This window comes from Corythoichthys intestinalis, chromosome 1 (assembly GCF_030265065.1).
Source record: "Corythoichthys intestinalis isolate RoL2023-P3 chromosome 1, ASM3026506v1, whole genome shotgun sequence".
Lineage (NCBI taxonomy): Eukaryota > Metazoa > Chordata > Actinopteri > Syngnathiformes > Syngnathidae > Corythoichthys > Corythoichthys intestinalis.
The window spans coordinates 3,751,861-3,896,039 of record NC_080395.1 but is presented as its reverse complement, the minus strand read 5'-3'; the positions used below and the strand labels follow the sequence as shown (position 1 = coordinate 3,896,039).

General features: G+C 40.3%; 2 protein-coding genes across 3 annotated transcripts in view; one reads left to right on the top strand and one right to left on the bottom strand.

Annotated features, from left to right (window-relative positions):
• Positions 1-41,960, bottom strand: part of LOC130927882 (adhesion G-protein coupled receptor G2-like) — a 43,963-nt gene extending 2,003 nt beyond the window's left edge. Inside the window, exons 1-11 of the mRNA XM_057854021.1 lie at positions 41,671-41,960; positions 41,078-41,150; positions 38,879-39,020; positions 38,684-38,803; positions 17,735-17,851; positions 13,857-13,902; positions 12,549-12,643; positions 12,360-12,475; positions 6,720-6,985; positions 3,154-3,250; positions 2,957-3,086 (exon numbers count right to left, since the gene is read on the bottom strand). Coding sequence (XP_057710004.1) covers positions 2,957-3,086; positions 3,154-3,250; positions 6,720-6,985; positions 12,360-12,475; positions 12,549-12,643; positions 13,857-13,902; positions 17,735-17,851; positions 38,684-38,803; positions 38,879-39,020; positions 41,078-41,150; positions 41,671-41,815 — 1,347 coding nt within the window. The 5' untranslated portion in view covers positions 41,816-41,960. The remainder of the gene's footprint in view (positions 1-2,956; positions 3,087-3,153; positions 3,251-6,719; positions 6,986-12,359; positions 12,476-12,548; positions 12,644-13,856; positions 13,903-17,734; positions 17,852-38,683; positions 38,804-38,878; positions 39,021-41,077; positions 41,151-41,670) is intronic.
• Positions 41,961-56,406: 14,446 nt separating this feature from the next.
• Positions 56,407-120,755, top strand: mmp15b (matrix metallopeptidase 15b). Of its 2 annotated transcripts, none has more exons than XM_057853813.1 (10): positions 56,407-57,011; positions 78,214-78,362; positions 78,425-78,547; positions 78,616-78,923; positions 93,635-93,796; positions 93,874-94,073; positions 103,904-104,042; positions 109,885-110,035; positions 110,294-110,412; positions 114,910-120,755. In XM_057853813.1, exons 1-10 carry the CDS (start codon positions 56,892-56,894, stop codon positions 115,371-115,373), a joined length of 1,935 nt encoding a protein of 644 aa, XP_057709796.1. In that variant the 5' UTR covers positions 56,407-56,891; the 3' UTR covers positions 115,374-120,755. The 2 variants fall into 2 exon arrangements, with proteins under 2 accessions (XP_057709796.1, XP_057709884.1); XM_057853901.1 differs by lacking the exon at positions 114,910-120,755 and adding an exon at positions 111,782-112,000.
• The last annotated feature ends 23,424 nt before the right edge of the window (positions 120,756-144,179 follow it).

Sequence of the window (144,179 nt, the reverse complement as noted above, 5' to 3'; positions counted from 1 at the left end):
GGGCTACTAATTTTTTGATTGAAAATCTTACAAATTTTATTAAAACGAAAACATTAAGAGGGGTTTTAATATAAAGTTTCTATAACTTGTAGTTCTTAAAAGAAAAATATTAGTACAAGTCTTTCTATCCATGATCGCTTTAACAGAATGTTAATAATGTTAATGACATCTTGTTGATTTATTGTTATAATAAACAAATAGAGTCCTTATGTACCATATGTTGAATGTATATATCCATCTTGTGTCTTATCTTTCCATTCCAACAATAATTTACAGAAAAATATGACATATTTTATAGATGGTTTGAATTGCGATTAATTGCGATTAATTACGATTGATTAATTTTTAAGCTGTAATCAACTCGATTAAAAATTTTAATCGTTTGACAGCCCTAATAATACTAAAAAAGACAACACTTTTGTATATTGCTATATGTGCTTTGTGACCATCTCTACGGGCCTCCGTAAAGTTGCCCCCCCATCAGACACAAATCTATATAAAAATGATGTTAATCGTTTGTGCTGCAACAGTTTTGTAGATACAGTAGTATGCTTTTATTGAGATATTAATCACGAGTGGGGACGTCACTCGTAGCTTTTTCTTAGCTTAGCTCCAGCAGCTAATGGAGCGTACCAACTCTCTCAATAACAGAGGGGTGTCCTAACAAGGCTAGCACGAACGTAGCGCAAACAAATTCGGGCCCATTTTGCAGTAAATTAGGGGGCTTGAGATATTAATTTTGAGTGATGACATCCCTCTAAGCCCCCAATTTACTGCAAAATGGGCCCGAATTTGTTTGCGCTACATTCGTGCTAGCCTTGTTAGGACACCCTTCTCTTATTGAGAGAGTTGGTAAGCTCCATTAGCTGCGGGAGCTAAACTAAGAAAAAAGCTAGGAATGACGTCCCCACTCGTGATAAATATCTCAATAAAAGCATAATACTGTATCTACAAAACCGTTGCAGCACAAACGATTAACATAATTTTTGTATAAATTTGCGTCTGATGGGGGGAGGGCAACTTTATGGAAGCTCGTAGAGATGGTCACAAAGCACATATAGCAATATACAAAGTGTCGTCTTTTTTATTATTTATTTATTTTTTTTTAACTTCTGGGTCATCGTCTTTGCAATTGTCCTGTGAGACTTTTGCGGTCATGTTGTGGCAATTGGCATTTGTGCTTTTGCTAATTTGCAATCGCGCTTTAGGAATTGGGGATTGTGTTGTGGAAGTTTGCATTCGTGCTGCGAGCCATTCGCTGCCGTGTTGTGGCAATTGGTGTTCGTGCTTTTGCTAGTTTGCGATCGCGCTTTAGGAATTTGGGATCGTGTTGTGGCAGTTTGCATTTGTGCTTTTTCGCCTGATACCTCTCGGCCACCGTACTTACCAATACATACGTGTCCTCTAATTGCGTGCTTGTATTTGTAGTGCTTTATCCCCTCCTAGTGGGCCATTGGTGTAGCTAATCCCAGTTGTGTGAATGCAATGGGGTGCCGCAAGCAACACGTCACTTCCGCTCATTAATATTCATGACATTAGCTACTGTTGCTAAGTAGGGACAAGCCACCGTTTGTCCCTAACAGGAAATGAATGCAAATCGTGTGCGAAGGAGATGTTTACAGAGCTAAACCTAACAATTCTCTCCGAAAATGATGTGCCTGGTGCCAAATTCACTGGCAAAGATGAGGAAGAACATAAAAATGTTCAGTTAAAGAGATGGCTTGAGTGTCGAAGGCTGAAAAAAACCTGAGCATAGCCTTAGCTTTTTTATCGACGCGACTGACAATACCATTCTACTGTTTCAACAAGCTATCCTTTACCATCAGACCTGTCTTTCTTATATATCCTCTGGTTGTCCTACGTCTCTGACCGTTCTTGGGGGTAATTTAGTTAGCTTTGTGTAGCGATCGCAAATGCTACTTAGTGACAGCCAACGAACACTTTTCATTTTTTCCATTGATAACACATCTTAATTCTATAATTTATTTACATTTACCCCTTACTAAAGTTGTTTATATATATGTATATATATATATATATATATATATATATATATACACATATATATATATATATATATATATATATACATATATATAACAGAAACGGTAACAGTGGCAGTCAGATACCATTGTAATTCTTTTCAGGTCATTCATTGTGAGACAGAAGCAGTACGGAACAACGTTAAGCTAAAAAAATAAGTTAAAAATATAAAAATTGCTTACCTCTTTGTCCTCTGAAAGACCATGCCAACCCAACGAAATGTTTACCGCGTATGAAGTGTGAATGGATTCACTAAGCTGCTGTTAAAGTCCGCACAAGTGGATTCGGTCTTTTTTCCTCACGAGTTTTTGGTTTACGGGAACGTATGAAGAAAACATCCTTCATGTGTCGTAATGTCTAGTTGTTTCTACAAGTTCCAAAAAAGCAATGCGTGATCGGCATGTTTGTTTTTGAAAGATTACCGGAGAAAAATGGCCCAAATTACGCTGTTTCTATGCGAGGGCGGGTCTATAATGTCCCACTTCGGCTTTACTTCCGCTCTACGATGCGACGTCACGGTCTAAAAATAGCATGCGTGCGGTACGCCATTACATGACGTTTTAACGTCATACTTGCTGTACAAAGCTTTTGCTTATCAGAGGAGCTAACCTTGACAGCTAATGTATAACTGCAGTTCCTACCTTTGCCTTGGGCTGGACAAGCTTCGCTTGTGAGACACTGTATAGTCTGGCCTTGTTTCATGTAACATGAGTGTTATGTAGTGTTTTCATCCTTCTTGGACGTATGATGCCGCCAATGAGTTGTTTTCTAAACTGTTTGAATGTCGTAAAACCTTTTAAAACGTGATAATTTGAGTCGATTTTGTCTTCCATTTATTATTATTATTATTTTTTTTTAATTCCAATATTTCATGAACCATTTTTTATTTTTTTATTTTTATGAGAGTGCGTACCTGTTTGCGGTGTGTGAATCCGATCAAACGATGGATGGTGAAGAGCAACATGATGAGGTTGAAGGCGAACACAATGCTGAAGACGCCCAACGTGCTGACCGTCTTCAGGTTGCCATCCGCCAGGTAGCATCTGCACACCCATTGGCTACATCAACCGCGCTGTCCGATAAAATTCTAAATTCCATTCGAGCGCTTACATTCGGGTGCTTCTAGGATTATTCGCATCCAGGGCTACATGCCCGTAAGCATCTGGTTGGACCAGGAATGCCACGATCACTATGGCGGCGGGCATGCCTGCGCACAAAAAAAAGGAAGGTCAACACTTGTATTCGCAGGGGAGACGGGTGTTAAAGCAGTACTGCTAAGACTTTTTGCAAAACTATGGGGCAGTTTACATGGCGACTCTGTGACACAAAGACGCATGACTGAGTTGCAGACTCGCCTCACGTGCATATGGTGTCGGCGAAGAAGAAAAATTCTGAATCCTGCCTCCAAAGTGGAAAAATCCGATTGCGGGGGGTTGAGGGGGGGCTTCCTCGGCATGCATATCAAAGGCTCCTGCGGCGCGAGACCGCGTCGCTAACGTCAGTACTCGTACACATTGGGCGTGCGCAGCGGTGCTACTAAACATTAAAAACAGCAAATATGGCAGAATGTCGGCTTTAATTTACTGTTTTAATAATATTTTTAAATTAAATATGTTGAACGTTTCAATTTTTGTGCCTTTTTGAACAAAAGAAAAATGACATTGCTTCGAGTGGGCGGGCATATATTTTTTTCCGGGCTGAGGGAGCTTTGTGGGGTCAAAGTGCATCATTCTCTGTCGCCCAGTAAATCTGCACTGCCCCCTAGGGCCTAGCATGAATACTACATCATTTTCAGAGAGACGGCAAGAACCAAAAGTGGTTTGTGCCATGTGGCAAAAATATTTTGCCACATCGCAAAAAAAATGCCGCATGGCAAAAAAAAATAAAAAATAAAATGCCACATGGCAAAAAAAAAAAAATGCCACATGGCAAAAATATTTTGCCACATGGCAAAAAAAAAAAAGCCACATGGCAAAAACATTTTTGCCTCATGGCAAAAACATTTTTGCCACGTGGCAAAAAAAAAATGCCACATGGCAAAAACACGTTTGCCTCATGCCAAAAACATTTTTGCCACATGGCAAAAACATTTTTGCCACATGGCAAAAAAAATATGCCACATGGCAAAAATTTTTTTCCACATGGCAAAAAAAAAATGCCACATGGCAAAAAAAAAAAAAACAAAAAAAAAAATGCCACATGGCAAAAAAATAAATGCCACATGGCGAAAAAAATGCCACATGGCAAAAACATTTTTGCCTCATGGCAAAAAAAAATGTCACATGGCAAAACGTTTTTGCCACATGGCAAAAAAAATGCCACGTGGCAAAAAAAAAAAAAAAAAAAAAAAAAAATGCCACATGGCAAAAAAAAAAAAATTCCACTGAGCAAAAAAAAAAATGCCACATGGCAAAAAAAAATTTGCCACATGGCAAAAAAAAGGCACATGGCACTTTTGTTTTTCGGCCCTGCTGCATTTTCATGCGGAATCGCGACATTGTTCAAATGGAGACGCAAATGCCAATTTGACATTTTTCATATTCTCGGAGAGTCACCAGTTAAAGCCCCTATAGTTCTTCTCAGGGGCGAAACTTAGGAGGGTGCTGGGGGTGTGACCGCACCTGGGGCTCAAAGGCAGTGTTTTTTTAACTTTTGACTGAGTCACGGAAATCCAAGCAGTTCTTGAATGAGACACGAGAAAAACCTGGCTCATCTGCACATGACCGCAACGTTCTACCTACAGTGGGGAGAACAAGTATTTGATACACTGCCGATTTTGCTGGTTTTCCTACTTGCAAAGCATGTAGAGGTCTGTAATTCGTATCATAAGTTCTATTATTTTATCCCTGATGTCCTTACACAGCTCTTTGGAGGATCGGAATCGGGTGTAAAGGATCGAGTTTTTCATTCCTCCCACCAGCTAAACTGTAGCCAAACTGTCCAGCTTGCATTTGGTACTTTAAGCTAACCATGATCGACAAGTTTGTAGCTTTGATCTTGCCATGGAAGCTTGGTAGCACAACGATCAAAGGAAGAAATTTGTCAACCATTGTTAAAGTTGCATAAGTGTGCTGTGGCAACTCACTATGTACTTGAGAAGCTTTCTTCTACAACGGGAGTGTCAAACGTGAGTGGACTCATTCAATGAAGCATTTAATAACAGCAAGCATTTTTCTACATTAATTTTGTTTAAAATGAATTCACATTATGAAGGTGGGACGGTAATATGTTTGGAACTTTTGCTAAAAAAAAAACTTTTTTTTTTGTCGGTATAGTATCGGGACTTGGTATCGCCAGATTCTCAATATAAGGTGCAAAAATATGCGATTGGAACATCCTAAATATTTATACTTCTTTTATTGGTCAATGTGAGGTCAACCAGCCCTCAATTTTGATTAAAAATGGTGTCAATCTGTTGTGCTTCGTTTATGCTGATCTGTGCTGTAATAAAAAAAAAATCCGTCTTGTAGATATTATGCTTTGAATTTGTAGTGATGACATCACGCAGCTTCCCATCAACGGCAGAAAGGAACCCCAATAGTGCCATTCGTTTGTGCTGGGTTTGTGCTCGTTTGTGCTGTAAAAATTTTCGTTTGTGCTGCGAATAGTTTAATTGAGATTAAAATCTTAATTTTGAGGGATGACGTCAATCACAGCCCTTCAGCGGTGGCTGATGGAGTGTACCAACTCTCTCAATAACAGAGGGGTGTCACAAAAACTAGCGCAAATGTAGCACAAATAAATGGCAAGCCTTCAGGTCCATTTTGCAGTCACGTCATCACTCGAAATCAATATTTCAAGCCTCCCATTTTACAGTACAGATTTCGACGTAAATTTTCTAGGGCTGTCAAAATTATCGCGTTAACGGGCGATAAATATTTTTTTTTTTAAATCAATCACGTTAAAATATTTGACGCAATTAACGCAGATGACCCTCTCAGACAGATTTAAATGACAGTACAGTGAAACGCTCACTTGTTGTGTTTTATGGAGTTTTGCCGCCCTCTGCTGGCGCTTGGGTGCGACTGATTTTATAGGCTTTAGCACCCATGAGCATTGTGTAAGTAATTATTGACATCAACAATGGCGGGCTACAAGTTTATTTTTTGATTGAAAATTTTACAAACTTTATTAAAATGAAAACATCAAGAGGGGTTTTAATATAAAATTTCTATAACTTGTAATAACATTTTTTCTTTTAAGAACTACAAGTCTTTCTATCCATGGATCGCTTTAACAGAATGTTAATAATGTTAATGCCATCTTCTTGATTTATTGTTATAATAAACAAATAGTCCTTATGTACTGTATGTTGAATATATATATACATCTTGTGTCTTATCTTTCCATTCCAACAATAATTTACAGAAAAATATGGCATATTTTATAGATGGTTTGAACTGCGATTAATTACAATTAATTAATTTTTAAGCGGTAATTAACTCGATTAAAAATTTTAATCGTTTGACAGCCCTAAAATTTTCACATTGAAATCTGATTAATGCGGAAATTCAGGTTACGTCGACGGGATAGGAATGGAACACATTCGTAACTGGAGGACTCTGCATACACATACGAAATGTAGCCCAAAATATACCCAAAATCAGGGACGGAACTTAGGGCGGTGCGACCGCACCCGGGCCTCTAAGGGGCCGGACGAGACGATTTTGACTCACTCCATCCCACCAGGCCGAGCTTGAGCATGTATCTGCGAATGTAGATGTTGAAGACGCGCACGAGAAGCAGGTAGAGATGGAAGCTCTCTAGCGCCATCCAACTGAAGGTGGCCAGCAGGGAGTAGTGCAGCGCTAGCGCCACGTACAAGCAGACCCCGTTGGACGCCGCCGCTGCCGCCTGGCTACCCAGGAAGTGTGCATTGAGTAGAATGAGTGCCAGCGCCAGGTGGACGTGCACCTTCATGGACACGTCCTCACGGATCTTTCTGCAACACGCATGACCCACTTGATTAGTCACAAGCCGAAAAACCTTACCTGTTGTGAAAAGAAAACTGTGAATTTTTAATATCGTTTGAGGCTAAGCTAAGGCGCGCATCGGACACCAGCAGTTTCAGCGTGCTAAAAATGATAACACAGGATTTAGTTGAGCTTTATTTCAATCTTGGACTCAACGAACCTGAGTTTAGCCTCAAATTATATAAATAAATGAAGATCTAAGCATAACAAAAGAACAATTAGCAAATGTCCGCTAGCTTAAATGCTATATAATGCTAAGGTTTATCAGATTGTTTCTGGTGCGCACTAGAAACAATTTAGTGCGTACCAGATAGTGTCTAATGTCCACCACATATTAATTGGCACTACGGCTGTCCCAAACGACTAATTTTCTCCCGATTAATCAGCCAACTACTTTTACGGACTAATCTAATAATAAAATTTTTTTTTTTTTTACTAAGTTAGCAACGAAATTTTTGTTGACGCTTATCAATTCATAAAAATATTTTGGAACACTTAAATAATTCATTAAAGTACAAAAAAACAACAACATATAAATAACAATAATAAATCACAAATCAACATTGACTTCAAATGCTGATAGAATTAACTAGTGCAAAAGAATGGAATGTAAACATATTCAGAACACTTTCGCCTTTCCAACATGTTTCAAAACAATTCTTAAAAGAACACCTAGCATTAATATTATAGTATAGTACTATATATAATAGTATTATAATTAGAGATACCGATAGATCGGGTCCGATCACGTCATTTTCAAAGTATCGGAATCGGCAAAAAAATATCGGCCATGCCTTTTTTTAATAAATATATATTTTAATTAAATCGTTTTCTAATTGTATTTAACGTTACAGACATAATATGTTACACTCATCCAGAGTCTTCAGTTTAGGCTTAATGTAGGGTTATTAAAAAGATCCCGATAATGGCGGCAATTAAGTTATTAAAGTGTCACGTTAAAATATTTTACGCTATTAATATATAGGCTGCGCGACCTTCTCACGCATTGTCACGCTTAATCTGTTATGATGCCGCTTTACCTACATAGAGAGACAAAAGGCAGCGCAAAATGAGTAGAGTGAATTTTGGCAGCCTTTGAAGCCGTTCTTCAATTGGCTAAAACCTTGCAATCCCTCTCCCTATGATGAGATATAGCATGGGAAGCAATTTGGGGAAGCAAGGTGGCAATACATCTTTGTCTTAACACCTTAACTTATTTCGCAAAGCAGGGAAGATATATCCATTGGTAGCACGACGCACAGTCACGGTTTTACTTCCCATCATGGTTCCTCTTCCCATCATGCATTGGGGCATGCTGCAGTATCATTTACTGAAAGCTCAACAAATACACTAGATGGCAATATTTAGTCACAATACACAAAGTCACAAGTCTTTCTATCCGTGGATCCCTCTTACAGAAAGAATGTTAATAATGTAAATGCCATTTTGAGGATTTATTGTCATAATAAACAAATACAGTACTTACAGTGCCTTGCAAAAGTATTCGGCCCCCTTGAACCTTGCAACCTTTCGCCACATTTCAGGCCTCAAACATAAAGATATAAAATTTTAATTTTTTTTCAAGAATCAACAACAAGTGGGACACAATCGTGAAGTGGAACAAAATTTATTGGATAATTTAAACTTGTTTAACAAATAAAAAACTGAAAAGTGGGGCGTGCAATATTATTCGGCCCCCCTGCGTTAATACTTTGTAGCGCCACCTTTTGCTCCAATTACAGCTGCAAGTCGCTTGGGGTGTGTTTCTATCAGTTTTGCACATCGAGAGACTGACATTCTTGCCCATTCTTCCTTGCAAAACAGCTCGAGCTCAGTGATGTTGGATGGAGAGTGTTTGTGAACAGCAGTCTTCAGCTCTTTCCACAGATTCTCCATTGGATTCAGGTCTGGACTTTGACTTGGCCACTCTAACACCTGGATACGTTTATTTTTGAACCATTCCATTGTAGATTTGGCTTTATGTTTTAGATCATTGTCCTGTTGGAAGATAAATCTCCGTCCCAGCCTCAGGTCTTGTGCAGATACCAACAGGTTTTCTTCCAGAATGTTCCTGTATTTGGCTGCATCCATCTTCCCGTCAATTTTAACCATCTTCCCTGTCCCTGCTGAAGAAAAGCAGGCCCAAACCATGATGCTTCCACCACCATGTTTGACAGTGGGGATGGTGTGTTCAGGGTGATGAGCTGTGTTGCTTTTACGCCAAACATATCGTTTTGCATTGTGGCCAAAAAGTTCAATTTTGGTTTCATCTGACCAGAGCACCTTCTTCCACATGTTTGGTGTGTCTCCCAGGTGGCTTGTGGCAAACTTTAAACGAGACTTTTTATGGATATCTTTGAGAAATGGCTTTCTTCTTGCCACTCTTCCATAAAGGCCAGATTTGTGCAGTGTACGACTGATTGTTGTCCTATGGACAGACTCTCCCACCTCAGCTGTAGATCTCTGCAGTTCATCCAGAGTGATCATGGGCCTCTTGGCTGCATCTCTGATCAGTTTTCTCCTTGTTTGAGAAGAAAGTTTGGTAGGACGGCCGGGTCTTGGTAGATTTGCAGTGGTCTGATGCTCCTTCCATTTCAATATGATGGCTTGCACAGTGCTCCTTGAGATGTTTAAAGCTTGGGAAATCTTTTTGTATCCAAATCCGGCTTTAAACTTCTCCACAACAGTATCTCGGACCTGCCTGGTGTGTTCCTTGGTTTTCATAATGCTCTCTGCACTTTAAACAGAACCCTGAGACTATCACAGAGCAGGTGCATTTCTACGGAGACTTGATTACACACAGGTGGATTCTATTTATCATCATCGGTCATTTAGGACAACATTGGATCATTCAAAGATCCTCACTGAACTTCTGGAGTGAGTTTGCTGCACTGAAAGTAATGGGGCCGAATAATATTGCACGCCCCACTTTTCAGTTTTTTATTTGTTAAAAAAGTTTCAATTATCCAATAAATGTTGTTTCACTTCACGATTGTGTCCCACTTGTTGTTGATTCTTGACAAAAAAATTAAATTTCATATCTTTATGTTTGAAGCCTGAAATGTGGCGAAAGGTTGCAAGATTCAAGGGGGCCGAATACTTTTGCAAGGCACTGTATGTACTGTATGTTGAATGTACGTATATATTCGTCCGAGTTTTATTCATTTTTTTCTTAATGCATTGCCAAAATGTATATGATCGGGAAAAATTATCGGGAGTGATTGGAATTGAATCGGGAGCAAAAAAAAAGCAATCGGATCGGGAAATATCAGGATTGGCAGATACTCAAACTAAAACGATCGGGAGCAAAAAAACATGATCGGAAGAACCCTAATTATAATTATTCATTGCCAATCAGACTTTTCATAAAGGGTGTCATTTTAAAGGTATTCTTAGAGTCGAATCTGAATTTTGAAGTATGTGGGATTAACTACAGAAATCGTTTTTTATATGACGAACATGACATGCTTTTATTTTGAAATGTTCATGGGAAGTACGTTCGCTAAACAGCTAACTTCAGCTTTACACTCCGCGAAAAAAGCACTTTTTGTAGTGTCAGTAATCGATTTTTTTTTTGGTCATTTTTGTAGTTTGCAAATGCTGTTAACCAGCGATTTTTCATGTTTGAAGTGTCACATTTTAACCGCAAGTTTGCTTTCACGACACGACGGCCAATGTTTTATAGCAGGCTAAAGTAGGTTGCCTTTTTCCCCCATTCACCTCAGTGTGGCAGTGCTAACGTTACAGTGTTTAATATAGATGTTTTCTTATTTTGTATGTCTGAACTATAATTTTACAGCGTGTTGATGAGAGAAAGGAACTGGAGTCTCATATGCCATCAGTACACACGCGCCAACGTAAGCACGCACACACGCTCGCAGCGATAAAGGACAGCCGTGAAAATTACCGCTCTCATTTTTATGTGCCGTGCGATAAATGGACTCATTGCATATCGCGACAGGCATAGCAACTTCAATAAAACATGTCGTTACTTAGTTAGATGGACTTACAAACTGCATGACGGCGCTTTAGGGGTTTATTCATGGCCGACGTGCAGCCAAGCTTGGCATTGAAGGGACATGACACAAGAGTGTACCCTCCTTTGTTTCTTTGAAATAAGTCCATGTTTTGGACACTCTGGTGCGCTTTTTTGGCTTTGTGCCGCTTTCCCCGCTTGCATACAGAGTGTCCGACATTCTGAACTTTCCACGCAGATATTTTTTTAACCTTTCATTAACCGTCGACGGGATGTTGTGCTCGTTGACGGATTTATGTCATCGATGACGTCGACTAGTCGGAACAGCTCTAATTGGTACTGAAGGAATTTAGTCCCCCCAGCCCAAACTACACGGGGAGGCCGGCAACAGAACGGAAATGTGCTCCGTCGCTCGACGCCCCCGTAGAGCCAGGCCAGGAGGAAGCTAAACTCCGCGCGTTCCTGTGTTAACCCTTTGCACACTGACTCCATGTTTCAAAAGCTTGAAGAACACTCGCTGAAAACAGGTTGACAATTTATTCGTCGACAATGGTCAAAAACAAGGCAAAAACAGACGACGGAGGGACAATTCTGGATCCAAAACAAGGCTACATGTTTCCGAGCAGAAGAAATCTGTCTTATCTCAGTGTCCAGTCTTTTTGAAGTCTTTGCTGACGCGGGTCTTGTCGAAGGCGTTTCTGGGCGTTGCTTTTGGGCCACCCCCGCTGTGGCCGGTTTTGGGCGGCTTAGGTTCGTGCGCGGATTGGGACGCCCGCTATCAACTTTGCTGTCCAGGCTGGTTGTACTTGTTTTAGGACAAAGCGCTTTGTCCTTGGAGTTTGTTGGGAGAGCAGATTACCCGAGTTGGTGCGTCACTCTTGTGATAAGACGGCATTGTGTATCTCTTCTATTTCTTCTCAATAAACTATGGTGTGCTATTTATTTTATATTAGTAGTGTAGTCCTACCGTAAATATGAAAATGATACTATTTCCTGATTAATTATATTACGTGTGTTAGCCTAATGCAAACAGTTAGACGGTGCCTACGAAAACCTGTACCATATGTATGTGTTAGACTATATATGTGTTAGACTAATGCAAACAGTTATATGGTGTGTGCGATGACGATATCGTTTCCCCTTCAGTACCCACTATATGTTTGAGGACAAAAAAGGCATGGATATTTAAGTCCAATGTACTGGGAGGAAAGAATTCACCTAAAAAAAAAGTCTTAAATTGAGTGTTTTTGTGCATAAAAATAGTATTTTCATTAAAAAAATAAAATAAAATAATAGGAAAACCTGATCAGGTTTCAAAATCACAAATTAACATTGCAAACTTTCCAAGAACAACACATAACTTGGACCTTTTAGAGGCGAAGAGTATCAGCGTGACGCCGAGGGCGACGAGCGAGAGGCTGCAACCGATCACGGTGACGTACGACATCACCGCCTCGTCCGTCTCCGAGAGTTGAGCGGACACCTGACGAGGAACAACGGAAGATTTAACTCGACGTTTGGTGGACGTCTATGTAGATAATATGATATGAACTGACAATGAGGATGCCAAAGTAGGTGAGGTGGTCACATGAGCAAGTCACATGATTTTGTCCACGTCGCCAGACAGTCTGACAGCCGCTGCTACTGAACGCTGTGTACAAAAAAAAAGAATTAAAAAAATTGCAAAACGAATAAAAATCTTGCATTATCAGTGAAATAAATATTGGGGAATTACTCTGCAAAAATATGCTTGTTGGTTGTCGGTATCAGCTCATTTCCTTTTGATATCAAGACACTTCCTGTTGATTTCGTGCCATTTTTGTGTCAACTTTGGCCCATTTGTTGGTCACTTTATGTTGATATCGTCTCATTCCCTGTTCATTTTGGGTCACCTCCTATTGATGTCGAGTCCCTTGCTGTTGATTTCGGGCCATTTCTGAGTCACTTCCAATGATGTCGGGTCACTTCAGGTTTATTTTAGGACATTTCTTTGTCTTTATGCCCATTTTGGCCCATTTCGGCCCATTTCTAGGTTCATTTTGTCAATACTGCTCATTTTTTGTTCATTTAAAGGCATTTATTGCTCACTTCCTTCCTGTTGATATCCAGTCACTTCCAGTTGATTTTGGGCCATCTCTGAGTCACTTCCTTCGAAATCGGGTCACTTTACGGTTATTTTAGCATATTTATGTGTTAACTTGACCCATTCCTAGGTCACTTTCTGTTGATATTGGCACATTTCTTGTTCATTTTGGGGCAGGATCAATTCCTGTTGATTTTGGGATATTGGCCCATGGACCAAATTTCCCATTCATTTTCAATGGTCCTATTCACCATTTATTTCAATAGCACAAAAATGTCCATTAACTCCAATTGATTTCCAACCCATGTGACCCGATATCAACAGGAAGTAACCCCCAAATGCCTCCAAATCAACAGGAAGTGACCCTAAATCCCCCAAATTAACAGGAAGTGACCCAAATGAAAAGGAAGTGAGCATGATATTCCCCAAATCAACAGCAAGTGACCAAAGAATGCCTCAAAATTAACAAGTGACCCAATATGTACAAGAAGTGAACTCGAAATATCCACAATAAACAAGAAGTGACCCGATATCTATAGAAAGTCCGAAATGCCTGAAAATGATATACCAACCATAGCAGCAAAGCTACCAAAAGCAATTTCTCCAGAAACGGCATTTTGTAGTTGGAATGAAGTTCACGAATCTGCTTTTAAATTTGTCATGAATAACTTGATACATTTATTTGATTGTCAGAATTTGAATACATTCATTCATTTGTATTTAATGATGAATATGTATACATTTTTGACAGCAAAAATAACCAAAAAACAAATTCACTCACCGTTTGTGGAGAAATTCAAGAAGGCACATCTGGGGCTTTGGCTTTCCTGTTGACCACAATGACCACAATTTGCATTCACTACTCATACAGGTATAGTACTATTCTACAACCCCTATGTAGAACAAACTCAGATAAAAAGCTTGAAAAAATAATGAATTAATTAGGGCTGTCAAAATTATCGCGTTAACGGGCGTTAATTAATTTTTAAAATTAATCACGTTGAAATATTTGACGCAATTAACGCACATGCCCCGCTCAAACAGATTAAAATGACAGCAGTGTATTGATCACTTGTTACTTGTGTTTAGGGCTGCAGCTATCGAATATTTCAGTAATCGACTGAAAATTCTATCGATTAATCGAGTAATTGGATAAAACAAATATATTTTTAGGTGAAGAGCAATTATAAATATACATGAGAAAACAAGACATTTCATCTAATCTTGATCCATTTTCAGTCAATCAATGTCTTTATTTTCGATGTATATTGTTGAAAACAGCCAACAATTGCATCTCAGATGTAACTAGAATAAAAAAAACACTAATTCACTGCTTTCACTCAAAAAACTTTTAGATCTTATTTAAAAAAAAAAAAATATATATATATATATATATATATATATACATCTTACCTAAAAATGCCGTTTCGCTTGATAACACACATCACTTATAGGATTTTTTCCCCACGTGTTTCAATTGAATTTCTATTTGTGTCAAGCCATTTTTAAGCTCTAGTTAAGTTTTAAGTTAGTCTAAACTGTAAGTCCTGATAGGATTTTGAGTTTTTACAGTGTTCAAAATAAATGTATGATACAGGCTGTATTGGAGCACATTAGGGACTAGTGCTACTTGGTGTTTTATCCAGCAATGACTACTGAGCTAAAATTGACAGTTAGCATTATTGAGTTTTTATTTTAAACCCTCATCACTCCACAACGCTATGTTATGTTAAAGCCTGTATGTAAGACACGTTAGCCACGCATCGACAGTGGTCATAATTAATAGAAACATAGCCCTCCGCAGGGCTAACGTTACGTGAGCTTGTGACAGTAATGTTAATCTTACTTATTAGCGCTTAGTGCTCTTTAATTGCGCTTAGCGCTCTACTGCTTTAAGATGGCGACGGTTTACTAACGCTGCCCAGACACGGCCGAGTCTGTCATTTTGCATCTAGTTCAACATACATGTGATCTCTATGAGACGCATCAGACGCTACCTGCTACCAACTAGCATCTTGCGGGCAAGTATTTAGCAACGTCGGCATCGTGTGTAGCGGCTGTCTGCTGCAGTAAGTTTTGTTGTTGTTGTTTTTTTTTGCTTCGTCCTCTACGCACGTAACATCAGCGCGTTGTTAAAATTAGTCCGAGCAAAACGTGATGCTTAGAGCTGTCAAAATAAAGGAATACTCGAGGTGAATAAAATTACTCGGATCAGTTTTTAAACTCGAGTTACTCGAGTTGCTCGAGTATTCGTTTCAGCTCTACTTGTGTTTTTTGTCTCCCTCTGGTTGCGCTTTGGTAAGACTGATTTTATGGACCATGAGCATTGTGTCATTATTGACATCAACAATGGCGAGCTACTAGTTTATTTTTTGATTAAAACGAAAACATTAAGAGGGGTATTAATATAAAATTTCTATAACTTGTACTAACATTTATCTTTTAAGAACTACAAGTCTTTCTATCCATGGATCGCTTCAACAGAATGTTAATGTTACTGCCATCTTGTTGATTTATTGTTATAATAAACATATATAGTACTTATGTACTGTATGTTGAATGTATATAGCCGTCTTATCTTTCCATTCCAACAATAATTTACAGAAAAATATGGCATATTTTATAGATGATTTGAATTGCAATTACAATTAATTAGTTTTTAAGCTGTGATTCGTGTGACTCGATTAAAAATTTCAATCGTTTGACAGCCCTAGAATTAATTCAAAAGTGTAACTCCTTGGCATTCAGAAACACGAAAAATGAATAAAAAAACATTGTGGTGGTCAGTATATGTTACTTTTATAGAGCAAGTGCAGGGAAATATATATGGAATCACTCCATTCTGAGGAAAACTATATGGAATCATTAGAAACAAACAAAGAAATAACAATCAAAATACATCTCTAGTATTTCGTTGCACCACTTCTGGCTTTTATGATAGCTTGCAGTTTCTTGATGTGTGACAAACAGTATTCTTCATCAATTTGGTGCCAACTTTCTTTGATTGCAGTTGCCAGATCATCCCTGCAGGTCGGAGCCTTACTTTGGACCATTTTTTATTTTCAATTTCTACTACAGGTTTTCAATAGGGTCGTGATCTGGGCTATTTGCAGGCCATGACATTGACTGGATGAGTCTTTCTGCAAGGAATGCCTTAACAGTTTTAGCTCTTTAGCATGATGCATTGTCATCTTGGAAAATGATTTCATTATCCCCAAACATATTTTCAATTGAAGGGATAAGAAAGCTGTCTAAAGTCTCAATGTAATCAATGTCAGGAAAACGCGGGCAGGCAGTTGGTGTGGACCCAAATGCAGGGAAATGAAAAGCAGCCAGGCAGCTGGCGGTGATCTAAAAAAAACGTTTTAATAATAACTAACAAAAGCAAAGTACAACCAAAAGTACTGGGGCTCAAAAAGGCAAGGTTCAAACAAAACTTACTTTAGCGGAGGGACTACTACACGAGGGCTTGGACAGGACTTCGACAATGACATTGCCGATGACGCAACAAGGAGTGAAAAGAAACTGGGAGCTTATGTACACACACAGCGATGAGGGGTAACGAGACAGCAAGGAACAGATGAGTAACACATAAGGATGCAGCTTGGCGGATACACTAGGAGCAGGCACAACAGGTGAAATCGATGGGTAATCACAGGAACACACTAGGAGGGAAGCAACTAAAAACCTAACAATCAAGGTCTGAGAGAATTTTTCTCACTGGAACGGCACCAAACAGAAGTTCCAGCACCTTGTCCAATGCAGATTCTTGACTCACCACTAAAAATAACGTCCATCCAGTCATTCACAGTCCATGATTGCCTCTCCTTAGCCCATTGCAATCTTGTTCTTTTCTGTTTAAGTGTCAGTGATGGTTTCCTTTTAGCTTTCCTGGATGAAAATCCCATTTCCTTTAGGCGATTTTGCACAGTTCTGTCACATACCTTGACTCCAGCTTCCTCCCATTTCTTCTTCATTTGTCTTGGTGCACGTCTTCTGTTTTCAAGACATACGGCCTTTAGTTTTTTGTCATGACGTTTGGATGTCTTCCTCAATCTACCAGTACGCTTAACTTTAACAACCTTGCCATGCTGTTTGTACTCCGTCCACATTTTTGATACAGCTGACTGTGAACAGCCCACATCTTTGGCAACCATACATTCAGCGTTACCTTCTTGAAGAAATTTGATAATCCTCTCCTTGGTCTCAAGAGACATCTCTCTTGTTGGAGCCATGATTCTTGTGAATCCAGCAGCCCTCCAAGGTGTGATAACTGCACTGTTTTTAACTGATGACTAACGAGCAGACCTAATCTGAGGCAGGGGCCCAATTAAGGAAAGGAAATTGATTGGGTGTGTCTGTATTTTCTATTCAAAATGGAGTGATTCCATATTATTTTCTTCAGAGTAGAGTGATTCTACATTTCTATATAAGTAACATTTACTGACCACCACAATGTTTTTTATTCATTTCTTTTAGTATTTCTTTGAATGCCAAGGAGTTGCCCTTTTGAACTAATTCATTATTTTTTTCAAGCTTTTTATCTGAGTTTGTTCAACATAAAAAAATGTCTGAGTGAGTGCTGGTCCGAGACTGGTGTTTCCATACTTCTTGCCAGGGGTTGTATGTATGTCACTGTGTTTTCACAATTGGACTTACGTTGACGGCAACATTATGGACAGTAATGTTCACACACTTCTGCAATCCCGTGACGTTTTTTCCTGCCATGCTCAAACCTAGCAGCCGGTTCCGGTAGAGTTCTGGTGAGGTGACGTTCTGCAATCATGAATTACAAATATTCAGAAATCATTGAAAAATAAAACTCATTTTTCATCCCAAACTTTTAGAGATTTTCTGAACTGCCTTCACAAACTTTCTACCTTCCTGTATATGGAAACAAATACTCTATTTTCTGCTCTATAAGGCACAGAAGGTGCACTCTCAAAGACTGCCTTGTTTTAAACCTTTTTTCATATATAGGGCGTGCTGCATTTGTAGTAGTAGTGGTTGCGTTATGCATCCACTAGATGGAGCTGCACTAAAGGAAATGTCATGACATGATTAACCGCTATTTCAAATATTTCCTTTGCCCATTTCTTCTGTCTGTTTCCAAAGCCTCTAAGGCAGGGGTCCCCAAACTACGGCCCACGGGCCGGATATGGCCCGCCTCCACATTTGGTCCGGCCCCCTGAGCAATACCAGAGAGCATTTAGAATTTTTTTTTTTCCCTCAATATTGTTATTTATTTTCTGGCCTTTTTCTGTGAAGAACACAGAGAAGGTTATTTGGTTATTATCTATTTGATTAATAGTGTTATTATTATATTATATTATATTATATTATATTATATTATTATTTTTATTTTATTTACTTTTGTTCCGTGAAGAATCCAGAAAGGGTTATTTGATTGTGGCTTTCTGAAAAACAATATTTTTTTACATTTAGGCACTCCTGCAATCGTCACACTTTTTCTGTTACAAACTGACCCCGGCCCCTCATCAGAGAAGGAAAACGTTATGTGGCCCCCACAGGAAAAAGTTTGGGGACCCCTGCTCTAAGGCTAGGCGAGGAACAATATAAACTGTTTTCTTGCTGCTAGCTACGACATAAAAACATCAGCAGTTAAAAAAAACGATGTGATATCACTCCGCTCTGCTCCTCTGCAAAGCTGCTGGCTTACAAATGTTGCTGTTCATACTGCAATTATTGACATACATTGGTTAGTTTTTATAACTTTATCCTGAAAACATAGCCAACACTATTGATTAAGACAGGCTGTGTGCAACTCCAGATTAACAATTGTTACAGGAAATGCCTCTCAAAATGTCCCCCACGTCAATCTTACAGTTTAGCCTCTTGGACTATGCCACTTTAAAAGAAATTGTGTCAAAATTAAAGCCCACAACATGCTGCCTTGACAGTCTTCCTTCAAACTTATTTAAAACTGTTTTTTCATTGCATAGCCCCAGACGTACTTCAGATTATAAATACTTCTCTCCAAACAGGAGTTTCCACAGACTTTAAAAACTTCAGTAATAAAACCTCTTCTAAAAAAACTAATCTGGATGCCTCAACCATTAGTAATTATAGGCCAATATCAAATCTGACATTCCGGGGGAAAATTATCGAGAGGGTTGTGTTTGAACAGATCCAGGTTTTTATGATGCAAAACAATCTTTTTAACCTATTTCAGTCTGGATTTCGGCCACAACACAGCACCGAGACCGTGCTTATCAAAGTCCTAAATGAAATTCGTCGGAATACCGATGCGGGCAAATCATCTGTTCTGCTACTATTGAATCTCAACGCCGCATTCGACACGGTTGATCACAACATACTACTCAGCAGATCAAAACAGTGGGTAGAGCTCACTGACACTATTCTTCAGTGGTTCACATCCTATTTACATGATAGGGATTTCTTTGTGTCAATTGGAAACTATCAGTCAGAACGAACCAAATTCACGTGTGGAGTCCCTCAAGGGTCAATTCTTGGACCACTCTTATTTAACATCTATATGCTTCCGTTAGCTCAGATAATGCAACAGTATGACATCTCCTATCACACCAATGCAGATGACACACGACTCTACATTTCTGTGTGATTGTAGTCCCTTAGTCTCCCCGAGTAAATGCATTCATCAAATCAATGGATGAATGGATGTGCCAGAATTTTCTACAGTTAAATGTGGAGAAGACAGAAGTGATCATTTTTGGGTCAAAAAAGGAAAGGTCAAAGATAAGCAGGCAACTTAGCACAATGTCACTTACAGCTACAAATCAAGTCAGAAACCTTGGTGTAATTATTGACTCAGACCTAAAATTTGATTGCCATCTAAAGTCCGTCACTAAATCTGCTTATTACCACCTAAAAAATATAACCAGATTTAGGGGGCTTTTGACTCAACAAGACATAGAAAAACTTATGCATGCTTTCATTTTAAGCAGATTGGACTATTGCAACGGTATCTTTACAGGTCTTGATAAAAAATCAGTCAGGAAGCTGCAGCTACTACAGAATGCTGCAGCCAGAGTCCTCACAAATACAAGGAAACTGGGCCACATTACACTGGTTTTGAAATTGTTACACTGGCTTCCAGTGAGTCAAAGGATAGACTATAAAATACTACTGCTCGTCTACAAAACACTTAATGGCCTTGGACCAAAATACATGGTTGATTTGTTAGATTCCTATGAAACATCTAGACCCCTAAGGTCGTCTGGAACCGGTCTCCTGTATGTTGAAAAGAACAAGAACCAAGCAGAGTGAGGCAGCATTTAGTTACTATGCTCCTCACCTCTGGAACAAGTTACTTGAAGGTCTGAAGTATGCTCAAACTGTTAGCTCCTTTAGATCAGGGCTAAAAACACTTATGTTTAACACTGCATATTCATAGCTGTCTATATATGTCAATCTATTTGCTTTCTATTCCTCTTGTGCTAATTTCAATTATTAGCAGTAGTAGTAGTAGTATTTGTTTTATTATTTATTATTATTATTTTTTAAATTCTATTTGCGATTAAATGTGATTTTCATGTATAATTTTATTTCCTATTTCGATTGTCTTTGTTTTTACGTTCTATTGATTTGAATATGATTTTTGTGATCTTCATGTGATGTAAAGCACTTCTAATTGCCTTGTGTTTAATTTTGCTATATAAATAAGTTTGCCTTGCCTTGCCTTGCATGGATCATCTGTGATTTTCATGAATGAATTGTTTTTTAATTGCACGCTAAAACGGGACCATTGATTCGTGCTAGCTTAGCCACTCCGGAGCCCTGAAACTAACAAATAATTAACACGGAATTTGTTGGACTACTTAAACCCTCGCTAACTCGAAGATTAACCCTGTAGCGGCCAGCTTTGCAGAATTACAACATTTTTTGTTTTTTTTTTGTAAAAAAGGGTAGAAATGTTTTTAATTTTGCTGTTTTTTTTACATTAGCATAGTCATTGGGTCCGACGGTTCAGTCTCACAATGGGTATGGATAGGAGATTTGTATACAAGCCCTGCCCAATGTTCCAGGACTTTCAGAATCTGCAGAACTTTGGCTGAGGGACAACACTTTGGTTCCTTGGACTGGATTTATCAGATTTAAGTAAGTATAATGCCTTTAATATATTTTTTTTGTAATTATTACACCTACTAGACCATGTACATATGCAATTATTGTGAAATACATTCATCAAATGTAGATTAGAGCATCTTGTATATACAGTATATTGTAATTTTACAACTCTGGCCCTTGGGTAGTCAAAATGGCCATGGTGTAGGTTTACAAGATACCTGGCTAAGTGTAGCCTAAATAGACATTTTGACAGGGACCTTCTATTTTTCACAATATATTGTAAAATTACACACATCTATTACACTTACCAGATGATTACATAGGCTTTATATTTATTTTTAATTTCCAAACCAGTGCTATTTGGAACCCAATGTACAAGAAGCTGTACTACTGAAATATATTGCAATAGCATATCACTTTCTACTGCTTATAATTGTAATCACCTTCAATAGTTTAGTTTCTCATTCTGTTTGTATATGGCGGAAAACACGGACAAGACTGAAAAAGCAGTTTCTGCTCTTGCACTCCTCTTTAAAAGAAATTGCTGTATTTTAAGATAAAACAACTGTTGTGTTTGATAGAACAATATGTCTATATGCTGCCATAGCAGATTCATGGCACATTAAGCCCCCGAACTATTTTTAATTTGTCAGTTTTACCCTAAAAACCCCCGTTTACAGACGTCGCGCAACCGCTTTTGTTTCAACCCAGCCATAAAACAAAATTAATTATATTTATTATTCAAAATGTCGTTTTTAGCTTAGAATAATTCATTGATGTCTCATATTTCGTTTAAAAAAAAAAAAAAACGACTTAAAAAAATTATTCACTCACATATTTCAAACTTAAACAAATTATGTCACAATAAAAAAAAATGGCGGCTGTGAAAAAGTCACGGATATCTACCTCATAACTATCGCTCAGTTGTATTTTTTTGCTACTGTCGCATTTTCTCCATTATGTTAGATGATAAATAATTGATCCCCCCCAAAAAAGTTTAAAAGGGTAAATATATGAAAAAGAAAATCTCGACCCCTACTTGATGTCTGCGATTTCTGCATCGTGACCCTTGTTATATTACCATGTTTCACCCATAAAATCCCCCCAAATCTAGCTGTGGCCATTCACAGCTGTGTCTTGACACTTGGTGATACATGCTACATGGAATTTTTGGATCGAAACAAAGTAGGTACGCGATAATATCTCTTTAAAGTCATGGCGTCTGTAATATTGTTCTCACGTGCTCTCACCTCCAGATAGGGTTTTGCTGTTTAAAATGTTTTTTTTTTTTTTTTTTTTTTTTAAATGTTCTGCTGCTCAAAATTTTTCTTCCCCCAGAAAAATTAAGATTTTAAGCTTTCCAATGATGTATCACACATTCATATCGGACAATTTTGAAAGTTGGCTAAATTGGGGCTCTCAGAGTGGAAGTTCAGGTCACCTGAGTGTTTTCCGCCATATACAGTATGTGCCTATTATGTTGGCTCAATTCATATCCTAAGCAGTTAGTTCTGGGGGGATGCTGAGTGGTCCTTTTGGGATGTTGGATTCACATTCTCACCTGATAATCAAAGAATAATGGGTTGGCCAGACAGTATTGAGCCTATTATGTTGGCTCAATTCATGGTCCAAGCACTTAGATCTGGGGGGGATGCTGAAGGGTGCCTGTTGCATTGTTCCAGACAAGGTGACAATGTTCGGAAATGCATTCCCATTGCAGACATTATCATCCTTGTAGAAATGCAACATGCATTCCTTTTGGGATTATGGTTTCTCATTCTTGGACATTCTCACCTGATAATCAGAGCACAATAGATTGGCCAGACAGTATTGTTTGATTAGTGAGATGAGTAAATAGGTGACTTTGCCCCCCACCCATGTGCTAATGTTATTTCCATGTATTTTTTTGTCATTTCAGAATGTCTTCAGAAAGGAGAAAGACCTTCTACACCGTCCATGAGGTAATCGATGCTGTCCAAAATGGAGAGAGTGATGTGGACATAGACTTTGATGAAATTCATGAAGAGTCCGATGACGAAACCCATGAAGAAGTGGACAAAGAAAACCATCCAACCACTGACTGCCCAGCCAATGAGGACATTGAGCCCCAACCGGCCAAAAAATGCCAAGCCCTCTGACAGATATCGCTGGCAGAAAAAAGTTTTCATCAGGCCTAATTCGGAATGAATGATAACTACGCTACTCCAAATCTACAGCTCCTCATAGCCTTTGTACATACAGTATGGCTATACTGTAAATATTTGGCATTCCCTACATGGATGCAGATGTTCTTTTTTTTAATCTCTTTATCGTTTTTAAATAAAAATGCTATTTGAAAAAATATGACTACAGTTGAAATTATTAATAATGTTATGTACAGTGTTGTCAGTAACGCATTACTAAGGCTACGTTCATACTACAGGTCTTAATGCACGAATCCGATTTTTTGTCATATCCGTTTTTTTGGCGTGCCCGTTCAGACTGCCTTTATCCATTGAGACCGTTCAAGTATTACGCATGCGCACTAATTCGCAGTCCGACACCCGCTAAGCAAGAAGACCCGCATGCGCAGAACCATCAAAACAAATGACAGACGTCATCCGTCATTCCAGGGATATCATATTTTGCTTTTCAAAAGGTGGACACAAATAACAGAGATAAATAACCCCCGTTTAGGCAAATATTCAAAGTTTATATGGATCGATAGCATGCACGCACTGTCCGTGCACGTCACACACACATACGGGCAGTTTGTCCCGACTCTCGGCCGTGGAGGCAATGTTGAAATATTGCTCACTTGGAACAGAGAGAAAACTGAGCATTCTCAGGCTTATCCTCAACCCATTTTTATTTTTTATGACTGTTGTCAAGCTCAGCTCTTCCTCAAAAGCCGTGTTCACTGCAAGCTAGGCGCTAATAACGCACAGGTGCATCGCTACGGTAACGACTCTCTCGCTATTTGATGACGTAATTGCTGCATTAAATCCGATTTGCGGGACTGGACAGTACAGACCGCCGCGACAGTTTGGAAAAATGTGGCCCAGATCGGATTTAGACCACATACGAAAGTGACCCAGATCGGATTTGAAATGGTCCCGTTCTATGCGACTTGTCACGTTCAGACCGTCAAGTTAATGCCTCACTCGAGTCGGAAAAACACGAAAAAATGGGATTCGTGCATTAAGACCTGTAGTATGAACGTAGCCTAAGTAACGCGTTACTGTAATCTGATTACCGTATTTTTCGGACTATAAGTCGCAGTTTTTTTCATAGTTTGGTTGGGGGTGCGACTTATACTCAGGAGCGACTTATGTGTGAAATTATTAACACATTATGAAATCATTTCACATGTTATTTTGGTGTTTTGGAGTGACACTAATGGTTTGATAAATTTGTTAGCATGTTCTTTATGCTATTGTTATCTGAATAACTTAATAGCTATGGCCACGTTCGTGTTCTGCCATTGGCAATGTGTGTTCAATTATATTATTGACTTTTTTATATTGAAATGCATGCTATTAGTTTGTGGCGCTTTCACGCCCACGTGGGGGCGCACTTGCACTTGTTTACGTGAAGAAGAGCGCTCACACGCCAGAAGAAGACCGACAGCTACGTAGCTGAGTGAGTGGGCGAGTTAGCAAGAGAGAAACACGGCTGCGAACCTACGTTCATTGTTTATGCTTGTAAAAATATCTCTACAGAGGCAACGCCTGTGTGTATCATCTTTTCTGTTGTTGTGTGTTTCCCACCCACGATCGGACACTTGGAGCCAGTTGTGTGGTTGTTTGAACGATGCGCTAATGCTAGCGAACGCATGCTAACCGTTTGTGTCATGTCATTGCTGTAAAAGCACCTAATGATCATTTATTTACGTCGATGCTAACCTGTTTGGTATCGAGGACGAAATTGATTCAGCAAATTATACGGACGTCCAGCATCGTCATTTGGGAGTTTAGCCCACTGAATAGCCAGGACCGAGCCGTAGCGTCCTGGTGAGGACAGTATATTCGCATTTCGTTGTTCATGCGCTGTACACTGTACACTTATTCAGCATGTTGTTCTCTATTGTATTTTTATATTAAATTGCCTTTCAAGATGACATGTCTGTTCTATGTGTTGGATTTTATCAAGTAAATTTCCCCCAAAAATGCGACTTATACTCCGGTGCGACTTGTTTATGTTTTTTTTTTCTTCGTTGGGCATTTTATGGCTGGTGCGACTTATACTCAGGTGCGACTTGTAGTCCGAAAAATACGGTACTTTCTTTCAGTAACGAGCAATCTAACGCGTTCATTTTTCCAAGCCAGTAATCTGATTAAAGTTAGTTTCCTCGGTGCCTGTTCATTACTATTTTGTTGTTGCCTCATACTGTATGTAGAATGAAGAATATTGTAGTCATGTACGAAGAGCATTTGAAAAGAAAATACTGCGCTTGAGTTTGGGAGTGACATCACATCTCACGTTTTCTCATCGGTGGGAAAAAACGGGTCATGTGTATTACCATCCTGCCTGTGCGCGCGCCGTCTGCCACGGCGGTCAACAACATAGCCTGGCTAGTGGCTACCTATCAGGATGCTAACAGTAAAGGAGCCGGAGAGATACAACAAACTGCTGCATTTGCTCACTGGAGATACAGCCATTACTTCACATATCCGTCCAGTAAAGATGACAAAAATATCTCCGTGCGTTGCAAACTCTGTGCATGCTCAGAAAGACTGTCGACCGCTAAAACTCGACATCCAATTCAACAAGGAAGCACTTGGAATTACAGCACAACGCGAAAAAACTCGAGTCAAAGCCTACAGGCAACAAGACAGCCAGCACTTCTACAGTTTGTAACCAGCCTTTATAATATGTGTAATTATGTACATTTTATACTTAGAGTTTGTAATCATAGGCGAAGTTTCACATTTGTGGGACTGGAGGAAAAGCATGTTGACGACTGAAACAAAAGTCAAAAGTTTGGACACACTTCATGATTTTTGCGTTTTATATATTTTCACTACTACTGTATATTCTCACTGAAGACATCAAAACTATGAACGAACATGTGGAATGGCAAAAAAAAGTGAAATAACTGAAAACAAGTTTTGTGTTCTACATTCTTCAAAGTATCCAGTCAACTGTTCAAGTTGTTGTTGGCAGCGTTTGAAAGCTTGGGTTTCAAGAAATTCTAAATATCCATCTTGCCTCCTCTGGTGTAGTTTTGGCTTAGCAAAGCAAAGGATAGTCTCCGTGGTGCTAGTCCCATGATCTGTTTGAAAAATGATTTTGACCCATTATGAAAACTTTACGTTGTAGGATTTTTGCTCATTCATTAATTTTTATTGTTTGTTTGATTGCTTTACAACTTTTGGAGACAACATTTTAAAGGCTAGGTCTTTATTTCAAAGGGGAAGTTCAGAATTTTTTACATTAGGCTTAATCTTGGAGTTAGCGGGGGTTTAATTAGTCATTGGAGTTGATTTCAACAAATTTTGTGCAATTTGTCAGTTATTTGTTAGTTTTAGGGCTCCGGAATGGCTAAGCTAGGGCGAGTCAATGGCTGGTCGACTAATTAAACCCCCGCCAACTCAAAGATTAAAGCTTATGTGAAAAACTCAATTGCACGCGATGACATTTTTCAGTTATTTTTATGTTGAGGCAGAAAAAGGAAAAAAAAAATCGGTAAAAAGTAACTGATGTTATTTTTAAAGTAACTTAGTTACTTTGATAATAAAGTAATCAGTAAAGTTTAGATTACTTTTTTGAGGTGTAATCAGTAATTAAATTACTTTTTAAAGTAATCCGTGACACCACTGGTTATGTACTGTTCTGGGGCTATATAACAGTCAACCAATGCAAATTAACCCTTTTTTTTTTTTTTTTTTTTTTTACTGAGGTATAAACATGTGTACCTTTCTAATCTGACAATGAGTACAACTAGGGTTTGAGTCAGGAAATTCCGTACCCCATTTAGCCAGCGTTGTAAGATTACAACGTTCTCATAAAAATTTACAAAAACGTTTTTTTTTTTTTTTTTTTTTTTTTTTTTTTTGCAAACACTTCACTTTCATCTTCAAAGGCCTCCTATAAAACCATTTAACTGGTTGAAAATTTTTTCTTTTATGTTTTTCTATGTCTGGCCACTACAGGGTTAAGCCAGATGTCGTCAAAAATTCTGAACTTCCCCTTTAACCGCTTTTTCTTTTTGTACCCTAATACTTCATAAAGAAGATTTTTGGAATTTTACAGTTTCAAAACTGGATTATAATCTCATCCTCTTGTGAAAGATTTTGACCACAAAGGTTGTTTCCCAGAAAGACAAGATCACAAAAGTCTGATTTCCTTCCGGTGAAAAGTACAAACAAGGTCGCTGTCAAAGCATAGTAGTGAATGATTTTGTTTTTGCAATAAACGTCCAGTCCCTTTTGATTGGGACTCACATTCCAAATGGATTGGATGTCCATGGCCGTCACTGGCAGTGACTGAGTTAATGCTCTCTGGTTCTGATTTCATTTACTTCTTTTGTTTTCTTTTGTGTTTTTACCTGTCCTGTTCAGTTGCTCAGACACAGAGAATAGGTCCTTATGGTATGAGCAGTTTTACATGGGAGTTTAACATACTTCATTATGACTTATATATTAGGAGAAAGCAGGGAACAGGAAGGGGGTTATGGGAGGATAGAAAGGAAGGAAGCAGACAGAATAGGAGAAGAACAAACAAAACCAAGAAATAATCATATGCTCCAGTATACCAGTACTTCTCAAATAGTGGGGCGGGGCGGGCCCCCCCAGGGGGGTGCAGAGTGATGCTGGCGGTGGCGCATGTGACCTTGGGGAACATACTTTTTTGCCGAACTAGTATAAAGTGTAATTGCACATCTGCTGAGTGGGTGGCAGTGGCACTCTCGTTTTCAGCATGTGTGCAGTATTTTTGAACCAAACAAGAGCACACAGCAAAGAGCACTGGACATATGAAAAGCTAAGACAAAGAAATATGACGAAGTGTATTTAGCATTTAGCTTTTGACTTTCAGTACAGTGGGAGACGAGGAAAGACAAGTCTGTTTAATTTGTCTAAAAATGTTAGCAGCGGACAGCAGGACATTTTTTTTTTAGCGAAAAGGTGCCGAATATTGCTAACAATCGTCCCGCTTTGTTAGTGTTACATCAGTACACCAGCGAGCACTGTCAGCATCACTTAAGGTGGCATAACAAGTTGCTCAATGCAAAACAACCCAACACCACAGCAAAGGAGCTGATACTGCCTGCAGCAAAAATAAAACCTGTCTCTCTGTCCAATGACACTGTCGTCTTAGTTCTATTAATTTTTGTTTTTTTTCAGTCTAATGGTTTGGCATATTGTCCTCTTGAGTAACTGTTGCTAATCAATTTGACTTTAGAATTATTTTTTTGATTTTTTTTTTGTTCAGTATCATATGGTCAAAAATGTCTCTTCAGTCTATTTTTACAGTATGGATGTGTTCTTTTTTTAACACTTTGTTTATTTCTTCTTTAATATTAAAAAGGACACAATGTTATGCAGAGGTGTACTTATATTATAATAATAAGAATTTTGTAGACAAATGATAACTACGGTATATTTACAGTGGCGGCAGAGAGTTGGGGGGGCGCGGAACATTTATGTCTTCCTGTGGGGGGGGGCATAACAGAAAAGAATTGAGAAGCACTGCAGTATATCAATCAATGGTGACAATGTTTTTCTCCACTAGAGGGCACACAAGCTCTTCAGACGGGTGATGTTTCAAGTGTTTTGCTGGTCTGAATTCAATGATTTTTGTGTCATCTTTTTAGCCTAATGTGGTCATGTAATATGCAGGGGTGAAATTTGGTCGGAACGGTCCGGAACACCAGTCCGGTATAAAATTTGGGGTTGGAACGGTGCTTTAATCTGTTGAACCTCCATGTTTAAAAAAAATAACTGCCAGGCTCCCACACACGCATCTCCAAGAAGATTACAATTTACTAACGTCAGATTTACATACTCAAGTGTTAGCAACAAGCCTATTAAAGTGCTTGTGTCGCGTTATCCGTTTCCACCGTGCGTGTATCTGAGTCGGACGAGACAGTCGATGTGCGCGACAAACAATCCTGCCTGGACTCCAGTTGTCCATTGAATTGGCTGACATACAGACATGTGATCAGCAAGGATAGTTAGCTCTGATTGGTTCAAATGCAAATTTTTCACGGACAACAAAAAAGAAAAAAAAAAAGAACATACTTGTTGAATTAAGACGATCAAAAAGGGAAACGCAACGGAAAATTGATTAGATCTTGAAGAGAATGGAAAGAGTTGAAGAGGCTTAATTTTTTCATCTTATTCTTTCATATTAACCCTATAATGCCTGACTCGAGAAATAATGAACAAAAAAATATACAGTGCCTTGCAAAAGTATTCGGCTCCCTTGAACCTTGCAACCTTTCGCCACATTTCAGGCTTCAAACATAAAGATATAAAATTTTAATTTTTTGTCAAGAATCAACAACAAGTGGGACACAATCGTGAAGTGGAACAAAATTTATTGGATAATTTCAACTTTTTTAACAAATAAAAAACTGAAAAGTGGGGCGTGCAATATTATTCAGCCCCCTTGAGTTAATACTTTGTAGCGCCACCTTTTGCTCCAATTACAGCTGCAAGTCGCTTGGGGTATGTTTCTATCAGTTTTGCACATCGAGAGACTGACATTCTTGCCCATTCTTCCTTGCAAAACAGCTCGAGCTCAGTGAGGTTGGATGGAGAGTGTTTGTGAACAGCAGTCTTCAGCTCTTTCCAAAGATTCTCGATTGGATTCAGGTCTCGACTTTGACTTGGTCATTCTAACACCTGGATACGTTTATTTTTGAACCATTCCATTGTAGATTTGGCTTTATGTTTTGGATCATTGTCCTGTTGGAAGATAAATCTCCGTCCCAGTCTCAGGTCTTGTGCAGATACCAACAGGTTTTCTTCCAGAATGTTCCTGTATTTGGCTGCATCCATCTTCCCGTCAATTTTAACCATCTTCCCTGTCCCTGCTGAAGAAAAGCAGGCCCAAACCATGATGCTGCCACCACCATGTTTGACAGAGGGGATGGTGTGTTCAGGATGATGAGCTGTGTTGATTTTACGCCAAAAATATCGTTTTGCATTGTGGCCAAAAAGTTCAATCTGACCAGAGCACCTTCTTCCACGTGTTTGGTGTGTCTCCCAGGTGGCTTGTGGCAAACTTTAAACGAGACTTTTTATGGATATCTTTGAGAAATGGCTTTCTTCTTGCCACTCTTCCATAAAGGCCAGATTTGTGCAGTGTACGACTGATTGTTGTCCTATGGACAGACTCTCCCACCTCAGCTGTAGATCTCTGCAGTTCATCCAGAGTGATCATGGGCTTCTTGGCTGCATCTCTGATCAGTTTTCTCCTTGTTTGAGAAGAAAGTTTGGAAGGACGGCCGGGTCTTGGTAGATTTGCAGTGGTCTGATGCTCCTTCCATTTCAATATGATGGCTTGCACAGTGCTCCTTGAGATGTTTAAAGCTTGGGAAATCTTTTTGTATCCAAATCCGGCTTTAAACTTCTCCACAACAGTATCTCGGACCTGCCTGGTGTGTTACTTGGTTTTCATAATGCTCTCTGCACTTTAAACAAAACCCTGAGACTATCACAGAGCAGGTGCATTTATACGGAGACTTGATTACACACAGGTGGATTCTGTTTATCATCATCGGTCATTTAGGACAACATTGGATCATTCAGAGATCCTCACTGAACTTCTGGAGTGAGTTTGCTGCACTGAAAGTAAAGGGGCCGAATAATATTGCACGCCCCACTTTTCAGTTTTTTATTTGTTAAAAAAGTTTAAATTATCCAATAAATGTTGTTCCACTTCACGATTGTGTCCCACTTGTTGTTGATTCTTGACAAAAAAATAAAATTTCATATCTTTATGTTTGAAGCCTGAAATGTGGCGAAAGGTTGCAAGATTCAAGGGGGCCGAATACTTTTGCAAGGCACTGTATACATTTTTTAATTTAAAAGCTTTATGTGTTTCTTACCATAATCATTTTTTAAACATTTTTTAAAAAGTAATTTGTGTATACAGTGCTGGCCAAAAGTAATGGCACCCCTGCAATTCTGTCAGATAATGCTCAATTTCTTGGGTCTGTCGCCAACGAGCTTACACTCACAAGGGATTCACACGATTACTGGGTTCTAGATCACAGAGCTGATTTGTGTACACTCTACCCCTTTCAATCACTTAGCTTATAAACACCCCCACTCCTGTCCCCTTCCTTTCCTGGTCAACAGGCCCCCTACGTGGTGTCAACCGGAAATACATCTAGCTGACGATAGCACCAACATATTAGTAGTTAGTGTAGACGTCCAATGTATTTCTCGTTGTTGTCTGTGTTTCTTTTCTTTCTTCTCTTGTGTTTTTTTTCTTCTGGTCCCCCATAACCCTGTTCGCTGCTTTGTCATAATAAACGAGGTATGTTGAATGATCACAATGGGAGTATGTCAAACTCTCAATTTGAAACATTAAAACTGTTCAGATTAAGCGGGCACTTAGACTTTCATTCTCCGTGTCTTTTTTATGTCTCTAGGTCAGAAGTGGGGTCTTCCTGGGTATCCCACCATAGAGTCCCTTTTCATTCAGATGCCGACGGATAGTATGGATTGACACTGTTGTACCCTCGGGCTGCAGGATAGCTTGAACTTGTTTGGATGTTAGTCAAGGGTCTTTATCCACTATCCACACAATCTTTTGTTGATACAGTATCTCTCATCATTTTTTCTTTTCTGTCCACATCAAGGGAGGTTAGTCACATTGCCATGGTCTTTACACTTATTGATGATGTTAGACACAGGAACATTCAGGTCTTTGGAGATGGACTTTTAGCCTTGAGATTGCCCATGCTTCCTCACAGTTTTGCTTCTCAAGTCCTCAGACAGTTCTTTGGTCTTCTTTCTTTTCTCCATGCTCAATGTGGTACACACAAGGACACAGGACAGAGGTTGAGTCAACTTGAATCCATTTTAACTGGCTGCAAGTGTGATTTAGTTATTGCAACCACCTGTTATGTGCCACAAGTCAGTAACAGGTGCTGTTAATTACACCAATTAGAGAAGCATCACATGATTTTTCAAAGGGTGCCAATACTTTTGTCCGGCCCATTTTGGGAGTTTTGTGTACAATAATGATTTAGTTTTTTTGTCCCGCATTCTCTTTTGTGTTTATTCATTGCAAGCAAAATAAATGAATATATTACTACCAATGCATTTGTAATTGCAATCATTTTCTGGGAGAAATTAGGCATTATTTGACAGAATTGCAGGGGTGCCAATACATTTGGCCAGCAGTGTATATAACAGTCCGCCTTGGCGAATATATAATCATTTATTGTTTACTGATGTAAATCTGCTCAGTTTACGTGATAAGTACTAAAGGCCATATCGCCCAGCCCTGAATGCAACGGAAAATTGATCAGATTTTTCAGAGAAAGGAAAGAGCTGAAGAGGCTTATTATTTTATTTTATTCTTCCATGTTAACCCTATAATGCCTGACCCCAGAAAATTCAGATTTGTTTTTTTAATTTAAAAACTTTGTGTAACGTAATATAATAAGTTTTTAAAAACCATTTAGATATATATATATTAGGGCTGTCAAAATTATCGCGTTAACGTGCTGTAATTAATTTTTTAAAATTAATCACGTAAAATATTTGACGCAATTAACGCACATGTCCCACTCATACAGTATTCTGCCTTTTGGTAAGTTTTACAGCAAGGCTTTTTGTGCTGTCTAACAGCGAACTCTTGTGGTCGCTTTGCGACATGGTTTATTGTTTTCTTGCCAGTTCAATATGGCTGCACGACGTCTCGGGCTGACACCTACGTTGTAATGTTGTGCTTATATGATCCTTGGACAAGATTTGTCCATAAGTATGGTTGTTGTAAAGAATGTACATATTATGTTAGTAAGCGAAATGTTATATTTTTTTGTATGAGACCCTTTTTGTTTATGTTTAGTGAACCTGTATAGCATGCTAAGCTAACGTTGTTGCTAATGCAATGCTTGTGTACTTTTTTTTTTGTAGTTTTACGACGGTCTAAAAAGGACAATGGTTTGAGGCTATTTTATTAATAAATCAGACGAAAAAGGAAGAAGTCTGATTATTAAGGCGTCGTTCACTAGCTGTCTAACTTTGGAAAAAGTAGACGCTTCGGAGTGAGGACAGCATAGACAGATTTAAATGACAGTAGAGTGAAATGCCCACTACAGTCCTTATGTACCGTATGTTGAATGTATATATCCATCTTGTGTCTTATCTTTCCATTCCAACAATTTATTTTACAGAATATATATATAATTTACAGAAAAATATGGCATATTTTATAGATGGTTTGAATTGCGATTAATTGCGATTAATTACGATTAATTAATTTTTAAGCTGTAATTAACTCGATTAAAAAATGTAATCGTTTGACAACCCTAATATCTATCCATCTATCCATCTATCTATCTATCTATCTATCTATCTATCTATCTATCTATCTATCTATCTATCTATCTATCTATCTATCTATCTATCTATCTATCTATTTATCTATCTATCTATATATATATCAGGGGTGTCAAACGAGTAAAATTTTTTAATCGAGTTAATTACAGCTATTATTATTATATTTATTTTTCAAAACTTTTTTAGCGTTTGACACCCCTAATATATATATATATATATATATATATATATATATATATATATATATATATATATATATATATATATATATATATATATATATATATATATATATATATATATATATACATCTTTCACTTTGCAGTCCTTTTTGCTGTCCTTTCTGTTTGAGCGGGGCATTTGTGCGTTAATTGCGTCAAATATTTTTACGGGATTAATTTAAAAAATTAATTACCGCTCGTTAACGCGATAATTTTGACACCCCTAATATATGTATCTATATATATATATTAATTCCTATGTACAGTTCGTTCTCTAATTTGTATCATAAATGATGCATGAAGCATGACATACAGCTTTTGTGGTAAAACAAAATAGTTTTAGTGAGATTGAACACAATAAGGTTTTAATTCAATTTTTTTTTTTTTTTTTTTAACTGCAATGAGGTCCAGAAATGCTCATCTCAAATGTGATACATTTAGCAATATAGTTAGTTTGCACTTTGGACTTTTTTCGTTTATTTACCTATGTGAGGCAACTTACTTATATTCTTATGATATAAAGAAGTCAATGTTTGCGTTATCTTTAAAATATACAGTATTCCATTTCACTGTGCATCATTTAAGTCATTTGTACTTATTTTTGATAATGTATGTTACTTTTTTAAAATTGTGTATAAGTCAATGTTTACATTAGCTTCAGTTTTAATGTCCTGTACATCCTGTTCTTTAAAGGCTCTAATAAGCCACAATTGTTTTCTTTTACTAAAATGTGATTAGAAACACATAAAATATTTCTGTTGATTTAAAAATCTATAATACTTGGTCCATGTTTTGACCCAGTGTCGCATTTCCCCCGATATTTTAGATGATAAATAATCGATCCAAACGAAGAAAAATTGGGGAAAAAAATGTTTAAAAGGGTAAATATATGAAAATGAAAATCTCGAGCACTCCTTGATGTCTGTGATTTCTGCATCTCGACCCTTGTTATATGACCATGTTTCACCCATAAAATCGCCCAGAAATCCGGCTGTGGCCATTCACAGCTGTGTCTTGACACTCAACGATACATGCTACATGGAGTTTTTTGATCGAAAACAGTTAAGTACGCGATAATATCTCATTAAAGAGCATACGACACGAGAAAAAAAGTCTTAAAAGGCATTATTATGTGAATTGGAATCATATTTTGAGACGATTCGACTATATACAACAATTTCGCAAAGCGCAGATGATGAGAAATTAGTCTTTTAATCTGCCGGTTAGCCACGCCTACCATTAAAGGGCTTTAGCGTTCCCAACAGGTGGATGACGTCAGCGGGAAACTGGACTCATCGGTTTTACTATACAACCCATTGAGGGGGAATTATTCAGAACGAGGAAAACGCGACGAAGAGAGCCGCAAAATGTCATTGTTTCAGTTTCCCTTCCCTGGCTTCGGAGAATTTAAACAAACCAGAGGGCGTGACAGCTAGCCGACATGCTAACCCGAACCGAGTGATGTTTCAAAGTCTTCGAAGCTGAAAATCACACATAACTAGCCTGGATTATTTGACATGACGACCCGGTTGTCGATTGTCTTCGCGGATCGACAAACCGCCCGGCGGAGAGCAATTTACAGTTCGTTCCCCGTGTTGTGCCGAAAAATAGCCGCCCCGCGTGAAATGTCCCCCCTGACGGGAACGCTTATTTATAACGCTTTATTAAAGGGGAACTTTGAAGTAAGGTTGGCCAACCATGTTTTTGAATAATATCAATGGCTAAACAATTATAAGCATATTTTCATTATTTTTTTTTACGCAACCCTTCCAGATTCTTTGTTTAACCCATAGCAACGCCCTTGACAACGAAAATGCTTTTCTTCGGCAATCTTCGGAAATCTTCGGAAATTACGTCACACCGGGAAGTGCGAGGGAAGTCCGCCATAGAACAGTATTGTTTGTTGCATTGTTTCTCGGTAAGATGCCACCGCGGTGTGTGGCCATGTTTTGTTCTCACTCAAACGAAAAGTTGTATGAGTGGCCAAAGGATAGCAGGGCACGTAAATGGACATCTTTCGTTCGCACGAAGCGAATGAATTTCATGCCATCATCGAGTAGTGTTCTCTGCTGCAAACACTTGGAAGATGCCTGCTTCCTTAACCGGTCTGCTTATGATCAAGGATTTGCCAAAAAGTAAGTGTGATTTTTGGATAGATGACTGATGACTTTGTCAAAGCAGAGGCTGCCAACTGTTGTGGAATGAACAGTATAAGCTAGCGACGTTAGCCGAGGCTATCCCCGATCATAGTTGTTGTTGCGTTCGCTAGGTTAAGCGTGTTTAAATTGTGCGTCATCTACGATCTTGTCCGAAAGGGTTAATCCACTATCAATCGGGAAAGGGGTGTGGATGTGCACATAAGCGGGTCGGCGTCGCGATAATTCACGGTCATGTTGCAGATAGCCTTCTAGTTTGTGTTTCGCCGCTTTGCGAGAGCCGCTGACAGGTGACAAGTGTTGCTTTTAATGTCTGGCAGCGAATCAGCGAGCGCGCAGGCCACGCAGTGAATCATGGGAAATGTAGTCTCGGGACAACACTGAATTGGTGCTTTGTAATCTGTTCGCTTGTGTGAAAAAACTACATTTCCTCACGCCATTAGACGCCACTTTGTTTTCTTAATGATGCCTCAAAAAAGTGGAGAAAGTCATCGGCGACTGTGATATAGTGGATATTATTTAGTTGTAATACGGGAATTGACCAGTAGAGTGTACGCATGTCATTTAGATGTGTTATTGTTTGTGCCTTACTCCTTCACTAAGAGAAAAACGTTATTGTTCAGAGTCACTTGGCAAGACGATGAGTAAAGTTGTAAAAGCCAATAAAGGTGTCGTGTGGGTCACTCGGTCAAGATATAACAACGATTCATCTCCTCCCCCGCCCCCCCAACGTTTTTGTTTTATTATTTAATATGCACGAGAGCTGCCGGATCTGCCAAAATGAACATGAAGTCTGATTTTTTTTTTTTTTTAACAATGTCATCAGATAGACAAAACCATAAAATTATGTGCAAATGCCTGCATCTTCAAATCATGAAAATAATAACAGCCTATATCTTACCAATGTTGTAATCTCGATGGGTCTTGTATCCATTCCATGTCAGGAAGTCTAGGCACATTGTTGGCATCCTGACTGGCGTCTGGCTAATAACATAAAATTCCAATCTCCTCTTCTTCCTCCAACTCTTCAAAAACTTGGATCTCCTCCCTTGCGCTTGATCTATCGCTGTTTGGATCATTGTTTGAAGGGCTTTGTATGGCGGCCGTATGTATGGAGGTGCCATCGCGTTCCCGGTGTGACGTATTACTTCCGGGTTCGTCCCCTTTCAGGCTCGAACTTCGGAAACGCGACTATTTTGTCAAATATACAACATATAAATTATTTTTTCATGCTTTATTTGTTGGACAATGTTTAATTACTTTACTTGTGACCCTATTTGGCATGTGAAGAAATTAGTTCCAACTACAGCTTTAAGCGTTTATATGATTTATTTGTTAATTATTTTATTATTGAGCGCCCACACGTCACTCGTACAGCTTTTTCTTACCAATCGATGGACATGGAAACGATTTTCTTGTACCGTGAATATATGTATTATTTTACTCTGCTTGAACTAATAAATGTCATACCTGTGTGATTGTCATTGAGATTTGGTCGTGAAAACCTGTAGACTAATACATTTCTGTTCAAAGATGGGTTATGTGGCCCAGTCCACGATTTGTTCCTAAAATAAAGTACTAGTATTTTGTCTAATTTATTTATTTAAAACTGATTTTACAGTCGTAAATCCATTGCTGCAATGCGTCCATGAAAACTCACCTCAATAAAGCGTTATAAATGAGCGTTCCCGTCAGGGGGACATTTCACGCGGGGCGGCTATTTTTCGGCACAACACCCCGGAGGAGGGTGGCTGGAGTTGTTGTGCAGCTAACGTGCTGCTAATGAGCATTAGGAGAGCTTTTTACATGCCTATCATTGATCAAACGTAAGTAGTCCTTTATTTAAAGGACGTTTGTAGTGTTTACTTTGTAATCGCTGTATTCGTATTAGACATAATACAAAACAAGATGTTTACTCACTTCCTCATAAGCCCAATGGTCCCACACTAAATATCCACGGTGAATGGGAACCTTTTGAAACTCCAAAAAGGCGCATACGCCTCTCCCTCATACAGAATGATTTTTCTGCAGCCGTTTGGCTGGCGTGACGCGAAAAATAAATGTATTTATCCGCAAAATCAGCTGAATCCTTCGTCCTCATACACAACAGTACACCGTCCAGTGAAGAGGACGTCTTCTACCGTACACGTCACAGCGCCCTCCTCCTCAATGCAAGACCGAACCCGGAACTCACTCATTTTCATGGCGCGGGATTAAAAAAACTAAATAAATATAGCCATCGCTTCCACACACATCCAAGCGGTCCATATCATTCAGGGGCATAAAATACAGCGTGTATTATGAAATAAACATGCTTTTTTGTGTCACATGCACTTTAAAATCATGGCGTCTTTCATTATGCTCTCACCTCCAGTTGGGGTTTTGCTGTTTAAATTTTTTATTTAATTTTTTAAACGCCCTCCTATTCAAGATGTTTATTCCCCTAGAAAATTGAGATTTTAAGCTTTCCAATGATGTATCACACATGCATATAGGACAATTTTGAAATCTGGTCAAATTGGGGGTCTCAGTCACCTGAGTGTTTTCCACCATATACGAATATTTTTTCCCCCCTTCAAATTAATTATTTAAAAACAGCAAAATATGACTCCATTGCCTGAGGTAGTTTCCTAGAAGCTTTCTGTGGAAGTTTACCCAAATGGATCGAGGATAGGTGACCATGCACAACAAGATAGTGCCGTTCGAACTGGTGTGCAACTCTGCGGGCAGCCGCACATCCACTATGCTATTGTTGACCGTCACGCCTTCTCCGATCTACAATGAAGCCACAAAGAGAATTTTCAGTAGACGTTTTGGTCTGCAGCTCATTTGAAATGACGTTATTCTTACCTCACGGCCGCTGACAGAAAGGTGCAGATCAGAAAAGGTAACTCTGGGTTTGAACATGACGGCGATCAAGTGGCCCAAAAACAGGGGCACTGTCTTTTCCACCTCCGTCCGCTCCAGTGATTTCTCCAGGCGCGAAATCAATCTTATAGCACGGGAAAGAAATGTACTCAACACGGACCAGTGCTTTGATTTACTCAAATATATCTTTGAAACGGAAGTCAGTCCTAGATGTTAGAGTTCCTTTATTTCTGTCTAAATCTACAACCAGCGACACTTTTTTTTTCCCAAAAGGAGACTAGAAACAACAAGAAAATGGCTTGTGCTGCATGAACAGCAGCAACAATGAGTGAGAAGCAGAATTCCCTTTGTTTATTCTTTTATCCACGAGGAAATTAAGGGCAGCAAGTGAAATGGGCTACTGCAACAACAGTAGAGATAAATTATGATTTCTGTATTTATGTTTTCACCCACAGTGTACTGAAAACCACTTTCATCCAAGAGGAGATTAAGGGCAGCGATTGAAATAGGCTACACTTTTATCCAAGAGGAGACTAAGGGCAGCAAGGTAATTGGGCTGCTGCAACAACAAGAGAATCGTTTTCTGTATTTACTTCTCGAGCCACAAGGCACAGAGAAATATTTTATCCAAGAGGAGATTAAGGGCACAAAGTGAAATGGGCTACCGCAAAAACAAATGAGGTAAATTATGATTTCTGCATTTACGTCTTCTCTCACAGTGCACTGAAAAACACTTTTATCCAAGAGGAGACTAAGGGCATCAAGTTAATTGGGCTGCTGCGTAATCAATAGAAGACAGTCATGATTTTTAAATTTACTTCTTCACCTACAGTGCACTAAAAAAACAACAACAAAAAAACACTTTTATCCAAGAGGAGACTAAGGGCAGCAAGTTAATTGGGCTGATGCGTAATCAATAGAAGACAATCATGATTTTTGAATGTACTTCTTCACCCACAGTGCACTGAAAAACACTTTTATCTAAGAGGAGACTAAGGGCAGCAAGGTAAATAGGCTGCTGCGACAACAGCAGAAGACAAAAATGCTTTCTGTATTTACTTTATGAGCCACAACGCACAAACAAATCTTTCTATCCTGAAGGAGATTAAGGGCAGCAAGTGAAATGGGCTACTGCAACAACAGTAGAGGTGCATTATATGATTTCTGCATTTACGCCGTCTCTCACAGTGCACTGAAAAACACTTTTTATCCAAGAGGAGACTAAGGACAGCAAGCTAAATCGGATTCAGCAACAACAACAGAAGAGAGTAATGTTTTCTGGATTTACTTCTCTAGCTACAAGGCACATAGAAATATTTTAATCCAAGAGGAGATTAAGGGCAGCAAGTAACATTGGCTACTGTAACAACAGTAGAGGTGAATTATGATTTCTGCATTTATGCCGTCTCTCACAGTGCACTGAAAAACACTTTTAATCCAAGAGGAGACTAAGGACAGCAAGCTAAATCGGCTTCTGCAACAACAACAGAAGAGAGTAATGTATTCTGTATTTACTTCTCTAGCCACAAGGTACATAGAAATATTTTAATCCAAGAGGAGATTAAGGGCAGCAAGTAACATTGGCTACTGCAAAAACAGTTGAGGTGAATTATGATTTCTGCATTTACGCCGTCTCTCACAGTGCACTGAAAAACACTTTTTATCCAAGAGGAGACTAAGGGCAGAAGATAATCGGGCTGCTCGGCAACATTTGAAGAGAACAATGATTTCTCTATTTACTTCTCAAGGCACAAAGCACAGAGAAATATTTTTATCCAAGAGGAGATTAAGGGCAGCAAGAAAATGATCTCCTGTAACAACAATAGATGAGGATGAGGAGGAGTTCTGTCATACATTTTTTAAGACAGACCAAGCGACACATCTTTTTTCCAAATGAGACTTAGGGCAATTTGAAAAGGGACCACTGTAACAACAAAAACAATAATGAATATTTATGAATAAGGACTTGTTGCAGAAACGTTTCGAGCCACAGCAGGGATATTTTTATCCAAGAGGAGACTAAGGGCAGCAAGTAAACTGTCACATGGAGACACATTTCTCATGCCACAGGAGACTGCGGGCAGTTTTGAATAATAATAATTTTAACCAAACTCAATCTACATGTGTGCAAGGATGCTGAGTAGTGCAAATGTTATCTGAAAACCATTGAGCAATACTCACTGGACGTCAAAGTTGTTCCCTTTATCCAGGATACTGTTGACATGCGTCATACAACATTCGGCATCCGACAGATCTTTTGGGGGAAAAAAGTGAAAAGTCAGCACTGTTAAAAGTTCACAATGACATTCCTCTTTCTGTAGATACCGGCAACTCACTGTGCTTGTTTTGCTAGACCTCACAGTGGCATTCGATAAAGTTGACCATACTGTCTTTGTATCTCGTTTAGAGCACTACATAGGCATTCGTGGACACCGTTTAACAATGGTTTTAAGTAATATCTGGAACATATTAGAAATGATCTCTCTCTTGTGGGGTGCCACAAGGTTCGATTTTGGGGCCTGTTCTGTTTGCACTTTACTTGTACCTTCAGGATCAATTATAAATTAAAAAAAAAAAAATCTTTTTATTTATATACAGATGACTTACAGCTTGCCTCAAAACCACATTTTGGACCACACACACACACACACACACACACACACACACACACACACACACACACACACACACACACACACACACACACACACACACACACACACACACACACACACACACACACACACACACACACACACACAAAAATCACCAACCTTGTTTATGTTCAGAAATCTTACAACTGTCTTCTATGCCTCCAAAGGGACTGTCCCCTCTCGGACTCCGGCACGGTTCCTCGAGCTCCATTTTTTGCCCAAACGCCAAAAGCGGCAGCGACCAAGCCAGAAAGCAAAACTTCATCCTCACAGTTGGAGAGCGTTATCAAAGAACACGTTGAAAATGAGAAGACAGAAATGCAAATGGTGTTGCAACATCGAAAGAGGAAGTTGGCAACAGAGAGACTAGCAACACCCAAAAAAAGAAAAAAACCCAAAAATACGTATGCGGTTTGCAACACCAAAAAAACAAAAACAAACAAAAACAAACATAACAAACATATGCGGTCGGCACTCAATAATGACAACTCTTGGTAAAAAAACAAAACAAATGCGCATTATGATGTTCATTCTCACTCATCAATCACTCTTACATCAAACTGTTCTACGTTCATGGCTAAATTATGACTAATAAGTATTTTGTTCAAACGAATAAAAGGAAATTCAAAGGGCTGCAAAAATACAACACCGGTTTGAGATAACTCAAGAACGAGTGAAAACATAAGATTACATTTTGGGGATATGAGGTCAAAGGTCACAAGTTACAATACGTTCAGTACGTAGATCAGGGGTCCCCAAACTACGGCCTGCGGGCCGTATACGGCCCGCCTCCACATTTGGTCAGGCCCCCTGAACAAAACCAGAGAGCTTTTTTTTTCTTCCCAATAGTGCTATTTATTTCCTGGCTTTTTTCTGTGAAGAACCCAGAGAGGGTTATCTGGTTATTAGATAGATAGATAGATAGATAGATAGATAGATAGATAGATAGATAGATAGATAGATAGATAGATAGATAGATAGATAGATAGATAGATAGATAGATAGATAGATAGATAGATAGATAGATAGATAGATAGATAGATAATAAGTAAGGTTGGTTGGTAGCTAGCTAGCTTGGTAAGTAAGTAAGTAAGATAGATAATAAGTAAGGTTGGTTGGTAGCTAGCTAGCTTGGTAAGTAAGTTAGATAGATAATAAGTAAGGTTGGTTGGTAGCTAGCTAGCTTGGTAAGTAAGTTAGATAGATAATAAGTAAGGTTGGTTGGTAGCTAGCTAGCTTGGTAGGTAAGTTAGATAGATAATAAGGAAGGTTGGTAAATAAGGTTGGTAAGTAAGTAAGTAAGGTTGGTAAGTAAGTTGGTAAGTAAGTAAGGTTGGTAAGTAAGTAAGGTTGGTAAGTAAGTAAGTAAGGTTGGTAAGTAAGTATGTAAGTAAGTAAGTAAGTTAGATAGATAGAAACAGAGAGAGAGAGAGAGAAACAGAGAGAGACAGACAGACGGACAGATAGGTAAGTAGGTTGTAAATAAGTATGGTTGGTTGGTACCTAGCTAGCTAGACCGGTAGGTAGGTAGGTTGGTAAGGTAGGTAGGTACTGTATGTTGGTAGCTAGCTAGCTAAGCCGCTAGGTAGGTTGATAAGTAAGATAGGTAAGTAGGTTGGTAAGTAAGTAAGATAGGTTGGTAGGTAAGTAGGTAGGTAGTAGCGTTGCCAACAGTCCCGGATTCCGTGTGATATCCTGGAATAGAGCAAATTCCGATTAGTACCGCCGGCGAGGGCAACCTGTATTCCGGGTTGTCCTGCGCAATCCGGGACTGTTGGCACACTAGTAGGTAGGTAAGTAAGGTCTCTAATTAGGTAGGTAGGTTGGTAAGTAAGTATGGTAGGTAGATAGGTAGGTTGGGAATTAAGTAAGGTAGGTAGGTAGGTTGGTAAGTAAGAAAGTAAGGTTGGTACAGTAGGTAGGTAGCTAGCTAGGAAGGTAGGTTGGTAAGTAAGTAAGATAACCTGGAATAGAGCAAGTTCCAATTGATACCACCGCCGCCGCCGGCAACCTGTATTCCGGGTTGTCCCGCGCAATCCGAGACTGTTGGCACACTAGTAGGTAGGTAAGTAAGGTAGGTAGGTATGATAGTATTTAAGTAAGGTAGCTTGGTAAGTAAACAAGGTAGGTAGGTTGGTAAGTAAGTCAGGGATTTTGGTAAGTAAGGTAGGTAGGTAGGTAGGTAAGTTAGGTAGGTAGTAGGGTTGCCAACAGTCCCGGATTGCGTGGGACATCCTGGACTATAGGAAGTTCCGATTGGTACCGCCGGTGGCGGGAACCTTCATATATTCCTGGTTGTCTCGCGCTATCCGGGACTGTTCGCAACCTCCAAAGGTAGGATGGTAAGTAAGTAAGGTAGGTAGGTAGTACTCTAATAATCCCCACTGGGGAAATGCCGGTGTCCTTTAGCAGTACGTGGGTAAAAACATAGGACATTGTCAGTACAAAACAAAACAAAAAATAATAAAAGTAAATTTGCATGATATGTTTTTTTCATGGGAAAGGAAGTTGTCATCACTATTATTTTGGGATCATGAGCTAAAAGGTCACAGAGGTCAGAAAAGGAATTTTGCGATAACGGAACAAATTACTCAAATTTGCCGAATGGAAACCCATTCCTGCTACTAAAAAGAAAATAAACAAAAAAAACCTTCCCGACACTAAGTTTTTTATTTTAATAAAAATATATCCTATGTCGGAATGTATGTTCACTGGTAATTTTAACTGTGTCCAATCCAACATTGATAGTAGTATCTTTATTTTTATAAATAAAGTTGCTAGCTGCTAAGTGCTACCTGACTTTAACGGTTACCTCAGTCGATCCCCACAAAAAAGGGTATGTTGTCGATTTTTGCACATAAACATTTAATTAAATATTGTCAAAACAATGAAAACACAAATTCACAAGTTTGTTGTTTTCTTCAATTTATTTTGCACTTTAATAAGAGCTGCTTTTTAAGTTTTAGCCAATAGAACAAACTTTAACTTTCAAATGCTGTAAGAGAAAGCCATTTTTCCCGTTTTGTATCGAACCTGTAATCAACCATGACTTGTGTTTACCATTACAAACTGAATATACACATAAGCATATAAAAAAACAATAACATAAGCCTTTTGTTTACTGAAAATGATCTTTCACAGTAGTGAAGCATTTTCCTTCTGAAAATATGCCTTTTTATCTTAAAGTTATATTCATTTTAATTGCCACTTCTCAACGTCAACATTACAAACAACAACAACAAAAAACTCACATATTCCTTAACGGAAATTGTAAAATTACTTGAAAATGTGACCACATTGACGTCAAATCCAACTATTTGTAACCAGGCGAAGTCATTCCGAAGCATTGACTTCCCTAGCTGATTTCTTTACTTGCACATCGATAATATGACCACACGAGGTCAGTATCGTATCAAAAAAAGATGCTGAGGGACTTTATATATTAGTAAACACTGTAAATAAATATGAGCCCTCTTTGTTTGCAAGGCAAATTTCTCCCATATTTCACTTGGTATACATATTTTTTTACACATGAGTTAAATCATGTACATTCCTCAGGTTTTTCCCTCCCTTGTGGTCTCAATGCACATTTTTAATTCATGGGACTACTTTCCAACTGAATAGTGATGTGAAACCTCTTCATGCTGGCGTGTCTCCGCGTGTCCCAAAGGTGCTTGTTCTTTCCTGATCCTATTCAATAATTTACAGTTTTCTCTTGTTTTTTTGCCACGTGGATTTTTCAGTTTCTTGAGATGTGCACAGAAGGAAAGAATTAGGATAAATTTTACAGCTGCGTCAGATTTTTGAGGCCTTCTTATTGGAAAAAAAATTGCTTACACTTCTTTTTTTATGAAAAAAATTTAACTTACAAACCGCCTGTCACTATAAGTTGTCCATATTTCTATTGAAAAGTGTTCAACAGAAATTATGGATTGATCAAAAATCTATTGATGAACTAAAATAACATCACCAACAAAATTGCATCACCCTCATTTAGACGCAATGTTCACGTTAAAGTGCATGTGACACGAAAAAAACACGTGGTATTTTATGCTCCTGAATGATATGGACCGCTTGAATGTGTGTGGAAACGATCGCTATATTTATTTAATTTTCTGAATCCCGCGCCATGAAAATGAGTGACTTCCGCCTTCGGTCTTGCATTGAGGAGGAGGGCGCTGTGACGTGTACGGTTGAAGGCGTCCTCTTCACTTTACTGCCGTACTGTTGTGTATGAGGACTAAGGATTCAGCTGATTTTGCGGATTAATACGTTTATTTTTCGCATCACGCCAGCCAAACGGCTGCAGAAAAATCTTGCTGTATGAGGGAGAAGCGTGTGCGCCTTTTTGGAGTTTCAAAAGGTTCCCATTCACCGTGGATATTGGCCAAAACAACCCCGACTACTGTGGGACCATTGGACTTACAAGGAAGAGAGTAAACACCTTGTTTTGTATTATGTCAAATACGAATACAGCGATTGCAAAGTAAACACTACAAACTTCCTTTAAATAAAGGACTACTTACGTTTGATCATTGATAGGTATGTAAAAAGCTCTCCTCATGCACATTAGCTGCACGTTAGCTGCACAACAACTGCAGCCGCCCTCCTCCGGGGAACGAGCTGTAAATTGTTCTCCGCCGGGCGGTTTGCCGGTCCACAAGCACAATCGACAACCCAGTCGTCATGTCAAATAATCCGGGCTAGTTATGTGGGATTTTCCGCTTCGAAGACTTTAAAACATCACTCGGTTCGGGTTAGCATGTCGGCTAGCTGTCACGCCTCTTGGTTTGTTTACATTCTCCGAAGCCGGGGAAGGGAAATGACATATGTCCGATTTAGGTGTCATAAAATATCGTTCGGGAGGTGCGACAGTAAAGGTGAAGTCTACAGTTTTGACCATTATGGAGTAATTTTGCCATGTCGTCCTGAATAATTGCATTTTTATGATTTCATATTCCATTTAGCACAAGACTGTTATTTGTCATGACCATGCCATTTATTCAGCAATGGGGGAAATACTTGGATAAAAAGAATATCCTGTAAAAATATGGAAGTAAAGAGACAGAAACAATGACATTTTGCAGCTCTCTTCGTCACGTTTTCCTCTGTGAATACTTCCCTCTCGACGGGCTGACTGGTCCTTCTTAATCCATTTATTTAGCTATTGTGGAAAAATACTTGGATAAAAAGAATATCCTGTAAAAATATTGGAGTAGAGAGACTGAAACAATGATATTTTGGGGCTCTCTTCGTCACGTTTTCCCCGTTCTGAATAATTCCCCCTCAATGGGCTGTATAGTAAAACCGATGAGCCCAGTCTCCTGCTGACGTCATCCACCTGTTGGGGACGCTCGAGCCCTATAACGGTAGGCGTGGCTAACCGGTAGATTAAAAGACTCGTCATCTGCGCTTTGCTAAATTGTTGTATATAGTCGAATTGTCTCAAAATATGATTCTAATTCACATAATAATGCTATTTAAGACTTTTTTCCCCTGTCGTATGCTCTTTAGAACACAAAAAGCACTTTATATAAAAAAAAAAAAAAAGAAAAAGGTTGGAACACTGACCCAATGATAATCAAATACACCTTACTTTACCTTCTTAAAGTTCTCTTAAAGGGTATGTAGCGGCAAAGGGGGTGTGAGACATAAATAGAACCGTTATGTGCCATGATAACAAATATTGATAAAGCTAACAAAGAAATCAATCACATTAATGAGCAATTATCAAAAATAGATCGAAAATGACGAACATTTCCGAAAGTGTGCCGGAATCAGCCGAATGGGGCGGAGATGTCATAACAAGGAAACAAAAGGTCGAGGCGGGCGCCATCGTTGTTTATCGATGAGAGAGTTGCGTTCGTGTTTTATCAAAAAATCGCTAAAATGCTTCAAACCTGTCATGCTATGTGGTTTACAAATAGCCATTTGTCGCAATGTAGTACCCATGAGTTCCGGAACGCGAGAAAAAGAGCTGGACTACGCAGACAATGAGTAAAGTTCGTCAGTGCTAAGAGGGCTAATTTTGCAATTTTACATGGAAACGGGAGCCTGACGAGCCAGAAGATGTGCCTACAACCTCAAAGAAAACAAAATTTATGCTACTTCCCAATCACTAAAGACCCATGAACTGCGAAGGAGTGAATTCGTGACCCGTATGTGAATAAATCGAGTGATTCGAGCATGTCTGTGGAACAGGAATATCAGCTTGTAGAGATCGCAAATCACGGCGACTTAAATGTACATTTGAGACAACAACTCTACCGAAGTTCTGGATTAAAGTCATTTCGGAATATCCCGACATCGCTTGGAGCGCGCTGAAAACTGTGCTACAATTTCCAACATCGCTAGCTTGATGCTAGCTTCTCTCACTCTCCCAACTCGGGACCATCTCGTCTCAACGAAACAAACTCAGCCCTCCCACTGATTCAACGGGTGAGTTGTATTTTTTCCCTGCACTTAACACGACGGGGCTAAAAACAAATGCTATTTTATATTTGCTGTATTCTTCTGCCGCACATTGCCGGTGTTCTGACAAAGTTGGCATGCGCGTAACATTAAAAAGGACCGCGAATGCAGCGATTCCTAAGTACACACTGCAAACTTTCTTTAAAGAAAGGAATATTAACTTACGTTTGCCATGTTTGGCGCACACAACAACTGCACGTAGCCCTCTCACTTAACGACTTCGCCGTGTCGTTAAGCGTTAATTTACGCCATTTCCGTGTTGCACATGTATGTTTGTGATGTAAATAGTTTTTTAGCACCATTGGATAACATTGAGAGTCCAACTGAATATAAAAGTGGGACACCGGTCCTTGTAAAAAAAGACCCAAATCACACCGGTCCGTGGTGCAAAAAAGGTTGGGGTTGCTCTAATCCCATTCATATTTGTGTCGGTTGGCAGAGCGAAACCGATGATAGCATATTAAATGATAATTATTCTATACATTACTTTATTTTGGGGTCACGGTGTATCAGCTTCACAAAAAGAAATGCAAAACATACCATTTGGTGTTTCCCACACGAACTGTTGTCGGGGTTTTATCAGTGTGATTGCTCCCCTCAATGATCTTTTCATTAGGCTGCATTGGCTTTCGTTTGGGCTCAAATTGATAACCCAAAACACCAAAGAAAGGTTCATAACTCTCCTCGTCACCATTAGAAGAATGTTCGTTTCGTCGGATTCGTCGCTGCAAATAGAAACAAAATTGTCCGCCATCATCGCCGCCATTCAGTACTAAGCACTGAGCCGGCTGTTTCCCGAAAGTGACGTCACTCACACAATATGCTAGATTTCCGGCATCTCGGGGGCGGGTCCTTTTAGCTTGACAATCGACCTAATTTCTATCATTTTTTGGTGTTGCGATGTGTGTAATTACACGAAGTGGCATGATATGAATTCAAAAGGCATGCGTTGATGGATAAATGATGGAATATTAGCATTTCCCCAGGTGTTGTCATACCCTTTAAGCCATTTATTTAGCTATTGTGGAAAAAGTACTTGGATAAAAAGAATATCCTGTAAAAATATTGGAGTAGAGAGACTGAAACAATGACATTTTGCGGCTCTCTTTGTCGTGTTTTCCTCGTTCTGAATAATTTCCCCTCAATGGGCTGTATAGTAAAACCGATGAGCCCAGTCTCCCGCTGACGTCATCCACCTGTTGGGGACGCTCGAGCCCTATAACGGTAGGCGTGGCTAACCGTCAGATTAAAAGACTAATTTCTCGTCATCTGCGCTTTGCTAAATTGTTGTATATAGTCGAATCGTCTCAAAATATGATTCTAATTCACATAATAATGCTATTTAAGACTGTTTTTCTCCTGTCGTATGCTCTTTAAGGTTCTTGTGTAGTGGCACCAAGAGTCTTGTTTTGACAACATTACCCGGCTAGTCGCTACTTGCATAGTAGCTTCCTTCAAAACAAATAAACAAAAATCTGTGAAACATCACATAGTTAGCCTTTCATGGTCCTTGTGGAGTGGCGCCAAGTGTCTTCTTTTGACAAAATTTTGGCATGTACATGTAAATAACTTTGTCACAAACGTAGCCTTAGGAATGTTATCCTAGCAAAACAGCTAAAGGTGCTAGGGCTGCAGCTATCGAATGTTTTATTAATCGAGTAATCGACTGATAATTCTATCGATTAATCGAGCAATCGGATAAAACAAATGTATTTTTAGGTGAAGAGCAACTATAAATATACATGAGAAAACAAGACATTTCATCTAATCTTGAACCATTTACATTTCATCTAATCTTGAACCATTTTCAGTCAATCAATGTCTTTATTTTCGATGTATATTGTTGAAAACAGCCAACAATTGCATCTCAGATGTAACTAGAATAATAAAAAAAGACTAATTCACTGATTTCACTCAAAAAACCTTTAGATCTTATTTAAAATATATATATATATATATACCTAAAAATGCCGTTACGCTTGATAACACACATCACTAGTTAAGTTTTAAGTTAGTCTAAACTGTAAGTCCTGATAGGATTTTGAGTTTTTGCAGTGTTCAAAATAAATGCACATTAGGGACCAGTGCTACTTGGTGTTTTATCCAGCAATGACTACTGAGCTAAAATTGATAGTTAGCATTATTGAGTTTTTATTTTACACCCTCATCACTCCACAACGCTATGTTATGTTGAAGCCTATATGTAAGACACGTTAGCCACGCATCGACAGTGGTCATAATTAATAGAAACCTAGCCCTCCGCAGGGCTAATGTTACATGACCTAGTGACAGTAACGTTAATCTTATTTATTAGCGCTTAGCGCTCTACTGCTTTAAGATGGTGGCTGTTTACTAACGCTGCCCAGACGCTGCTGAGTCAGTCATTTGCGCATCTAGTTCAACATACGTGTGATCTTAATGAGACTCATCAGACGCTACCTGCTAGCAACGTAGCATCGTTCGGGCTAGTATTTAGCAACGTCGGCGGGAGTAAGGTATTTTTTTTTGCTTCTTCCTCTACGCACGTGAGATCGACGCGTTGTCCCGCATTAAAAGTAGTCCGAGCAAAACGTGATGCTTAGAGCTGTCAAATAAACGATTACTCGAGGTGAATAAAATTACTCGGATCAGTTTTTAAACTCGAGTTACTCGAGTTGCTCGAGTATTCGTTTCAGCTCTAAAAGGTGCGTTTGACAATGAGCTCGGTTATGAAACTCGAAAAGAGTGTTGTTGGATAATTGAACACTCGCTCTAGGATAATTGAACACTTACGCTAGTAGTTAAAGATTCTGACCGCTGTAAAAATCCATAAATTAGCTGCTTTGTTATATCCAAGCTACGGGATTCAAAGGTAGAGGGAAAAGTAGCCATTTTTAGTATGAAAAATACAGTATTTCTTTACATTACGACGTACAGTTTTGTACTAAAAAAAAATCAAACTTTCCCAGTTCAAGCAGTGAAACGAGCCTCTGTGGGATTTGCTGACAGTTTAATGTTTGAGGAATTGTCTGCACGCAGGTGGAGTCGCGGGTCGGCCTCCGGGCTTGGAGTCAACCTTCTATGAACTATCATGAGACTCACCTGCTTGCAGAGACACGCGGTGACTCACGGGCCCGCAGCTGTTGTGCTGCGTGGGAAGAAAAGCGTACGTTTCTCTTAATACGCTTTCTTTTCACATGTCAGCAAAAATGATACATTTGGGGAATTCCTATCATTTTTTTCGCTGATGTTGCAGATCAGTGAGCATGCTATTGACGGCGAAAGACGTCCAATACGCAGTGGTCTCCCTGTGTTCTCCTGCTTCCGCGTTACGCTCTCTTTTTTACCTGGGAACCAACATGGCCCCGGGTGGACGCCGGAAGAGTGTGCCTTCCTCTGGGTCGGGATCCTTTCCTGCCCTGGGTTTAGTGGGCTGTGGGGGTCCTGCGGTGTACCGCATCGGTTGGAGGGTTGCGTCGGTGGCTCGTAGGCGGGGTAGTTGAGGCATGCGTGGCGGGCAGTGGTGCGTCCCCGCATCCCTTCCCTGAGTGCTGGTTAAGGGGACCACGAATGGTCTAGGGGACCGCCCTGGGTTCCGGGGTGATGAGGGTAGTGCCTTTGGCACTCGATTAGCTGGGTTGGTGCCGGGGCCCTTGGCAGGCCCTCCGCGCAGCATTTCCACTTTTCAGAACTATGGTCTAGTGGTCTTGCGGTGTGCCGCATTGGTCTCTGGGTTGCGGTGGTGGCAGGTGGTCTGGGTGCCGGGAGTGGGTGGCATGTCCCCTCATCCTTACCCTGAGGGCTGGTTAGTGGGACTGCAAATGGTCCTGGGTACCAACCTGGGTCCCGGGGGGATGACGTTGGCCCCTTTGCCAAATCTGTGGGAGGATAGGTGAGCCGCACCTGCTTCCCCCTGATTGGCTGGGGTGGTGCCGAGGCCCTGGGGCTGCCCCTGCGCAGCATTTCCACTTTTCGGTAGAACTATAACTCGTGGCCTCACGGTGTGCTGTGTCAGATGGTGGGTTGCAATGGTGGCAGGTGGTCTGGGTTCCGGGGGTGGGTGGCATGTCCCCTCATCCCTACCTTGTGGGCTGGTTAGTGAGGCCATAAATGGTACGGGGTACCACCCTGGCTCCCGGGGGGATGACGTTGGCCCCTTTGCCAAAGCTGTGGGAAGATAGGTGAGCTGCACTCACTCCACTCTGATTGGCTGGGGTGGTGGCGGGGCCCTGGGGCAGCCCTCGCACAGTATATTCGCTTTTCGGCAGGAATATCACTCACGGTCTCGCGGTGTGCCGCCTTGGTATGGGGGTTGTGGCCTTGGTTGGGGGCATGGGCGGGCGGTGGTGGGGTTGGGCACAGGGGTGTCGGCACATCCCCTCATTTCCCTGAGGGCTGGTTAATGAGGGCACGGATGGTCCAGGGGACCGGCCAGAACTGTGGGGGAGGGTTGTGCTGCGCTCACCCCCCCACCCAGCTTGTCGGCGACGGTGCCAGGGCCCTGCACAGCATTTCCACTTTTCGCTAGGACTATCACATGTCTGAGTGGGTTAACGCATGACTGGGGACAATTAGGGCACACTAAGGTAGAGGGATTGTCGATGCCAGGATTAGGGATCAGGTAGCATAAAATATGATGTCGACATATCAACACTTGGATTTATATAATTCTGTGTTCCCCACCTCACATTGCTGAATTGTGTACGCTCCACCATTAGCGATTGATAGGACCATTCTATTCATAGGTAGCATAATGTGTAATAATGTATTTCTTGTAGTTGTTTGTTCTTCTTCTCTTTTGTCTGCTTCCTTCCCTTCTGTCCTCCCATAAACCCATCCTGTTTGCCTCTTTCTCCTAGTAAATAAAACATAATGAGTAATCAAACTCCCGTGTGATACATTAGAAAAGACAGAGCTCCAATCCCTTTGGACTTGGAGGGCGATCCAAACGGACTGGACGTCTATTGAAGCGTGTACTGTAGATTTTGGAGCAGCATTCCAAAACAGAACCAACACAAAGCCAATAATGTTTTAAACGTGGCAATTATGGTGGCAGCTCCTTCCTCCAAGATGCAAGATAACAATGCGATTATACTGACATGTCTCTCTCACTCACAGCTAAAAGGAAATGAGAGCAAATGGGTCAGGAAGCAAGACCCTCAAAGTGGACCACCTCAAGGCACATTGCTGTTTAGATATACAGCCATGCAGTCTATTTACTTCTTCTGTCTTGTAAAAATGAATTCTCACACATTATGAGGACTTGAAAATCACATTTGGCTTATCAGCGCTTTCCAGTCCTATTCATAGACTGTGTGTGTGTTTCCACGCATTGCTGCAAGCTACCTCCCTTAACACAAAGGTTGTTGATGTCCACACCCAGTACAGAACCCATGACAAAGTCTGTCTTTCAAAATAAAACGGAATTATTATAATGGAGCGTAATGTAATATTATATGACGTCACGTAACATCATAAAAATGTGTTTAAAAAAATAAAATAAAATTGAAATATAATAGAAGAAAAGAACTTTAAAAATATTTTTTGAGAAGAAAAATGACCATGAAACAGCACCTTGTATGTCAAATTCCAATATAATTTTAGGTAGATTAAAATGTAACTTGACTTTAATTAATCATAGACTTCTTAATGAATTTGACAGGACACGGGGTGCGGATCCGTTAATAGGAGGCCTGCATTGTTGCCGTGGCCGTCAAAGCTGACCGAGTGGAATCACAGACAAAGAGCTTTTTTTTTGTTAAAAATTCTTGCTTAAATCCCTGAATTCTTTGTAGATATGGACGTAAAACAGTCTAAATTCTTGGTTAGACGCAAAAAAACGTGCACTTAGCATCTATTTTACATAAATATGTCGAAGTACGATGCTAATATGTCAATAAGGCGGCCGCCATGTGTAAACAGAGCTTTTCCGTTGAAAATTCTTGTGAATAAATTCTTAAATCCCTGAATTCTTTATACATATGGATGTAAAACAGTCTCGATTCTTGGTTAAAAGCAAAAAAACGTGCAGTTAGCATTTATTTTACGTAAATATGTGAAAGTATGATGCTAGTCTGTTAGTCAATAAGGCGGCCGCCATGTTTAAACAGAGTTTTTTTGGTGAAAATTCTTGTGAATAAATATTTAAATCCCTGACTTCTTTATAGATATGGACGTAAAACAGTCTCGATTCTTGGTTAAAAGCAAAAAAATGTGCAGTTAGTCTTTATTTTACGTAAATGTCGAAGTAAGATGCTAGTCTGTTAGTCAATAAGGCGGCCGCCATGTTTAAACAGAGCTTTTCTGGTGAAAATTCTTGTGAATAAATACTTAAATGCCTGAATTCTTAACAGTGATAAACGTAAAACAGTCTCGATTTTTGGTTATAAGCAAAAAAACGTGCAGTTAGCCTTTATTTTACGTAAATATGTCAAAGTAAGATGCTAGTCTGTTAGTCAATAAGGCGGCCGCCATGTTTAAACAGAGCTTTTCCGGTGAAAATTCTTGTGAATAAATACTTAAATCCCTAAATTCTTTATAGATATGGACGTAAAACAGTCTCGATTCTTGGTGAAAAGCAAAAAAACGCGCAGTTACCATTTATTTTACGTAAATATGTCAAAGTACGATGCTAGTCTGTTAGTCAATAAGGCGGCCGCCATGTTTAAACAGAGCTTTTCCGGTGAGAATTCTTGTGAATAAATACTTAAATCCTTAATTTCTTTATAGATATGGACGTAAAACAGTCTCGATTCTTGGTGAAAAGCAAAAAAACGTGCAGTTAGCATTTATTTTACGCAAATACGTCGAAGTACGATGCTAGTCTGTTCGTCAATAAGGCAGCCGCCATGTTTAAACAGAGCTTTTCTGGTGAAAATTCTTGTGAATAAACACTTAAATCGCTGAATTCTTTATAGATGTGGACATAAAACAGTCTCGATTCTTGGTGAAAAGCAAAAAAACGTGCAGTTAGCATTTATTTTACGAAAATATGTCAAATTACGATGCTAGTCTGTTAGTCAATAAGGCGGCCTTGTGTAAACCGAGCTTTTCTGGTGAAAATTCTTGTGAATAAATACTTACATCCCTGAATTCTTTATAGATATGGATGTAAAACAGTCTCGATTCTTGGTGAAAAGCAAAAAAACGTGCAGTTAGCATTTATTTTACGTAAATATGTCAAAGTACGATGCTATTCTGTCAGTCAATGTGGCGGTCGCCATATGTAAACAGATCTTATCCGGTGAAAATTCTTGTGAATAAATGCTTAAATCCGTGAATTCTATATGATTATGGATGTAAGACAGTCTCGATTCTTGGTGAAAAGCAAAAAAAACAAACAAACAAAGAACGTGCAGTTAACATTTATTTAATGTAAATATGCCGAAGTACGATGCTACTCTGTTAGCGAATGTGGCAAAGAGCTTTTTACGTTGAAATTTTTAATAACCTTGAATCCTCGAGCAAACCACTCCTGAGACAATCCTTCCTGTTTGTATGCGGTACAGCTGTCGTACTTTTTCAACATAAATCAGGCGTTGGATCGCTGCATGTGTTGCTGAGATCGATTGCGAATAACTAAAGCGGATTGTGGGATGGCCCCCTACTTGAAGGCGTGGCGCAATGAAGGTCGAATCTGATCCGTCAATATCATTATGAAGTCTATGAATTAATAAATAATTTTGAAAGAAAGAAGTTCAATGTACTAAAATCTAATTTATAGTAAATATATTTTAATCAATTTATTTTTAATTGAAATTGTAACAAATTCAAAATGCTTTATGCTATTTATGCTAACACAAAAATCATGTGAAAACAAAACAAGACAAAACAAAACAATATACACACAAAACCACACACGCATAAAGAATATCATCAATTTAAAAAATATTGATTTTATTTACTTAAAAAATGTATATTTTTGGAAAGAAATGCGTTTTTCAACCACGAACCAGCAATTTACATGTCAGATTACAATATAATATATAGATTAACATGTAATTTGACTTTAATTTGGAAAAAAAAATATAAAATTTAATTCTAATTAAGTTTGGAAAAAAGAATAAATTCAATTTACTATAACGTAATTTATACCAAAATTATACCAAAGCAGTTTTTTTTTTTAAATTACAATTTTATGTTTTTTTTTTTTTCATAAACAGTATTTAATGCTGTAGTGCTTTATTATTTTTTAACACAAACACCACGTGAAAACAGAACAAAACAATGCACAGACATAAAAATAACGTAAATAAAACGAGAAAATATTTCAATACAAAATCAAGTATGAAAATAAAAATAGATTTTTAGCGGGAGAATTTTTTTTTTTTTCCTAACGGAAGTCATTGACTTTTATTTTGCCATCCCTCAACCCCCCTTTCCCACCTCGTTTCCGGTTGTTCTCCTTTTGTTCGCGTGCTCCCGCTAACTTGACAGCGATACGCTCACGCGCAGCTCATCACTTGCTTTTCTTGCCGGCAGAATAAAGATCGTTCGGCCGAATGTTGGCTTTCTCATGCATCAACGATTCCAAATTGGATTCTGCTCGCGAAAACACTCTTCCACTTGTCAATTAGACTCAGGTGCGGTGAACTTTTTTACTGTTTACTCTCAGGGACGCTTTCTTATCGCGGGAGGAGGAAGTTGCAAAACCTCAGGGACGAATAAAGTGCACTTTTTTTCTTTTTTTAATGAGCGTGTACAACCACGGAGGAGAAACACTTGCCACCCAGCATGGAGATACCAACCATAGCCGCGCGCTGACATGAAGCTTCTTACCGGCATGCAAGTCAGCTTGTAGTCGCTCTTTTTTTTTGTCTCGATTCAGTATCTGTTCTACACAAAGCCAATTTTATCATCGCCTACGACGACCCCCTAAGTACCATCGGACCATGGCCGGTTCTTCCCCCTGGTTGTTCTGGAGACGGAGCCTCCTCCTGGCTGTTTGCATGTGCGCGCTCGGGGCGCGCGGATCTGAAGAGGAGGAGGACGACGGCGGCTTCAACTCTGAGGTAAGAACCCACACAATTTGTTTAATCATTATTAAGCACAGGTTGAAGATTAACAATCACGTACGGGAACAAAATGCACTCAAATAGTGCATTGTACATTGGAAATGTCAATTAAGAATTGGATCTAAAAATGGTTTAGCTCATTTAATGGCAGTTTTTATAGGATTTTGACTTGTTTTTCAAGGTTTACAGAATTTTGTGGTCTAACAATGTACAAACACTGACTCTAAAAAGTAAAAGAATATCCAGTATATATAAATACAGTATAATGGTATTAGTGTATATAAAAACTTGATAATGCAAATGTTATCATTAGAACATTAAAGAATAGTTTGAAACATTTATTAAAGCAAAACAAGGAAACTTTTCAACCTTTATAAAATATTTTCATAACATTTGTCAAGATATGCCGACATGCCGGGTCTGTATCGCTTTCACCGGCAAGGCAAAACACTACTGCTTTTGTCCAATAGCGCTGCTAAAATTGACAAAACTGAAAAGTTACCAAGTGTTGCTTTAAATAAAATATGAATAGTTATACGATATTATCAGGTAGCCAATAATATTGGCCGATAAAAGCATTATAAAATTATATCAGATAATATCAATATCGGTTTTTCATGATCGGTTTTGGGCCAGTATGCATGTTGCATTCAAAGTAAATGTAGAAACTTTCTGCCTTTGTATAAGAGCTGGTCACAGCTTAGCGCAGCAGTTATGCTTATGGACCATTAAATGTCTCCAGGCCAACTGTTATGTGAGCATTATCATTATTAAAGCATCCAATACAATTTTTAGAGATGTCCCCAATCCAATCATGTGATCGAAAATCAGGCCGATAGCGCCATTTTTCAGAGGATCGGAATCTGGTGGAAGGGATCAGGTTTTAAATGTGTTTATATATGTATATGTATACAGTCACGTGAAAAAATTAGGACACCCTATGTGTGTTTTGTAACATATTCGGTCATATGGATATTTAATATCAGTTTTAACAATCTTGTGAGATTCAACTAATAGAACTAAACAATTAAAACTGAAAAAACGTTTTTTACATTTTTTTTTATAACTTTCTGTAAAATGTAATTTTAAATAAATGCAATTTCTGTTGAGGTATAAATTAGGACACCCCCACATTCAATCCCATTTAAAATGGCTAAAATCACACACAGGTATATCACATAAGGCACATTTTCAAGGAGGCTTTCCTTATTTAAACCTCACATTTAGTTTGCTGTGCCCCTGACGGTTGAAGTGAGAGAAAACAGCATGGTGAGATTAAAGGAGCTGTCTGAGGCCCTTAGAAAGAAGATTGTAGATGTTTATGAGTCCGGTAAGGGATTTCAAAAGATCTCAAAAGAATATAAAATCAGCCATTCCACTGTCCGGAAAATAGTCTACTAATGGCTTGGGGATGCTTTGCTGCAGCAGGACCTGGCCAACTCACCATCATCAAATCTACCATAAATTCTATCGTGTATCAGAGGGTGCTTGAGGAACATGTGAGATCATCGGTGAAAAAATTAAAGCTGAAGCAAAACTGGACCCTACAACATGACAGTGACCCAAAAATTACCAGTAAATCCACCAAGGACTGTCTGAAAAGGAAGAAATGGATAGTCCTGGAATGGCAGAGTCAAAGCCCAGATCTTAATCCCACTGAGGTGCTCTGGGGTGACTTGAAATGGGCTGTACACGCAAGAAACCCCTCAAACATCTCCCAGCTGAAAGTATTCTGCGCTGAAGAGTGGGCAAACTTTCTTCAGACCGATGTCAAAGACTGGTAGAAGCGTCTCACTGAAGTTATTTCAGCCAATGGGGGCAACACTAGCTATTAGGTGGTAGGGTGTCCTAACTTTTTCCTCAGTTAGAATATGCATTTTTGTTGATATATTTGGTTTAATGAGTAAAACAATGTTAATTTTTGTTGTTTACCTGCAACTAAATCACGTTCTTTTCCAGAGATAAAGAAAAACAAGATCAGACATTGATATGTGAACATTTCTTAATAAAGAACTTTTTCAAAGGCTAAAAAGTAACTTTTATACTCAGCAACACTACTGGAAGAAGTACTGGAAACAGTACAGTACTGTAAAACATGTTTGGAACTTTTGTTCAAATTGAAAACAAATCAGATCAAGACTCGGTACCGGCAGATTCTCAAAGTCAGGCGAATGAACTGAAATGCCCCAAAATTAAAATCTTTGGTTGCCATCGACCGTCATAGATGTCTAATCCATTTGACGTGGCAGGACTGGCAGCAATCGAGCAAAGGCACTTAATCATGATCATTCACTTGTGTGTGCATGTGTTGGCAACAATGGAATTCAAGCTTTACTACAACATAACATCAGAATTGACAGGATTAACCGTCACTTCATACAAAAAATAATTTCACTGACATCATCACATTTTTTATGTTTAGCGTGTGATTTTATTCCACCTTTCACTCCAGCGCATTTTTTGCATTGTCAGCGCATTTCAGCAAATGAGCAACTAATGTGCCTGGACATGCTTGTACCCAATTTGTGCTACGTATATTACTCCCAAAACACAAAATAGATTTATGCTGCGACAGCACAGGTTTACATTGTTTACAAGTTTGAAAAAAACATGTATTTATATCAAATGTGGCATATTTAATGAAAATTCATGTCTGTAGATCTGAAATTTAGGATATTCTGCATCATATGTAATGATAGACTAACATTATATATAATATATAATCACTCTTGTAACATATTTACGTCACAGATTAATCATAGTACATGCAAAAAAAGCATAATTACGACATATTTAATACGTATTTACCCACATCTTACCTCTCATTTTTACACCATATCGAATGACCCATTAACCTGTAATAGCACATATACAGTAGCAGTGGGAAACTCACAGTAGCTCACAATATTTTCTAGGGCTGCAGCTATCAAATATTTTAGTAATCGAGTAATCGACTGAAAATTCTATCAATTAATCGAGTAATTGGATAAAAAAAAAAAAATTTTTAGGTGAAGAGCAATTATAAATATACATGAGAAAACAAGAAATTTTATCTAATCTTGAACCATTTTCAGTCAATCAATGTCTTTATTTTCGATGTATATTGTTGAAAACGGCCAACAATTGCATCTCAGATGTAACTAGAATAAAAAAAGAAAGACTAATTCACTGCTTTCACTCAAAAAACCTTTGGATCTTATTTAAAAAAAAAAAAAAAAAAAAAAAAAAAAAATATATATATATATATATATATGTATTAGGGGTGTCAAATGATTAAAATTTTTAATCGAGTTAATTACAGCTTAAAAATTAAATAATCGTAATTAATCGCAATTCAAACCATCTATAAAATATGCCATATTTTTCTGTAAATTATTGTTGGAATGGAAAGATAAGACACAAGATGAATATATCCATTTAACATACGGTACATAAATACTGTATTTCTTTATTATAACAATAAATCAACAAGATGGCATTACCATTATTAACATTCTGTTAAAGCGATCCATGAATAGAAAGACTTGTAGTTCTTAAAAGATAAATGTTAGTACAAGTTATAGAAATTCTATATTAAAACCCCTCTTCATGTTTTCGTTTTAATAAAATTTGTAAAATTTTCAATCAAAAAATAAACTAGTAGCCTGCCATTGTTGATGTCAATAATTACTTACACAATGCTCATGGGTGCTGAAGCCTATAAAATCAGTCACACCCAAGCGCCAGCAGAGGGCGCCAAAACTCCGAAAAACACATTTCACATTTCACTATGCTGTCATTTTAATCTGTTTGAGCGGGGCATTTGAACGTTAATTGCGTCAAATATTTTAACGTGATTAATTTAAAAAATTAATTACCGCCCGTTAACGCGATAATTTTGACAGCCCTAATATATATATATATATATATATATATATATATACCAAAAAATGCCGTGACTTATTTTCCCCCCTTCTGTCATTATTTGCATGCTATCCTCATTAAAATATGAAAATCTATAAATGTTTAGGTGGTTTTAATTCAAGCAGACCACTGTTTTTTTCATCTGTGTGATTTTGACAAAGTTCAGATCACATTTGATGGTGATTTATGCAGAAATGGGAGAAATTCCAAAAAGTTCAGATACTTTTTCATACCACTGTTTGGCTTCTGGGTAGGATCATATCAATAGCCTATGATGATGATGATAATCTCATCATCATTTCTAGTTATGTCACACCCCTGATACAGTCAGTATATTACAATATGTACATCAAAAGTTGCATACACAATTTACTAGGGTTGTTCCGATCATGTTTTTTTGCTCCTGATCCGATCCCGATCGTTTTAGTTTAAGTATCTGCCGATCCCGATATTTCCCGATCCGATTGCTTTTTTTTTTTGCTCCCGATTCAATTCCAACCATTCCCGATATTTTTTCCCGATCATATACATTTTGGCAATGCATTAAGAAAAAAATGAATATAACTCAGACGAATATATACATTCAACATACAGTACATAAGTACTGTATTTGTTTATTATGACAATAAATCCTCAAGATGCCATTTAGATTATTAACATTCTTTCTGTGAGAGGGATCCACGGATAGAAAGACTCGTAATTCTTAAAGGATAAATGTGACTTTGTATATTGTGACTAAATATTGCCATCTAGTGTATTTGTTAAGCTTTCAGTAAATGATACTGTAGCCATTTAACTTCTGCCCAAATGCATGATGGGAAGTGCAACCATGACTGTGCGTCGTGGTACCAACTGGTATATCTTCTCTGCGTTGGGAAATAACATAGGGTGTTAAGAAAAAGATCAACTACTACCTTTCTTCCCCACATTGCTTCCCACGATGATTCTAATCGTTGGGAGAGGGATTGTAAGGCTTTAGCCATTTAAACAAAGGCTCCGAAGGCTGCCAAAATGCTCTCTACTTATTTTACGCTGCCTTTTAGCTCCATATACAGTATGGGTAAAATGGCGCTATTATAGATTGAACGCGACAATGCATGAGTGGGTCGTGCAGCGCATGCGTTAATTGCGTTAAATATTGTAACGTGATAAATGTAATAAATATCAATTCTCGCTGTTAACGCGATAAATTTGATAACCCTACCTTAAGCTTAATCTAAAGACTCTGGAAGAGTGTAACACATTATGTCTGTAACGTTAAATACAATTAGAAAACGATTTAACTAAAAAAAAAGATATATATATATGTGTATATATAAAAAAGGCATATTCAATATTCTTTTGCCGATTCCGATACTTTGAAAATGACGTTATCGGACCCGATCGATCGGCATCTCTAGTATTTACTGTAAGTCATAGAGCGCTTTTAATGTTTATACCATATCTAATGAGTTATTATCCAATAATGTAACATATACGCATTGTATGGACAACTCATGTAATATATCTAATTCCACACAAATTTAATGTGCCATGTAAGCCTGTCGCAATATGCAATAATTCCATTTATCGCGCAATATATAAAAATGAAGGCAGTAATTTTTCCGCTGCGATTTATCGCCTCGCGTGCACGTGCGTGTGCGGCAGACGTGCTGTTAAAAGTTCGGATTCCTCGTTACCAACTGCGCAAAATGCATCTTTGTTCCAAGTCCGGCAAAAACTAGCGCCGGAGCCAATCTTTCCCATTATATCCTGTTGTTCAACGTATACCGGCCGCATCAGTGCTCTGGAGTGACTGTGGACCATCTACAGCGCGCCGGTGTCGTTGACGTGTGGGCGCTCCCGTCAGGAGTGACATTTCACGCGGGTGGCTGTTTTTCGGCACAACGCCGGATATTTACAACGAAGTCCGCCAAAACATTGTTACCGACTAGGCTGCAACGAACAACCTCGCTTTGACAATAAACAGCTGAATGAAATTAAGAGCGCTGTGTCATAAGCTGGTGTTGTGTAATAATGAGCAGACCTGACTTCAGCGGCGCTTGTTAACTTTTTTAATGCGCGCACTCACTAGATATCATGAAATGGCACACTAGATGTGCTACGTCCCATGCCATTGGCTACGTGAGCACAGAGTGATTATGGGTTACGTAGTCCATATACCACATCGTTGAATTCTAAACTGTCATGACTGAATGGAAGTTAAGAAGGCCAAATCATTCCATACCAGTGACTACAGATAATGTTGCAAATATTGTTAATTCAGTACGTGACACAGATGGATTCGGACCACAAATAGGATGTCTTGCTCATGTAGTAAACCTAGCTGCTAAGAAAGCTGTAGCAATCAACAGTGTGCCTTGCCTCACTTTACAAACAGTAAAGATTGTTCTCAGCACTTTTGTACAAACGTTTTTCAGATCAGTAAGAAGTAAGCACATACAGTAAATATTATGCACTAAAATGCATGTTTATATGATGGCAATTTAATTTTTGCTCGCCAGTAAAAAAAAAAAAAACGAAACAAAAAATATAATTTTTTTTTTTTTTTTTTTTTACAGAGCATTAAATGTATTGAATCGGATCGAAAATCGTGACCCCCGTATCAAAAATCGTACCGAACCGTGACTTAACTGTATCGTTGCATCCCTATGGAACACCATTGCAGAAGCTATGACGGGGAAAAGTTTTCATTTGCCTAAATGCCTAAGTTATTAAGTGCAATTTTTTTTTCTCTCTTTTTTTTTTAAAACACATTTTATTTATTCTGTGGTGCTGTGCGGTATCAATATTGTTGTTGTTTTTTTACTTAAGAGGCATGGTCTATTGTTTTTAGTTGTGATTTCTTAAAAAGTATTTTTGAATTTATCTATTAATGTATACTGTATTCTCACTGTGTTATTGTAAATTGGTTTAAAAAAAAATTGGGGGGGCGCAATAATATCGCATATCGCAATAATTTATGAGAATAATTATCGCACACTAATATTTGTTATCGCGACAGGCCTAGTGCCATGTTTACTTCACTGTTAATATATGTCCATCCAATGTAACATACAGTATTAACATCACTTTTCTATAAATTTCTAATTGGTCTTTTTGCAGCATTTCTTACACATCAACCTATAATGTTACATATTTACAGGATATTCAATTAGTGTACTATACATGCAGCATATTTACATATCTAATGTTGATACACCTCACACATTTACATTATATTTTATACATCCATACACCTCTAATGAACTACGTTTACAGCATATATAACATCTGTACACCTCTAATTAATCATTTTGACACTACACCTAATGACATATGAACCTATAAAGGGACATACTGTACATATTGAAATTATTATCTATGTTTGTACAACTTATGTTGCATACAGTATGAACATATTATCGAATGAAGATACACCTCTTTACATCATATTTAATACAAACTTACTAATCCAATGTTAACATATGGTGGGAAGACAACAGTGGTCAGTTGCAGTTGTACAGCATGTGACACACGCATACACACAGCGCAGATGCATGCTGGGTAAGGACAGGGAGGCATCGGAAGCAAGACAATGGCTCCCCTTGTTTGGAGGCGAAAACGAGTGTGAGAGCAAATTTGAAGAAAAAAGGGAAAGAGCGAAGAGAGAGAAACAAGATAAGAACTTCTGAGCTGTTAAATTAGGTGTTGGCGACCTTGAACGTACCGTTTTGAGCAGATCAAAAGCTTTACGTGTTACTGCGTTTTTCGACAACAAAGTTTTTTTTTTGGTAATAATTATCTACTTCAGTTCTTCTCAATAACTATGGGACAACTCCCTAAAGTAGTTTGTTTCACATACCACCAGGGGGAGTGTGCAATCACTCAATTAGATGCTAAAATTTAGCATTGTGACAGTGTATCGAAAAGGTAATAAACTGCGATACTTTGTAGCCCAAAAGGTTATCGATATGCTCGCGCCAAGAACCGATATATCGTTTTAAAAAATTAACACTGTTTTAAAAGAAAAAGGAACCAACAGGTTGCTACCAAAGTCTTCCGTTAGAACAGTGTCTATGTTAGCTCACTGGCTGCTATTGATGGCGCGAGACATCCAGTTCATCCAGACTGGATTGGACGTCTATCTCCGTCAATGGCCCTGAAAATATAGAATTCACGGCAGTCTTTTGTGGGCATTTACAGATCATTTTCTGTTCATTTTAGGGCATTTACAGGTAACTTTACAGGGACATTCTTGAGTCATTTTCTTTTCAGTAATCCAAAATCAACGGGATGGGACCTATAAATGCCCCAATATGAACGAGAAGGGACCTGTAAATGTCCAAAATCAACAAGAAATTACCAATGAATGCCCCAGAATCAAAAGGAAGTGACATGTAAATGCCCAAAATCAACAGGAAGTGACCTGCAAATGCCTCAAAATACACAGGGAACAGTAAATGCCTGAAATCAACAGGAAAGGACCTGTAATTGCCCAAATTTAACACAAAATAACTAGGGCTGTCAAAATTATCGCGTTAACGGGCGTTAATTAATTTTTTAAATTAATCACGTTAAAATATTTGACGCAATTAATGCAGATGCCCCGCTCAGAGAGATTTAAATGACAGTACACCGTGAAACGCTCACTCGTTGTGTTTTATGGAGTTTTGCCGCCCTCTGCTGGCGCCTGGGTGCGACTTGATTTTATAGGCTTCAGCACCCATGAGCATTGTGTAAGTAATTATTGACATCAACAATGGCGGGCTACTAGTTTATTGTTTGATTGAAAATTTTACAAATGTTATTAAAACGAAAACATTAAGAGGGTTTTTAATATAACATTTCTATAACTTGTACTATCATTTTTCTTTTAAGAACTACAAGTCTTTCTATCCATGGATCGCTTTAACAGAATGTTAATAATGTTAATGCCATCTTGTTAATTTATTGTTATAATAAACAAATAGTCCTTATGTACCGTATGTTGAATGTAAATATGCATCTTGTGTCTTATCTTTCCATTCCAATAATAATTTACAGAAAAATATGGCATATTTTATAGATCGTTTGAATTGTGATGAATTACGATTAATTTTTAAGGTGTAATTAACTCGATTAAAAATGTTAATCATTTGACAGCCCTAAAAATAACATGTAATTGCCCCAAAATATACACGAAATGACCTGCAAATGCCCAAAATATGAAGGAAATGACCTGTAAATGCCCAAAATCAACAAGAAGTGACATGTATATGTCCAAAATCAACAGGAAGTGACATGTAAATGCCCTCGAATACACAGGGAACTGCAATTGTCCAAATTTAACACAAAATAACCTGTAAATGCCCTAAAATCAACAGGAAATGACCATAAAAATCAACAGGAAAGGATGTCCACTCAAAATGGTATTGGCTGCCACTGACGGATATGGACGTCAGTTTGTTTATTCGCTGCCATCCCTCCCACTTCAAACAGATTGATCGTCGTCTACTAGTGATGAAATCATTCCAATGCACAGCATAAGGATGAAAATTGGGTTTTTTTGGTTTAATATTTGTTTTGTAGAATATCCAATGTACCAATAATTGCGTTATCGTGAGCCTTGTATCAAAAATCGTATCCCTACTACGCCTGAACGATATATCGTTTAAACATCGCCATCGCGATGTGCACGTGCGTGATAGTTCTATCGCAAGCACGTGCGATAGTTTTTTTTTTTTTTTTAATCCATATACGCCTTCTTTCTACTCTGAGCACAGGCTCACACCCTCCCTCTCTCAGCCCTTTGTTCCTCTCAGTCACTGCGCACTTGCTTATTAAAGTTAACAATGGCTTTGATCTGGCCAAAGAAGCAGACTTCACACGGGGATGTCAATCATCGTTTAACTTGTTAAACAGTTTCTTCAAGGAAGCCGTGCTGGAATGAATGTGTGTGTGTGTGGAGATGTTAGAGACATATAAATGCCAGAAGTGATCATGAGGAATTTGAAATTTCTACATGTCACTCCAACAGTCACAGCTAAGGTAGATAAACAGTAGCATTTAATAAAGCCAAGCATTTATCGCCTAATTCTTTATTCTTGTTAAAAATGATTTGGTTGGACAGTTTTGTTTAAAACTGATCATAATTTTGACAAATGAAGTGCTTAAAAACCATTTTATATAATTTTTTAAAAATCACTTTGGGGGAAAAAGTGAGAAAAAACATGTCTTCTATGTATCTCTTTCCAAATGTATCTCTTTCCAATGCTAAATCTGAATAAATACATTGAGCACAAAACACACACACACACACAAAAATTGGGGGGGGGGGGGGGCGCAACTTCGCGGTTTTTCACTTATTGCGGCGGGTTCTGGTCCCCATTAACCGTGAAAAACGAAGGATCACTGTACACTGTGGTGATGGTAAGTCATCCAAATTCTTTCCAAACAGCTAAAGTCATCAAGTGAAAATTTCTTATAAAAAAAAAAATATATAATTTTTTTTAATAGCGCAATATAATATCGCAATATATCGCAAACCCCCCAAAAATCGCAACAATAGTTTTTTCCAATATCGTTCAGGCCTAATCCCTACCCAAAAATAATGTTCAGTTAGTGTTAGGGTTAAATGGCATTTGGATTATGAGGGGGTCCTATTTTTTTTCCAAAGCCCTCTTGCTGTGTCACTGTTGCGCAATTCCCGCGGTTGTCGTTTCTTGTGGATCCCGGTTCATTATTCCTAAAGAGTCACGTCTGCCCTTGGGACTGCTTTTTTGGATCCATTACTGCGCCCGCCAAATTGACTTGAGTGTTACGGATGCCGTGGTGCGGGACTTTTAAAAGGCTCCACTTGATGGATGATTTCCAAGACCCAGCCATTTACAAATAGCATTGTTTGGAGAATCACTGTGGCGTGTTGTGAATAAAAACATCAAATCTGTGATGTAAGAACAAGTTGAAGAACTGTAGCTCTCCAGTTGAGCTGCCACAAAGGATTATTTTGATTCTCAACTAATCATCCAGAGGGGTGTGACAACTGTAATATTGTCCACCCAAAACAAAATATATCAATTTACTGCTAGCTAGATACCTACAGTGGGGCAAATAAGTATTTAGTCAACCACTAATTGTACAAGTTCTCCCACTTGAAAATACAGTGGTACCTCTACATACGAATTTAATTCGTTCCAGGACCTTGTTTGTAAGTCGAAATGGTCGTATGTCGAGCAGGATTTTCCCATAGGAATACATTATAATTCCATTAATTCGTTCCAAAGCCTAAAAACATACACTAAATTCTTAATAAATACTGCTGGCACTGTTACAAATGGCAATTAAACATAGAAAAACAAATAAGTTATAAATAAATAAGTCAGAATAATATAATAAGAAGAAGAATAATTAATAATTATTCCTGTAAATAATGTAACGAATTGGATTCTAATATGGCGGACACTTTTTACTGTCCCTGAACGCACCGCGAAGCTGACGTCATAGTGAGATAGGTCGGTGCGGTAGAGATAATACTTTCGTTTTCTTGAGAGCAGTCAACTGCTTAAGACAATGGGCGTTTTGTGTTGGATAAGTTCTTAAATAAATGATAAAAACGTGACGAAGCTGGCGATTTCCTTGGCAATGTTACCACAATAATAATTGTCACCTTAACTTATAAATAGTGGCGAACGGTGGTCGGAAGAGGACCATGGAGCTGTATTGTTGAGCCAGTTCAGGGACGCGCACCCCAAGCTCATATTTTTCTATAACTTGCATCTTCATTTCAAAGGTAAGCATTACTTTTTTCCTTGTTTCTCCAACTGTATCAACTTTTTTTGAAAACTGTGTTGATTTCTCACACAAGAAAATCCACCGTGCGTTCGTTTGCAGTGCTGTCATGTCGTCGTATTTCGAGCAACTCGTCGGATGTAGAAACAAATGGCGGCTCAAATTTTACGTCGGATGTCGAAAAGATCGTGTGTCGAAGTGATCGTATGTAGAGGTACCACTGTATTTGAGAGGCCTGTAATTGTCAACATGGGTAAACCTCAACCATGAGAGACAGAATGTGGGGAAAAAAAACAGAAAATCCCATTGTTTGATTTTTAAAGAATTTATTTGCAAATCATGGTGGAAAATAAGTATTTGGTCAATACCAAAAAATCATCTCAATGCTTTTTTATGTACCCTTTGTTGGCAATAACGGAGGCCAAACGTTTTCTGTAACTCTTCACAAGCTTTTCACACACTGTTGCAGGTATTTTGGCCCATTCCTCCATGCAGATCTCCTCTAGAGCAGTGATGTTTTGGGGCTGTCGTTGGGCAACACGGACTTTCAACTCCCTCCACAGATTTTTAATGGGGTTGAGATCTGGAGACTGGCTAGGCCACTCCAGGACCTTGAAATGCTTCTTACGAAGCCATTCCTTTGTTGCCCTGGCTGTGTGTTTGGGACCATTGTCATGCTGAAAGACTCAGCCACGTCTCATCTTCAATGCCCTTGCTGATGGAAGGAGATATTCACTCAAAATCTCTCGATACATGGCCCCATTCATTCTTTTCTTTACACAGATCAGTCGTCCTGGTCCCTTTGCAGAAAAACAGCCCCAAAGCATGATGTTTCCACCCCATGCTTCACAGTGGGTATGGTGTTCTTCGGATGCAATTCAGTATTCTTTCTCCTCCAAACACGAGAACCTTGTGTTTCTACCAAAACGTTCTATTTTGGTTATAACTGACCATAACGCATTCTCCCAGTCCTCTTCTAAATCATGCAAATGCTCCCTAGCAAACCGCAGAAGGGCCTGGACGTGTACTGGCTTCAGCTGGGGGACACGTCTGGTAGTGTAGGATTTGAGTCCCTGGCGGCGCATTGTGTTACTGATAGTAGCCTTTGTTATTGTGGTCCCAGCTCTCTGTAGGTCATTCACTAGGTCCCACCGTGTGGTTCTGGGATTTTTGCTCACCGTTCTTGTTAACATTTTGACGCCACGGGGTGAGATCTTGCATGGAGCCCAAGATAGAGGGAGATTATCAGTGGTCTTGTATGTCCTCCATTTTCTAATAATTGCTCCCACAGTCGATTTCTTTACACCGAGAGTTTTACCTATTGCAGATTCAGTCTTCCCAGCCTGGTCAGGTCTACAATTTTGTCTCTGGTGTCCTTCAACAGCTCTTTGGTCTTGGCCATAGTGGAGTTTGGAGTGTGACTTACTGAGGTTGTGGACAGGTGTCTTTTATACCGATAATGAGTTAAAACAGGTGCCATTAATACAGGTAACGTGTGAAGACTCGTTAGACCTCGTTAGAAGAAGTTAGACCTCTTTGACAGCCAGAAATCTTGCTTGTTTTTAGGTGACCAAATACTTATTTTCCACTCTAATTTGGAAATAAATTCTTTAAAAATCAAACAAGTTGATTTTCTGTTTTTTCCCCCACATTCTGTCTCTCATGGTTGAGGTTTACCCATGTTGACAATTACAGGCCTCTCTAATCTTTTCAAATAGGAGAACTTGCACATTTGGTGGTTGACTAAATACTTATTTGCCTCACTGTATCACCTTTCTGATATATTGTCACACCCCTACTCTCTAGTATTTGACCGCATCCATCCTCTGTCGGCCATCAGCTTCTCCTCCCCCTTGTGAGACGTTTAGAGGGTAAGTTGCTTAGTGGGTGAAGAGATGGCAGCCGACCAAACCTCAAAATAAAAGCTGTGTTGGTATCTTGGCTGACATTGTGCTGGACACACAAGCACTTAAGCACACACTCCATTTTTTTTTTTTACAACTCCCAGTATATTGCCGGCTTTGGCAAGTACGATCAAGGACTTTCTGAAAGAACATTTAATAGATGAGGCCTCTCACATACACACACTGGTGTTCTTGTTTTGTATTCTGACGAGGGAAGACTTGAGGCTTTTACATCGATCGCGCTCGCGACCATAAATTGCCATAAATACTCACTGACCTCCCGTCGCGGTGCCTATTTTTGCTCGACGGACTTTGCAAAAATAATACGAGTCACATGACAGCCTCATTAATACGTAAGGGCAGGACTTGATGATAATGATGACGATGATAATCGATCAACACTCCGAAAAAACATATATTGTGTGACAATATATCAAAATGGTGATGTATCGCAATACTTTGTATTAGGTTTGCAGCTATCGGTTATTTTAGTAGTCGATTAATCGATGAACTAGTTAGTTCGAATAATTGAGTAATCGAAAAAGGGACATGAAAAAAGAAAATACGGTAAATAAGGATCTATGTACAACAAAAGAACAATTGGCTAACTTACATAGCCAAAGTCCGCTAGCTTAAATGCTATTAAAACGCTTACGTTTTGTTTTCCGCAATGCTCTCAACAAATGGTTCAGAAACACATTCCCACAAAAAAACGGCTAAATATACCTATAAACTAAATTACAAATGCATTAAAAAACAGTGGCTCAAACAAAAACTTGGCTTATGTTGGTCTTAACATGGAGAAGCTGGATTCAACCATGTGAAATGAGGCAGACTAGAGGGCAGTGTATCCACTCAAATCAGTACTGAATGCAAACACTTTCAAAATAAACCATTACAACTCCACTTTAACTCAACGAATACTTAAACAGCAAAATTTAATTAGATTTTTTTTTCAGTAATCGATTAATCGTTGCAGCACTACTTTGTATCCCAAAAGGTTGTGGATATGCTCCTGCCAGGAATCGATTTATCGTTTTTAAAAGCTTTCACTGTATGAAGAAAAAAAAGAATAAGAATCCAACAGGTTGCTACCAAAAGGTCACTAGAATGGTGTCTGCGTTAGCTCATTTGCTGCAATTAACGGCGGTAGATGTCCAAACCATTTTGACTGGGGGGTCCAAAGATAAATTGGACATCAAGCACCGTCAATGGCACTGGAACAAAACTTTCAAAGCCAGTCTTCCTGGTTTCAGGGGCACTTGTATATAACTTTATGTTCATTGTAGGGCATTTACAGGTCACTCTCTTGTTGATTTTGAGTAACTTCCTATTTGTTTAGGGATATTCCCGGGTCACTTCCTGTTCAGTAACCCAAAATCAACAGGAAGTGACCCAAAAAAATCAATATACTGCAGAATGATTTCGTGAACCATGTATCAATAATTGCTGTATCAGTAATAGGGGGGTAAGTGGGTCCCACACTTTTTCTCTATGGCGTGGCCTCCCCTCTGCCTGGGCTGCCAGCCGAGGGAGTGGGGGGAGGTCGGGGCTCCGATCTCGCGTCGTCCCGCGGCAGCTCCTCGGCGTTCTCCTGCTTCCGCCTTCCCCTCTTTTTTCTGCCTGGGTATCCGCCCTGCGCTCCGTTGCAGGTCGCTGGCTGGACGCCGGTGTACTGGCAGGGTGTGGCTTGCTCCGGCAGGGGACCCTGCCCTGCCCTGGACTTGGTGGGCTGTTGGGGGTCCTGTGGTGTGCCGTGCCGGTTTGGGGGGCTGCGGCTCGTGGGCCAGCCAAGCGGGCGCCTGGGGGTGGGCGTGGTGTTGGTAGTGCGTCCCCTCTTCCCATCCCTGAAGGCCCGTTGATGGGGGCTCAGGTGGCCCGGGGGACCATCCTGGATCCCAAGGGGGGTGACGATGGCTCCTTTGCTGGGCTGCGGGAGGAGAGATGGTCTGCACTAGCCCCCCCCCCCCCCCCCCCCCCCCGGGCTGGCTGGGGCTCAGCTTGACTGCGTGGCTGTTGCATGTTTGGTGGAAGTCGCCCTGGGGCAGGGATTGGTGGTGGTGGGGCAGCGTAGGGTCGGCTGCCGACATGCTTACACACACAAGGGATTCACACAATTTGTGGTTTCTAGATCACAGAGCTGATTTGTGTCCACTCAACCCCTCCCAATCACTTATCCCATAGCCCCACCCAGCCCCCTCCCTTTCTTTTCCCCCACATGGTGTCAACCGGAAATACATATAGCTTATGATAGCACCAACCTATTCATATTTAGTGTAGGCGTTCAATGTATTTCTTGTTGTTGTCTTTGTTTGTTTTCTTTCATGTTTCTTTTCTTTTGTTCCCCCATAACCCCTTCCTGTCCGCTGCTTTGTCATAATAAACGAGGTATGTTGAATGGTCACGATGGGAGTATGTCATACTCTCAATGTGAAACACTAAAACTGTTTAGACCAACCGGACACTTAGACTTCCATTCTCTGTGTCAAACAGCTGAACAGGACAGGTTAAAAAAAAAAAAAAAAAAAAAAAAAATCAACCATCAGATTGCTACCAGGAGTTCACAAGAATAGTGTCCGTGTAAGCTCACTTGCTGCAATTTTTCATTTCTTGACCTTGAATGTTCACTTTGACCTCATTGTTGTCACACTTCAACCAGTTGCGCTTCTCTTTTCCCACCGACTTGAGTAGTGGAAGTGAAACGCGGCACACCCGCGCCTTTTTTCTCCCACGGGGCGCGGATGGGATGTCGAGCAGCTGCTGTGCAGTGTCACTGCCGAAGGGCTGTTTGCTCTGAAGCAGTAGTAATGTTCATGATCATGTTGTCAATAGGCGTGGGTTCACTATAAACAAATTATCGTTTGTTTTTTTCATTCTTGCAAGGGCGCTTTCACACGAACACTGTTTGGTCCGTTTTAAAGAGTTCTCTTTCTCAGATAGTCCGCTTCATTTTGTAAATGTGAACGCGTGTTCGGACCAGACAACTGAACCCTGGTCAGGGATTCCCCTACATACAAGAGACTGTGGCGCACCGACACACCAAAATAAAAGCCGCCACGCCTTACAAATGAGTTTATTATTATTTAAAAAAAAAAAAAAAATTAAGGCTGTTTCAAATGAGCGGCACTCGAGTGTGAAAAGTTCAGCGACAACCTATTCATTGTGTATCGTAATGTCCGTAAATATGCGGGGCTCCCTTAAGACATGATCGGACTGGGGAGCTGTGATGCAAGGGGAAGCGAGTAGGAAGAATGGGGCGAATGGGCGAGGTACAATGCCTTTCAAAAGTATTCACCCCCCTTGAACCTTGCAACCTTTCACCACATTTCAGGCTTCAAAACATAAAGATATAAAATTTTAATTTTTTTGTCAAGAATCAACAACAAGTGGGACACAATCGTGAAGTGGAACAAAATTTATTGGATAATTTAAACTTTTTTAACAAAAAAACTGAAAAGTGGGGCGTGCAATATTATTCGGCCCCCTTGCGTTAATACTTTGTAGCGCCACCTTTTGCTCCAATTACAGCTGCAAGTCGCTTGGGTTATGTTTCTATTAGTTTTGCACATCGAGAGACTGACATTCTTGCCCATTCTTCCTTGCAAAACAGCTCGAGCTCAGTGAGGTTGGATGGAGAGTGTTTGTGAACAGCAGTCTTCAGCTCCTTCCACAGATTCTCGATTGGATTCAGGTCTGCACTTTGACTTGGCCATTCTAACACCTAGATATATTTATTTTTGAACCATTCCATTGTAGATTTGGCTTTATGTTTTGGATCATTGTCCTGTTGGAAGATAAATCTCCGTCCCAGTCTCAGGTCTTGTGCAGATACCGACAGGTTTTCTTCCAGAATGTTCCTGTATTTGGCTGCATCCATCTTCCCGTCAATTTTAACCATCTTCCCTGTCCCTGCTGAAGAAAAGCAGGCCCAAACCATGATGCTGCCACCACCATGTTTGACAGTGGGGATGGTTTGTTCAGGGTGATGAGCTGTTTTGCTTTTACGCCAAACATATCGCTTTGCATTGTGGCCAAAAAGTTCAATTTTGGTTTCATCTGACCAGAGCACCTTCTTCCACATGTTTGGTGTGTCTCCCAGGTGGCTTGTGGCAAACTTTAAAGGAGACTTTTTATGGATATCTTTGAGAAATGGCTTTCTTCTTGCCACTCTTCCTTAAAGGCCAGATTTGTGCAGTGTACAACTGATTGTTGTCCTATGGACAGACTCTCCCACCTCAGCTGTAGATCTCTGCAGTTCATCCAGAGTGATCATGGGCCTCTTGGCTGCATCTCTGATCAGTTTTCTCCTCGTTTGAGAAGAAAGTTTGGAAGGACGGCTGGGTCTTGGTAGATTTGCAGTGGTCTGATGCTCCTTCCATTTCAATATGATGGCTTGCACAGTGCTCCTTGAGATGTTTAAAGCTTGGGAAATCTTTTTGTATCCAAATCCGGCTTTAAACTTCTCCACAACAGTATCTCGGACCTGCCTGGTGTGTTCCTTGGTTTTCATAATGCTCTCTGCACTTTAAACAGAACCCTGAGACTATCACAGAGCAGGTGCATTTATACGGAGACTTGATGACACACAGGTGGATTCTTTTTATCATCATCGGTCATTTAGGACAACATTGGATCATTCAGAGATCCTCACTGAACTTCTGGAGTGAGTTTGCTGCACTGAAAGTAAAGGGGCCGAATAATATTGCACGCCCCACTTTTCAGTTTTTTTATTTGTTAAAAAAGTTTAAATTATCCAATAAATGTTGTTCCACTTCACGATTGTGTCCCACTTGTTGTTGATTCTTGACAAAAAAATTAAATTTCACATCTTTATGTTTGAAGCCTGAAATGTGGCGAAAGGTTGCAAGATTCAAGGGGGCCGAATACTTTTGCAAGGCACTGTAATCAGAGATAGTGGTCGCATGTCGAGTAGCGGTGCAAGGTGTGCGGTTCAAAGCCGAACCGTACGGTTCGCCCTGTACGGTTCAATACGCCTTTATGAACCGCGCCTTTTCGGTTTTTCAATTAATGTATTCCGAACGCTTGAGGAATGAATTGCTCGAGCTCTGTGTGACGTGAAGCACCGCTGTGGAGAAATTCCCGCCCCGCAAGTAAATGTCGGATCGCTGTTAAGCACCTGTGTAACAGAAACCGAGTAACGCCCTCTCTCGCTTGCGAGCGAAGTGAAAGTGAAACAAGAAAGGAAACAAAACACCATGGCGAGCGGAGGACTGGAGAGACCGAATTTTGAGGAAGCACCGGCTTCTTTCAAATCTGCAGTGTGGCAACATTTTGGTTTCTCTGTGGACTACAATGCGGAGGGAGAGAAAATATTGAAGAAAAAAAAAATGCAAGCATTGCTCAGCGCGTGTTCCCCATGCTAATGGCAATACTTTTATAACATGACTCCGGGACCACAGCCGGCATCACCCACAGATATCACTTTCTCAGGGTAGGACAACCTCGATGATGACACCAGTGAAAACACACGGCGGGCTTCAATTAATTTATTTGCAACGCTTGACCCGCGTTACATTGTTCCCTCGCGGACATATTTCTCCAACAACGTAATGTTTAAGTAGGAGTAGTAGTTAAAAAAAAAAAATCAATTGAAATATTTTTAAATATATGTGTAAAAGGTTATATAAAACAAATATTCTTTCAAAAATTTGGTTTTTCAACTGCCTTTATTGATGTTAATCATATTCTTTTTTAAATATAATTTTTAAAATACATTTATAGAATAAATAAACACCGCCATGGCCCCTTCCTTTGACTGCTGCCCAATTCTCTACGTACCCGACCCCTTTGGCCTCTCCTTCAGGTGATGAGCCCATGGGAAGTGGGACCCATGTTGCCTACTATTACAGGCCACCGGACGCTCGCCTTCGAGCCCCACCTCCAGCTCTAGAGGGGGGCCACGGTAACCCGTGTCCAGGCAAGGGAAACCTGGATCCATTCATTTTTTTTTTTTCGTCATACGGGGTCTTCTGAGCCATGCTTATTCTGGCCCCTCACATGTTTGCCATGGGTCACCCTGCTAAGGCAAGGCAAGGCAAGGCAAATTTATTTATATAGCACAATTCAACACAAGGCAATTCAAAGTGCTTTGGCATAAAGTCCCAGACAACATAAGGCGCTTTGGCACTGTTGTAACTATACGCAGTTCCTCGACCCTTTTGGGGGTGGATGACGTCATTTTGTGTGTTCGGATATGTAGGAACCTAGGACGCGGACCTCGTCTTCCGAGCTACATTTTAGCTCCGACTCTGAAGTGAGTACTTTCCGCGGGGCCGCAGGAACGATATTACGTAGCTCTTTGGTACTTCGCTGAAATCAGTGGCAAACACGCCCCTTACTTTTCGCGCATCACGTGAACACTTACATCCTTAGTAAACACGTCAAATACATTGTTTTACACTTACCCGTAGCCTCCTTTGTCGTCTACGGTCGTCTGTTACCCTTTCGGTCTCCATATTGCTTGCCTTTGTTTCTGTTGTCTTTTAATGTGCGCTACCAGTCTCGTCGTTAGACGCTGGGATTGCTCGCTGATGGAAACGATTCCCTTCAAACATGCAAGAATTGCTGCGGAGTCTTCAACGGTCTCCATTTCGTTGTCTTCCGTTTAGCTTATGCTGGGTGTGGCGACTGGCGAGTAAATAATGCGTCACTGGCGCAGACTACAACGTCACAGCAGGTCGTATTGGGCGTAGTACCCCATGTGCGAACACGACTACTTCGCGAAGGATAGCTCCTCGAACTACAGGAGGGCGGTATAGTTAAAGGAGCCAAGTACTCAAATTCCTACAGTGCGAAAGCGCCTATAGTTCCTTGGATCATTGGAACACGCAAACCCCTCCACCCCGATAAGGTGATGAGTGACCCACTTAGGAGTATCGGCATCTTGGGCATCTGGTTCGGATGCCTCCTGGACGCCTCCTTGGAGAGGTGTTTCCGGCATGTCCCACCAGTGGGGGAAGACCCCAGGGATGACCCAGGACACGCTGGAAAGACTGTCACCAGGCTGGGCTGGGAATGCCTTGGGAACCCACTGGAGAGCTGGTTGAAGTGGCTAGGGAGAGGAAAGTCTGGGCTTCCCATGCTCAAGCTGCTGCCCCAGCGACCCGACCCGGGATTAAGCGGTAGACGATGGGTTGATAGATGAATAAACAAACAACAAAACCCAATCATATGAACAATAACACGACATAACATTCATCCATACTCATTTCCAGCAATAAATATCACGTGATTTATATATGAGTTGATTTGACTCATTGCAATAAAATGGGAGATTAATTGGCTATCAAAATGTTTGTGGCAGACCTACTGTAAACCAAAGTTAAAAAGAAAGTATAAATCGGAAGGAGTGGTTGTGTCAACATGGGACATTGTGCGCAACGGGCGTGACCTGCGGGAGTGTAGCCATATCTAATCTCAGCCTTGTGCGCGATATAAGGTTTCCACACAACAGCTGGGTGTATCATCTGTCATTCAAGTATCATGGTTTCTCCCTCCAGTCAGTCATGAAACCCCCCTTGCATACTAAATGCAGCAGTTAGCAATCATTTTTGACAAATTCCCAGAATGGAAACGTTTAGAGTTTTTGCCTCTAAATCTGCTTGGTCTGGTTGTGTTCGCAGTCATGGCTGAGGATGTATGGCTACTTGCCTCAGGCCAGCAGGCAAATGTCCACCATGCGCTCCACGCAGATCCTGGCCAACGCCATCAGTGACATGCAGCGCTTCTACGGCCTGGAAGTCACCGGGCAAATGGACGCGCAAACCATCAGGTAGGCAGACATTATCCAAGTTTGAGAACATTCAAATTTACAGTTTTCTTCGCCACCTTTAGCGCTATGAAGAGACCCCGCTGTGGCGTACCCGACAAGTTCGGAGGCCAAATTAAAACCAACGTGAGGCGCAAACGCTACGCCCTCACCGGGCATAAATGGAACAAGAACCATCTCACGTACAGGTGAGAACATCAGAAAGGATTAAATTCACATCGTGAAAATGAATGAACCGGAATTTTTCGTCCTTCAGCATCCAGAACTACACCCCCAAGATTGGCGAGTACAACTCCTTCACGGCCATCCGGCAGGCCTTCAAGGTGTGGGAGAGCGTCACCCCGCTGACGTTTGACGAAATCCCCTACCAGGAGATCAAGTACGGTCGGCGTAAGGAGCCCGACATCATGCTGTTTTTTGCGTCCGGTTACCACGGCGACAGCTCCCCGTTTGACGGCGAGGGCGGCTTCCTGGCCCACGCCTACTTCCCCGGGCCCGGCATGGGCGGTGATACGCATTTTGATTCGGACGAGCCGTGGACCATCGGGAACCAGAACGTACAGGGTAGGTAGTTTCAACATAATACAAAGCTAATTCAACCAAAGATGGGCTGAACGACATTGGAAAAAAATGTCATTATGGGTGGTTGAAGATCTGTGCCTGACATGGACCTAGTGGGCTGGTGGGGTCCCGCAGTGTGTGACGTTGGTTGGGGGGTGCAGCTGTGGCTGAAGGTTTGTCTAGGCGGGCGGTGGTTGGTCCGTCTCTTCCCTGAGAGCTGGTTAATGGGGGCTCGGAGGATGGTCCAGGGATGACGGTGGCCTCCTAGTTGGGTATGCCACACTCGCTCCCCCTCGATCGTGGTGTCGGCGGGGCCCCAGGGCGGTCCCCGCGCAGCCTTTCCACTTTTCCTTAGTACTATCATGCATCTTAGTGGGTTTATGCTAAGCCTGTCGCGATATGCAATAATTCCATTTATCGCACGGTAAATGAAAATGAAGGCTGTAACTTTCCTGCTGTGATTTATCGACTCACATGCGTGCGTGCGTACGCGCCAGATGTGCGGCGGACGTGCTGTTAAAAGTTCGGCTTCCTTGTTCGTGCAATATGCTGTGACGAAGATTCACTCTGTTTTATTGACTTCTGGTTATAAATGAAATCAGCCTTAGAAAATAGATTAGTTTAAACAATTTTCCAATTTCTGATGAAAAAACTGAGAAATTGAGCTTTTTGTAAACGCATACATTTCAAACACAACTTTGACTTTAACACAGCTATTTTTTGCTTTAGTTACATCCCAAAAATCTGAATAATGTTTTCCTTTTACAAAATAACATTAACAACAAGACAAATAGAGCTGGGAATCTTTGGGCACCTAACGATTCGATTACGATTATGATTCAGAGGCTCCGATTCGATTATAAAACGATTATTGATGCACCCCCCTCCTTTTTTTTTCCTCTTTTTTTTTTTTTTTTTTTTAATGTTTTGTACATTAGTTCCAAAATTGTTCAAAAATACTCTCAGGCTAAACCACACTACTATTTCAGTATCAAGTTAACATATAGCAGTAAACAAATATACAAAAATAACAGTAAATAAAAAACTCCAGTCCCCATTCTGTATCAGCAGCTTTAAACTACATTCAATTAATTTAATGTTGTGAATCAACCATTAAATTTGTTAAAATTGCTCCCGTTATTCCATAATTTCCCTTTTAAAACTTTCACATGTCGAAAGTAGACAAAACTATTGTAAAGTTAGATTCAAGTCAATATTTTACCGATTTAGGAGTATTTTAGATAAAAAGTTAATTAGGTTTGCTTGGAAGGTTCGCTACAACAGCCTTGCAAGGAAGTGTACTGCTTTAAGATGGCGGGCGTTTATAACGCCTGCATCTAGCTTTTTGTAGATGTGCTGCTAACACTACCAAATCTATAATGCATCTAGTCCTATATAAATGATATCCACCGTAACATTATATGGATGTACTTTTCTAGCAGCAGTCAGGTATGTTGTTGTGTTTTTTTATCTCGTTGCATGAGTTGAGCTAGAGCCGTGAGTTGAGCATTGGCATTACCCGAGGGGCCGGGTAATGGGAAGCATGATGTTTAGCTACTCTCGCTACGTTCCGTCCCGAAGACCGCGCGGCGCGCTGAGTGTTGTGTACTTCCGCCTTACTTCGCATATTTTAATAATCGGAATTTGGATGTTTGTGAATCGTTCTCGAATCTTCCACGGCCGAATCGCGAATAATCTAAGAATCGGAAATTTTGCACACCTCTAAAGACAAATAGAGCTTTTGATCGCAAAGTTACAATTTATTTACACATAACCAGTGTTGTTAATAAAGGCGTTACAATATAACGGCGTTACTAACGGTGTTATTTTTTTCAGTAGTGGGTAATCTAATTAATTACTTTTCTCATCTTGGCAACGCCGTTACCGTTACTGAGGACAGAAAGGCATGCGTTACTATATTGGTCGAAAAGTCTGAGGGAGACGGACTCACCGAGACGACAGAGCAGAGCAGGAGTGGGGAGGAGGCAAGAAAGTTGTGACGCCGAGCAAACGCGATGCTAGGTAGCTCTAATAATACATGTTGTAGCCGATAGCCTACAAACTACGCCCGCATGTTATGGTAGATATGGTAGACATGGTAGATATCACATGTACTGTACATAGACATAACTAGATGCAAAATGACAGACATGGCACTAAATGAGTTAGTAGACAGCCGCCATCTTAAAGCAGTAGACTTTTTAGGACGGCTCTGTTGTAGAGAACCTTCCTAGCGAACCTAAGTAACTTTTTATCTAAAATACTTCTAAATCGGCAAAATCTTGACTTGAATCTATCTTTAAATGATGAAACTGTTTTAAAACTTTCATATGTCGAAAGTAGAGAGAAGGGAACTAATGCAATAATGGGAGCAATTTTAACAACTTTTAACAGTTGATTCAGGGTAAAGGGTAAATTAGGGTAAAGAATTGGGCTCGGGCCAATTGTACCAAAAACCTTCACAAAAAACTTCACATAGTGTGGCCAATGTTTTTTTTTTTTTTTTGAGGAAAAAAAAAAAAAAAAAAGTAATTATCACCAATTACTTTGCCAAGTAACTAATTACTCTTACATTCAGGTAATTGAGTTACTAACGCAGTTACTTTTTGGGAGAAGTAATTTGTAACTATAATTAATTACTTTTTTCAGTAAGATTACCAACACTGCACATAACTAACTGAGAGATGACGCAGTTGTGGCTCCGACGGCCGGGGTAAACCTCATCGGCGCCTGTCTCATAAAGATGGATTTTTTTTTAGTCTTTCCAGCACGGACTCAACGGCATCGTCCACTGCACTGGTGGTCCTAGTCGTTCTGCTCGGTCGTCCAGCGCCTGGCATAGCAGGCACCCTCCCGGTTGTTCTGCTCGGTCGTCCGCCGCTTGGCATCCTGGACGTCCATTCGGTCGTCCTCTGCTTGCGCCCCGGCCGTGTGGCTCGCCGTTCGTTCCGTTGAATCGGGTTGGGGGTCTCAAATGCACTACTGTCCTCCAGTGGCCAGTTTTATTGCTTTAAAATGGATTTTCAGCTATGTGCTTTGGAGCTAAGTTGAATCAGAACCTAGAGATGTCTCTTGTAAAAAAAAAAAAAGCGTAAAAGACATATAAATACGTCTTTGGCACACTGAAACAATTAAAAATAGAACGTATTTATATGTTTTTGGGAGCAAATGAGTTAACTTTTTATCTAAGATACTCCTGTTTTGAACTGCTAACTTAATACAGTGGTACCTCTACATACGAATTTAATTCGTTCCAGGACCTTGTTTGTAAGTCGAAAAGGTCGTATGTCGAGCAGGATTTTCCCATAGGAATACATTATAATTCCATTAATTCGTTCCAAAGCCTAAAAACACACTAAATTCTTAATAAATACTGCTGGCACTGTTACAAATGGCAATTAAACATAGAAAAACAAATAAGTTATAAATAAATCATTCAGAGTAATATAATAATAAGAAGAATAATTAATAATTATTCCTGTAAATAATGTAACGAATCGGATTCTAATATGGCGGACACTTTTTACTGTCCCTGAACGCACCGCGAAGCTGACGTCTCAGTGAGATAGGTTGGTGCGGTAGAGATAATACTTTCGTTTTCTTGAGAGCAGTCAACTGCTTAAGACAATGGGCGTTTTGTGTTGGATAAGTTCTTAAATAAATGATAAAAACGTGACGAAGCTGGCGATTTCCTTGGCAATGTTACCACAATGATAATTGTCACCTTAACTTATAAATAATGGCGAACGGTGGTCGGAAGAGGACCACGGAGCTGTATTGTTGAGCCAGTTCAGGGACGCGCACCCCAAGCTCATATTTTTCTATAACTTGCATCTTCATTTCAAAGGTAAGCATCACTTTTTTCCTTGTTTCTCCAACTGTATCAACTTTTTTTGAAAACTGTGTTGATTTCTCACACAAGAAAATCCACCGTGCGTTCGTTTGCAGTGCTGTCATGTCGTCGTATTTCGAGCAACTCGTCGGATGTAGAAACAAATGGCGGCTCAAATTTTACGTCGGATGTCGAAAAGATCGTGTGTCGAAGTGATCGTATGTAGAGGTACCACTGTACTGAAATAGTCGTTTTTTTTATAATCCTGAGAGGATTTTGGTTCAATTTTTGTAACTAATGTACGAAACATTAAAAGCAGCTTATACCTCGGGGGGTGGGGGGGATGGTTCAATCATCGTTTATCGAATCGTTAACTCTGAATCGTAATCATTAGGTGCCCAAAGATGCCCACCTCTAACCCATTATACAGCCGAGATTAAAACCCAAACAGACAATGTAATACACACAGATGTACAGTGTTCTTTATCCTCTGCCAAAAATGCATGCAATGCAACAGTGTTACCTGCACTTTAAACTTGTATTTTGTCTAATGAATTGTATTTCTGTTCAAGAGTGGGAGTACATTGGCACCTTCCGAAAATTAGCATTGAGGCAAATGTTGAATAATCAACAAAAACAGTGGTTCAGAAAATTCTTACTTTGTGAGTCCTCCCCCACTAATTCAAAGAATATAAGAGAGAAGAGAAGTTCAAGTCATTCCGTGCAAACCATTAAGTTGCCTGCAAACTCATTTTTAGTGTTTTAGTCAAAGAGCAGTGGAGTGAAACGGTGCGTTTAAAGACTTTCAGACTGTCTTAATGGTGAGACAAGACGGTCCTTTGGCTACTCTTTGAGGCCTTAATCAGTAGAGTGTGGCGACAAAGAGGGCAGTCTACGCCTGGTCCTCGGCGGAACCGACTCCCACTTCATGCACACACAAACACGCTCAGCCACCCTGTCTGTTCTGTTTGTAGATAAGGGGACACAAAAGACCACTGTCACAAACAGGGGGAGGGGGTGTTAAAGGCTGGACAACAATGAGACTTCTTCTACAGGATGCATAGTGTAGCAAGCAAGCAAATATCCTAAATTCTGCACCATAGAGCACCTGACTATAAACTGAATACTTTTTTTAAATCAATAATACTTTCTCTCTACTTTTTAGTATGCTTTTTTGTTAACGCTTTGCCTGCCATTGACGGCGATGGACGTCCAATCCATTTGAAGTGGGAAGGTTGTCAGCAAATCGTTGTTTTTGTCACCGATGACCGTAATGAAAATGTTTTTCATGATGATGACGAGACAATAACGAGCTAATAACAGTTCAGACGAATGCTAGTTTTTGTCTGTTTGTTTTTGTAGGCTCTAATAAGCCACCGTTGTTCTCTTTTACTCAAAAATGTTATTAGAAACACATATGTTATTGCCATTGATTTAAAAATCTAATTTTTAGCACATGTTTTGACCTACGGAGGGCACCATGTTTTATGCGTGCAACGGATGCTCAGGGTGATGAGGCAGTTGGTCTGGACTGGGAGAATAGCTGTTCTAGCTAGCAAGCTAAGCTAGTATGACGACTGCCACGACTTTGTCACATTCTGCTATTAGTCAGATTGTTTTGTTACAGAGATGTGAGATGAGTTCCCCATTTCGTACCTGCATTCAATTCTAGCTCAGCAGAAGTGTCTTTAAACCGATCCTAGGCGCCATACCGAGATATTGACTCGCTGCCACTTGACAGTTTGTACATCCCTTCGTTACTAGTGTAACCGGTGTGTCCGCGTGCGCCCACGTTCCAATCCCACTGCGCTCAGGTCAAGACTCTCGAACCCGCGCCGCACGACGCGTCCACTTGGCAGGCAGAAACACTAACTGTTAGGTTAAAGCACGAGCTGACGGCCCAGCCGCCAGTGCACCCACATGAAGGCATCGGAGGGAAGGTTTTTTTCACGCACCGCTCACTAAGCCTGGTTCAATATGCAATAATTCCATTTATCGCGCGGTATATAAAAATGAAGACGATAATTTTCCTGCTGCGATTTATCGCCTCGCGTGCACGTGCGCGCGTTTGTCACGTGGATGCGCTCGTGAAGCACGCGGTTGCCGCTGATGTGTGGCAGACGTGCTTGACAGCGCTGTTTAAAGTTCAGCTTCCCTGTGCCACTCTGTTTTGTTAACTTCTGGGTATGTTCGTTTTATACATTTGAGTTTGAGTGACCGTCATTTAATGGATGGAGGCAAGGCCGAGTGCACTGTCGGCGCACAGCAATGAGCGAGCGGAATGAGGAAGAGGACGAACCCATCTGCAAAATGTTTCTGGAGGTTGTTTCAACAACGATGACCAACAGAATAAATCTACATTATCATTAAAAACACTATCATCCTCTCCAGTTTTCACTGCTTAGTATGAAAACTGCATCGTAACAAGCAGAGCCTCCTCCTCGTGTTAATTGACAATTAGAGGTATTCGCTTGATGTGAGAAATACAGACGACACCGCGCAAAATAGCGTTCCCTCACGGAAAGCGAAGTCAGCTACATTGCTGAAGAAGTGAGACCGTTTTACCTCTGTTTAATGATATTTGATACCTTTGGGAGACAAATTTTTGGTTACTGCTACTTAGTCTATTTTTCTCTGTTGTTGTTGAAGTGCAATTACAGTGACTGCAACTTTATACCTATGTGCCTAAATGCTTGTTATTAATTGCAATTTTATCTTTTCTTGAAAAAAGACATTTTATTCATTATGTGTTTCTGTGCTGTATTAATATTGTTGTCTTTTACTTGAAGGAGTCTATTGTTTTTAGTTGTGATTTCTTAAAAGGTATTTTTTAATTTAAAAGTAAACATTTATTATTTATTTAAATGGGTGTAATTGATCTACTAATATATACTGTATTCTCTGTAGTCTATATTCTTTTATTGTTAATCAGTTAAAAGGGGACGGGACTTGATAAGCATATGCTTCTCTCGTCAGCCCTCGTCTTCTCTTCGGTTTTTTCGGGTTACTCATATCACATTTTGCGACTGTCAATGATATCGATGATGATGACAATAAATAAATTAACGCTCAAAAAAAGAAAAGTTTTTTTTTGGGGGGGGGGGGGGGGGGGGCACCGCAATAATATCGCATATCGCAATAATTTATCGCCCACTAAAATGTGTTATCGCGACAGGCCTACCGCTCACACATGCAGACCTGCGTGTACCTGTTACATTCAACCCCCGAAAACCTTCACTGCCGATCCGGATCAGGGCACCAATGTAACCGGTGTGTCCGCGCCGCGCCCACGTTCCAATCCCACCTCGCTCAGGTCAAGACTGGAACCCGCACGACGCGTCCATTCGGCAGGCAGAAACACTAACCGCTAGGCATTAGCTCGAACTGACGGCCCAGCCACCAGCGCACCCACATGAAGGCATCGGAGGGAAGGTTTTTCCACGCACACAAGCGTGTGTACCTGTTACACTAGTTGCATCATTGCCTTGTTTATTTCGTTTGTCTGCCTCTCACCGCCGATTTCCCTTTAGTTTTTTAAAAATGATCCCAACCTGTGTCATAGTCCTGTGGTCTACGCAGTCGTCTGTCGCACGGGAAACGTTCTAAACCCGCTGGAGACCTTCATTTATTGCTTTTGCTGCTCGTTTTGTGAAATATCGGCAGTGCTGTCCTGCTCATCACTTCTCCGCTCGGGTTCAAATTGGAGAGGCAGAACGGACGACTTGTTTATGTAGCTAACGAGTGACACTGTGGAAGTACGGCAGTGATGCCCAGTGACGTCACAGCCCAGGGTGCCTTGCGTCGGCAACAACAATGGCGACCTACTAGTTAAGCTAATTTTTCAAGCTTTATAAAAATGAACATTAAGAAGGGTTTGGATATCAAATTATTATAACTCATACTAACATTTGATTTTAAGAACAAGTCTTTCTGTCCGTGGTTCTCTTTAAAGGTGTATGCTGAGTGATCATAAAACACTAAATGTAACTCGTGCGGCCTCTCTGCGTTCTACTGCTTCCACCTTCCTCTCTCATTTCTACCCGGGCATCTTTCTTGGGCCCCGCTGCAGATTGCTGGCTGGATGCCGGCGGGGTGTCGCCCACTCCGGGTGGGGATCCTTTCCTCCGAGTGGGGGGTTGCGGCGGTGCCCGGGAGTCTGGGTGAGTAGGCGTGCGTGGGGGCCGATGGTGCGTCCCCTTGTCCTTTCTGTGAGGGCTGTTTAGTGGGGGCGCGGAGGGTCCGGAGGACCGCCATGGGTCCCAGTGGATGACAGTGGCCCCTTTGATGGGGCTGCCGTGCTCTACTGGGCGGTGCTGGGGCCCTGTGGTGGCCCCCACGCAACATTTTCACTTTTCTGCAGGACTAGACTATCATTAGACTATCGTTTCACACATGACTGGGTGCAATTAGACACACTCAGGTAGAGAAATTGTCAGTGCCAGGATTAGCGATTAGGTAGCGTAGAATAGAATATCAACATATCTGCAATTATGGCTGATTTATGCTCCTGCCATGTGGTCACGGCAGACCTACGCTGTTAATGCAGACCCCGTCACGTCAGCCTGAAAGTCATACTTTAAAACGGTTGGGGGGCTGCGGCTGTTGCTTGTGGGCCGGGTTGGCGGGCGGGGGAGGTGGTGTGTCCGCTTATCCCATCCCTGTAGGCCGGTTGATGGGGGCGCGGGTGGCCCGGGGGACAACCCTGGATCCCTGGGGGGTGACAATGGCCCCTTTGCTGGGCTGCGTGAGGAGAGATGGGCTGTGCTAGCTTGCCACCTCCCCCCGGATTGTTTAGGAGAGGGCCTGGGTCCTGGGGCGTCGCCCACGCAACATCTCCACTCGTCTGCGAGAATATCACGTTAGATGGGACTCACGCATGACTAAGTGAAATTAGACACAAGTAGAAAACCTAGGTGTCAGGATTAGCGATAAGACGGCATAGAATAGGATGCCAACGTACTAACACTCACAAGGGATTCACACAAATACTGGGTTCTAGACAACATGGCTGATTTAAGTACAGTCACCCTTCCCTATCACTTATCTCTCAAACCCCCCCCCTCCCCCCTTCCTTCCTTGGTTATCAGGCCCACCAAATGGTGTCAACCGGAAATAGAACAAACTACCGATAGCACCAAGATCTTCATAGTTAGCTAGAGTAGGCATATAATGTATCTTGTTCTTGTTTTTGCTTTTTCTGCCTCTCTCTCCCTCCTTTCTTCTGTTCTCCCATTACCCCTTCCTGTTCGCTGCATCCTCCTAATGAACGAAGTATGTTGAATGATCACAACGGATGTACTGTATATCATACTCCCATTTGATACATTAAAACTGTTCGGATCAATTGGACACTGAGATGTCCATTCTCCGTGTCATGCAACTGAACAGGACAGGTTAAAAAAAAACCAAAAAATATAATAATAAATAAAAAATAAAACTGTTCAGACCATAACAACACTCAGATTCCTATTGTCCATGTGTAAGCAGGACAGGAAAAAAACGTAACTCGTTGCATTAGCATGGCATTCGCGTCCGAGTTAGCATTAGCATCATCTTAAACTTACCGCACTTCCTCATAAACTCTTGGACAACTTTTAAATATACAGTTCGAAGCATCTAGGTATGTATGATTGATAAAAAAAAAATCTTGTCGACAGTACAGTATGTGCCCGTCTATCAATGTTCATTCTAAACTGTTGGAAGCCTTTATTTATTGATTTTTTTTTATTTTATCTTTTTACTAAAAACAAATAACGCCGGGAAAGTTTATTATTGACAACAACAACAAAAAAAGGGTTTTGCAGACACACAAAGGAGGAGATTCAACAGGATCACATTTCTGTTGCCTTTGTGTGCATAAATAAAAGTGTCTTTCGTAACGAATTCTCAGTTGGCAGAAAAAAAAGGCAAGTTTTCTTAATGTTTAGATAGTCTACATATTTTTATGATCATTATAAAAGCATTTACACAACCAAATAACGCCGGGAAAGTTTAATATGAGAAAAACATGCAGGCAACGGCGTTCATGTGCGTTCACAAGCAAATACGCAATACAGAGAGCCTGCTCTTGGTTTTATCCCTTTTTTTTTTTTTTTTAACCCCTTCTAGCCTAGTGTATCACATTTGATACACTCAGAATGTCATTATTTTGAGACTAATTCAGAATTTTGAAATTAAAAACAAACAAACAAAAAAAATCTGGATTTAGCTAGGGTTATAGATATTAGAGCGCTTATTACACATATTCATTTTGATTTTTCTTTTTCTATAAATTTGAAAAAAGTACCATTAGGACCTTATTTTTTAAGTTTTAGGATTCTCTGACAATTGCTTCATGTTGCAGGCATTAAGGGGTTAATAATTTATTAGTCCGGCGCTCGGACAAAAAAAAAAAAATTTATCCGATTACTTGATTAATAGATAATTTTCAGTCGATTACGCGATTACTAAAATTACTAAATTACTAAGATTACTAAAATATTCGATAGCTGCAGTCCTAGTTTAAACGTTGGCACCCTCCCAGCTGAAATGGATCGGAAGTCTACCAATGACAAACTACTGATAAACCCAATTCACAGTCCTCAAATTTTACGGGATGTGTTGAAATCCTCATGTGACGCACGCACTTGCGCACCTAAACCAGCAAAAGAAGAAGTCCTTACGTGGCGTGGCCGTATACGGTCATCCCCTTTTTGCTTGTCTTATGTGAGTCAGCCAGTCGAGCTCGTAGACAAAAGCCGAAGAATGACAGCTACGCAGGCTGAACTTTCCAAGCCGGCGAGTCACCGTGGTTACCTTCACAACGGTTTCTTTATCCGGGCGCTTCGTTAGCGCTTGGCTCGAGTGCGGCCATGAGGACATTCATGTGACTCTCAAATTATACGTAGTGTGTGTGCATGTGTTGACCGTTGAGAATGTAACGAAGTGATAAATGCGAGGATCCCTCATCTGAGGGAGCTGACAAGGTCAAGTCGTTTATTTTCACATCAAGTGGGTCAGTGTGTCGAACAAGCGCGTCGCTTGACGGACGGGGTAAGAGCGCGATGCGTATCGGCCGTCGTTAGCCTTCCGGGTCGCCTCTTCTGCCGGTGACATCATCGTAGAGAGAACAATAAACAGACGGCGTCATCCGTTAGCCCGTTACTAGTCTGTGATCTTCATCACGCGCCGGAATGCAGACCGGATTGTTTCCAGATTCTCCCTAGTTCTCCTAAAACTCATTTTAGAATCAAAGCACATGTTCATTATCATGTCTAATAAACCCTAATGTCTTTGGTTTCCCAGTGGGATTAATGCAATAAATCTCAATAGATCAAGATCGCCTTAATCCAGAGGACTGTAATTACATTTCAGTGCATTTTATTAACCCTTAACGTTGATTTGAAGCTGTTTTGGCAGCGATGGTCATCTGTGTTCTCTAAAATAGCCTAAAGCAATGGTCCCTTTAAAGAGCATATGACACGAGAAAAAAAGTCTTAAATTGCATTATTATGTGAATTAGAATCATATTTTGAGACGATTCGACTATATACAACAATTTAGAAAAGCACAGATGACGAGAAATTAGTCTTTTAATCTGCCGGTTAGCCACGCCTACCATTATAGGGCTCCAGCGTCCCCAACAGGTGGATGACGTCAGCGGTAGACTGGGCTCATCGGTTTTACTATTCAGCCCATTGAGGGGGAATTATTCAGAACGAGGAAAACGCGACGAAGAGAGCCGCAAAATGTCATTGTTTCAGTCTCTCTACTCCAATATTTTTACAGGATATTCTTTTTATCCAAGTATTTTTCCCCAATAGCTATATAAATGGCTTGAGAAGGACCAGTCAGCCCGTCGAGGGGGAACTATTCACAACGAGGAAAACGCGACGAAGAGAGCGGCAAAATGTCATTGTTTCTGTCTCTTTACTTCAATATTTTTACAGGATATTCTTTTTATCCAAGTATTTTCCCCAATTGCTAAATAAATGGCATGTTCATGACAAATAAGTCTTGTGCTGAATGGAATATGAAATAATAAAAATGCATTTATTCAGGACGACATGGCAAAATTACTCCATAATGGTCAAAAATGTCGACTTCACCTTTACTGTCGCACCTCCCGAACGATATTTTATGACACCTAAATCGGACATATGTCATTTCCCTTCCCCGGCTTCGGGGAATGTAAACAAACCAGAAGCCGTGACAGCGAGCCGACATGCTAACCCGAATCGAGTGATGTTTCAATGTCTTCGAAGTGGAAAATCACACATACCTATCCTGGATTATTAAACATGACGACCCGGTTGTCGATTGTCTTAGTGGATCGGCAAACCGTTCGTTAGTTCGTTCCCCGGAGGAGGGTGGCTGGATTTGTTGTTCAGCTAACGTGCTGCTGCTAAAGAGCATTAGGAGAGCTTTTTACATGCCTATCAATGATCAAACGTAAGTAGTCCTTCATTTAAAATAAGTTTGTCGTGTTTACTTTGTAATCGTTGTATTCATATTTGACATAATACAAAACAAGATGCTTACTCACTTCCTCGTCAGTCCAATGGTCCCACAGTAAATATCCACGGTGAATGGGAACCTTTTGAAACTCCAAAAAGGCGCATACGCCTCTCCCTCATACAGAATGTTTTTTCTGCAGCCGTTTGGCTGGCGTGATGCGAAAAATAAACGTATTCATCCGCAAAATCAGCTGAATCCTTCGTCCTCATACACAACAGTACACTGTAGCGTGAAGAGGACGTCTTCTACCGTACACGTCACAGCGCCCTCCTCCTCAATGCAAGACCGAAGCCGGAAGTCACTCATTTTCATGGCGCGGGATTCAAAAAACGAAATAAAAATAGCAATCGCTTCCACACACATCCAAGCGGCCCATATAATTCAGGGGCATAAAATACAGCGTGTATTATGAAATAAACATGCTTTTTCGTGTCACAGGCACTTTAAGCTTAGTGCAAAAAAATCCAAGAATCTAGGAAGCCTGGGCTTCTCTGCTGAAGCTGCCGACACAGCGACCTGACCTTGTTAAAAATGGCATAAAATTGTTGGAGTTCACTTACGCTACACATCCAATCATACCATTGCCAGTTGTTACAAATCCTACTTTTTGGTAATGACGGCACTCTCAACTCCAAACCGTGGTAGGGAATGGACCGGCGATTCTCGTGGCTCGATCCAGTTCTCTCCTCAAGTAGATGGCGAGGTGCATAAAAACACACAGATGCGTCGGATGGCTTTTCATTTAGAGGGATCATCTATTTTTAGGACAAGTAATTCTTAAAAGATAAACGTTAGTATGAGTTATAATGATTTGATATTAAAACCCCTCTTAATGTTGCTGAATGTAAGTGATAGGTCGCCATTCTTGTTACGTCGCAGAACGTGACATCACCGGGCCCGTTGCCGAAATTCCAGCGTGTCACTCGTTAGCTTTCCCGACATGTTGTCAGTTCTACCTTTCCGATTTGAACTAGCTCTCTAGTCGCCAGGGGTCGTCGCAGTTTTGCGCAATGCGCAAAGGAGTATAACGAAGGTTTTTTTTTTTTCTTTTTTAATAAAGATTTGTCTGCGAGCCTGATGCGGCCGTCCAAAGAGCCAGATATGGCTCGCGAGCCATATGTTCCCGACCCCTGCCTTAGGGGATGCCGGTAAAACAGTGCTTGCATCTATGCACTGCTTATAAGCGCCGCGCAGGTTAGCTAGCTAACAACAGACCAGCGGAGTTGAAAGCAAATGCCAACCCTGTATCATGGCGAAACGAATGGGCAGCGACACATCTACTCACTGTTAGGTTTTGTGTTTGTTTTCTCCTAGTGTGACTTGTCCCTGTGATTGCCCATTGCTCTCACCTGTGTGTGTTCTCCCAGTGTATCCTGCAATCTGCATCCACCTGTGTTACCCAGCTGTTCCACGTCTCGTTACCCCTTGTCTGCGTGTGTGTATATAATGACCCAGTTTCTTGTCACTCCTTGTTGCGTCATTGTCTATGTCTATGTCAATGTACTGGTCCACGTTCATGCCTGCGTTCCCCCACAGTTCCTCGTGTTTCTCGCCATGCTTTGAAAGTAAGTTTATTTGTTAGCCCGACTTTTGTTTGTTAAGAGTTTTTGGATAACCCAGTCGTTTTGTTGGTACTTTGTTTTTTGTTGGCATTAATTAAAACCTTTTGCATCGCCCTTCTGCCTCGCTTTTTGTTTCCCTGCAATTGGGTCCACAGAACCCGCCTGCCTGCCCGCGTCCCTGACACTTATCAAGCCAAAGTCGAAAAGAATTCAATTCAATTCAATTTTATGTGTATAGCCCTGGGTCACAACAGCGTTGTCTCAAAGGGCTTTGCAGAGGCAATATGATACACAATCAGAAACGGCAAATGAAGCAACAAAGATGAATAAATAAATTCAAATCCGGGGTATCCCCCAACCTTAGACCCTCCATGTCGGCAAGGAAAAACTCCAAAAACTCCAGAGTCTTTGGGAGAAAATGAGAAACCTTGGGGAGTACCACAGTCAGGAGAGATCCACTCCCAGGACGGATAATTTTTTCTACTGAACACAGCACAGAGCATTTTGTATACCATTTACAGCCACTACTGACGGTCAAAGTTTCCCAACTTCCCATCATGCATTTTGGCAGAGCAAAAGACTATCTTTTCCTTAACACACCTTAAAAGAAATGCGGTTCTTTGAAGATGGAATGGCTATCAGACTATGCGTAAATTGAAAAACAAGCGGTGAATCTGGGTGAGATTTTTCGTTTCCATGTATGATCCAAGGTTTTGAACAGGCGTGCTACTGGTGCGTGGTCACAGCGTTCACATCTGATGTTCTCACAGTAGTCCTCGGGGAGAATTGGCCTAAAATTGATAACTTTGGTTTCTGTCACACAGGCAACGACCTGTTCCTGGTGGCCATCCACGAGCTGGGCCATGCGTTAGGCTTGGAGCATTCCAACAACCCTCTGGCCATCATGGCTCCCTTCTACCAGTGGATGGAGACGGACAACTTCCAGCTCCCCGACGATGACCTAAGAGGCATTCAGCAGATCTACGGTTAGAAAGGCGGCAAGGAAAGAAACCCAAATTTATTCTCGTCTGGCGTGTTAAGCATTTGATTGTCAATCGCGCAGGTACGCCAGACAACAAGCCAACTCAGGCCTTGCCCACTGTGACGGCGCGTCGCCCGGATCCCCGGCCGCCGCAGCATCCGCCTCCGCGTCAGCCGGACCGGCCCAGGACCACCGACAGACCGGACCACTACGGACCGGACATTTGCGAAGGCAACTTTGACACTGTGGCTATGCTCCGAGGAGAAATGTTTGTCTTCAAGGTAAGGTTTTGCTACTGTGTTTTCATGTGCCACGTATTCTTCTCTTTTAACCCAAGTTAAAAAAAATTTTATCATCAGTCGCAATGTGCAATTGAGTATGTTCCCAAAACTTCAAAGATTTAAATTGACATATATAAATTGGATCAATCAGGTTGTACAATTCACAAAGCAAAAGATTTTCATACCACGCTAGCTAGTCGCATAATAATACTATTTAAGACTTTTTTTTTTTTTTTATCCTGTTGTACGCAATTTAAGCCTAATGTCAAAAAATCTGAACTTCCCTTTTAAAGGAATTATGTCAAATTTGCTGTTGCCACTAGAGGGTAGTGTACCCACCCAATCAATAAAACCAAACACAAACACTTTCATAACAAACCATTACCTCGCCATTCTAATTAAACGAAGACTCAAAGCAGCAAAATTTTATTCAAAGCTTTTTTCTGATCGAATTACTCGAGGTAATCGATTAATCGTTGCAGCGCTACATTTGAAGCCACTTACTGTTTTCAAATCCCTCTCACTCAAGAAAATTCAAAAGAAAGCCTGCATTTTTGGTCAAAACAGGCACAATGGTAATGTAGGCGTGGCTAAACGGCGGATTAAAAGACTAATTTCTCGTCATCTGCGCTTTGCCAAATTGATGTATATAGTCGAACCGTCTCAAAATATGATTGTAATTCACATAACAATGCAATTTAAGACTTTTTTTTATCCTGTCGTACGCACTTTATTCCAACAAAAAAACTACTCTCCCGAGCAGGGGTCGCGTTAACCGGATATTTTCCGTCATTGACCGGTTTTTTAAAACGGTGACGGAAAAAACTGACGTCCGTCCGTCATTTTGACAGGTTGCAATTCACACCCCAGACCACAGGGTGGCGATATTAATTAGCTATTGTCTCTCTTAATGCATGACGTCGTTGGCTCTTCTGTCAGAATATTGTAGCGTCACCGTGATTGACACATCAACGCGAGGTTCTTATTGGTGCACCCGGTGTGCCAGCGCGTCATCCAATTGATGGACAAGATTGCCGCCCAATCACATGACGCCACAACTCCGCCCCCCTGACTGGAGCCGCCATATTGTGTGTCAGCTGTTCATGTTTACCGCTACGTACATGCCTCCTATTACGGCGTGTTTTTCTGCTCGTTAATATTAATAATCAAAATGGTGAAGGCGTGTGTGGCGGTTGGTTGCTATAACAGAAAAGATAGACGGAGAGACTTGAAGTTCTACCGTATTCTGAGAGACCCGGGAGGATGAGAGCGAGATGGACTGCTGTAATTCGACAAGAAATCTGGGCACCAAACGATCACCACAGACTATGTAGTAGTCATTTTATATCTGGTAAGATGCATTTAATATATATTTAGAAGATTTTGAGCTGACAACCACAATTAAGATCATTGTGTGACGTTGGTGATTGGGGTCTATATCGTTGCCTCTTTTTCTTTGGGGGCGGAGTTGTTGGCGGTAAGCAGAGTAAAAAGGGAGAAAAATACCACGACTCCCGTGTCTAATTTTTCGCCGCCAAGCAAGCGTTACAATATTAATTAAAAATGAATGAAAACTAAATACTATTGAATATGTCATCATTATAATTTTAAAAATTTAAGTGACCGGTAAAAATAGACTATGACCGGATTTTTATGACCCTGTCAGTCAAAATGACAGACAACGAAAATGTCTAGCGCAACGTCTGCTCCCGAGCCACATCCAAAAACGTAAACAAAAGAGCAAAGATCCGAAAACAGAGTAAAGAGGGAGATTAATCCAGAGTGTTAATGGGATAATGGTAAAAAAAATTGTTTGGGCTCATATTTCCTCCTTCCTGCCAACTGACTCGGCCAAAACAGCTCTCGCTGCCCATTTATATCGTACGACGTGACGCCACAAGCCCGTCCAACGAAAACAAACAAACAAATAACTTGTTTTATAGAACCAAAAATAAATTATTCAAAACTAAACGTACTTTAGGCACTTACACACTGTTTAAAAAAAAAAAAAAAGGAACCAACAGGTTGCGAACAAAATCTTCCATTTGAATCACGTCTACGTTAGCTCACTCACTGCCACTGACAGCGCTAGACGTCCAATTGCCAGTCTTGTGGGCATTTACAGGTTACTCACTGTTTATTTTGAGTCACTTCCTATTCATTTGGGGACCTTTTCAGTGACCCAAAATTAGGACGAAGTGACCCGTGAATGCCGCAATATCAAAGGGGAGTGACTTGTAAATGCCCATAATCAACAGACAGTGACCTGTAAATGCCCCAAAATCAATAGGAAGTGACCTGTAACTAGACATATGCCGGTTACCGGTTTCACGGTTTACTGTGGTGTGAAAACGTCGCGGTTTCAAAACCACTAAAATTTTCCGTCATACCTTAGTACGGTATTTGCTATTTTTCATGTGCCAAAATGCAGCCGAAGTGGCTTGGTGCGGCAGCGCTCACCCTTCCCCTGTTTGTTGCCGTGAGTGTCAGTGATGCTATTCTGCTAAACAGCCAGCAAACCCCAAAAACAAACCCTCCAAACACAAGGCGTACTTTTTCTTCAATTTATTGAGCTCTCAAATCGTGGTGAAATATACAAATGAATATGTTTAGCACAAGACTGTTATTTGTCGTGACCATGCCATTTATTTAGCAATTAGGGAAAATACTTGGATAAAAAGAATATCCTGTAAAAATATCGAAGAGACAGAAACAATGACATTTTGCAGCTCTCTTCGTCGTGTTTTCCTCGTTGTGAATAGTTCCCCCTCGACGTGCTGACTGGTCCTCCTCAAGCCATTTATATAGCTATTGGGGGAAAATACTTGGTTAAAAAAATATCCTGTAAAGTTTTGGAGTAGAGAGACTTGTTGAAATTCGCCTCCCCGGCCCAGACGCACCCGCGGACAGCACCAACCAAACCAAGTGCCGCTCGGCTGAGGCTGCCCCGTGTGCGCCCGCCGGGAAGGCCGAATCTCGCGCGTCCTCTTATTTTAACCCTTTGTACTGACTCCATGTTTCAAAAGCTTGAAGAACACTCACCGAAAACAGGTTGACAATTTATTCGTCGACAATGGTAAAAACAAGGCAAAAACAGACGACGGAGGGACAATTCTGGATCCAAAACAAGGCTATATGTTTCCGAGCAGAAAAAAAATCTGTGTTATCTCAGTGTCCAGTCTTTTTAAAGTCTTTGCTGAGGCGGGCCTTGTCGAATGCGTTTCTGGGCGTTGCTTTTGGGCCATCCCCTCTGTGGCCGGTTTTGGGCGGCTTAGGTTCGTGCGCGGATTGGGCCGCCCGCTATCAACTTTGCTGTCCGGGCTGGTTGTATTTGTTTTAGGACAAGGCGCTTTGTCCTTGGAGTTTGGTGGGAGAGCTGATTACATGAGTTGGTGCGTCAATCTTGTGATAAGACGGCATTGTGTATCTCTTCTATTTCTTCTCATTAAACTATGGTGTGCTATTTATTTTATATTAGTAGTGTAGTCCTACCGTAAATATGAAAATGATACTATTTCCTGATTAATTATATTACGTGTGTTAGACTAATGCAAACAATTATATGGTGTGTGCGATGACGATATCTTTTCTCCTTCAGACTGAAATAATGACATTTTGCGGCTCTCTTCGTCGCGTTTTCCTCGTTCTGAATAATTCCCCCTCAATGGGCTGAATAGTAAAACCGATGAGCCCAGTCTACCGCTGACGTCATCCACCTGTTGGGGATGCTAAAGCACTATAACGGTAGGCGTGGCTAACCGGCAGATTAAAAGACTAATTTCTCGTCATCTGCGCTTTGCTAAATTGTTGTATATTGTCGAATCATCTCAAAATATGATTCTAATTCACATAATAATGCCATTTAAGACTTTTTTTCTCCTGTCGTATGCTCTTTAAAACACTGCCGGCTAGAGCTGTTAGTGGGCTTTCAGCCTAGCGGTTAGCATGGCGCTCTCCTGCCGTGCTGGGTGAGAGTCCTGACCTGGACAAGGGGGACGGATCGCGTAGTACGGCGCGGTTACATGAAACATGGCGTCATCTTATACCCATTAAGACAGTGTTTTTGTCAAAGACCGCAAACACTTGCATTCATTTTTTGTGGAACGGTAGGTTTCCTGTCTCCGTTGTGAAAAAAAAAAATCTCTCCTGTAGGCTCTGCCGCAGGGGTTACATGTAAAGGCGGAAATGCACTATCGGAGGGTCACGTGACCTGCGAGACTTTTTAGAGACACGCTAACAGATCCAGATCATAATATACTCATTTAAATTCATAGCAGACACGTCATTATCCCGGTCAGCGCAGTTTATATCGCGCACGCTTACATTGTACCGTTAAACAAATCCAAATGGCAGGCCTGTTACCCATCTCGTCATCGGAGATCATAAAACAACAGTGTTTTACGAGACGGCGTGCCAATAAAGCGCCGAGGTGCGGTCAGGTGTTTGGCCCCGAATGGCCCCCGGAGCTACGACACAAACGTGACCGAGTTCACTTTTCGACCAAAATCGTTCTGCTCTTTTTGCTAGCCAGCTGTCTTCCATTACTCACAAGCTTTGGATTTCTGGTCGCCGGTTGCCTTTTTGTGTCGCTGGTGCTCGTGATAGTGACAGCCATAATGTTGAGCTGATCTCTATCTCAAGTCCAACCCTGTTAAGAGTGCCTGATTGTCTACTATCTTTACTGCGAGTGGTTGACGTTCACCATGCGCCCTTTGTCGTCACCATAATGCAGTGTTTTTCAACCTTTTCTGAGTCACGGCACGTTTTAACATGAGAAAATTTCTTGCAGCACACCACGAACTAAAAAATGTTCCAAAATGACTTTCAGTACAGTTTATTATAATATAATTTCTCAATAGTTATACTTACTTAGCGTGATATTTGATGGAACGTGAAACACTAATGGAGTAGGTTTCGTCTTATCCCCGGTGAAAGTAAATTCGAACGAAACATAGATTTCACTGTATTGCCTTGAATTTGAGCTCTGTCTTCGCTTTTTGACGACTCATCTGGGTCGGAATCTTGTCCAGGGTTCAGTTTGGATTTTTCAAAGTTGCCCTTTTAAAAAAATTATCCTTGACTGCCACCACGACATCCATGTGCGTCCTTCCTTCCTACTGCAACTCCGTCCGAAGACATCCGCGTGCTGTTAACAAGGCTGAGTGTTCTTCAAAATACTGTCAAGGGCCACCCTAATAATTAGGGTTGTTCCGATCATGTTTTTTTGCTCCCGATCCGATCGTTTTAGTTTGAGTATCTATCGATCCCGATATTTCCCGATCCGATTACTTTTTTTTTGCTCCCGATTCAATTCCAATCATTCCCAATAATTTTTCCCGATCATATACATTTTGGTAATGCATTAAGAAAAAAAATGAATAAAACTCGGACGAATATATACATTCAACATACAGTACATAAGTACTCTATTTGTTTATTATGACAATAAATCATCAAGATGGCATTTACATTATTAACATTCTTTCTGTGAGAGGGATCCACGGATAGAAAGACTTGTGACTTTGTATATTGTGACTAAATATTGCCATCTAGTGTATTTGTTGAGCTTTCAGTAAAGGATACTGAAGGCCATGCCCAAATGCATGATGGGAAGTGGAACCATGACTGTGCGTAGTGCTACCAATTGATATATCTTCTCTGCGTTGGGAAATGACATAAGGTGTTAAGAAAAAGATCAATTGCTACCTTGCTTCCCCACATTGCTTCCCATGATATTTCTAATTGTAGGGAGAGGGATTGTAAGGCTTTAGCCAATTAAAAAAAGGCTCCAAAGGCTGCCAAAATTCACTCTACTCATTTTACGCTGCCTTTTATCACTCTATATGGGTAAAACAGCGCCATTACAGATTGAGCGCGACAATGCGTGAGTGGGTCGTGCAGCGCATGCATTAATTGCGTTAAATATTTTAACGTGATACATTTTAAAAAAAAAATCATTACAGCCGTTATTGGGATAAATTTGATAACCCTACCTTAAGCCTGAACTAAAGACTCTGGATAAGTATAACATATTATGTCTGTAACGTTAAATACAATTAGAAAACAATTTAACTAAAAAATATACATAAATTAAAAAAAGGCATGGCCGATATTTTTTTGCCGATTCCGATACTTTGAAAATGACGTGATCGGACCCGATTGATCGGCATCATCTCTACTAATAATACAGGTAGTCCCCAGGTTATGAACGAGTTCCATTCCTACGCTGACGATGTAACCCGAATTCCCTCATAAATTGAAATTAACCCTTTAAAAATTCAAAATAACTATCCAAAAAGTCCAAAAGTATTGTATTTTGTTTAATGGTGGAATATACACTGCCCTTTGGTGGCAGTGTTGGGTCAGGATGAACTGTCTTTAAATAATGCTTCCTTACAGTAGCACATGGATAAAGGGTCCACACCACATAGAGCTGTAAGTTGTTTCAGCTAATATATGTTTGTGTATGCACTTGTAATTAAGTTTAGAGCTACAGTTGGTGGAGTTACATGTGAGCAGTTTGCTATGACAAGTGAAAATATGTAATAGTATAGTAATACTTAATGGCATTTAAGCTAGTGGACCTTTGTTATACAAATTAGGCTAATTTAATCAACTAAATTTACATATTGATCAGAGTAGATGCACGTTTGAAGGCCAATCGTTTTGTATCAAGTGCTTTATTGTTAAAATGCGTTTCGCTTTGAACTACACTCGCTAAGTGTAAATATGTGTCTCATAGGTTTACAAATTGTCAAAAGGGAAGGAAGTAAAAAACTTCAAAGAGCACAAATGCTTTGTTTACTGTCCGTCAAACTGAAAAACTTCACGTTTAGTGAGGACAGAACGAGTCATATTAATAAAGTTAAGTAAAAAATAAGATACTGTGAGGTACAATTAGGTACTGTTTGTTCGACTAAAACAAAAAACACTGGAGACAAAATGGCGGACGAGACGGCGTTGTAAAGTCGAGATTGCGTAAGTCGAGTACATCGTAACCAGAGGACTACCTGTATTAAAATAAATAAATAAATAAATAAATAATAATGATTGTATAAAATTGATAATTCCTCAGGGAACACCTGACAATTTCTCACAGCACACTATTTGGAAAACACTGCCATAATGAACACAGGTTTGGAGTTTTAGCTCTAGAGACAACTCTTCTTCTTTACTGTCAATTAGTCGTGAAATGATATTGACGTTTTTATTGTTTGTTTCTAAAATTACAAACGAATGCAACATCAAAATTGCACTGGTAATAATAACATTAAGTGTATCGTAGAGAACATTTGAATAGGGCTGCAGCTATCGATGCTTTTAATAGTCGAAAAATCAATCAAATAGCTAGTTTGAATAATCGAGTCATCGGATTAGGAACATTTAATGTGTTCCGGAATAAATTTTAGGAGATGTAAAACAAAGGCTTTCTAAGACTTTCAAAATGGCATTAAATGCGAATACAAAATAAAATTCCCGAGTGTTTCTTCAAAGTTCTACTACTATAGAATTGCACTTTCATTTAAAAATAGATTAAAATCCCTGAGTTTACCCTCAACCGGTATAAAAAAATAAATAAATGAGGACCTAAGTACAACAGGAGAACAACTGACTAACTTGCATAGCAAATGTCCGCTATCGTAAATGCTATAAAATGCTAAGTTTTAATTTTACAACGCTCTTAAAAAATCGTTCAACAAATATTTCCACAAAAAAAAAAGTCAAAATATACGTATAAACTAAATAACGAATGCTTAAAAAACATTAACAAGCAACAAAAAAAACAACAACCTTATGTTGGTCTTAACAGGGAGCAGCTGGATTTAGCCATGTTAAAGGGGAAGTTTGGAATTTTTGACATAAGGCTTAATCTTCGAGTTACCGGCAGTTTAATTAATCAGTGGAGTTGATTTTAACAAATTCTGTGCAGTTTGTTAGTTATTATTTTCAGGGCTCCGGAGTGGCTAAGCTAGCGCGAGTCAATGGTCAAACAACATATGCGTGCATGAGAATCACCGATGTTACATGCAATCAATAGTGTTGGCTATGTTTTCAGGATAATGTTGTTAAAACTTACCACTGCATGTTAATAATTGTAGTATGCACAGAACATTTATAATCCAGCAGCTCTGCAGGGAACATGCTGTCTAGGCAAACAGGGCGGAGTGATATCACATCGTTTATTTTTCACCGCGTTTTTTTTTTTTTTTTTTTTTTTTTTGTGGGAACGAAGGACTCCCCAGCAGACTGAGCATGAGTGACCAAAGCACTCCACTCTATTGTGTTCACATTATGCATCTAAAAAAAAAATAGTCCCGCTGAATGAAATTAATTATGGCAGTTAGGTGTGACATTGTTTGGCCCCATGGAACAATGATCTGCATTTTGAATTTGACTATGTCTGATCAGTTAAAGTCGTTCTTTATTGGCATGCTAAACAGGGACCATTGACTTGTGCTAGCTTAGCCACTCCAGAGTCCTAAAACCAACAAATAACTGACAAACTGCACGGAATTTCTTGAAATCAACTCCACCAACTAATTAACTCGAACATTAAGCCTCATGTCAAAAAATTAAACTTCCCCTTTAAATGAATGATGTCATACTCGCTGTTGCCACAAGAGGACAGAGTGTCCACCCAATCAATAAAACTAAATGCAAGCATTTTCAAAACATCTATTTACAACGCCACTTGAATTAAACGAATTCTCAAAGCAGCAAAATTTGATGCAAAGCTTATTTTTTCTAATCGAATTACTCAAGTTAATCAATTAATCGTTACATTTGAAGCCACTTACCTGTTTTCAAGTCCCTCACACGCAAGAAAATTCAAAAGAAAGCCTGCATTTATGGTCAAAACCGGTACAAAATTATCCAACAAATGCATAATAGCGCACCGAATCCAACTTTGACGTTGCGCACACCTTCGGCATTTTAACTTGGCTGGCATCTCCTGCGCATTTCTGAGAAAATATCAAAACAAATCCAGTTAATAGACTCTACAGGCCGCACGTTTCACGATCAAACAAAGTGCTAAAATTAGAAATAAAATACTACCATACTTGCGCCAATTAAGTTGAATCAGCAGGATGCCTCTGCTAACAAGGCAAAGATTTGTCGACTTGATGCGCTGAAGCAGCAACCCGGCCATTTATGACCTTGCGCCGATCCTGTAGTTGTAGCAGAAGAAATCGGACGTCGCATCTTTTCCTCCGCGTCAGCCTTTTGTTCCCTGCGGAGAGTCGTACATTAGAACATTTATCTGATTCCAATGGCGATCGTCAACGCTCCGCTCTTTGAACTGCGGTCGATTCTTAGCTAATCCTGACAGGAAAATGGCGCACGGCACAAATCTTGTCCGCGATCTTCGCTTGTCCGTGAAGGACAAACGTTCCCGACGCTTGCCAAGACGAAGACGGTCACGGCGACTGACTCACCGGCTTATAAATGGCCCTACACGGCGTAAATCTGTCTACCGAGGTTCTCCCCCACTTAGGTCGCTGCTTTTATTTGCCTGACCCGCTTTCAGTTACTGGAACTTTTCTTGTTGCAAGCTGATGTCAGTGATGATAGTCCAATTCAACATTTGGCTTGAAAAAAGATTATTGTCGTGGTTTGAGTTGGTACCCTAGTGCAGTGTTTTCAACCTTTTCTGAGTCATGGCATGTTTTTACATCAAAATCAGGCGGAAATTTAATGTAAATACCCTGTAAATGCAAAAAATAAGGAACCAAAGGCTCTTACCAAAATCTTCCATTAGAATAGTGTCTCCGTTACCTCACTGGCTGCTATTGACGGTGCTAATAATCATGGGGTCGTGTCTCAAACAGGGTCGCTGGTTCTGGAGGGTGCGCAGGAACAGAGTCCTGGACAACTACCCCATGCCCATCGGACACTTCTGGCGAGGTCTCCCTGGCGACATCGACGCCGCTTACGAGAGGCACGACGGCCGCTTTGTCTTCTTTAAAGGTACGTTAGAGACACAAAATCCCAGACAATTGCTTGAGTCACTATGATCTGAGTCACAAATAAGTCCTGAGTCGAGTCATGAGGTCACGTCATAAGGTTATGTCGAGTCTCAAGTCGATTCGAGTTGAGTCTCAAGGTCAAGTCGAGTCTCAAGGTCGAGTCGATTCGAGTCTTGAGGTTGAGTCTTAAGGTCAAGTCTCGAGGTTGAGTCAAGTCACAAGATTGTAAAGACGAGTCGTGTTAAGTCAAAAGGTTGACAAGTCGAGTCATGAGGTAACGTTGAGTCAAGTTGAGTCGAGTTGTAAGGTTATGTCGAGTCTCAAGGTCGATTCAAGTCTTGAGGTTGAGCCTTGAGGTTGACTTAATTCGAGTAGTCAAGCCAGAGGATGGTAAAAGATGAGTCATATCAAGTCAAAAGGTTGACGAGTCGAGTCATGAGGTTATGTAGAGTTAAGTCATAAGGTTAATTTGAGTCTCAAGTTGAGTCGAGTCTCAAGGTCAAGTCGTGTCTCGAGATTGAGTGTAATCGAGTCTAGTAACGAGGTTGAGTCTAAAGGTTGAATCTCAAGGTCGAGTCAATTCGAGTCTTGAAGTAGAGCAGAGTCACAAGATAGTAAAGACGAGTCTTGACAAGTCGAAAGGTTGACAAGTCGAGTCATGAGGTAACATTGAGTCAAGTTGAGTCGAATTGTAAGGTTATGTCGAGTCTCGAGTTGATTTGAGTCTCAAGGTCGATTCAAGTCTTGAGGTTGAGTCTTGAGGTCAAGTCTCGTGGTTGAGTCAATTTGAGTCGAGACGAGCCAGAAGATAGTAAAGATGAGTCATATCAAGTCAAAGATTGACGAGTCGAGTCATGAGGTTACCTCCAGTGGAGTCATAAGGTTATGTAGAGTCAAGTCATGAGGTTATTTTATGTCTCAAGTTGATTCGAGTCAATTCTCAAGGTCAAGACGAGTTTCCAGATTGAGTCTAATTGAGCCTAGTCTTGAGGTTGAGTCTTGAGGTAGTCTCGAACTCGAGTCTTGAGGTCGAGTCAATTTGAGTCGAGTCTCGAAGTCGAGCAGTCTCAAGATAGTAAAGACGAGTCTTGACAAGTCAAAATGTTGACGAGTCGAGTCATGAGGTGTTTTTAAGTCTCAAGTTGATTCGAGACGAGTCTCAAGGTCAAGTCGAGTTTCGAGATTGGGTCTAATGGAGACTAGTCTTGAGGTTGAGTCTTGAGGTTGAATCTCGAGGTCGAGTCAATCCGAGTTGAGTCTCGAAGTCGAGCAGTCTCAAGATAGTAAAGACGAGTCTTGACAAGTCAAAATGTTGAAAAGTCATGAGGTTACGACGAGTCAAATTGAGTCTAGTCGTAAGGTTATGTCGAGTCTCGAGTCGATTTGAGTCTCAAGGTCGAGTCAAGTCTTGAGGTTGTCTTGAGGTTGAGTCTCGAGGTTGACTTAATTCGAGTCGAGTCAAGACAGAGCATGGTAAAGATGAGTCATATTAAGTCAAAAGGTTGACGAGTCGAGTCATGAGGTTATGTAGAGTTAAGTCATAAGGTTAATTTGAGTCTCAAGTTGAGTCGAGTCTCAAGGTCAAGTCGTGTCTCGAGATTGAGTGTAATCGAGTCTAGTCACGAGGTTGAGTCTTGAGGTTGAATCTCAAGGGTGAGTCTCGAGGTCGAGTCAATTCGAGTCTTGAAGTGGAGCCGAGTCACAAGATAGTAAAGACGAGTCTTGACAAGTCAAAATGTTGACGAGTCGAGTCATGAGGTTACGTGGAGTCAAGTTGAGTCGAGTTGTAAGGTTATGTCGAGTCTCGAGTAGATTCGAGTCTCAAGGTCGAGTCAGGTCTTGAGGCTGAGTCTTGAGGTTAAGTCTCGGGGTTGAGTCAATTTGAGTCGAGTCGAGCCAGAAGATAGTGAAGATGAGTCATATCAAGTCAAAGGTTGACGAGTGGAGTCATGAGGTTACGTCGAGTGGAGTCATAAAGTTATGTAGAGTCAAGTCATGAGGTTATTTTAAGTCTCGAGTTTATTTTAATTCTCAAGGTCAAGACGAGTTTCCAGATTGAGTCTAATCGAGTCTAGTCTTGAGGTTGAGTCTTGAGGTAGTCTCGAACTCGAGTCTTGAGGTCGAGTCAATTTGAGTCGAGTCTCGAAGTCGAGCAGTCTCAAGATAGTAAAGACAAGTCTTGACAAGTCAAAATGTTGACGAGTCGAGTCATGAGGTTACGTCGAGTCAAGTTGAGTCCAGTCGTAAGGTTATGCCGAGTCGATTCGAGTCTCGAGGTTGAGTCAATTTGATTCGAGTTGAGCCAGAAGATAGTAAAGATGAGTCATATCAAAGGTTGAGGAGTCGAGTCATGAGGTTATGTAGAGTGGAGTCATAAGGTTAATTTGAGTCTCAAGTTGATTCGAGTCGAGTCTCAAGGTCAAGTCGTGTCTCGAGATTGAGTCTAATCGAGTCTAGTCACGAGGTTGAGTCTTGAGGTTGAATCTCAAGGTCGAGTCTCGAGGTCGAGTCAATTCGAGTCTTGAAATAGAGCCGAGTCACAAGATAGTAAAGACGAGTCTTGACAAGTCAAAATGTTGACGAGTCGAGTCATGAGGTTACGTGGAATCAAGTTGAGTCGAGTTGTAAGGTTATGTCGAGTCTCGAGTAGATTCGAGTCTCAAGGTCGGTCAAGTCTTAAGGTTGAGTATCAAGCTTGAGTCGAGTCGAGCCAGAAGATAGTAAAGACGAGTCATATCAAGTCAAAAGATTGACGAGTCGAGTCATGAGGTTACGTCGAGTCATAAGGAATAATTTAAGTCTCAAGTTGATTCAAGTCCCGAGATTGAATCTAATCGAGTCTTGTCACGAGGTCGAGTCTTGAGGTTGAGTCTCGATGTCGAGTCTCGAGGTCGGGTCAATTCGGGTCGAGTCCCGAAGTCGAGCAGAGTCACAAGATGTAAAGACGAGTCTTGACAAGGCAAAATGTTGACGAGTCGAGTCACAGACTAGTCACAAAAAACTATGCGGTATAGTGTGCAGGGAATTTGATTGGTTTTGATAGACAGAACGTTCCGTGAGGGCATGGCAAGAACGGCCAAAGCAACCAATCACTGAAAGGTGGGAACCAATCTAAGGTCCAAGTTTTTCTAGATTGTCGAATAAAGTCTCGAGTTATTGTCTCACCAAGCCGAGTCAAGTCTTGAACCCTATCAGCTAAACCGAGTCAAGTCCAAGTCGGCTATTTTTATCTTCGGGTCTGAGTCGAGTTGCGAGTCATCAAATTTGCGACTTGAGTTGACTCGATTCCAAAATCCTGTGTACATGTACATTGCTCTCTGCGAAGGCTATCATGTTAGAAATGTATAACAGATTGTACAGCTTGGAGACGTAAGGACCACGCCTCCCCTTACATGTAATACAATGACCATAAATCTAGCTTAGTACGGCTCGTTATTTATACGGCCAGTCCCTGAGAGCGGCTTGTCTTTTTACAACCGTGCAGCCAGTTTGTCTAACCGGGAGGCTTTGATGAAGGAGCTAGAGAAGGTGGGTGATGTCATAGGCAAGCCTCCAGTGTGACACTCGGACGCTCGCCAAATACTGCTTACCTTAGGAACGAATGAAGGGTACAGATCATAAGCGTCTTCTCTCGATATTGTTGAATATGCATTATTTTCTTGTGTATTGCATCAAAATGGTGGCTATTTGGACAGCTTAGCAACCAGGGCAAAGGTGGCTTTGGTAGTCACGACATTAACCTCTTGTTCTGGACTTTTAACTCATTGGCTACCATTGAAAGCACTACAGTTTATAAACTAGTGATATACTCATTTGAGTTCTTAGCAGAAGGATGAAAAGAGCCACACCATCGTCAATGGCACTGACAGAGTTAAAAGTTGGAGGGATTTGTGGGGAATTGAAGCCAAAAAAGGGGTGTATTTGTCCCAGGACTGGTGGAATCCCCCCATTTGAGTAACTGTAAACCAGTGAGAACTCACGTCAGGAACGCTAATTGCAAGTCATAGCCATGCCAATCATGTCCTTCACACGTGTGTTGTCAAAAAAACTCTGTATGCTTGTAAAGCAGAGGTTGGACAATGCTACATGTGTGCAATTCCTAATTAAACTTCAAGTATTCAGTCAGGCCAAAATCACTAAAATTCTTGCAAGTCCAGCTGATTTGCTACAAACTTTTATGGGAAAATGATATGGTTAAAACTGTTTTAGCTAAGCTAGTCTCAAATCCTTACAGTGGGGCAAATAAGTATTTAGTCAACCACCGATTGTGCACGTTCTCATACTTGAAAAGATTAGAGAGGCCTGTAATGTAAAGACAGAATGTGGGGGAAAAAAAACTGAAAATCACATTGTTTGATTTTTAAAGAATTTATTTCCAAATTAGAGTGGAACATACGTATTTGGTCACCTACAAACAACCAAGATTTCTGGCTCTCAATGAGGTCTAACTTCTAACGAGGCTCGACTCGTTACCTGTATCAATGGCACCTGTTTTAACTCATTATCGGTATAAAAGACACCTGTCCACATCCTCAGTCAGTCACACTCCAAACTCCACTATGGCCAAGACCAAAGAGCTGTCAAAGGACACCAGAGACAAAATTGTAGACGTGCACCAGGCTGGGAAGACTGAATCTGCAATAGGTAAAATGCTTGGTGTAAAGAAATCAACTGTGGGAGCAATTATTAGAAAATGGAAGACATACAAGACCACTGATAATCTCCCTCGATCGAGGGCTCCATGCAAGAGCTCACCCCGTGGCGCCAAAATGATAACAAGAACGGTGAGCAAAAATCCCAGAACCACACGGGGGGACCTAGTGAATAACCTACAGAGAGCTGGGACACAGTAACAAAGGCTACTATCAGTAACACAATGCGCCGCCAGGGACTCAAATACTTCACTGCCAGGCGTGTCCCCCTGCTGAAGCCAGTCCACGTCCAGGTCCGTCTGCGGTTCGCTAGAGAGCATTTGGATGATCCAGAAGAGGACTGGCGGAATGTGTTATGGTCAGATGAAACCAAAATAGAACTTTTTGGTAGAAACGCAGGTTCTCGTGTTTGGAGGAGAAAGAATACTGAATTGCATCCGAAGAACACCATACCCACTGTGAATCATGGGGGTGGAAACATCATGTTTTGGGGCTGTTTTTCTGCAAAGGGACCAGGACGACTGATCTGTGTAGAGGAAAGAATGAATTGGCCATGTATCGAGAGATCTTGAGTGAAAATCTCCTTCCATCAGCAAGGGCATTGAAGATGAGACGTGGCTGGGTCTTTCAGCATGACAATGATCCCAAACACACAGCCTGGGCAACAAAGGAGTGGCTTCGTAAGAAGCATTTCAAGGTCCTGGAGTGGCCTATTCAGTCTCCAGATCTCAACCCCATAGAAAATCTGTGGAGGGAGTTGAAAGTCCGTGTTGCCCAACGACAGCCCCAAAACATCACTGCTCTAGAGGAGATCTGCATGGAGGAATGGGCCAAAATACCAGCAACAGTGTGTGAAAAGCCTGTGAAGAGTTACAGAAAACGTTTGGCCTCCGTTATTGCCAACAAAGGGTACATAACAAAGTATTGAGATGAACTTTTGGTATTGACCAAATACTTATTTTCCACCTTGATTTGCAAATAAATTATTTAAAAATCAAACAATGTGATTTAATGTTTTTATTTTCCACATTCTGTCTCTCATGGTTGAGGTTTACCCATGTTGACAATTACAGGCCTCGCTAATATTTTCAAGTGGGAGAACTTGCACAATTAGTGGTTGACAAATTACTTATTTGCCCCACTATGATCGGAGTCAAGTCGTGTGATTTTTTTTTTCTTGCGTTCCTTCAGGAAATCGATTCTGGCTCTTCCGAGAGGCCAACCTGGAACACGGATACCCTCAGGAGTTGGTGGACTTTGGCCGTGACATTCCCTACGACCGCGTAGACTCGGCCATCTGGTGGGAGCCCTCTGGATACACCTACCTCTTTCAGGGAGACTGGTAAGACAACCAACCCCTCTAATTCACCTACAAGCTAATGAACCCTTAACGCATAATTACTGGAGTCCAGAGTAATTGCTTGGACAATTTCCAGGTCTTTAAAAGGTACACATATGTTCCTGAAATCTAAGAAGTTGAGTTTATTTTGTCCTTTTATAGTTTGATTCCTTTCCAAAGCGTGTTGTTTTGTTTTGTGTGAGAGACAATCACTTGAAATAAAGACTTCCTCTTTGCTCCGTGGTATGTCCTGCCTCGCAGGTATTGGCGTTTCAACGAACAGGCACGCTCTGCCGACAGAGGTTACCCGAAACCCATCAGCGTGTGGGGGTCATCCGTACCCTCCGCTCCCAAGGGGGCCTTCCTAAGTGACGACGGAGGTGAGTGCAGATTAGCACAGATGAGGAAAGACGAGCAGAGAGCTTCCTGAGAGGATGTGAGATTGATGTGGTTGGAAGGTGGGGGCTGGGCAGGAACACAAACGGGAAGGCCTGCAACTAAAAGGGCTTGGCGTGTCAGGAGGGAACAGGGATGTCCAACTGTTCAATGTTTTAGTTCTTTCTGTTCTTCAAGACGAAGGGTTAAATTAACAACAGATGTTTAGTCCAGGTTTATCAAAACTGAGTAAAGGTCAACTCAGACAATAGTCTTTTAAGGTATAGCCAGACAATTGGGCTCAAGTCGACTCGAGTTGCAAATCTAATAACTTGCAACTCCCCCCCAAAAAAATGCAGACTCTGACTTGACTCGCTTGAGCTAGGAGGGTGCAAGACTCAGCTCGGCTTGAGAGGCAATTACTCGAGACTCAACTCGACTTGACTCTTGAAACAATGACTCCAGACTCGAAAAACTCGGATTTCGTTCTTGTACTGGAGCCTTTCCTAGACCGGTAGTCCCCGGGTTACAACGTACCCAACTTACGCGATTTCGACTTTACGATGCCGAAGTCTCATCTGCTATTCTGTCTCCAGTCGTGTGTTTTTTTGGGGTTTTTTTTAGTCACGTAAAAAGTACCCAGCTCTTGCCATGCCTCAGCCCCAAGCAGCGTCACCACCATCCTGCAGTTCCTGACAGCGTCAGGTCCCACCTGCTGTCATCTCTGGTTCTCATGTGTCCGCCCGAGAAGCGCCCTTTTCGGCTTGGGAGCGTCATGATGCCCGCCCCAACCTCCGGTTCTCCGCTGACCCCCAACAGTCTTTTTCGGACTGGATTTAAGCAGCCACTGGCTGTCATCTCCGGTTCTCATGTGTCCGCCTGAGGAGCGTTGTTTCGGCTTTGGAGCGTCATGATGCCTTCCCCAACCTCCTGTTCTTCCCTGGCCGCTGACAATGCGCCTTCTTTGGACTTCCCACTTTCTTGTTCCCAAGCTGCTGCAGCTGCTGCTTCTCCCCTGGTACCGACTCCTCTTTCAAGTCCCGATCCAGTTTTTTGAGTTTGAATGCCGGGCTTGCGTTGAGAGAGGTGACCTGAGCGTCCATGATATCCCCCCTCTTTCACCTCCCTACAGCACCCACACCACAGCACCCTTTTCTCTCAGCTAAGCAACTCACTCACTTTTTTTAAGCCCGAATGGTCATTCAATATAACAGCACTTAACACAACGTACCTCACAGTATCGTATTTTTTATTTGATCTTATTAACTCATTTGCTCTCAAAAATGTATAAATACGTTCTATTTTTAATTGTTTCAGTGTCACAAAGACGTATTTATACGTCTTTTACGTTTTGTTTTGTTTTTTTCGCAAAAGACATCTCTAGGTTCTGATGCAACTTAGCTCCAAAGCACAATACTGAAAATCCATTTTAAAGCAATAAAACTGGCTACTGGAGGCCAGTAGCGCATTTTGTAAGACCTACAACCTGATTCAACGGAACGAACGGCCGGGTCGCCAGCGGAAGACGACCGAATGAACGTCCAGGATGCTAGGCGGATGACCGAGCAGAACAACCGGGAGGACGCCCGGGATGCCAGGCGTTGGACGACCGAGCAGAACAACAGGGACCACCAGTGCTGTAGACGATGCCAGTGAGTCCTTGCTGCTCACCGAGCAGAGCCCGCGCTGCCGTGTTCGGCCGCTCGCGTCCCCCTCACGCTCCAGTGTCCCACGACTCAGCCGGAAACGCGCACGGCCAAACCAGTTCGCCCCCAGGAACACAAGTTCCCGAGGCGAACTCCGCCACGAGGCAGTGGTCACCACAATTGCACAATTGCACTAAAGACTAAAAAAAATCCATCTTGATGAGAGGCGGCAATAAGGGTTTATCCCAGCTGTCGCGGCCACAACAGCGTCATCTCTCAGTTCAATAGTTTAGTTTAGGGTTGTTCCGATCATGTTTTTTTGCTCCCGATCCGATCGTTTTAGTTTGATTATCTGCCAATCCCGATATTTCCCGATCCAATTGCTTTTTTTTTGCTCCCGATTCAATTCCAATCATTCCCGATAATTTTTCCCGATCATATACATTGTGGCAATGCATTAAGAAAAGAATAAAACTCGGACGAATATATACATTCAACATACAGTACATAAGTACTGTATTTGTTTATTATGACAATAAATCCTCAAGATGGCATTTACATTATTAACATTCTTTCTGTGAGAGGGATCCACTGATAGAAAGACTTGTGACTTTGTATATTGTGACTAAATATTGCCATCTAGTGTATTTGTAGAGCTTTCAGTAAATGATACTGTAGCCATGCCCCAATGCATGATGGGAAATGGAACCATGACTGTGTGTAGTGCTACCAATTGATATATCTTCTCTGCGTTGGGAAATAACATAAGGTGTTAAGAAAAAGACCAATTGCTACCTTGCTTCCCCAGATTGCGTCCCATCATATTTCTAATCATAGGTAGAGGGATTGTAAGGCTTTAGGCAATTAAAAAAAGGCTCCAAAGGCTGCCAAAATTCACTCTACTCATTTTACGCTGCCTTTTATCTCGCTATATAGGTGAAACGGCGCCATTACAGATTGAGCTCGACAATGCGTGAGTGGCTCGTGCAACGCATGCATTAATTGCGTTAAATATTTTAACGGGATACATTTAAAAAAAAAAATTAATTACCGCCGTTATTGGGATAAATTTGATAACCCTACCTTAAGCCTAAACTAAAGACTCTGGATGAGTGTAAGATATTATGTCTGTAACGTTAAATACAATTAGAAAACGATTTGATTAAAAAAATTATATATATATTTAAAAAAGGCATGGCCGATATTTTTTTGCCGATCCCGATACTTTGAAAATGACGTGATCGGACCCGATCGATCGGGACATCTCTAGTTTAGTTATGTGTAAATAATTTGTTACTTTGCTATCAAAAGCTCTATTTGTCATGTTGTTTATGTTATTTTGTAGAAGGAAAACATTATTCAGATGTGTTGAAGTCAAAGTTATGTTTGAAATGTATGCTTTTACAAAAGCTCAATTTCTCTGTTTTTTTCATCAGAAATTGGAAAATTGCTCAAACTAAGCTATTTTCGAATGCTGGTTTCTATAGAAAGCAAAAAGATATGAACTAACTTTTTTTTCCTGCAGAAAGAGCAGTCTATTCTTCCTTTTGGTGGGTTCCATGTTTATATAGCAATAGAACAGAATTTTCTGTGGCCCTTGCAAAATCAGTCAAAATCCAGTAAAACGGCCGGGAGCACCGGTAAAAATGGCTGTGAGTTAATGAGTTAACGTATGGCGTATAATACATGTTTTTGGACAGTTATTTTGCATTTAGAAGTACTTAAAAGGTTAATTTCGACTAGTGCTGCAACGATTAATCGATTAACTCGAGTATTCGATTAGAAAAAAACAGATTCGAATTAAATTTTGCTGCTTCGAGTATTCGTTTAATTAAAGTGCCGTTGTAATGGTTTGTTTTGAAAGGTATGCATTTAGTTTTACTGATTTGGGTGGATACACTGCCCTCTAGTCTGCCTTATTTCACATGGCTGAATCCAGCTCCTCCCTGTTAAGACAAACTAAGCTAAGTTTTTGGTTGAGCTAATTTTTTTTTTTTTATGCATTCGTAATTTAGTTTAAAAGTATATTTAGCCAATTTTTGTGGGAATATGTGTCTGAACCATTTGTTAACAGCATTGTGGAAAAAAACAAAAAACTTTAGTATCTTATACCATTTTAGCTAGCTGACTTTTGCTACCTAAGTTAGCAATTGTTCTTTTGTTGTACATAGATCCTTATTTATTTATTTTTTATACCAATTGGTGGTCATCTTTGGTGTTTGCATTTTTTATGTTCCTTATCCAATTACTCGATTATTCGAACTATCTAGTTCATCGATTAATCGACTACTAAAATAATCGATAGCTGCAGCCCTAATTCCGACTCCTGCAGAACTCGTTCGTAACCCGAGGACTACCTGTATACCTTTGTTTGAATTATTATTGTAATGTCGGAATAGATATATGAACAGCTTGTTTATTCTCTACAGAGTATACTCTATAGTTTTTTTTTAAAACAGACTTACATTAATAGTAAGGTTTCCCTCAAAGATAAACCTGAGTACTTTGTTTGTGGGCTGGGGAATAATAGTGAAGGCCTTCACTAACCCGTGACTCAACACGACTCATCTTAACAACCATTGACTTGACACGACTTGTCTTTACAACCTTGTGACTGGCCTCGACTTGACCTCGAGACACGACTCGACATAACCTAATGACAAGACTCGACTTGACATAACCTTGTGACTAGAATCGACTCGACTCGACTTGCCCACAACAGGTAAGACTCTTGACTTGTGACTCGGATCATAGCGACTTGTGCAATTGTCTGGTTATAGCAGTACAAAACGTGTTTCTTCATGCTAAGTAATGCTAACCAAATGGTCATTTCAATGGTCTTATCCTCTCCGGCAGCGTACACCTACTTCTACAAGGGCTCCAAGTACTGGAAGTTCGACAACCACCGTATGAAGAGTGAGCCGGGCTACCCCAAGTCTATCCTGCGGGACTTTATGGGCTGCAACGTAGACCTGGACCCCCCTGACACCGACGACAAATACCCCAACGTCAACCAGCCGCCGTTCAACCCGGACGCCGGGCGCGAGGATGACAACAAAGTCGACGATAAGGACGGGGAGGATGGAGGCAGCGACGAGGATGAGCACGAGACCCGCGAGGAGGACACCAACGAGGTGGACGTGGTTCTGAAGGTGGACGACAGCCAGGAGCGGACAATGAACATCCTGATGGTTACCATCCCTCTGGTTCTGGTGCTGTGCATCCTGGGCCTGATTTACGCCATCATCAACACTCTTCAAAGCAAAGGGGCGCCGAGGCTTCTGGTGCACTGTAAGCGCTCGCTGCAGGACTGGGTTTGAACCCTGAACTCTAGAATGGGGACGCTGTACCCAAGACGGACCCTCAGCATACCCGCAAACAAATCATAGAAACAGGTGGTAACAGATCCATGCAGTTACTGTACTTACTAGGGAAGGGCATTATAACCTATTGATGGATCATTGTTGACTCACCGCAATCACTTGGTGTCAAACTCATTTTTCAAAATTCTAATACTGTATCAACCACCCATTCAGCAAGGAAAGGTATGTAGACATACTTAAATTGCATTAGTGGGCCACAAAGCAGAGTTTGGCACCGCCATTCATTTCAGTGATCGATCCATCAAAGACAACTGGTGCCCATCCGTAGTCTCGCCGCCACGGTGCATCGACTGCAGTCTATTTATACGAGACGAGTTTGCACATTGTTTGTGTTTATTGGGTGTGACTTTGTTTGTCTTGTTTTCATCATTTTTGATTGATTTCTAAACCAGGAAGTTTGCTCTATTCTCCGGGAACCCTGCCCCCTGTCTCCCTCTGGCCACGGTACACTCAGTTTACATTCAGTGGCAGGCTGACACCCTTTTTGCTTTAATGCCGTCCCTCCTGGAATTATTTTAAAATTCGGCTGTATCATCGTAGACATATCAAACACAGGTAGACATACAAAATCGCCTGAAGAAGTCCTGACTAAAAGTCTGCCCTTGTGGTTTAAAACTGCCAATTTCCAGAGGTCCTTCAAAGACAAACTCCTTGGAATTTGGTTCCATTGCCAACAGATTGAAATTTATTGTACATCCCTCTAATACATTGCTAGTACAATACAATTGGGCATTTGACCAAAATTAGAACCAAGTTGACATAAACCATCCATTGATTTCCCCCTCTCCACCTTCCACGTACGTTCTTTGCCTTCTTTGGAAGATGTTAAAAAGCATTTGTAAACAGTCTCTAAAAGGAAGCGCCGGCCTAAACTTTATGCGTCTCACTCTCAGACAGAGCAGAGAAAGTCTCACAGGAAGACCACCCGTCGCCTCTGCTTGGAGGGGGTGCAAGGTTCGGTCCCGTGGGTTTAAAGGAGGACATAAGTGCACCCCCCGCTATTAATGTAGCGAGCAACCTCTAATGGACTTTTTACAGCGGCACTTATTTGTAAAGGTGGTGCGGCAGTGATTTCACAGACAATTAGACTCGAGTCACAGGGACTCTGACTCCAGGCGACTCAAATCGTTAATTTGATGACTTGCAACTTGGACTAGGAAAAAAAAAAACTTGAATCGCTTAAGCTGGGAGGGTCTGAGACTGGACTTGTGAGGCAATAACTTGAGACTCAGCTCGTGACACATTGACTCGAGACTCGACAAGCTGACTCGAAAAACTTGAATCATGGATTGGTTGGACTTGATGTTGAGACTCGACTCGAGACTCAAAATAACCTTATTACTCAACTTGACTCGACTTAACCTCGTGACTCGACTCATTGCAAATTTGATGACTCACAAATTAACTCAGACTTGAAGATAAAAAACGCAGACTCGGACTTTGACTCTTGTGCTGGTAGGCGCCAGGACTCGACTCGACTTGTAAGGCAATAACTCCAGACTCATCGAACAGACTTGGAAAACTTCCCACCTGCCAGTGATCCGGTGGGAAAACGTAATTCTGGTTTATTCCCTGCAGACTGTACCGCATAGTTTTGTTATGTGACTAGCCTGTGACTCGACTTGACTCGTCTTTACAACCTTTGACTTGATACGACTTGTCTTTACTACGTTGTGATTCGGCTCGACACGACACGACCTTGAGACTCGATTCGAATTGACTCGACATAACCTTGTGACAAGACTCGACTTTACTTTCCCACAACATATAAGACTCGGGACTTACTTGTGACTCGGATCATAGCGCGCTTTCACAATAGCACGCTAGGTGTTTTTTTCACATATAGTCTGCTCTGTTTGGTAATGGGAATGCGCGTTCGAAGTCTAGTTCGGAACAAACAAACGAACTCTGGTCCACTCAAAAATCTTGGGTCTCGGTCCGCTTTTAGCGTAACCTGCTTCACTTGTGAATGCAAGTGGACCAGGGTGCGCTTATGCTACATCATGTGCAGCTGCTGTGATGCTCCACACTCCCTTCGCTCCCAGGGAGGTATTTCGTCTTTTAAATTTGTCCAATTAATGAATTTTCAACAAGTCATTTGCAAGTGTTGTTGGAGGTAGCTCTCCAACCAGACCCTGGTCCTCTTGGTCTAATGCAGTGGTTCTTAACCAAGCTAAAAGTACAGAACCCCACAAGTTCCTCGTGTAGTAGATAATAAAACCATTTATTTCAAACTCAAAACCGATATTCCAAGCTAGCTAATTTAGCAAATTCCCATATAAAAAAAATCATTTTGAAAGGATATTTTATAAGAAGGTCAAAATTTGAGACCACATGAGGCCCACCCATTTGAGGTCCATTGGCCGTGGCGCAGTAGGGAGTTGTCCTTAGACCGAAGGATCAGCGGTTCGATTCCCGGCTATGACTGCCCTTGAGCAAGGCACTGAACCCTGATTTGCTTCCAATGGGTTGGCAGCAGCCCCATTGGTGTGTGTGAATGTGTGCGTGCTGATGTAAAGCGCTTTGGGCATGGTAACCATGCAGATAAATGCACTATATAAGTACTGTCCATTTACCATTGGTCTGTTGTATTACCTGACACCAAGTGCGAGTCAACATTCCACTGAGCAAACCAGGTCCTCCTCCCATCAGATCGAGGACTAGCAGTTAAAAGAAATCAATTAAGCCCGCAAATTGGGAGCAAACCAGTCCAAAACCTGGTTTAAAAAGCCAATTTGCTTAGATTTAATCAGTGTACGAAAATAGGGCTTTGCTTTTCTTTACCTTCGCCGAACCCCTTAGACCAGGGGTCTCCAAACCGGTCCTCAAGGGCCGCTGTGGGTCCTGGTTTTTGTTCCAACCGATCGAGTACCGACAGTTTAACCAATGAAGATTCTGCTAAAACAAGTAGCACCTGACTGCAATCAACTGGTTACACTTGTAAGACACCAGATTGGCCTTAGACTGACTCACCCAACCCAGGTTAAGAACCACCGGTCTAATGTGAAAGTGCCTATAGTGACTCGTGCAATTGTCTGGGATTTCATGTGAACGACTGCTAATCCGCTTCATTAAAGAATAGCAGGTGTGCGCACACGCCACTGGACCCCCACTGACCCGAAACCTTGAACCCACGTTACCCAAAACACACTTTCACGTAGCAGGAACAAAAGCAAAAAAAAAAGTGTTTTTGCCTTTGAAGGGGTTCTACAAACCATAACCAAGATAAACATTTATTAGCGATGGGGGGCCTTTCCCGTTGCACCTCAGAATAGTTCAACTGAACTACACACAACCACAACTCAATGATGTCATGAATGACAGTTCAAATTCTACCTGTTTGTTGTCTTTTCTGCTTATTCATTACTACTAAAAGGTACGACAAGAGTATCAGAAAGGTGCTAGGTAGACAGAATCGCCACATTACGATTTGTGAGTGTCTATGTCTCGATGTTTTTCAGTTCCGTGAAAAGCCGGTGAGTTTCACGCTGACACTGAACATGACTTCAATAGGGGATGTTTTATATGAGCGGCTTAGCTTAGCTTAGCTTAGCAGCTCAGGTTACACATGCATGGAGAGAACAAATTTCCTGCCTTTTGAGACAAGGAAAGAAGGGGGCAGGGGGGCGAGCACAGTTTGTAGATCTCAGACAAGGAGGGCTAGTGGGAAAAGGGGGAGGGCAAACTGGCAAGACGCCACATGACCCAAATTCCCAGTGTAGCCAGGCAGCAGCTGGCTGCGTAGGAAAGCCGAGCTTTCAGTGGGAACGCTTTGTGTTTACTAACTTTAAAGCCTCAATTTCAACGCTGACAGTCGGTCTGCCCTACCCCTCCCAGACTGCTGCTTCTCAAATTCAGGTCCCAGGATCTTCGGTCCTTAAGCCGTCGCTTGTCATTTAAGTGCATACAAACTCCATATCTTTGCTTTTGGCCAGTTGAAAGCCGTGATATGATTGTGATGTATGATCACATACATCCGACATCCCGAGTGAACAGGACACATTGCTGCATTGACAGGAAGCAGTCAATGGCAGTTGCCAGGAAACGGTATCATCTGTCCGTTCTCAACGCAGGGGGGATGGCCGGTGGCAGCTAATCAGCGCTAAAAGCAGACACCCGTCCCCCCGCGTCTCTTCTTTCCTGCTTTTCACCTCCAGACGCAATCAGTCGACACCAGATGAGTAGAGTGACTCAGCAAAGTCTTTGCAAGGTGACCTTGATCGATTTGTCTCGAACAGAGCATTGAAAGCCTTGCGATTGCTGGGTTTCTTCTGTCTTCCCTATTTTAGTCATATATGCTGATCAGGTTTATGGCTTCCACCTTGCGGTGAGCGCAACATTTGTTTTAGAACTCTGTAGTACAAGGTAAAATCTTCCTGAGATCCTGCAAGAAACTGATGTGCTTCCACCAGACAGGACTGTTTAGTAGTCCTAGTTACTGTAACGGGTGCAAGTTGTGCTTAGCATAAGAAACCTCTCTCCCGATGCCTTCAAGAGAGTACGCCAGTGGCTAAAGCTGCTAGCCTGTGCTTTTGGCTTAGCAGTTAGCGTGCTCTCCTACCGTGCTGGATGCGGGTTGGAGTCCTGATTTGGATGAGGGGACGGATCGCATAAGCTGCTTTCGCACTGTAGAAACGATCCTCAGTTCCTGTAACACGGATGGGCAAACTGGTCCTTAAAGGGAACCACAGACAAAAAGACTTGTAGTTCTTAAAAGGTAAATGTTAGTATGAGTTATAATAATTTGATATTGCAAACCCTCTTAATGGTTTAATTTCTATAAATTTTGAAAAATTAGTTAAACTAGTAGGTCGCCATGCGGTGACGTCACTGGGCAGCGCTGCCGTACTTTCAGTGTTATTCGTTAGCTACATAAACATGTCGTCTCTTCTGCCCTTCCAATTTGAACCCGAGCGGAAAAGTGATGAGCAGGACAGCCCTGTCGACGGTTCACAAAACTAGCAGAAAAAGCAGTTAAATGAACGTCTCAAGCGGGATTCGAACCCACGTTACCCGCGAACAGACGACCACATGACTACACTTCCGCATGACGCCAGTGTCATGATTTCCCTTATAAAGCAAACGCAACCCACATGCGCTGTCTGTCTATGAGGTAAAACCCGAAAGGGATACACAACAGAAAAGTGCGGCTGGCTTGACCATGGAATTAAAAAAACGTGGCTCACTTCAGACAGCAAGCAGACAACAATAATATAGGGATTGCGTAAAAGGGTTTATTGAAAAAACACAAAAAAACATGCGATTATGAAAAAAAAACAAGTGAAAACCGGGGTGAGAGCCAGACAAACCAAAAAACAAGACAATGATGCAACTAGCACAAAGGCATATAGAAACTGTCAAATGGCAGCAAGTCAATATCTCAGCAAGCCGCCTAGGATCGGTGTTAAGACACTGCTGATGAGCTGGAATTGGATGCAGGTACAACATTGGGAACTTATTCACTGTAACAAAACAATCTGACCAGCAGCAGAATGAGACAACATAATGCCAGTCGTCATACTAGCTTAGCTTGCTAGCTAGCTGAGCTTTTCTCCCAGCCCAGGCCAACCGCGTCATAACCCCCAGCATGCATTGTACGCGTAAAACATGGCGCCCTTCGAAGGTCAAAACATACTAAATATTATAGATTTTAAAATCAATGGCAATAATATGTGTTTCTAGTTACATATTTTAGTAAAAGATAACAACTGTGGCTTATTAGAGCCTACAAGTATTTAAGTCCGAGGATCCCTGGAAGGGCCGCAGTGGGTTTGTTACAACTGATCCAGCACAGGCAGTTTAACCAATAAGGGGTCGGGGAAACAAGAAGCACCTGACTGCATTCAACTGATTGCACTTTTAAGACACCAGATTGGTGAAAAAGAGTCCTCTTGATGGGTTACAACAAAAACCTGCACCCACTGCGGCCCTTTGTGGAATAGTTTGCCCACCCCTGTCCTAGCACCTTTTGGGCGAAGATGACGTAATTTTGGAACTAAGAACCAGCAACTCGAGTTCTGAAACCATTTCAGTTCCTTCTCTGAGGTAGGGACTTTCAGTGGGGTTGTAGGAACTTGATGACGTAGGTGTTTGGTGATTTGCTGAAATCACAAGCTACGCCCCATCCTCGAGGAGCCGCCATATTTTACAAACTACCCTGTACTGCAGGGGTGCCCAAACTACGGCCCGTGGGCCGGATATGGCCCGCCTCCACATTTGGTCCGGTCCCCTGAACGTTTTTTTATTTCCTGGCTTTTTTTCTGTGAAGAACCCAGAAAGAGTTATTTGGTTATTATCTATTTAATTAATAGTGTTATCATCATTTATTATATTATATCATATTTTGGGCTGTCAAACGACTACAATTTTTAATCGAGTTAATCACAGCTTAAAAATTAGTTAATCGCAATTCAAACCATCTATAAAATATGCCATATTTTTCTGTAAATCATTGTTGGAATGGAAAGATAAGACACAAGACGGATATATATATATACATTCAACATACTGTACATAAGTACTGTATTTGTTTATTATAACAATAAATCAACAAGTTGGCATTAACATTATTAACATTCTTTCTGTGAAAGGGGTCCACAGATAGAAAGACTTGGAGTTCTTAAAAGATACATTTTAGTACAAGTTATAAACATTTCATATTAAAACCCCTCTTAATGTGTTCGTTTTAATAAAATTTGTAAAATTTTCAATCAAAAAATAAACTAATAGCCCCGTATTGTTGATATCAATAATTACACGATGCTCATGGTGCTGAAACCCATAAAATCAGTCGCACCCAAGCGCCAGCAGAGGACAACAAAACACCAACACTGTCATTTTAATCTGTTTGAGCGGGGCATGTGCGTTAATTGCGACAAATATTTTAAGGTGATTAATTAAAAAATTTAATTGCCGCCCATTAACGTGATTATTTTGACAGCCCTATATATTATATTATATTATATTATATTATATTTATATTATTTTTTTATTTTATTTACTTTTGTTCCGTGAAGAATTCAGAAAGGGTTATTTGATTGTTTCTTTCTGAAAAACAATGAATTTTTACTAGGGGTGTCAAACAAAATTTGTAATCGAGTTAATTACAGCTTAAAAATTAATTAATTAATCGTAATTAATCACAATTGCAATTCAAACCATCTATAAAATATGCCATATTTTTCTGTAAATTATTGTTGGAATGGAAAGATAAGACACAAGATGGATATATACATTCAACATACGGTACATAAGGACTGTATTTCTTTATAATAACAATTAATCAACAAGATGGCATTACCATTATTAACATTCTGTTAAAGCGATCCATGGATAGAAAGACTTGTAGTTCTAAAAAGATAGTACAAGTTATAGAAATTTTATATTAAAACCCCTCTTCATGTTTTTGTTTTAATAAAATTTGTAAAATTTTCAATCAAAACATAAACTAGTAGCCGGCCATTGTTGATGTCAATAATTACTTACACAATGCTCATGGGTGCTTAAGCCTATAAAATCAGTCGCACCCTCCGAAACTCCGAAAAACAACAAGTACGCCTTTCACTGTACTGTCATTTTAATCTGTTTGAGCGGGGCATTTGTGCGTTAATTGCGTCAAATATTTTAACGAGATTAATTTTAAAAATTAATTACCGCTCGTTAACGCGATAATTTCGACAGCCCTAATTTTTACATTTGGCACTCCTGCGTTCGTCACACTTTTTCTGTTACAAACTGACCCGGCCCCTCATCAGAGAAGGACAAAGTTATGTGGCCCTCACAGGAAAAAGTTTGGGGACCCCTGCTGTACTGAATGTGTGCTCTTCCAGTCTTGTTGGTAGACACTGGATTTGCTCGCAGTTTGAAATTATTCCCTAAAAAATGCAAGAATTACCACTGTGTCCTCGATGGTTTCCATTTGTTTTTTTTTTTCCCATTCACCTTAATTTTATCGTGCCAGAGGTGCTGACTACAACGTCACAACAGTTCGTATCAAGCGCAGTACCCTTCTGTGAACACAACTGCCTGGCGTAGGACAGTTCCTATAACTACTGGAAAGGAGTATAGTTATAGGAACTAAGTACTCGTGTTTCTGCAGTTGGAAAGTGGTGATTGGTGCCAAGACACAAATCAGCAGTGAAGGTTTAGGTGCTGGTATAACGGGTGCAAGTAACGCATTGCATTCTAAACCTGATGCCTTCAGGAGAGTACGCTAGTAGCTGTAGCTGCTAGCCTTGGCTTTCGGCCTGGCGGTTAGCTAGACACAGGACACAGGTTTGAGTCCTGACCGAAACCGAGGGGACGGATCGCGTTAAACTACCACACGTTTCAAGTCAAGTAGACCGTGAACTTGTGATCTACACTATGTAATCTCACTTCCACCAAGAACATTAGATACATCTTGAGCTAAGATGATTTTGCACTGTGAGATGTGTATCATAGCTTACTGTTGAAACGCAACTAAAACTAACCGTACAGCTTTGTGCAATCGTGACTTCAGTCATGCTTTCATCCACAACCACCCACACAACAACTTTCAAGGCACATTTTGCTTCCCAAGGGCATCGATCTGTAATTTTAGCCACGACCACACTTGTTGCTGGAACTTCAAAACCACTTCCTGGTCGAGTCCCTCGTCCTCAAACCTTTTGGGATGGCCTAAAAGTTCAGTTGACTCGACTGTGTTGAACGCAGCTCCCCACATGCGTTGTCCAGCAAAATGGAGGACGCTGGTCACTTTGGCGCAGCTTTTTTTTTTGTGTGTGTTTATCTGTGTTGTGTTTGTTGTTGTTTTTGACACATTCTCCTCGCCGCCTGCTCAGGAGGTCCTCGTTGGTCGTCAGCATCTCACCCTCTCTTGACCTCGACGACCCAGTTCAGTCTTTTGTGTCCTATTTGATTTTATGTGTTAATAACATTCCAATTAGTTGACTGATTGTTTTGAAGATTTTATACATACATTAGTGTCGTGTGTGTGTTTACCTCTAGTTGAGGGTTTTAACAAAGCCATGCTGGACATGTACACAATAATAATAATAATAAAAAACACTCTTCAAATGTTGTGTTATGTTTGTGAGAATCATGCAAAAAAAGTACAACCTCTGTTTATATAAAAGCAAGGGCGTAGGTTTAGTCTCAAAATTTGTAGGGATGATTAAACAGCATAACTTTCATGTACACTTTTTGCTCAGGATGGGACATTAATAAGACCAAAAAGATTGGGTGAACCGGGGTCAGGGATACATTTCTCACGAATATGAACCGAAATATTTGATATGCTAAATCAGGCATGCTAATTACCGTAATTTCCCGAATATAAGGCGCGCCCGTGTATAACGTGCAACCAAATTTTAGCACCAATAAATAGAAGAATACAAGAAAACAGAGCTCGTGTAGAGATACAGAAATGTCATTTTACTGACTGGTGAAGCACAGCACAAGCATAGCTTATTGGTAGTTTAAAACATTACTATAAACTGACAATATGTACGGTAATAATATGATTTGAAAACTTCTTCAACTTACCAGAATCCAGGAGAAAACAAAACAGATGTGACTTTTCTTTTTTAAAAGCTGCTGTATACAAGTGGGGCAAATAAGTATTTAGTCAACCACTAATTGTGCAAGTTCTCCAACTGGAAAATATTAGAGAGGCCTGTAATTGTCAACATGGGTAAACCTCAACCATGAGAGACAGAATGTGAAAAAAAAACAACAGAAAATCACATTGTTTGATTTTTAAGGAATTTATTTGCAAATCATGGTGGAAAATAAGTATTTGGTCTATACCAAAAGTTCATTTCAATACTTTGTTATGTACCCTGTGTTGGCAATAACGGAGGCCAAACGTTTTCTGTAACTCTTCACAAGCTTTTCACACACTGTTGCTGGTATTTTGGCCCATTCCTCCATGCAGATCTCCTCTAGAGCAGTGATGTTTTGGGGCTGTTATTGGGCTAAACAGACTTTCAACTCTCTCCTCACCCCGTGGAGTCAAAATGATAACAAGAACGGGGGGGCAAAAATCCCAGAACCACACAGGGGGACCTAGTGAATGACCCACAGAGAGCTGGGATCAAATCCTGCACTGCCAGACGTGTCCCCCTGCTGAAGCCAGTACACGTCCAGGCCCGTCTGCGGTTCGCTAGAGAGCATTTGGATGATCCAGAAGAGGACTGGCAGAATGTGTCATGGTCAGATGAAACCAAAATAAAACTTTTTGGTTGAAACACAGGTTCTCGTGTTTGGAGGAAAAAGAATACTGAAATGCACCATATCCACTGTGAAGCATGGGGGTGAAAACATCATACTTTGGGGCTGTTTTTCTGCAAAGGGACCAGGACGACTGATCTGTGTAAAGGAAAGAATGAATGGGGCCATGTATCGAGAGATTTTGAGTGAAAATCTCCTTCCATCAGCAAGGGCATTGAAGATGAGACGTGGCTGGGTCTTTCAGCATGACAATGATCCCAAACACACAGCCAGGGCAACAAAGGAGTGGCTTCGTAAGAAGCATTTCAAGGTCCTGGAGTGGCCTAGACAGTCTCCAGGTCTCAACCCCATAGAAAATCTACGGAGGGAGTTGAAAATCCGTGTTGCCCAACGACAGCCCCAAAAACATCACTGCTCTAGAGGAGATCTGCATGGAGGAATGGGCCGAAATACCAGCAACAGTGTTAAAAGCTTGTTAAGAGTTACAGAAAACGTTTGGCCTCCGTTATTGCCAACAAAGGGTACATAACAAAGTATTGAAATGAACTTTTGGTATTGACCAAATACTTATTTTCACCATGATTTGCAAATAAATTCTTTAAAAATCAAACAATGTGATTTTCTGTTTTTTTTTTAACCATGTTGACAATTACAGGCCTCTCTAATATTTTCAAGTGGGAGAACTTGCACAATTAGTGGTTAACTAAATACGTATTTGGCCCACTGTGCATACTTCACAACTAATTCCACTTTTGTGCACCTTTCTAAGTAATTTTTGAAATGTTTAGGACCCATTTTTGTTCAATTTACTGCATTTTTGATTAATTTTAGACCACATTTTACTATAACTTTTTGTGCAACTGAGTTTGCTTTGGTACTTCTTAGTACGTTTTTGTAATATAAGGTTATTTAATGCTCTTTTCATATATGAGTCTGAACTCTAATGTGCCGTATTCCTGGATTTGTGTGAACTTGATTTCTCCCAGAACGATGAACGGTTAACAACGCCATTCGGACGGACTTCCTGCGCTGATGTCACGCCCCGTATGGCCTTATTTCCTGTCTCACACGGGACACCAGGGTCTTGTGTGCCACGACAGGAAGCAGAATCAGCACTTAAAGCCTGGAAGACACAAAACAGGCAACACTGCGACCATGTTGAAAGGAAGTACATTGTTCACAATCGGAGATATTGAATTTTTCTCTCTCGCCAAAAAAAAAAAGACAAAAAAACTTCACAACCTGTATAGAGTCTTTCAGTACCATTGGCAATGATAGATGTCCAATCAGGTGTCGTTTTTCTTCTTTCTGCTGTGAATTTAAATGAGTTTCTTGATAGTAGACGTCCAATCCGTTTGAAGTAGGACTTTAAAGTACTTATGAAAGGATCAAAAAAAAGTTCTAAATAGCATTATTATGTGAATTAGAATCATATTTTGAGACAATTGGTCTATATACAACAATTTGGAAAAGTGCAGATGACCAGAAATTAGTATTTTAATCTGCCGTTGAGCCCCTGCCTGTCATTATAGAATATACGATTTATGAAATATTAAAAATGCATTTTTTCAGTACGACATGGCAAAATTACTCCATAATGGTCAAAACTGTTTACTTCTTGCACTTTCCCGAGCAATATTTTATGCCACTGGAGTTAGGCCGGCTTTTGTCATTTCCCTGCCCCGTGGCCTGTACTACGAACGGAGTTCAAACTCCCCAGAAGTAATCCAGTTTACCAGTGGGTAACCGGAGTTGACAAAACCTGGTTATATAGTTTGTGGTCAATCGGTGTGTTTTCTAAAATTTCCAGGTTCGCGGTGAATCAGTAACAGGCACACTTTTGCTCAAAAGACGATGTTTATTGATTAGAAAATGCAGAATAAATGAGATTTTTTTATTACAATCCTACAAGAGAAAGCAAACAGGTATCAAGAAATGTCAACGATGACGCTAGACTTGAGCTTGTCAACCCCAGAAACCCAGCGCTACGTTACAGCACAACCAAGTGTCCCCTAGCAATGAAAATCGCTCACCGTGACAAATAAGTGGGAAGCCAGCAACACTCCGGCAGAGCAGCAAAGGAACAAAGCCAGGCGATCCTGTCCGTGACGCCAATGATGTTTTCCAAAATTTCCAGGTTCGCGGTGAATCAGTAACAGGCACACTTTTGCTCAATAGACGATGTTTATTGATTAGAAAATGCAGAATAAATGAGATTTTTTGATTACAATCCCACAAGAGCAAGCAAACAGGTATCAAGAAATGTCAACGATGATGCTAGACTTGAGCTTGTCAACCCCAGAATCCCAGCGCTATGTTAAAGCACAACCAAGTGTCCCCTAGCAATGAAAATCGCTTACCGTGACAAATGAGTGGGAAGCCAGCAAAATTGGGAACAAAGCCAGGCGATTCGTACGTGACCCCTGGCGGAATTCCTTTGCTGCTCTGCCGGAGTGTTTTTACCGGTCAATGGTTGTTGATTTTTGAGCATTTACAGGTCACTTTCTGTTAATTTTGGCTATACAGGTCACTTCCTTTTGATGTTCGGCATTTTCTGGTCACTTCCTGTAGATTTTGGGCATTTACATGTCATTTTTTAAATTGATTTGGGCATTCAGATTTCACTTACTGTTAATTTTTTGCATTTGAATGTAACTTCCCTTTGAATTTGGGGCATTTACAGGTAACTTTCTTTTGATTTTGGGCATTTACAGGTCACTTTGTGTTGATTTTTGGGAATTTATGGGTCACGTCATGTTCATTTTAGGGCATCTTCAGGTAACTTTCTTTTGATTTGGGGGCATTTACAGGTTACTTTCTGTTGGTTTTGGATTTGCAGGTCACTCCCTGTTGAATTTGGAAATTTGAAAGTCAATTTTTATTTACTTTCGGGCATTTACAGGTCACTTTCTATATATTTTGGAGCCTATACGGGTCACCTCCTGTTGAATTTGGGCATTTGCCGGTAACTGCGTACTGATTTTGGGGCATTCACAGTTCACTTACTATTTTGTGGCATGTACAGATCACTTCCTGTTGATTTTGGGACATATATGGGTCACTTCCTGTGGATTTTGAGCACATACATGTCATTTTTTATTGGTTTGGGCATTCAGATTTCACTTACTCTTATTTTTTGCATTTAAATGTTACTTCCCTTTGAATTTGGGCCATTTACAGGTAACTTGCTGTTGATTCGGAGCATTTAAAGGTCACTTCGTGTTGATTTTGGGGCTTTTTCGGTTAACTGTCTTTTGATTTGGGGCATTTACAGGTCACTTCGTGTTGATTTTTGGGCATTTATGGGTCACGTCCTGTTCATTTTAGGGCATCTTCAGGTAACTATCTTTTGATTTGGGGGCATTTACAGGTTACTTTCTATTGATTTTGGATTTGCAGGTCACTCCCTGTTGAATTTGGAAATTTGAAAGTCACTTTCTATTTACTATGGGGCATTTACAGGTCACTTTCTATATATTTTAGAGCCTATACGGGTCACCTCCTGTTGAATTTGGGCATTTGCAGGTAACTGCGTACTGATTTTGGGGCATTCACAGTTCACTTACTATTTTGTGGCATGTACAGATCACTTCCTGTTGATTTTGGGACATATATGGGTCACCTCCTGTTTATTTTGGACTTTTGCAGGTCACCGCCTTCTGATTTTGGTGCATTTTGCAGGTCAATTCCTGTTGATTTTTGGGGCATATACATGTCACTTCCTGTTGATCTTGGGTATTTACAGGTCACTTCCTGTTGATTTCTGGCATTTACAGGTCACTTCCTGTTGATTTTTGGGCATTTGCATGTCATTTCCTGTGGATTTTGGGCATTTACAGGTCACTTTAGTTTAATCTTGGGGCATTTACAGGTCATTTCCTGTGGATTTTGGACATTTACATGTCATTTCCTGTTGTTTTTTTTTTTTTTGCATTTAAATGTTACTTTCTGTTGATTTTGGCCATTTACAGGTCATTTCTTGTTCATTTTATGCATTTACGGGTCACTTCCTTTTGATTTTGTAGGATTTGCGGGTCACTTCCTGTTGATCTTGGGCATTTACCAGTCAATGGTTGTTGATTTTTGAGCATTTACAGGTCAATTTCTGTTAATTTTGGCTATACAGGTCACTTGCTGTTGATTTCTGGCATTTACAGGTCACTTTATTTTGATTTTGGGGCATTTGCATGTCATTTCCTGTGGATTTTGGGCATTTACAGGTCACTTTATTTTAATCTTGGGGCATTTAAAGGTCATTTCCTGTGGATTTTTGACATTTACATGTCATTTCCTATTGATTTGGGCATTCAGATTTCAATTACTGTTGTTTTTTTTTTTTTTTTTGCATTTACATGTTACTTTCTGTTGATTTTGGCCATTTACAGGTCATTTCTTGTTCATTTTATGCATTTACGGGTCACTTCTTGTTGATTTTGTAGGATTTGTGGGTCACTTCCTGTTGAACTTGGGCATTTACCGGTCAATGGTTGTATATTTTTGAGCATTTACAGGTCACTTTCTGTTAATTTTGGCTATACAGGTCATTTCCTTTTCATGTTGTGCATTTTCAGGTCACTTCCTGTAGATTTGGGGCATTTACATGTCATTTTTTTATTGATTTAGGCATTCAGATTTCACTTACTGTTAATTTTTTGCATTTAAATGTAACTTCCCTTTGAATTTGGGGCATTTATGGGTAACTTGCTGTTGATTTGGAGCATTTAAAGGTCACTTCGTGTTGATTTTGAGGCTTTTTCAGTTAACTTTCTTTTGATTTTGAGCATTTACAGGTCACTTCGTGTTGATTTTTGGGCATTTACGGGTCACGTCCTGTTCATTTTAGGGCATCTTCAGGTAACTTTCTTTTGATTTTGGGGAATTTACAGGTTACTTTCTGTTGGTTTTGGATTTGCAGGTCACTCCCTGTTGAATTTGGAAATTTGAAAGTCAATTTTTATTTACTTTCGGGCATTTACAGGTCACTTTCTATATATTTTGGAGCCTATACGGGTCACCTCCTGTTGAATTTGGGCATTTGCCGGTAACTGCGTACTGATTTTGGGGCATTCACAGTTCACTTACTATTTTGTGGCATGTACAGATCACTTACTGGTGATTTTGGGACATATACGGGTCACCTCCTGTTTATTTTGGGCATTTGCAGGTAACTGCCTTTTGATTTTAGTGCATTTAGCTGGTCAATTCCTGTTGATTTTTGAGGCCTATAGACCCTACTCACCGACGTCACAGAATGACGTGTTGCTGTATCCGGCCGCCATATTGTCCGTCTCTGTTTAGCCCTATTCTCAATGGTTTCAATTAGTCGTTCAGTTTATAGAGCAATTCTTGGAAGCCCCGGTGCTTTCAGACACTGTAGCCTCATTGGATGCGTTGCATAAAAGGCGTTATGTGGAAAAGCTTCAGTCTATCCATTCGCCAGATCCACATTTGATGCCTAAATCGATATTTTTCGACGCGCTGTCTTCGCCCTCTCTGCCTGACATCTGCTACCTTGATATATACAACTATCTTGTCGACACAAAATCAGCCTATTCTCACGAAAGTTTGAAAAACTTTAAGAGCAGCACTCTAAGCAACATTACCACGTGTGATTTCTAAAATGGCGACAATCAAAAAAAAAATCAAAAAAAAAAAAAAGTTGCCTGCGATGGCCGATGCTTCAAGGATAGGTGGATATTGTACTATTTCTTCAATAAAACACGCAACAACTGTGTCTGCCTCATTTGCAAAGAGACAGTCACTGTTTTCAAAGAGTTCGATGTGACGCGATAATGATATTACCGAACAAGACACGCTAACATGTACGACAACATTACAGGGAAGATACGCAGCGGGAAATGATAGCAACTTGAAGCTAGTTTCATTTCACAGCAGCAGTATTTCGCAAGAGCCCAAGTGTCGAAAGAGAATGCCACAAAGACGAGACTGTTGAAATTATGAATTAAAAAAAATAATAAAGCAAATGTGACACACAGAAGGGCTTGCTAACATTTGTTTAAATATATTTTTCTATGTAAATCAGCCAAGGTAGCCCCCCGCATTTTTACCACACCAAATCTGGCCCCTTTTGCAAAAGGTTTGGACACCCCTGTTTAACTGATGATCCGTAGACGAGGCCAGCTTCTTTCACTTGGTACCAGCTAAATATTATTCAAAATGTAATGATGGTGGAAGAAATAAGCATCTTAAATTTGAAACTGTATGTTATCGGCGATTAGCCTCGCAATGATCTTAATTGTGGTTGTCAGCCCAAAACCCTCTAAATACGTATATATTAAATGCATCTTACCAGATATAAAATGACTACTACATAATCCGTAGTAATCGTTTGGAGCCCAGTTTTCTCGTCGAATTGCAGCAGTCCATCTCGCTCTCCTCTCCGGGTCTCTCGGTATACGGTAGAACTTCAAGTCTCTCCGTCTATCTTCTCTGTTATTGCAACCAATTGCCACACACGCCTTCAACATTTTGATTATTAATGTTAATGAGCAGAAAAACACGCCATAATAGGAGGAATTTACGTAGCGGTAATGCGTCAAAACGACGAGTAGACGGACAATATGGCTACGTTCATACTACAGGTCTTAATGCACGAATCCGATTTTTTCGTGTTTTTCCGACTCGAGTGAGGCATTAACTTGACGGTCTGAACGTGACAAGTCGCATAGAACTGGACCATTTCAAATCCGATCTGGGTCACTTTCGTATGTGGTTCAAATCCGATCTGGGCCACATTTTTCCAGACTGTTGCGGCGGTCTGTACTGTCCACTCTCCCAAATCGGATTTCATGCAGCAATTACGTCATCAAATAGCGAGAGAGACGCTACCGTAGCGATGCACCTGTGCGTTATTAGCGCCTAGCTTGCAGTGAACACGGCTTTTGGGGAAGGGCTGGGCTTGACAACAGTCATAAAAAATAAAAATGGGTTGAGGATAAGCCTGAGAATGCTCAGTTTTCTCTCTGCTCCAAGTGAGCAATATTTCAACATTGCCTACACGGCCGAGAGTCGGGGCAAACTGCCCGTATGTGTGTGTGACATGCACGGACAGTGCGTGCATGCTATCGATCCATATAAACTTTGAATATAAGCCTAAACGGGGATTATTTATGTCTGTTATTTGTGTCCTCCTTTTGAAAAGCAAAATATGATATCCCTGGAATGACGGATGATGTGTGTCATTTGTTTCGATGCTTCTGCGCATGCGGGTGTTCTTGCTCAGCGCATGTCGGACTGCGAATTAGTGCGCATGCGTAATACTTGAACGGTCTCAATGGACAAAGGCAGTCTGAACGGGCACGCCAAAAAAACGGATATGACAAAAAATCGGAATCGTGCATTAAGACCTGTAGTATGAACGTAGCCTATGAGTCACCTCCTGTTTATTCTGGGCATTTGCAGGTAACTGCCTGTCGATTTTGGGCTTTTGCAGGTCACCGCCTTTTGATTTTGGTGCATTTTGCTGGTCAGTTCCTGTTGATTTTTGGGGCATAAACATGTCACTTCCTGTTAATTTTTGGGCATTTACAGCTCATTTCCTGTTGATTTTGAGGCATTTCCAGGTCACTTCCTGTTGATTTTGGGGCATTTTTGGTCACTTCCTGTTGATTTTGGGGCATTTATGGTCCCTTCCATTTGAAATTGGATCATTTCCGGTCACTACATTTTTACTTTCTGACATTTACTGGACACTTTTTATTGATTTTGGGGCATTTATAGGTCACCTCCTGCCGATTTTGGGTCACTGAAAAGGAAGAAGAAGAAGTAAACTGTTAGATACCCACAAAAGACTGATTGTGAATGCTCCGGTTTCAGTGCCATTGACGGCACTACACATCCAATCCAATTGGATGTCTAACACTTTTCTAAAGCAAGATTTTGGTTGCGACCTGTTGGTTCCTTTTTTTATTTAACATTCAAATGAATCAGACATCTATTGCTGTCAATAGCAGCCAGTGAGTTAACATTGACATAGCCAATGAAATGCATTTTCTGTCTCAGTAGATTAAGAATGAGAACTTCAAACAGCAAGTCAATCATTAACACACTGAAAGCCAACACGTGAATCGATAGTCCAACACAAACGCTCCCACGCACAGAGGTCACACGCACAATCTGTTCCAGGATGCTCCTGTTTGGACTTGGAAACTATTTATCCGATAGGAAATGATGACAATAAAAGAACCGTCCAGGGTCAATCTGTGGCTATCATGAATTCTATCTATGTTTTACTTTCCTCAAAGGAAAAGAATTTAACTCGACTAGATGAAGCATCCAAAAAGCATCTGGCCTCCATTAGGACATGTCACTGCTACACCTGTGTCCTGTAAAAAAAAAAACACTTCTCACATTCCACCTGCGGACGTAGCGTCTGCCGCTGTCATTGGCACAACATTCGACAACAGACGGCTCGTAAAATTACGGCACGCAGTAAACGTAATGAGGCAACATTACACATGTCTTCAATTTGTGTTTAGTTTTGTTTGTGTGTGTGTGCTGCTGTGGCTTTTTACAGATTTTCTACAAAAATGCAACATTCGGTCAATGACAGTCTGTAAATTTTTACTTAACGTGTCAAAATTTGAAACTGTTCCCGGTGTCGCGTTGTCTACTAGGGGCGTGACAATTTATAGAAAAGGTGATGTATTGGTTATCAATATGCTCCCACCAATAATCGGTATATAATTTTAAAAAGGTGTCAATGTTGAAAGAAAAAATAAACAACAACATGTTGCTTCCAAAATCTTCCTTTAGAATAGTGTCACCGGCTGCCATTGACGCCGCTAGATCTCCAATTCATTAAGACCGGACTGGACGTCTCGTCTAGCAAGATCAGTGGCACTGAAATCATCAAATTCTCTGCCAGTCTTTTGTGGGCATTTACAGGTTGTTATGTGGCAAAATTGATTTTGCCCAAAATGTGTTTTTCTGCCATTTAAGATGAATGGAAAATTTGGATGTTCATAGCCGTCAATGACATAGCCTTTGAATGTCAGTTGAATGTCAATGTGCTGCAATGGTAAGTGTATAGTCAAAAATCACAGCCGCACATTTTTCTGCCATTTAAAATGAAATGAAGATTTGAACATGCAGAGCCATCAAGGGCAAGGATGTCCATGGCCTGCAAAAAATGCCATTAACCCCCCCAAAAATGCCACATACCAAAAAAAAAAAAAAAAAAAATGCCACATAACAAAAAAATGCTACACGTCAAAATACACTTTGCCTGCTACATGGCCGAAAAAAAAAATGCCAGAAGACAAAATCAATTTTGCCACATGGCAAAAAAAAACCAAAACATACTAAATGCCACAAGGCAAAATCAATTTTGCCATACGGCAAAAAAAAAAAAAAGCCACATGGCAAAATCAATTTTGCCACACGGCAAAAAAAAAAAAAAAAAAGCCACATGGCAAAATCAATTTTGCCACATGGTCCAAAAAATTCCATATGACAAAATCAATTTTGCCACACAGCAAATAAAATACCACATTGCAAAATCATTTTTTTTCCAAATGGGGAAAAAAATGCCCCATGGCAAAATCAATTTTGCCACATGGCCAAAAAAATCCACATGGCAAAATCAATTTTGCCACATCGCAAAAAACTGCCAAATGGCAAATCAATTTTGACACACAGCAAAAAAAAAAAAAAAAAATCCACATGGCAAAATCCATTTTTCCACATGGCAAAAAAATGCCACATGGCAAAATCAATTTTGCCACATACCAAAAAACTGCTACATGTCAAAATACATTTTGCCACATCGCAAAAATATGCCTCATAGCAAAATCAATTTTGCTACATGCCCCCCAAAAAAAGCCACATGGCAAAATCAATTTTGCCGTGTGGCAAAATCAATTTTGCCACATTGCAAAAAAATGCCACATGGCAAAATCAATTTTGCCGTGTGGCAAAATCAATTTTGCCACATTGCAAAAAAATGCCACATGGCAAATCAATTTTGCCACATGGCAAATCGATTTTGCCACACGGCAAAAATGAAAAATCCACATGTCAAAATACATTTTGCCACATGGCAAAATCAATTTTGCCAAATGGGGAAAAAAATGCCACATGACAAACTCAATTTTGCTACATGGCCCCCAAAAAAAGCCACATGTCAAAATACATTTTGCCACATCGCAAAAATATGCCTCATGGCAAAATATATTTTGCCACATTGCACATATAACTTTTTGTTCACGCTGTCTCTGCTAAATCAGCAGGGATCCACCTGTTGGTACTAGTTTTGCTCTTGCTCATTTTTGTAATGGTGTAATAGTCCAGTCCAATACAACAAATCACATCATCGTCTTTAGGAAAGGAGAAGGACATCTGGAGAGACTCCTACCCAGCAAGAGGCTTTCTTCATGGGCTTTAAATTGGTACGATACCCCCTCTTCCCTTGGTGTTCTGGTTGTATTTAACAAACAGGTGGTATGTGAATTATGAGACCTGGCACCAGCTGTGCGCATGTGTGTGGAATGGAGAGAAATCCGAAATCTTTCTGCGACGGGGTTGTATCGATTTACAGGAGCGTGTAATGGGATGCCTCATTTTATCACATATATGAAACAAATTGAAGTTTACCCAGTTTTCTGAGTGTTTTTCTTGTCTTTTTAAAATGTTATCTCTTATAAAGTTATGTGGCTTTGTATCAGTGTTGGTGACGACAGACAGTGAAAATGGATTGCCCTACTGGACATTAAACCTAACCCCACCCAGCCCAACCTAACTGTGAAAATGAATACCCTAACCAGCCTGACCTCAGCTGACTGTAAAAAGAATTTCCCTATGTGACATGAAACACTATCATACCCTATACCCAGCCCGACCCTTCTGTGAAAATGAACTTCCCTATGGGACATTAAACCCTACCTTACCCTATCCGACCCGACTGAAAATGAATTTCCCTGTGTGACATTAAACCCTACCAGACCCTAGCCAGCCTGACCCGACTTGACTGTAAAAATTAATTGTCCCCCTGGGACATTAATCCCTACCCTAACCAGCCCTGGCAACCCTGACCCGACCCGACTGTGAAAATGAATTTCCCTATGTGACATTAAACCTTAACATACCCTACTCCGCCCGACCCGACTTGACTGTAAAAATTAATTTCCCCCTGGGACATTAAACCCTACCCTAACCGGCCCAGCCAACCCTGACCCGACCCGACTGTGAAAATGAATTTCCCTATGTGACATTAAACCCTACCCAACCCCACCCGGCCCGACCCAACTGTAAAAATGAATTTCACTATGTGAGATTAAACCCTATCATACCCTACCCAGCCTGACCTTTCAGTAAAAATGAATTTTCTTATGGGACATTAATCCCTACCCTACCCGACCCGACTGTGAAAATGAATTTCCCTATGGAACCTTAAACCCTACCCTACCTGGCCCGCTACAGCTGGATCCAATTATGAAAATGAATTTCCCTATTTCCCTATGGGACATTAAACCCTAACCTAACCTACCCAACCCGACTGTGAAAATGAATTTCCCTATGGGACTTTAAACCCAACCCTACCCTACCTGGGACATTAAACCCCACCCGGCCTGGCCCGACCCATTTGTGAAAATGAATTTCCCTATGGCACATTAAACCCAACCCTACCCTACCTGGGACATTAAACCCTACCCGGCCTGGCCCGACCCATTTGTGAAAATGAATTTCCCTATGGCACATTAAACCCTAACCTACCCTACCCAGCCCGACTGTGAAAATGAATTTCCCTATAGGACTTTGAACCCGACCCTACCTGGCCCGGCTCAGCCCGACTGTGAAAATGGAATTTCCCTATGGGACATTAAACCCTACCATACCCGACCCAACCGGACTCGACCTTATTGATTTATTATTTAGTTTTTTTCTTTTAATCGCCCTGCATGATAGACATCCAATCCATTTGAAGTAGTAGGGTTGGCAGCGAATAGTTCATTCAACCGTCGTTCATTCACACCACTGGGGGTAGATGTTATTAGCTAAAGACAGTACCACGACGTTCATAGGTAGCATAGGAGTTTAATAATGTTTTATTTATTGTTGTTTGTGTTTTTCCTTTTCTGTCTGCTTCCTACCTTTTTGTCCTTCCTGTTCGCTGCTTTCTCCTCATAAATAAAACATTATGACAACAATCGGACCATATCAAACTCCTATGTGATACATTAAAACTAGGGTTGTTCCAATCATGTTTTTTTTTGCTCCCGACCGTTTTAGTTTGAGTATCTGCCGATCCCGATATTTCCCGATCCGATTGCTTTATTTGCTCCCGATTCAATTCCAATCATTCCCGATAATTTTTCCCGATCATATACATTTTGGCAATGCATTAAGAAAAAAATGAATAAAACTTGGACGAATATATACATTCAACATACAGTACATAAGTACTGTATTTGTTTATTATGACAATAAATCCTCAAGATGGCATTTACATTATTAACATTCTTTCTGTGAGAGAGATCCACAGATAGGAAGACTTGTGACTTTGTATATTGTGACTAAATATTGCCATCTAGTGTATTTGTTGAGCTTTCAGTAAATGATACTGTAGCCATGCCCAAATGCATGATGGGAAGTGGAACCATGACTGTGCGTAGTGCTACCAATTGATATATCTTCTCTGCGTTGGGAAATAACAAGGTGTTAACACAATGATCAATTGCCACCATGCCTCCCCACATTGCTTCCCATGATATTTCTAATTATAGGGAGAGGGATTGTAAGGCTTTAGCCAATTAAAAAAAGGCTCCAAAGGCTGCCAAAATTCATTCTTCTCATTTTACGCTGCCTTTTATCTCTCTATATAGGTAAAACGGTGCCATTACAGACTGAGCGCAACAATGCGTGAGTGGGTCGTGTAGCACATGCATTAATTGCGTTAAATATTTTAACGTGATACATTTTTTTAAAAAATTAATTACCGCCGTTATCAAGATTAATTTGATAACCCTACCTTAAGCCTAAACTAAAGACTCTGGATGAGTGTAACATATTATGTCTGTAACGTTAAATACAATTAGAAAACGATTTAATTAAAAAATATACTGTATATATGGCGGAAAACACTCAGGTGACTTGAAGTTCCGCTCTGAGACCCCCAATTTGCCAAATTTCAAAATCGTCCGATATGCATGTGTGATACATCATTGGAAAGCTTAAAATCTCACTTTTCTGGGGGAGGAAAATTTTTGAACAGGAGGGCAATTTTTTAAAAAAATGTTTTTTAAACAGCAAAACCCTATCTGGAGGCGAGAGCAGAATTACAGACGCCATGACTTTAACGAGATATTATCGCGTACTTACGTCGTTTCAATCCAAAAACTGCATGTAGCATGTATCACTGAGTGTCAAGACACAGCTGTGAATGGCCACAGCTGGGTTTTGGGGGGATTTTATAGGTGAAACATGGTCATATAACAGGGGTCACAATGCAGAAATCGCAGACATCAAGGGGTGGTCGATATAATCTTTTTCATTTATTTACCATTTTAAATGATTTTTTTCACATTTTTTTTGTTTGGATCTATTATTTATAATCTAACATATCGGAGAAAATGCGACAGTCACAAAAAAATACAATTAAGCGATAGTTCGGGGTGGATATCTGTGACTTTTTTACAGACACCATTTTTTTCATTGTGAGGGTAATTTATTTAAAAGTTTAAAATATGTGAGTGAATAATTTTTACAGTTGTTGTTGTTGTTTTTTTTTTTTCAAAAGAAATATGAGACAATGAGACAATGAGGCAATGATCCTAAGCTAAAAATGACTGACATTTTGAATAATAAATATAATTAATTACCTTCGTTTTCTGGCTAGCTTGAATCAAAAGCGGTTGTGCGACGTCTGTAAACGGGGGTTTCAAGGGTAAAACGGACAAATTCAAAATATTTCTGGGGCTTAATGCACCATGAATCTGCTATGGCAGCATATAGACATATTGTTCTATCAAACACAACAGTTGTTTTGTCTTAAAATACAGCAGTTTCTTTTGAAGAGGAGTGCAAGAGCAGAAACTGATTTTTCAGTCTTCTCTCTGTTTTCCGCCATATATCAAAAAAAGGCATGGCCGATATTTTTTTGCCGATTCCGATACTTTGAAAATGACGTGATCGGACCCGATCAATCAGCGATCGATCGGGACATCTCTAATCAAAATTAAAAAATGTTCAGACCATGAGAACACTCTAGATTTATATTCTCCGTGTCTAAGCAGCTGAACAAAACTGTGAAAAAAGAAAAAAAAAAAAAACACCCTAAAATAAGACGACCCCTAAAAATTGCCCAAGATAAATCAAGCGTAATCCCTCCAAATCGGTCTGGTTAAAAGATAACTACGGTAAATGCCAGAAAGACAGAACAGCACTTCAAAATAAGATCACTATATTAAAACTAGAGATCGGGTCCGATCACGTCATTTTCAAAGTATCGGAATCGGCAAAAAAATATCGGCCATGCCTTTTTAAAAAAAAAAAATAGAAATATATATATATATATATATATATATTTGTATATTAGGGCTGTCAAACGATTAAAATTTTTAATTGAGTTCATTACAGCTTAAAAATTAATTATTCGTAATTAATCGCAATTAATCGCAATTCAAACCATCTATAAAATATGCCATATTTTTCTGTAAATTATATATATATTCTGTAAAATAAATTGTTGGAATGGAAAGATAAGACACAAGATGGATATATACATTCAACATACGGTATATAAGGACTGTAGTGGGCATTTCACTCTACTGTCATTTAAATCTGTCTATGCTGTCCTCACTCCGAAGCGTCTACTTTTTTCAAAGCTAGACAGCTAGTGAACGACGCCTTAATAATCAGACTTCTTCCTTTTTCATCTGATTTATTAATAAAATGGCCTCAAACCATTGTTCTCTTTAGACCATACACAAGCATTGCATTAGCAACAACGTTAGCTTGGCACGCTATACAGGTTCACTAAACATAAACAAAAAGCGTCTCATACAAAAAATATAACATTTCGCATACTAACATAATATGTACATTCTTTAAAACAACCATACTTACGGACAAATCTTGTCCAAGGATCATATAAGCACAACATTACAACGTAAGCGTCAGCCCGAGACGTCATGCAGCCATATTGAACTGGCAAGAAAGCAATAAACCATGTCGCAAAGCGACCACAAGAGTTCGCTATTAGACAGCACAAAAAACCTTGCTGTAAAACTTACCAAAAGGCAGAATACTGTCTGACATGGGACAGTGCGGGACATGTGCGTTAATTGCGTCAAATATTTTAACGTGATTAATTTAAAAAATTAATTACCGCGCGTTAACGCGATGATTTTGACAGCCCTAATACATGTATATGTATGTATATATATATATATATATATGTATGTATATATATATATATATATATATATATATATATATATATATATATATATATATATATATATATATATAAATTAAATTGTTTTCTAATTGTATTTAACGTCACAGACATAATATGTTACACTCATCCAGATAATATGTTACACTCATCCAGAGTCTTTAGTTTAGGCTTAAAGTAGGATTATCAAATTAATCCCAATAACGGCGGTAATTTTTAAAAAAAAATGTATCACGTTAAAATATTTAACGCAATTAATGCATGCGTTGCACGAGCCACTCACACATTGTCGAGCTCAATCTGTAATGGCGCCGTTTCACATATATAGAGAGATAAAAGGCAGCGTAAAATGAGTAGAGTGAATTTTGGCAGCCTTTGGAGCCTTTTTTTTATTGGCTAAAGCCTTAAAATCCATCTCCTTATGATTAGAAATATCATGGGAAGCAATGTGGGGAAGCAAGGTAGCAATTGATCTTTTTCTTAACACCTTATGTTATTTCCCAACGCAGAGAAGATACATCAATTGGTAGCACTACACACAGTCATGGTTCCACTTCCCATCATGCATTGGGGCATGGCTACAGTATAATTTACTGAAAGCTCTACATATACACTAGATGGCAATATTTAGTCACAATATACAAAGTCACAAGTCTTTCTATCTGTGGATCCCTCTCACAGAAAGAATGTTAATAATGTGAAAAAATCTTGAGGATTTATTGTCATAATAAACAAAATACAGTACTTATGTACTGTATGTTGAATGTATATATTCGTCCGAGTTTTATTCATTTTTTTTCTTAATGCATTGCCAAAATGTATATGATCGGGAAAAATTATCGGGAATGATTGGAATTGAATCGGGAGCCAAAAAAAGCAATCGGATCGGGAAATATTGGGATCGGCAGATACTCAAACTAAAACGTTCGGGAGGAAAAAAACATGATCGGTACAACCCTAATTAAAACAGTTTGATTCCCTCCAAAAATCTGAACAAAAATGGCCAAAAACACAGAAACACAACTTCTCCTTAAAGTGTCAGTGGCCAAATTTCTGCAGATTAAAATAAGATAGACAAACCACAACTCCTATTGGATTAAATTTATTGGACCGCGTGGTTCGTTGAGCGCGTCATCCAGTGAGAAGGTTTCATGTTCATTATCACAGCTGCACGCCACAAATAGACAAAGAGCAGACTAAGTGGCAGATAAATGATAGCCTGTAAATCTCCTCCGGGGTGCGCTCATGTGTGTGCGTTTCTGTCTGCATTCCACGAGTCAATCAAGAAGATAGACAAAGACATTCCGTGTCGTGTTTGTGACGCGCAACAGATATATGACATGAACCCCGGGGCGCCAGATCTGGCCCACCGAATGATTTTGTATGGCCCACAAAATCGCATCAACAAATGAGATTGGAGACCTCCAATCACGTGGATCTTTTCACTGTTTTGGTGCGAATTTATTGATATTTTACCTGTCCTGTTTAGCTGCTTAGAGAATAGAAATCTGAGTGTCTTTATGGACATAACAGGTTTAATATATCACATGGGAGTAGAGATGTCCCGATCACGTCATTTTCAAAGTATCGGAATCGGCAAAAAAATATCGGACATGGCTTTTTTAACATATATATATATAGCGGAAAACACTCAGGTGACTTGAAGTTCCGCTCTGAGACCCCCAATTTGGCCAGATTTCAAAATTGTCCGATATGCATGTGATACATCATTGGAAAGCTTAAAATCTCAATTTTCTGGGAGAAGAAAAATCTTGAACAGGGGGGTATTTTTGAAAAAAAAAAATTTTTTTAAACAGCAAAACCATAACTGGAGGCGAGAGCAGAATTCAAGACGTCACGATTTTAACGACACATTATCGCAAACTTACCTTGTTTCGATCCAAAAAGATCCAAGTAGCATGTATCACTGAAAGACACAGCTGTGAATGGCCACAGCCAGATTTTTAGGGGATTTTATGGGTGAAACATGGTGATATAACAAGGGTCGCGATGCAGAAATCGCAGACAACAAGGAGTGGTTGAGATTTTCTTTTTCATATAGTTACCCTTTTAAATGTTATTTTTCAAATTTTATTGGTTTGGATCGATAATTTATCATCTAATATATCAGGGAAAATGCGACAGTAACAAAAAAAATACAATTAAGCGATAGTTATGAGGTAGATATCCGTGACTTTTTTACAGACGCCATTTTTTTCATTGTGACGTAATTTGTTTAAAAGTTTAAAATATGCGAGTGAATAATTTTTTAAAGTCATTTTCTTTTTTTAAACTAAATATTAGACATCAATTAATGATTCTAAGCTAAAAATGACAGACATTTCGAATAATAAATATAATTACTTACCGTCTTTTTATGGCTAGGTTGAAACAAAAACGGTTGCGGGACGTCTGTAAACGGGGGTTTCCAGGGTAAAAGGGGCAAATTAAAAATAGTTCGGGGGCTTAATGAGCCATGAATCTGCTATGGCAGCATATAGACATATTGTTCTATCAAACACAACAGTTGTTTTGGCTTAAAATACAACAGTTTCTCTGCAAGAGGAGTGCAAGAGCAGAAACTGCTTTTTCAGTCTTGTCTGTGTTTTCCGTCATATATATATATACTGGACTGTCTCAGAAAATTAGAATACACAATATTCTAATTTTTTGAGACAGTCCTGTGTATATATACAGGACTGTCTCAGGAAATTAGAATACACAATATTCTAATTTCCTGACTGTCTCAAAAAAATTAGAATATTGTGTATTCTAATTTCCTGAGACAGTCCAGTATATATATATATATATATATATATATATATATATATATATATATATATATATATATATATATATATATATATATATATATTTTTTTTTTTAACTTAAATCGTTTTCTAATTGTATTTATTGTTACAGACAAAATGTCTTACACTCATCCAGAGTCTGTAGTTTTGGCTTGAAGTAGGGCTGTCAAATTTATCGAGTTAACGGCGGTAATAATATTTAAATATTTAACGCAATTAACTCATGCGCTGCACTACCCACTCAAGCATTGTCGCGTTTAATCTATAATTGCACCGTTTTACGTATACATAAAGCTAAAAGGCAAC

Excerpts from the sequence above, each read along its gene's own strand:
- mmp15b (XM_057853813.1), top strand. The coding sequence starts at position 56,892 with ATGGCCGGTTCTTCCCCCTGGTTGTTCTGGAGACGGAGCCTCCTCCTG. Across the intron at positions 78,548-78,615 it reads AAGAACCATCTCACGTACAG|CATCCAGAACTACACCCCCA; the intron begins GTGAGAACATCA and ends TTCGTCCTTCAG. Across the intron at positions 78,924-93,634 it reads CGGGAACCAGAACGTACAGG|GCAACGACCTGTTCCTGGTG; the intron begins GTAGGTAGTTTC and ends TCTGTCACACAG.